This window comes from Nerophis ophidion, linkage group LG04 (assembly GCF_033978795.1).
Source record: "Nerophis ophidion isolate RoL-2023_Sa linkage group LG04, RoL_Noph_v1.0, whole genome shotgun sequence".
NCBI lineage: Eukaryota > Metazoa > Chordata > Actinopteri > Syngnathiformes > Syngnathidae > Nerophis > Nerophis ophidion.
This window is the reverse complement of record NC_084614.1, coordinates 77,724,412-77,868,590: the sequence shown is the minus strand read 5'-3', so window position 1 is coordinate 77,868,590 and position 144,179 is coordinate 77,724,412. Positions and strand designations below refer to the sequence as shown.

General features: G+C 39.8%; 3 protein-coding genes and 2 long non-coding RNA genes across 5 annotated transcripts; all 5 read left to right on the top strand.

The window, feature by feature from the left end:
- Positions 1 to 6,386: 6,386 nt before the first annotated feature.
- LOC133551941 (class I histocompatibility antigen, F10 alpha chain-like) lies at positions 6,387 to 10,047 on the top strand (the record flags this gene model as incomplete). Its single annotated transcript, XM_061899153.1, has 4 exons — positions 6,387 to 6,658; positions 7,340 to 7,606; positions 7,810 to 8,088; positions 9,743 to 10,047. Coding segments are annotated over exons 1-4 (906 nt in total), but the record flags the coding sequence as incomplete, so codon positions are not given.
- Positions 10,048 to 42,998: 32,951 nt separating this feature from the next.
- On the top strand, positions 42,999 to 143,969 carry LOC133550469 (class I histocompatibility antigen, F10 alpha chain-like). Its single transcript, XM_061896452.1, has 5 exons — positions 42,999 to 43,207; positions 135,990 to 136,256; positions 136,556 to 136,834; positions 138,277 to 138,579; positions 143,932 to 143,969. Exons 1-5 carry the CDS (start codon positions 43,153 to 43,155, stop codon positions 143,967 to 143,969), a joined length of 942 nt encoding a protein of 313 aa, XP_061752436.1. The 5' UTR covers positions 42,999 to 43,152.
- On the top strand, positions 49,175 to 53,586 carry LOC133551959 (uncharacterized). The gene is made up of 3 exons (XR_009806591.1): positions 49,175 to 49,314; positions 53,025 to 53,103; positions 53,302 to 53,586. It is a non-coding gene; the product is annotated as an uncharacterized LOC133551959 (long non-coding RNA).
- LOC133551962 (uncharacterized) lies at positions 61,097 to 62,985 on the top strand. Its single transcript, XR_009806594.1, has 3 exons — positions 61,097 to 61,191; positions 61,365 to 62,721; positions 62,861 to 62,985. It is a non-coding gene; the product is annotated as an uncharacterized LOC133551962 (long non-coding RNA).
- Positions 100,420 to 102,740, top strand: LOC133551937 (class I histocompatibility antigen, F10 alpha chain-like). Its single transcript, XM_061899148.1, has 3 exons — positions 100,420 to 100,556; positions 101,842 to 102,108; positions 102,344 to 102,740. The coding sequence occupies exons 1-3, from the start codon at positions 100,451 to 100,453 to the stop codon at positions 102,652 to 102,654; spliced, it is 684 nt and encodes a 227-aa protein (XP_061755132.1). The 5' UTR covers positions 100,420 to 100,450; the 3' UTR covers positions 102,655 to 102,740.
- Positions 143,970 to 144,179: the final 210 nt, after the last annotated feature.

The window sequence follows — 144,179 nt, the reverse complement described above, 5'->3', positions numbered from 1 at the left end:
AAAGAGCTGGGACCACTGTTTCCATGGTGACTGTTGGTAATACACTAAGACGTCATGGTTTAAAATCATGCATGGCACGGAAGGTTCCTCTTCTTAAACCAGCACATGTTAAGGCCCGTCTTAAGTTTGCCAAAGACCATTTTGGATGATCCAGAGAAGTCATGGGAGAAAGTTTTGTGGACAGATGAGACCAAAATTGACCTTTTTGGTCATAATTCCACTATGCGTGTTTGGAGGAAGAAGAATGATGCGTACCATCCCAAGAACACCATCCCTACTGTGAAGCATGGGGGTGGTAGCATCATGCTTTGGGGGTGTTTTTCTGCTCATGGGACAGGACGACTGTACTGTATTAAGGAGCGGATGACTGCAGCCATGTATTGTGAGATTTTGGCCCAAAACCTCCTTCACTCAGTCAGATCATTGAAGATGAGTCGTGGCTGGATCTTCCAACATAACAAGGACCCAAAGCACACAGCCAGGAAAACCCAAAAAGTGGCTTCGTAAGAACCATATCAAGGTTCTGGAGTGGGCTAGCCAGTCTCCATACCTAAATCTAATTGAAAATCTTTGGAGGGAGCTGAAAGTCTGTGTTACTCAGCGACAGCCCAGAAACCTGACTAATCTAGAGAAGATCTGTGTGGAGGAGTGGGCCGAAATCCCTCCTGCAGTCTGTGCAAACCTGGTGAAGAACTGCAGGAAACGTTTGTCCTCTGTAATTGCAAACAAAGGCTACTCTACCAAATATTAAAGTTGGTGTTCAAGTACTTATTTTCAGCTTTATCACACAAATAAATTGTTAAAAAATCATTGATTGTGATTTCTGGATTTTTCTTTTTAGGTTCTCTCTCATACAGTGGACATGCACCTATTATGAACATTTCAGACCCCTCCATGATTTCTAAGTGGGAGAACTTGCAGAATAGCAGGGTGTTCAAATACTTATTTTCTTCACTATATATATATATATATATATATATATATATATATATATATATATATATATATATATATATATGCATGGGAGTTTGGCCAACTAGTCTACATGTGCTTTGTGGACTTGGAGAAGGCATTCGACCGTGTCCCTCGGGAAGTCCTGTGGGGAGTGCTCAGAGAGTACGGGGTATCGGACTGTCTTATTGTGGCGGTCCGCTCCCTGTACGATCAGTGCCAGAGTTTGTTCCGCATTCCCGGCAGTAAGTCGAACACATTTCCAGTGTGAGTTGGACTCCGCCAAGGCTGTCCTTTGTCACCGATTCTGTTCTTAACTTTTAAGGACAGAATTTCTAGAAGCAGTCAAGGCGTTGAGGGGTTCTGGTTTGGTGACCGCAGGATTAGGTCCCTGCTTTTTGGAGATGATGTGGTCCTGATGGCTTCATCTGACCGGGATCTTCAGCTCTCACTGGATCGGTTTGCAGCCGAGTGTCAAGCGACCAGAATGAGAATCAGCACCTCCAAGTCCAAGTCCGTGGTTCTCGCCCGGAAAAGGGTGGAATGCCATCTCCGGGTTGGGGAGGAGACCCTGCCCCAAGTGGAGGAGTTCAAGTACCTAGGAGTCTTGTTCACGAGTGGGGGAAGAGTGGATCGTGGGATCGACAGGCGGATCGGTGCGGCGTCTTCACTAATGCGGACGTTGTACCGATCTGTTGTGGTGAAGAAGGACCTGAGCCGGAAGGCAAAGCTGCAGTGCAGTGAATTATATTTATATAGCGCTTTTTCTCTAGTGACTCAAAGCGCTTTACATAGTGAAAGCCAATATCTAAGTTCCATTTAAAGCAGTGTGGGTGGCACTGAGAGCAGGTGGGGAAAGTGTCTTGCCCAAGGACACAACAGCAATGACTAGGATGGCGGAAGTGGGGATCAAACCTGGAACTCGCAAGTTGCTGGCACAGCCACTCGACCAACCGAGCTATACCGCCTGTTTGCTAGATAATTCTATGAAATAAATGAACACCTGCTTTTTCCAACATCAATACTGTACACTACTTTTTCCTTGGCTAATTCTACATGTGAGCACTGAGTCAGCACCAAAGTCCTTGAAAAGATTTACTTGATGGCAAAAGCCTGTCACAAATGCTGATTTGGCGCCGAAAATACTCTATGGAACAATATTTTTACACGCCACTGCTTTTTTTTTTTTTTTTAGAATGTAAAATATTTGACTATTATTGATCTTTATGAGCATATTTATAAGCACCGTATTGTTTGTTTTCATAGTCTGGGAGCTTGAAGAACACTATGGTTCTTTTTTGAATGTATAGTTGCCTCTTGGCAGCTGATACTGCAATTTAAATCCTGTGCAAAAAGATGTTGAAGCGCACTGACCTTACATACTTGACACTTTGAAACAGTTTTACAAAAAAGAGTAGCACATAGGTTCGCTATTTAATTCTAATATTGTATTTAAATAAGTATCAAGAATCGTAGAAATGTTGGTATCCCTAGTTCCATTATTATTAGCATTTTAACAATACTTGTGTTAGGACTGGGCGATATATACTAAATATATCGATATACTCAATATATCGTGGGTTTGTCTCTGTGCGATATAGAAAATGACTATATGGTGATATTGCCTTCACCTCACAGGGGGTCATCAAGGGTCATGGGTCAAATGCAGACAATAATTTCGCCACATTTAGTATGTGTGTGACAATCATTGGTACTTTAACTTTTAATATTGGAGTATACCTTCTCACACAGTTGCTTTTAGCTGCGGGCATTACACTGCATGCTCTTCTTCACTCGTTCTTGTCTCCTTCTCACAGAGGGATGTAAAACAAGAGCACCTTCTTACATATGTCACGTGTGCAACAACACACGCAGCAGAGAGGTGGCCACATGCTAACATTAGCTGTGATGCTAATAATCAGGTGCGGGTGGTAATACGAGAGAGAGAATGTGCCAATCCGGCAACAAATGGAGGAAGAACCAACTCCCAAGAAAAACAGCCCGGGGTGCACCGCCTGGCGGTGGTCCGGCTTCAAGCGAGAACACGTCGAACAACGATGCGGCAAAAGCGTTGACACAAAAAGCAGCTCTCAATTTACCGGTCGATCTACGTTCCCATCCTCACCAATGGTCATGATCTTTGGGTCATGACCGAAATGATAAGATCACGGGTACAAGTGGCCGAAATGAGTTTCTTCCGCCGTGTGGCGGGGCTCTCCCTTAGAGATAGGGTGAGAAGCTCTGCCATCCGGGAGGAACTCAAAGTAAAGCCGCTGCTCCTTCACATCAAGAGGAGCCAGATGAGGTGGTTCGGGCATCTGGTCAGGATGCCACCTGAACGCCTCCCTAGGGAGGTGTTTAGGGCACGTCCAACTGGTAGGAGGCCACGGGGAAGACCCAGGACACGTTGGGAAGACTATGTCTCCCGTCTGGCCTGGGAACGCCTCGGGATCCTCGTCTAGCTCTCGGGAAGAGCTAGACGAAGTGGCTGGGGAGAGGGAAGTCTGGGTTTCCCTGCTTAGGCTGTTGCCCCCGCGACCCGACCTCGGATAAGTGGAAAAAGATGGATATATATATATATATATATAAATATATATATATATATATATATATATATATATATATATATATAAATATATATATATATATATATATATATATATATATATATATATATATATATATATATATATATATATATATATATATATATATATATATATATATATATATATATATATATATATATATATATATATATATAATTGACGGATGTATCTTAAGTTGATCTGAAGACAATTGTGTTTAAAGTAAACAGTAAAAAAATATATTTTTGAAATTTTATTTCTAATGAGTAGGACACTTTTGGATCCCCAATGATTTTAGTAAGATTTTTTTTTGTGTCATTGCTAAAAAAATAATAATAAATTAAAATCAATGTTTAATTTACTCCATCACCCGAAACATAAAGCTTAGCAAACCAGCCACAATTAAGTGTATTCCCGGGGGCAGAGCACCTGACATTGAAGCTAATCTTAGGGAGCTGACTCGCAACAGGCCTAGTAAACACGTACGAATGGCTAACCGCACCACTAGTTATGCGAACATAGTTGTACACGTTGGCTCTAATGACGTTAGGATGAGACAATCAGAGATTACAAAGAGAAACATAACCAGGGCTTGTAATCTCGCTAGAAAGATGTCCAGGCATCGAGTAATTGTCTCTGGCCCCCTGCCTGGGAGAGGCAATGATGAGAGATATAGCAGATTAGTCTCTCTTAACAAGTGGCTGGATAGCTTCTGTAGACAACAGGGATTTACGTTTATTGATAATTGGCCCTCTTTCTGGGGCAAACCTGGCTTGCTGAGGAGAGACGGCCTTCACCCTAACCAGAAAGGCGCTATCCTCTAATCTCGGAACATAGATTTCGCATTGAGCCACATTTGACTAACTGCACTAGTGCAAGCCCGGTCACAGGCAATTACAGAGCCTGCTAGACTGGGTATGGAGTCAGTTAAGTTAGAACTAGCCAGCGTCAGGCTGGATAATCCCTGTACACATAGCAATTTTCTTAGAATAATACACAACTCACATAATGGTTTTTCTGCTATGACCATGACTACGTCAGAGTTAGACATGCGTTCTACTGAGGTGGCAAATTATGATGCGTTCAGTTTATCGCAGCACCAAGTAGACAATCTGAAAATTCCCCTCATATCAATTCCTAGATATGGTCGTAATTATTTTAAGTGCACTGCGCATAATAAACGCAACATTATTAATATTGCTACTACGGGTAATTTTATCAACAACTCCTTAGAACCGCCCACTACCTATAATATTGGGTTTTCTAAACATCAGATCATTGTCTCCCAAAACGTTATTAGTTAATGAGGGTCATCCCCTCCCTTGTGGAGGGGGTCCGGTCCGATGACCATGGATGAAATACTGGCTGTCCAGAGTCGAGACCCAGGATGGACCGCTCACCTGTGTATCGGTTGGGGACATCTCTACGCTGCTGATCCGCCTCGCTTGGGATGGTTTCCTGTGGACGGGACTCTCGCTGCAGTCTCGGATCCGCTTTGAACTGAACTCCCGCGGCTGTGTTGGAGCCACTATGGATTGAACTTTCACATTATCATGTTGGACCTGGTCGACATCCATTGCTTTTGGTCCCCTAGAGGGGAGGGGGGAGGGGTTGCCCACATTTGAGGTCCTCTCCAAGGTTTCTCATTGTCATCATTGTCACTGGCGTCCCACTGGGTGTGAGATTTCCTTGCTCTTATGTGGGTTCTTCCGAGGATGTCGTAGTCGTAGTGGTTTGTACAGTCCTTTGAGACATTTGTGATTTAGGGCTATATAAATAAACATTGATTGATTGATTGATGTGTTGACATTTTTAAGCCTCCAATTATTATATAATCTCAAATATTCCACTTTAAAATTCTATTGGGGGAAACTATTGCATATTTTGTGTTTTTTTCCATAACAAAACACGGTTTTCTTTGACAAAAAGGGCATACAACTTAAATCTTTGAAAAGGTTATATTGACAGATAGACCTAATGTTGATCTACAGATTTAAACCTGGAATAATAATAATACAAAATAATGACACATTTTAAATATATTTTTGACCAAAATCCTTTGGGGTCCCTGGGATGAAGCCTGAGTGGAGGCCTAAATGTATATTTTTATACATATATTGAATATGTTATATAGCAAAGTAAAAGTTGTGTTTCTTATCTAAGTAAATGTAACTCGTTACTACTCACCTACGTGGATAAGTGTGTTCACCTTTGACAGGTACGTCAAAATAAAAATAAAAATGATCACCATCGAGTTTAATGTTTGGCTTTACCGTGTCTACTTTTACTTTCACTTTCTTTGATATTCTGCCAGCAGAAGCGTCTGCCTCACACTTTTCCCCCACGTTCAGCACTTTGGCCACAGCGAGTCCATCTCATGAAGGCTTTCTGCTGACTTTTTTACTCAGGATGAAACTTCCTGATGCAACCCTGGCCGGGAATCGAACCCATGCGAGGCAGATGCGTGTCCCGTTACCCCAGCAGGGACGCCTCACGCTTGGGAGACATAACGGAGGTGAAAGTTAAGACGTGAAATAAAAAGAAGTGAGGATGTCCTGCGGTGTAGCGACTTTATGTCTATCAATCATTATTTGTATTGATGCTTTCTTGAGAGGACTACAATACGATCACTGATCGGATGTTCCAGCCCTGTCATTACTTTTAACTCTCAATCTCACCTTCATTCCTCTTTCTTTCTTTTCTTTCCAAGTTTGGCGGCCAACTTGACACACCTTTTTGTTGTCAAGTCACGTGATTTCCCAGAAAAGCCACACAAGCATTTACCTGACGTGGCCACAAGGGGCGCTCTCTAGTGAGTCCAGTAGAAGACTTCTTGTCAGTTGACTGCTGCCACTTTTCTGTGCAGAATAGCGTTTCGTTTTCTCTCCTCACTGTGACGTCACAGAATGCTGACTCCTCATTGGCTCAGGTGGAGTATTATAAAAAGAGCCTCGACAGTTCCTGGTTCATTTTTCCTGTTTGCGAGTCAAGCGAGTGTTCGTCACTTTTGTCTTTCTCTGCGGGATTAAAAGTGGCAAACTTCTTTTTGTTTCGCGCTGACATCATGAACTTGTTTTTATTCTTTCTTCTGGTCGTGCAAATGCACAGCGTGACGCCTGGTAAGTCCTTTTTATAAGTTTATTAATATTTTATTCATAAATCCTCTTTGTGCCTTCACTTATTTGACTTCTGAGAGTTTCTGTTACTTATTAATTAAATTATTGTTGTATTATTTAAGCCCTTTATTACTTAATCCTGGTTCTTTTTTTAACATTTTATTGTTTTCCCTTTTTCCTACTAAAAATTAAAAATGTTCCAAGAAGGTTACAGAAGCAGATAAATCCGTTTAGGCTCTTTATTTGTTTTCACTTTAGTGTTTCTTGTTCAAAGACTTATTTTTTCCAAGGCTTGTAAGAACGAACACAAATCTTCAAACACGGAAGTGTCAGAAACTAATCAAGTGTAGTAACATCACCCCGCCACAAGATGTCAGTAAGAGTCGACATCAAATGGGCAGAACAGGTTGTGTTCAACTCTGTTGTACTTTTTATTCAGCCTCCATTGTAGAAAATATATGTTTATTTTCAAAATGTTCAAACCGTCAACAGATGTTAGTAATATTATTAATGTGTTGTATTTGTCATAGAACATGTGAGTCTTGACTGTGATATCTAGCAGTGTTTGATGTTCACTTTAAGACCCGACTGAAGACGGAAGGAGCTAAAATATTCACAGTGCAAGATTGTTGAACATGAAACTAAATAATAAAAAGTCATCCTGTTGTTGTTTTCTTCTTTCAGTGATTCACACGCTGCAGTATTTCTACACTGTGTCCTCTCAAGTTCCAAACTTCCCAGAGTTTGTGAGTGTTGGTTATGTTGATGGAGTTCAGATTTCTCACTATGACAGCAACAGCAGGAAAGCAGAAGCCAAACAGGACTGGATGAACAAAATCACAGCAGAGGATCCAAAATACTGGCAGAGACAAACAGAGATCAATGTTGTTAGTGAGTTGATTCTCAAACACAACCTTGAAGTTCGTAAGAAGCGTTTCAACCAAACTGGAGGTTTGTTTATGTTGAACTTTCTACTACTTAAATGTATTTGATGTACTCTTTTTATACTGTAGTAAACACACATTACTGCACTGATACTTGTCTCTGTCCATCCCATAATAACCTACACTAATACTGTGTGAGTGTGTGTGTGTGTGTGTGTGTGTGTGTGTGTGTGTGTGTCACTCTGCTTTACAACACTGTGTGTGTCTCAGGTGTTCACATTCTCCAGTTGATGTATGGATGTGAATGGAATGATGAGACTGATGAAGTTAAAGGTTGGCGTCAGGAAGGTTATGATGGAGAAGATTTCATATCGTTGGACATGAAGACATGGACATTTACTGCAGCAAAACAACAAGCTTTCCCCACCAAACTCAAGTGGGACCAGGACAAACATCTACTAGAATACATTAAGTTTTACTACACTGAGGATTGTCCTTCTTACTTGAAGAAGCATGTGAACAATGGGAAGGAGGTCCTAATGAGAACAGGTAGAAACACAACATGTACTTTCACCTTTTAACTTGTTAGCACTCCCCCTATAGGAACATTACTGACATTACACACTGTCTCTTTATACTCTTCTCTCTTTCTCTGACCTTCTCTCCATCTTTACCTTCATTCTCACCTTCTCTCCATCCTTACCTTTGTTCTCACCTTCTCTCCATCTCTACCTCCATCCTCACCTTTTTCCCGTCTTTTCCTCCATCTACACCTTCACTCCATCTTTATCTCATTCTCTCCTTCTCTTCGTCTTTACCTCCATCCTCCCCTTCTGTCCATCTTTACTTCCATCTACACCTCTACATCTGTATCTCCACTCTAACCTTCTTTCCATCTTTATCTCATGCTCTCCTTCTCTCCATCTTTACCTCATCCACACGTTCTCTCCATCTTAACCTGTGTTCTCACCTTTTCTCCATCTTTACATCATTCTCTCCATCTTTACCTCCATTCTCTCCTTCTTTCCATCTTTATATCATTCTCTCCTTCTCTCCATCTTTACCTTATTTTCTCCATCCCTCCATCCTCAACTTCTATCCAACTTTACCTCCATTCTCACCGTCTATTCATCTTTACCTCCATTCTTCCCTTCCCTCCATCTTTACCTCCATTCCCTTCTCTCCATCTTTACCTCCATTCTCTCCATCTTTACCTCCATCCACACGTTCTCTCCATCTTAACCTGCGTTCTCACCTTTTCTCCATCTTTACCTTATTCTCTCCATCCCTCCATCTTTCCCTCCATCCTCAACTTCTATCCAACTTTACCTCCATTCTCACCGTCTATTCATCTTTACCTCCATTCTTCCCTTCCCTCCATCTTTACCTCCATCCACACGTTCTCTCCATCTTAACCTGTGTTCTCACCTTCTCTCCATCTTTACCTCATTCTTTCCTTCTCTCCATCTTTACCTCCGTTCTCACCTTCTCTCCATCTTTACCTCCGTTCTCCCTTTCTCTCCATCTTTACCTCCATTCTCACCTTCTCTCCATCTTTACCTCCATCCTCACCTTTTCTCCATCTTTATCTCCACTCTAACCTTCTCTCCATCTTTATCTCATTCTCTCCTCTCCATCTATACCTCCATTCTCCCCTTCTCTCTATTTGTACCGCCATTCTCTCCATATTTACCTCCATCCACACGTTCTCTCCATCTTTACATCATTCTCTCCTTCTCTCCATCTTTACCTCCATTCTCTCCTCTCCATCTTTATATCATTCTCAGCTAATCTTCATCTTTACCGCCGTTCTCCCTTTCTCTCCATTTTTACCTCCATTCTTCCCTTCTCTCCATCTTTACCTGCATTATTACCTTATCTCCATCTTTACTTTAATCTACAATTTCTGTCCATCTGTACCTCCATCCACACCTCTCCATCTTTACCTCCGTCCACACCTTCTCTCCATCTTTACCTCCGTCCACACCTTCTTTCCATCCACACCTTCTCTCCATCTTTCCTCCGTCCACACCTTCTCTCCATCTTTACCTCCGTCCACACCTTCTTTCCATCCACACCATCTCTCCATCTTTACTTCCATCCACACCTTCTCTCCACCTTTACTTCCATCCACACCTTCTCTCCATCCACACCTTCTCCCCACGTTGTCCTGTGTTCACACGTGACATCACTTCCTGTGCAGAGCTTCCAGAGGTGTTCCTGCTCCAGAAGACGCCGTCCTCTCCGGTCAGCTGCATGGCGACAGGTTTCTACCCCGACGGTGCCGACCTGTTTTGGAGGAAAGACGGCGAGCAGATCTTCGAGGACGTGGAGCACGGAGAGATACTCCCCAACCACGACGGAACCTTCCAGATGTCGGTGGCGCTGAAAGTGGAGGTGACGGCCGACGTGGAGGGCAAGTACGAATGTGTGTTTCAGCTGTCAGGCGTCAAGGAGGACTTGGTCACCAAGCTGGAGAGAAGAAGCATCCTGAGCAACGCAAGCCATGAAGGTGAGAAAGACACATTTAGTTGGAGATGTTTCCCATCACAAGTCCACCTGTCACCATTATTGATCCATGTCACCATGACAACGCTTGACGTCTGCATGCAAAGTAGTCATGAAGGTTTCCTCTTCATGCTTTGTCACTCCACTTGTGCTTTTTTGCTCTCCACAGACAACTTGAGCGTCGCCCTCGCTGCCACGGCGGCGGTCCTCGCTGTGGCGGCCATCATCATCATCATCATCATCATGGTCATGGTCAGGCGTCACAGAAACAGACAAGGTGAGGGACGCCAATGTCCTCTGTCTTCTTCTTCTCGGTGCACTCGGTCCAGGCCGTGAGTTGATGCTTTCATCCGGGCTGCAAAGGTGCGGCCATCTTTTAGTTGCCTTCCAGCCAAACACTCAAAGATCCACAGAGACAGAGCGCACACTCTCACGTAGAAACACGGCGTGACGTGAGGGGAAAAGTCCACTTCACCTTGTTTCTCTTTCATTTCAGCCCAGTACGATCCAGCTGGTAAGTAAAACATCTTTTCTTTGAGCCGCAAGAAACAAAGCCGTGGTGAAGCGTCACTCACATGGAGGTCTGATGTGGACCTTTGTTACAAGTTTAGCCGGAAAAGCCCAACTGGAGCTGACTCCTTCACAATAAAAGTCCCTCCTGTGAGCACACGCAATACAAAGTCTGGCATATCTCACTTTTGACAGGAGTCCTCATGATGAGGATCAGCCAAATGAGACATCAAGTGTGCTGACTCGTCATGTTTCCAAGTCACACCTCAAAGATCTGATGTGAGTGACGAGGCACCTTCTGGATGTTCTTCCTTCACCGTTTGCGTTTGTCCCGCAGCTCGCCACGGCGGCGTGGAGCTCGACGAGAACGTGCAGGCGGCTGAAGGCTGAGTAAGCTCACATGGACTGTCTGCACCTCCAAATGTTCTTGTGTGAAGATGATGTTCAACTTGGATTCACCTGCTTCTGTCGGGAATGTGCTGAGTGGTCTTCTTCCTCCAGGATGCTTTGTGCACTGGAACACAGGGAGATGTCTCCATCGCTGAGGGACGTCATCACACTCGGAGATGAGATGGAGATGTGCTTTGTTCTTCGTCCGACTGCTCCTCACGCTATTCCATGTATTCTTCTTTGGCCGTTAAAAGACTTTCAAGATCAAACGTTGGTGGCTGTAAAATCGCACGTTTCATGGCCTTGACGTCATGACGAGGATTTCTTCTTTTCTTTCAATGGCCGCTGCTTATGATCAATATCACATTGTGTCACATCTCTGTCAATAAATCCGTTTTTTCTCCACTCGCCTCGCACTGCTTTCTTGGGGACCAGGAAGAGTCTCAGTCATAAAAATGGTAGAAGTCGTTCATTTTTATTTATGTTTGTATTTTTTCATTCAACACTTAAATCACTAAATCAATTTCAGGTTTATCCGTCCTTATCAGTCTTTTTTTTTCATGTTTTACGCCATTTTTGTCAAAACCTTGTTTTGTTATGGCAAAAGCAGAAAATAATAATTTTCACTCAACGTAATTGCAATCTTAAATATGTCAATAATTCATAACATCATCGATTTTAATTCATTATTTTTTTCGAGCAATGACAATTAAAACTTGTCCCACTGAAATTATTAGGATCCAAACGGGCCCCACTCATAAAAATAAGTCAAACATTATTTTTTACTTTCAACACTTAAGTCCCTCGATAAATTTCAGATCCATCCCTCGTTTCTGTGACGACCTGTCACGTCAGGTGTCACGCGGTCTGTTTGCGTTTGTGTTTATCTCCTAGTCGGCGCTCTTATTTTGGTCCCACTTCCTGTTTGTCTCCCTGAGCCCTTTTCCCTCCTCACCTGTCGCTGATTGGCAGCCTGGCCACACCTGGTCATGGGGTGAGGGTGATGGGTCAAATGCAGAGGAAAATCTCACCACACCTAGTGTGTGTGTGACAATCATTGGTACTTTTACTTTAAACAATTGGCTTCAATTTATGCCTGCCTCGCCCTCCAGTCAGGGCTCAAGGATTGTTTTGTGAAACGTTACTTTGATTTTTCTGTATGCCGCTTATGCTTCTGTGCACTTCCCTGCTGCACCTCCTTGTGCTCCCTGTGGGAATTAAAAGACTCTCACCCGCACGTCGTCCTCCTGTCTCCTGCATCTTGGGGTCACAACTAGAGCAGCCATGCAAGTACGTGACAGCTTCTTCATTTTTTTTTTTCTCCCTATTAGTCAAAAACCCTTTTTTTGTAGGATAAACACAAAATATCCTATAAAAATACTCTTAAGTCAAATTTTGTATGTGACGTAATTGGAGCCATGACTAGTTTAAATACTTTGTTACAACATTGAGTTTGATTCATTATTATTTTTGAGCAATGACAGCTTTAAAGAGAAAACAACCTGCATGGCAGCTTTATTAGACTCAACAATGCAACTTTTCTTTGTTGCATTTAACATGTTTTCACCTCTTTTATTCCACTATTTAGGTTTTTTTATACACTATCTGTAGAATGTGTCGTGTATGAGCTTATATGGGACATAATGTATAATATTTCTAATTGCCTTTTTCTTTTTCATGCTTTTTTAACCTGAGTCTTTCAAGCAAAATCGTTCCAAAAATCAGCAAACCCGCCTTTCTTCTTCCTCCGTCAAAAGTAGGTGAATCCACAAATATAAATAACGACAGACCGATTTCCAAATTGGGTTAATGTTGAATGTCCAATCCAAGATGGCCGACAGGACTGTCTTTTGTTTGTCTGCTTGTCAAAGTGGTCTGAATTTCTATGTGTTTTAGTCTCTTTTTTTTAGCCGATTTAAGTAAATTGCACTAGTTTTAAGCGTAACAATTGATGAATGAAGGCTTACTTCCAAAAAGTGGTATTTCTGACTGCTTTTGTCGGATTTGGAAATCTGGAGGCCTCTGACCTGCAGAAGCCGGGAGATGTTTTGCTAGCTGAAATTTTGGCCTTCCATCTGCCACAGTCTGGATCTATACTAGTCTCAGCTTGGCCTTCCACTACCTACAGTCTGAGTCGACTGGCTTCATCTTGGCCTTCCGTCTTCCACGGCCTGGATCCATCTTAGCCTCAGACTGACTAAAGCTGGGCCTCTGCTAGCCTTAGCTTGGTCTTCCAACTCTTGTAGCTTGGACATCTGAACTTTGATTATTGGACCTGGGTAGCTAGTAAAACAATTTAACAATGACTTTGACAAAAGCTCTCTATTTAATATTAATGCTTTTTCCTGGACTCTTTTTCTGCAATTGTAGTGGGGTACCTGACCAGGTGCTCCACCAACCTTTAACTCTACCAAACGCAATAACAATCACCTGGTCCTTTGAAACTACAGCATTTACACAAAGGTTATTGATATCCACATGTGGGTCAGTGCTAAATAATTCTAACCAGCTTCAGTTATGGTGTATTTCTGTGCTAAACAGATGGTTTTCTCCTTCTGATATTACTCATTTTGATATTGTGAAGCCAAATAATGTTGTCATGAGGTCACCTTGCCATATGAAACGGAAAATCTTTATATTGCTCTTACTTCTGCTATCAGGCAATGTGCAACCAAATCCAGGCCCAGCTTTATACAACATCAGTACTCCTGATGAACTTAGAGCTAGCCCATAGCAAAGCAAAATTGAAGATGAGATCTCATATATGTCTTGTATATATCTCCTAGACATAAAAGAGCACTAATCGAGACCAAAGTAGATTTCTCATTCTTCTCAAATGTAGCTCCTGAGAAATAAGGCTCGCAGTGAGCACTGTGAGAGATCTCAAAGTTGTCTAACAGTTATCTCTTTTTCCGATTTCAACAAAGACCAAAATGAGAGATGAATGAGCTGGTCTCCAATATGTCTCAATAATGACTCAGTGAGAGATACACATGGTTTTGTTTCTCACTACTCACTGTTTGAGTTCTCAGATGTCTCTTTGCTATTTCGGCAAATAGACAATCAATGAGTATTGGTTTCAATATGTTTCAATGATGTCTGAGTGAGAGATATACTTGGTTTTGTCTCTCACTGCTCACTATTTGAGTTGTAATATACCCGTTTTCTGGCTTAGAAAAAATAATTTCAAAAATGCATTTTAATTGACACAGTTTAATTATACCTCAATCATACTCCAGTTTATCTCACGCTAACATTTGGAGGAAATAAATAATTCAGGCAATATGAATATATGGTCTGTAATCTAAATGGTTTATTTAAATAATTTTCTACTTAATTTGTTGATTTCTTATCCACACGCAATGTACAGTAACTCATTGACTACAATTGTGAGATTTAAAACTGAACCCAAACAATACTGATATGATCACAAGACACTTTTTAAGAGCTTTTAACATTTGTGAACTTTCTAGAGCAGTGGTTCTCAAACTCTTTTAACAAGGTACCACTTCAGAAGATATTTGGCTCTCCAACCACCATTATAAGGACTAATATTAAAATACAGTAGCATAGTAGGCCTATGTATTCATTAAAAAAAGACAGTGGTTTTATTAAACAAGTAAATTTAATAAATTGGCCACTGAAATATTACACACAATGCAAAAACATAATCAACAATGATACTCCATATACAGTACATATTTACAGACTTTTACAGCATCCACGGCAACATCACATCAGTGTGTATTTTCAGAGCATTTATAACAATGATCAAAAAATTGATTTGTGGCTTCTTAGGCCAGTTCAGTTCTTAATTATCTAAAACTTTTCAAGTGTATTGGGGAAATGAACTGCAAACACAATGCCAAGCATAGATGTGAAGTCAAGGAAAACAACTTTACCCAATATGTCATCCAAGGATACTACTGTACTGGCAGAAGTTTCCAATAGGGGAATAACATAACTGCATGTCTCATATGTTACACTATCTTGCAGCAAAGAAAAACCTGCATGTTTAAATTCACGAACAAGGGCCCATTTGGCACATGAATGTGCTACGGTAAACAAGAAATCAATCTGTACATACTTTAAAAAAAAGGATGAGAATCTTTCTTCTGACACACTAGTCCCACAAAACAGGCATTTTATTTGTTTACTTTCTATTGGCCCAAAACAATTACTGGAGGATTTATGTAATATAATAAGCGATGATGCAGAGTGGGATAAAAAAAAGGTTTTTGAACTTCTGCACACTGTTTAAGCAGTCTGTGTTCAGACTATCGGGATAAAGCAACTTGAACATTTTGAGCATATCGCTTAGGGCCTTATCAGTGACTTTATGACAGTTTACATAACCCATGATGATCAGAAGGCACTCTGACATGGCTTCTGATGCATTGTCATGTATTGGTTTGTCTGTTGTGTCCTTGAAATTTGACTCTTCTGCACACTCCTCACTCAAACTATCTTCAAATCCTTCATAAAACGTATGTCCGTCATTGTACATCCAATCCCCTATATCAGGGAGAGCTTCCTCAAATGATTGAGATGAATCATACTCAGCATCGACATGTAGTTTAGTTGTTAGGCCATCAGGAGGATCTGTGAGGGCTGTTCTGGAAAATGTTTTTCCATTGTGTTTGATAGTCAGAAGTAGAAATATTTTCATGTGCTGAAATTAAAATAGAATACAAATCATTAAAGGTTTTTTATAACATTTTGTCAAAAGGCAAAACGTATAACATCTCAGCATATCGCTCACATTCTTACACTCGAAAGTTTGTCATATTTTAGCAGGATTTGCTTCGTGACAAAATTCACAACAAAACAATAGTCAGACACAGAAGACGGTGGGTGTACCTGGCAGGTAGGGAGAGGCTTGATGTTCCAGAGTGGTACATCCTGCACGGTCACCTGAAGGTTGGATGTGTTCCATTTGAAGAGCAGTGTTTTGGGATCCTTCAGGAGGCACCCCCCTCCCTTAGAGGGGGGGGGTTGCCCACATCTGAGGTCCTCTCCAAGGTTTCTCATAGTCAGCATTGTCACTGGCGTCCCACTGGATGTGAATTCTCCCTGCCCACTGGGTGTGAGTTTTCCTTGCCCTTTTGTGGGTTCTTCCGAGGATGTTGTAGTCGTAATGATTTGTGCAGTCCTTTGAGACATTTGTGATTTGGGGCTATATAAATAAACATTGATTGATTGATTGACCGCCTCCTTCAGTGTTATTCTGCTGCTATCCCCTGACACAAAGAAGAGGAACCAAAAAACTCAAAAGACTAAGATTTAGTAAACACACAGCATCAAACCAAACCTATGAGAAAGGATCTTGACGAGGGATGCAACATTATTGTAAATATTACGTTATATTGGTTTCAAAATTCTCACAATAATGCCGTGATGTGTGACGCTATCAAACGAGAACTCCAGTGGGTGTGTTTTTTTCTGACAATATTAAGTGGGCTCATCTGAGAAGTAAACTCGATCTCCCATGATAACCCGCGTAGTGTGGGACAACAAAGTTCAAACAGGGGACATTATATAGGGGTGAAAAAGTGGAAGTGTGCAGGAGTGACGGGAACGTTTGTGCTTCGGTGATCCGAGGAATTGTTGCTGTGAAATATTTCTGTGCCTATAACTGTCGTGCTTGTTTAACCTTAAATAAAGTCTGCATAATACAAGGTAAAGCTTGCCACGTTCATCCAGACCATTTCCAAGTCGGCCCAGAGCTGTTGCACCTCACCAAAGGAAATGTGGACATGCCCAAAATAAGAAATTTGCCGACACTTCACACCACAATGTCTACAATAAGTTAAGGAATATGAGTAATATATTAGAATGAGTTGTATTTTAGAACCATTATTTGGAAAATATCATTGATGTGAAACCAAGACGTAAGCAAGGGACAATATCCATTTGTGAGGTATTTATATGATTAAAAGTCAAATTATTAGTTAATTCTTAAGAATCAGTATTTTACAAACTAATACTAACATTTCCATTGCAAATGACAGTTTCTTAGGAAGTTAAAAGTAAAAAAACACTAAACTAAACAGCAGTGATATAACAATACCAAATTGTCATATCACCGTTATTGTGACCAAAATGATCACTGTTTGCATTATAATCGCATTATTGTTGAATGTGCTAAAAATGTAATCAAACCCACAATAATACCAAGTTATATTAAAAAAAAAAACATACCAGACAAACACAGTATAGTTTCTTGGCTAAAGAAACATTATTGTTCTACATTAGTTACACTGCAAGTTTACTGTTAATGTCAGTTTAAAGACACATATTTGAAAGTTTTGTTTTTTGTTTGTTTTTGTGTGTTACTTGAAATTCTGCACCATTCTTTTGCACCTGAAATACCTGTTTATAATAATAAATATGACTACAACATATGAACATTATGTTTGTGTTCAATTATAGTAAGTGTGTTTATCCTAAACATTCCTGCCACTTCATTTAACACCATCCATCTATCCATTTTCTACCGCTTATTCCCTTTGGAGTCGCGGGGGGCGCTGGTGCCTTTCTCAGCTACAATCGGGCGGAAGGCGGTGTACACCCAGGACAAGTCCCCACCTCATCGCAGGGCCAACACAGATAGACAGACAACATTCACACTCACATTCACACACCAGGGACCATTTAGTGTTGCCAATCAACCTATCCCCAGGTGCATGTCTTTGGACTTTGACATTTTTGTAACAATATCTTAGTGTGGCTTTAACACTATGAGGATATCATACCGTGAAATTTTGATATTGTTACATCCCTAATCAGCCTTAACTTGAAGGTGAAAGGTTCAAAAAACATGAATTACACATGCTGAGATTACTTATATTTCAAGTTTCATTCTTCATACGTACTACTGTAATCAGGGTAAAAGAAAGCAATATTTCCATGCTTGTTCCTGACAAACTGTGGACAGCTTTTTATCCTTCTATCTGGTCTGTAAATCTCAATCAGAACTAATCCATTTAAACAAAGAAAACGCATATACATGTAACTTACTTAGCCATTGCTCATCAGTCTTCACATAGGTGGTTGCAGGACGGGATGACTGCAGCAAGAAAAATAAAATATCATATATCTGCTGCCAGTTTAATGCACCACAACTATGCCAGTCTACTTACCAGCTTTACAGTCCTTCTTGATCATTTATTTGAGTCGACTTCTTTACCAGTTCTTCTCCATCGTTTTCCAGGTTTTCATTTTGTCATTTCGACACTCCAATACTATGTAAATACAGACAAGGGTTGCTGGAATATACAGTGGAACTTCTTGTAAATGTAAAACTCTATATCATGTCGAAGCAGTGTATGTTCAGTAATTTATATTGTTCATCTTCAAATGTTCTCTGAACATTTACTTCTATCATTGCTATTTCACTATGGGATGTATGAAGTGTAGCTTATCACTTGAGATGCCTCGCTGGAGGTAACTTTCATAGCTTCTAGCAAGGTGGTTGTGCCGTTGAATGCGGCATTTATAGCTATATTTCCGTAAATCAGTGACGTTACAGTAGTTTAATAAATACTAACTCGTGTATGTTAAAGTAATTTAAATACCAAAACAAAAACAATAAATGGTATTACTTACTTGCAGTTGTTATTCCTTCAGTGCCGAATTGTTTCTTCAAGTCACATCCGCCCACTAAATGCGCATGCGTGTTTTTCAGGTAGAGCAAATATGATTGGACAGATTCATGGGGCGCGGTGCCAAATCTCGCGAGAGTGTCGTTGAGATCCACATCTCAGAATTTTGATAAAGTTGATTTTCTCCTTATATGACCATCTGAAAATAGCCATTTTTGGCTATGAGTAACTTTCAAAGGAAGGAAATTTGGAAAATTTACGCTTTCTATCAGACGGCGGCGGACATGACGCGTGGTTTGCCGTCAGTTAACGTCAGAAGAAGAAGAAGAGGCGGGGAAAACAGTAGGTGGCGTAACATTTGAACGTTGTCTGTGCGCCTACCTTAAACTAAAACGAGGGAGAAGAAGAAAGCGAAGAAGAAAGAGAAGAAGAAGCGAGAAAGTTTTTAGAAACGACAGTCGCAACGCTTGCGACATGAGACTTGGAGAGGTAAGTATGCTAATATTTTTTAGTTGGTCAACCATGTAATGTTGTGAAATGAAAATATTTAACTGTTGTGACAACGGAGCGGTCCTTTAGGAGGCTGCGGTAACCATAATGGCGTCTGCCCAACAAGTAATGTTAGCATACATAATGACCTTCACAATTGGATTCTACAGTGCATATTAATTTGGGGAGCTTAACTTAAAAATGTTTTTCATAATACTGTTGTAGATAAAGTGACACTCGACAAAGGAGGTCCGGGTTGAATTTTATCGGTAAGGCTGGCTATTTGCAATAAATAAGAGATTACATCCAAAAGTATTAAATGATTCACTAATTTGCCCCGCCATTTTGAAAGCAGCAGTATATTTGCTTACTCGCTGGCAGAGGCACAGTATGTTTTGTATCATGCTATCGATTGTATAAACTGTATATATTTAGGAAAATAAAGTAGGTATGTGTGTAAAATGTTAAACATTCATTAAATGAATTCGGTATTATCAGTCAGGTCTTGTTAAGACTAGCAACATGATATAAGAATAGTTTTCCTTTGATACATGTTTAAAAAATTATGATTGTGTTAACCTGGTCAAAATGCACTAATTATGGTCAACCTCTTCAATACAAAGTCATTGGGGCTCGAGATTATATTCATGACCTTTTTGTTAAAAATACTATAACTTTCCTAAAATGTACCCCATTATAAAAAGGTGCCATCAAGCCCACCGCACATCAAAATAGATACGAATTAAAATAAGAATTAAACTGTCTGGTTTAAGATTTTTTTTTACTATAGCCAGAACGATCATAAATTATAATTTTGTTTACTTGTTTTTAACAGAAGTTAAATATGATCCACCCTAAAAGTTACCATCCATATGGAGTGACCCCATATATGTAAATAATTTCAATTTATATAATAGTTCCATCCATATATTTTCTACTGCTTTTCCCTTTCGTATCGTGGGGGTGCTATGTCCTATCCCAGTTCCGCTCGGGCGAAAGGCGGGGTACACCATGAACAAGTCAACTTAGATCGACAGACAACATTCACACACGCGTCAATTTAGTGTTGCCAATCAACCCATCCTCAGTTTATGATCCAAAATTAATTTTTTCATTTACAGCTTGGACCAAAAGGAAACGACTACAAGAAAGTGGTTAAGAGTTCCCACAAAGAAAATGAAGGACCTGCATAATTCTCCTCCCCCAATTAAGCAATCTGGTAAGTTTCTATGTATGTGTGGCAAAGCGGACTACGGTTAAGCCAAATTGCAGTACATGTAGCTAACAAACTGGAAAAATGACTTTATTAATTTGTGTAGTATTTAAAGAACAGCTGAAAATACCACCTTGAGAAAGTCGCCCCAAGGCAGTTAGGTAACAATACCCTAATTGTAATGAGGCCACACACCTCTAAGACAGCGATGGGCAAGCTCTTCCTACTGCATCTGCTTTAAAATGCAAATAGGGATGGGGAGAGGGAATAATCATAACATTGATGTCCAAATGAGATGACAAATACCAGTCCAATTTTTTATACTCAAACAATTTTAAACACTTTCTCTTTTGCACTCTCTCTTTCAGATTGTTTGGCATTCGTCAGATGGGAGGACGGTTATACCGGCAAAATCTTTACAGGAGCAGACATTTTGCCAAGAGATGAAGCTCCTGTGCAGATCTTAGATCTTAAAACAGGAGATTCTGTTTTAGCAAAGTGGTCAGATAGTAAATTTTATAGGGCAACTGTTGAACATATTTTAGGAAAAGATCAGACTCAGTCACCAAAAGGCTGCCAAACTCCACAGGAGTTATTTTTAAATATGTGGGAAGCCAGTGAGCCATCACACTCAACATCAGGGTCTGAAACCATTACAGTAGATCAGAACCCACTGTCTGAACATGATAATATTACAGCGCTAAATCTATCAAATGACGGGGGACTTCTAACAGGCGGCAACACTGCCTATGGGTAAGCTTGACATTTATTACCTCATGCCTATGGGTCTACAAGTTCAAAACGTTTAATCTTTAGCAAATTTAGTGAATTTCAAAACCAAAAAAAACAGCATTAATTTAAACATTATTTTATTTGCCATCAAATCATTGTTTCAGTAAATAGTATGTTAATGACAAATACAAATATTTGATGTATTAAGTTGCCCAAAACCCAACATCTGTATCCACTCTGATTTCAGGATTAAAAGTTCTGAACTTGTGGACCCTGAAAACAATTTGTTGCCATCATTTTATTACTTTTTAGTTATGGTCAAAACGTTCATAGAGTGTAAATATCCACTCTACAATCTCATGTGTCAAAACTAGGGAGTAACAAAATGAACATTTCATGTCATGGTTACAATTGTTATCACAGTATTGATGAATGTGCTCAAGAAGTACTTGAACACACACTGAAATCTTATAAACAAGTTTTATTGAGAAAAATTTACACAATATGTACTTTCTTAACAGTTTTTAAACATTCAGTTTCACGTCAAAATATAAATTCCGTTTGTTTTTTTTTTTCAATTAAATATAAATAAGAATATGAGAAATATAAATAAAAGTAGTTTAAGGATGGGAGTTCAAGGATGAGTGTCAAAAAATCCGGAGCTAAATTCTTATCAGCAATCAAGTATTAACTAAACACTTGTAGGTTCTCAGAGCAACACTCATCGGAAATGTGTCCAGTAAAAACCTGTCCGATCGGAGCGTTCAACAATAACAAAAATTCCATGGATGAATTAAGTAAACAATATCCAAAAAATAGGATCCAAACAAAATTTGTGGAACGCTCTCCTTGGCCGCTGGTACTTGCTGCTGCTCTTGCCTAAACACCGCACTGAATTTCAGGACAGGGACACCAAAACAAGCTTGGCTTGCTAGTTAGCATAATTATCATCATCGAGCTAGCTTACTTGTTGTTGATACTGTTACATGATTGGCTGTTGGCGTGTCCCTTCCATTGCTCAGTAAATACTGTTAACTGATTGTCTGTTGTAGCATGTCACTTCCATTGCTCAGTGACACTTCCTGTTTTCTGTTTACTGGGTTCCCAAAGCGCGAGTGACCTCATGCAGCGAATCATGCTGGCTCGAATATTTTATCAAAAGCATTTAATATTGATATGATTATGTGTATTGCGATGTATAATTATTGTTTTATTGGCCCAGTGCTATGTAGTATTGATTCTTAAAAAATATTTTCGGGGCTTTTGTCGGAGCCCTACATGCGGATGGAAATGTTCCTCTTTTTTGTGAATTTTCCTCCTCTTTTGTCAAAGGGTGCTCACATGCCTGTGCTTCCTTTGTGGAGAAAGGAGGTAGGGCAGAAATCTCAATAAGCAATAGTTTAAAAAAAAAAACATATTTAAACCAAATATAAGTACTGGTTTGACAGTTTATACTTAATTGTACATTTCATAAATAATCCTGAGATATATAAAGTAATAACTTTTTCGTGATAGTCAATGTTATGTATCACTTACTATTAAAAAAATCTGTTATTTGTTATTGTTGACTAAGTGAGTTGTCTATTTCCTTGCAGTCAAGATGATTTCATCTTCAGTACTGGTCCAGTTCCTTTGTCTTTGATGTGAAATGTTTTTGTTAAGGAGTACTGTACAGAATGATTATAGATATAGTCAATTTTGGTCATGGTACATTTATTTTCATTATTGGTACTGTCCATCATAGAATGAGGAGAACAAATCATTTATACATTGGTGATTTTGTACTTCGATGTCTGTTACTTATATTATTATTTTTAGTAATATCATTATAGGCACACTTCAATTGTAAGTGATAGAATCCAAAACAAAAATCCGTAAAATCACATTGTATGAATTTTTTAAAAGTAATTAATTTGCATCTTATTGCATGACATTTATATTTGATACTTCAGAGAAGTAGAGGTTACTAGGTGATCAATTCCGTGGAGAAAAAAAAATGCAAGTTACTTGAAAATAATAAAATGTGTAATTTTTTGTTTTGTTTTAGATTTTACAGAACCGCCAGTCTATTAAATACTTGTTCTCCTCACTGCACATAGACTAAGGTCCACTTTGGCCGCTGCAGGTTAAAATATACTGTAGGTCATTTCAGTAATTTTTTTGTAGTTCAGTATTTCTCATCTCTTTTGATGTTGTATATACATATATGGACAAATTGGGTTTATACAATTGTAATCTATTGTTCAATGAAATATCACGATAGGTTTACCAGAGAGGGAACCATTGGTCCATCACCCTACAGCGGCAATACAGCCATCCCATCACTGTATGACCTCCACATCAATTGTCAATTTCCTTACGGAGGCCATATATCTAGCCTATCACCATATGACAGGGGTGTCCAAAGTGCGGCCCGGGGGCCATTTGGGGCCCCCAGGTCATTCTTTAACGGCACATTTTAAAAATACAACTGAAAAAAATAAAAAGTGATAAAAAGCGCAAACAGGTGAAATGTAACAAGAAAATGTTGCAATGCTTTAATAACACAAAGATGCCATGCAGGCTGTTTCTTTCTTTAAAAAATAATGAATCAAAATCAATGTCATTTTGAATTATTGACCTATTCAAAACTTCAATTACGTCACGTTAAATATTCCACTTTAAGATATTTTTTGGGGAAAATGTTGCATATTTTGTGTTTTGCCATATAAAAAAAACTGAGCTGTTTTTTTTTTTTTTTAAAGAAGGGCCTAAAACAAACAAACCCAAAAAATTAAACAACAATAAAAGTTCTAAAATTGACGGATATATCTGAGGTTGATCTCGAGATTATTGTGCTAAAAGTAAACAGTAAAAAAAATGTATTATTTATTTTTTAACACTTTAACGAGTAGGACACTTTGGGATCCCCAATTATTTTAGTGTGATTTGTTTTTAAGTGTCATTCCTCAAAAAAAAAAAAGATTAAATATCCAAAATTAAGGCTCCAATTATTATATAATCTCAAAAATTCCACCCCAAAAAGTTATTGGATGAAAATATTGCATATTTTGTGTTTTTTCCATTTTTTTTTCCTAATGTTGATCTAGAGATTTAAAACATGAATAATGATAATAATACTGAATAATGACACATTTTTAATATTTTTTTTGACCAAAACCCTTTGGGGTCCCGGGATCATAACTAAGTGGAGGCCTAACTGTATATTTTTTTATACATTTATTGTATTGGTTTTTAAAATATGAAAATGGCCCCCGCTTGCTTTGATTTTTCAGTGTGCGGCCCTCAGTGGAAAAAGTTTGGACACCCCTGCCATATGGTCTCAACATAAAAGGTCCATTTCCCTACGAAGACCATGCATCCTGCCCATCAACCAATGGCCTCACCACCGAAGGTTGATCACTCTGGAGGCTGTACACCCCGCCTATCCCCACACGACTTCAACACCGCTGGCCCATCACCAAATGTCCACAACAACTCAGGTCCTTCACCCGGCGTACACAATAGCTTGCCACCTAGCCGGGTGAATCCACCTGAGAATAAAAACGCAGCTTTCCTGGCACCAGACAGGAGAGATGCACTCAACCCATCTGTTGAGGACACTATCTGTTATCAACCACAGGCAGAAAAATCATGGACGCCATGTGATGGATGTAGGGAGGAGTTGCAAAAAATCTGGCGAGAAAAGCAACGAATCCAAGAAGTCCTCTTGAAAATTGGTAAGTACCCAATGCTAATTCATTCATGATGTAATTGTTTTGTTTACTTAAACTTGTGATTAGGCCTTAAACACATTATTTTCTCATTCTGGTATTGTTTGTGCTATTTTTTCCCTTTCAGATCCGGGCCAAGTCAGAGTACTTCAAACTCCCTGCGACTTCGTTGGAGACAAATACACCGACGGCCCTCATTAATCGGACCAGCAAGAGCTCTTTCCTGAGAGCGGCGTATTCATATCATCGTTCCGCCTTGCTGCCATGAGACATGCTTCAAAGCCCAAATGTATGCGTTTATTCCACGCACTTTTTGACCTCTTTTTTACAGTAGAGGAGTGTCCCTTTTGGTCGCCCTGAAAACAAACCTGCAGGAACACGAAAGCGCATCCTTGACCGGAAAAAAGTTGAAGGAATCCTAAGTAAGTTTTCCCAAACTGAGGGTGTTTTCAGGCCAAAATTGGGTAACAATAATTAAATAGAAGTTCAATATGAGAAATGTTAATCCCTTATCGATTACAGCACACTGGAAGTATAACTCAATGTTACATAATTACAATTTGTGATTGACTAAAAACTAGCGTTATGATGAGCAATATAGTGTTATGTCCATCAACTTGAAGTGTGGTTGTGTGTATTAATGATTTTGCGTAAATTAAGGCTTTAAACGGCAATAAAATGCATTAAATGCTTTGCCCAGAGGCATTTAAAAAATTTAATACGATTGTAGGACATGGCGGACAGTCAATATGTCAAACGGTAAATGAAAATTAACTTAAGAAGGTTACGGTCATCGAAATTGTTAGTCTTCCTGTGTGTTTCTTTTTTTAACTGCGGCTGTCAAACTGCATACAAGAGGTATTGTAAGGTGGGAACACGACAAAAGCACTGCTTCTATAAAGCAAAATGAAACTGCTCTGGGGGCCTAAACTTTTCCATTCTTTGGTCACTGTAGGCGTGTAGTCCTTAACTGTGACACCATGTCAGGATAATGGAAAAGGTGAGCTTTTTTCATACACTGAGTCGTTTATTTCAATCATCTCCACTTCAACACATATGAGCTAACTTGCCTAACATTAGCAACTGTTGTGACGCAAGTGATCTACGCTAGCGAGGCAATTTTCACAGCAGACCACAACTCTTTTATTTTCTGACATTCCCACAATAAATGAATACAAGTTCCTTCAGCTGCCGGACACTTGATACATACTTGCTATTTACTGTAAACATTTTAAACAGAGAAGGTGTAAAATACAATAAATTCAAAATGTTTAATTGCCATAGCTTTTTTTCAAATGCATCTTATTGGCATTTTTACCAATATTGTTCTGTATTTTTCTAAAATGTTTAAATAGATCATCCATTTCCAAACACATGCATAATTTGCAATCCTGGTATGATGTTCATTTATTATTCCATAAAACCTTTTAACTATTTAAAACAAATTGTATCCTGATTAAAAATGGTATCCTCCAGTTTGTGGCTATTATAAATCATATTTTCAGAGAATATATATATATATACTTACAGCATGTTTCAAACAGACACAACTAAATAAATGGCTAATGGGTATATTATATTGATCATCTGATGCAGAATGGGATGTTTGTTTAGAGGGTTTAAGTGCAGTTCTCCTTTAATATTTTTGATAGCCTTTTAATTAGCGATTGTCTACGGCCATGCATACGGTCAAAACACCAGATGCTACTCCACAAAAATAAATAAATAAAAATACATTCTCCAATTAAACAGCTTTGTAAGCCAATTCTAATACACTAGATAGTAACAGTTAATGTAAACTTTTCAACTAATTAACTTGTCTAATGCTTGCAACTGTGTGTATACAGATAATTGTAAGCTTTTGACTATATAAAAAAAAAAACTATGCAGTCGCACATGGGCATTACATTTTTTATAGTACCAAAAAATGGCATTAAAAAGCATTACATTTGAATTTGCATTATTATTGTTATTGCATTGCATTGCATAGATTTGATACCTGTAGAAACTGATGTGGGACAAAATTACGAATGGCTGATTATTATGTTCTTGCCTTGAAGCGTATGTCCTGAGATGCGGTACCCTTCCTGATTGGGACCATATTGAGGAGGCCAAGCTCAAGAAAGCTTTGGTAAACAAATGTCGGGCCAGAGACGGTTTTAAGTAGGCCCTTGTACCTGTCAAGTTCATTCTATGGTAGGATGTTTCCTTGGTAAACATGTTAAATATTTTGGTCTAGGTTTGCGCAGTATATATTGTAAAAAATTGCCTTATGATGTAGCTTTTAGTACCACGTTATTCTGTGATAATGCATATTGAGGTGTGCTGTGCCAAGCAAATTTGGCACTGATGCAACATCACTAACAAGCTAGTGGCTAATATCCCTTCACAGTGCAAAGTTTTTTCCAAATAAAAAAATAATGCAACCGGAAATTACGCAGTATGTTGCTGCTTACATAATCAGGTATATTAGTAGCTTTTGTAACCAATTTCAAAATATTTCAATGATCATGTGTGTACCAAATGTTATATTGTTATCGCAGGAGGCTGTTCTATTGTTTACAACAGTGTTTCTTAATCATAGGGCTGGGGCCCACTGTTTGGCTGCGAGTACCCCTTGGAAGCCGCCAATAAATATCTGTTTCTTAGCTGTTGTCCGTCCATATGGGCAGCAATGGTACTCGGTTGTCTTACACTTTAGTGTAAGATGACTAATTCAGTGTTTATATTTCAGTTGGTCCCAGACCCTTGTGTAGTGGAAAAGTTGGTCGTGCCCCAAGGTAAAAATGTTAAGTATCCCTGGTTTTCAATGTGTGATTATTTTTTGTATGTAGACTAGTTCCACACAGCACAGTTACAATTTTATAAATGTATTTCAGTTTTTACTTGGAATATTTCAAAAATGGAAATTTTGTCATTTACTCACCCTCTTACTGAGATGAAGTCAAGTGTTTTTTTAACTAAGGTACATGGTTTGCTCAACAAGGAGTTAAAAAGCTACACCTGACTTTTTCACAATAGCAAAGTGAGTACTAAAGGTCAAATTCATTTATTTTTGTATTTGTTTTATTTTTTGTATATTGTTTTCTGTTTTAAGTATTGTGAATGTCAATATGTACATTATGTATGTACTAATTAACTACATTTACATTTTTGTATTTAATCTATTTTTATATTATATTTTGTATTTTTGTGTAGCCAAATAAAGTGATACACCTTTCAATATTTGAGTATTTGTTTAGTGTTATATCTAATTAAGTCAGATGAATATTTTAATTGCACTCTCAATTTGTTCTCATGATTCTCAAATTTGAGATATGATAATAAATTTAAGAGAAATTATCAAGACATGAAAAAGACATACATAAGATCTCTTTTATTGCTCATACATCTCGTTTCTTTCTCTTTTTATTATCCTTCAAAATAAATGAGACATAATTGAGATCAATGGCATACATATATGAGCTCTCGTCAGTGTATCCCACTTCTCAAATATTGCTCAAAGGGTTGTCTCAACTCAACCTCCTTTGTCTCAGTGATGTCTTGTCTCTTTTTAGCTTATTTATTGCTCCTAAGGGTCCCTTAGGAGCAATAAAAGAGAAACAATTGATCACAGAATTAGACAGATATGAGAAGCTCAAAATGTTCTCAAGATACGAGATTAAGCAACAGATGAGCAAGCAAATTTTTGCTATGGGGAGTTATTTGACAGAGTTGATCACTCATGAGTTAGTTTAACTCTGCTGAGATGCAATTAAGCCCCGCCCTGCATTTCACTTCAGTTGGAGGGAAAAGAGACAATAGGAACCATTTCGCTTCTCTCGTGCAGTTCCACAAGGTAAGTGCAATTTAATCAAATGTACTGAAACAGCTGCAAATTAATGCTGTGAAATGTAGCATGTACAATAAAACATGTATGGAGAATATGTGTTTTAGCAACTAAGCTTTTTTTTGTCACCAGTTCTGAACAACAAAATCGGTCATGCTATTAGCTTGCATTTCTAAGCTAGCAGACAGTAGTAGCAGGTCACTTCAACTTTAAAAATGACAGTAAGTCACTTCCTCAAAGCCATGATAAACAAAGTTTTTACTGTACAAAATCTTATTTAAGGCTGGAACTAACAGTTGTGGGGGCTTTTGTTATTTTGTCCCTCACACTCTAAACTTCCAAAAACTGCAAAAACCTGTGGAGACATGTTTCTCTTGTCCAATTTTGTCTGCGGAGGGATAAGCTCAGTAGTTACTGGTTCATTTATTGCTACTCTTCAAGTTTTGGTGTTATTTATTATCAGGGTATTCACTGGGTCATGGACATATTGTATTAAATATTAAATGAGATTTAATTGAATTTAGTATTTAATTCATACCAGGGCCTTTACAAGCATCTGAATCTGTCTTGACCTAGGAATATATAAATGTAAGAACTGATTGTTGGGGTTTTTTTTCTTGATTTGGTACAAATTAATATAGCTGCAGCCTCTCCTCTGTTCTCAGGGGCACAGAAACACACGCACGTCAGTGAGCAGCAGAGCAGAGGTTACGGTGGATCCCGTGAAATGACAGTAACTGTAACATCAGTTTGACGACATCTAACTGTAAGTACTGTATGTGAAGAAAAACCTCGAGTATAAACATCTGTAAAACCTGCGCAAACATGTGAAATACTTTTTAATCCGTTTGCTCCTCCATCTCTCATTTATCCTCTGACACAGCATGCTGGCTCATCTTTAAGCTGTAGCAAACAATCTAGCAGTCGTTGTCCTTATACTTTCTGTTAACCATAACTCGCCACTGAAATGATTGTGTTAAAAGTTTCTGCTGGCAGAGCCAACCAGCCCTCACTGCCACATAAACAGCTGAGAAAGGAGGAAAGCGATAGGACAGGAAGAATAACTAATGTTTTTTTTCTTTTTTCCTGTGTTTTTAATCTTATTTTGAAATTATTCAATATTGTGACAACAGGAATATGATTAAAATGACTTGTTTCCAGTGAGATATTGTTCAGATGATATTGTGACTTTTCTGCTGTAGAAATTACTGTTACTGCTCTAACATTTAGTTTTAATTACAATATTCAATTGTGATCCCTTTCAAAATTCTCTCCCTCTCTCTGTCTCATGTATACATAAATATAGACACACATATATATATATATATATATATTATAAAGCAATCATTTAGGAATGAAAAAGAAAATTATTGATAGAGGCCCCTGCAAAATATTAACAAATCTTATCCTTTACTGTGACACATTGACCTCTAAACTGTTCTTTCTTTAAATATTGACTTTCTTTAATATATGTTTTGCATGTCTCAGTGAAGATGCTGGTCCAGGTGAAGTACAACCAACAGCAGAAGTATGTGAAGCTGGATGACGTTGAGGGACAGTTTGACTTTCTCCAATTCCATGAAAAAGGTGTTTCAATTTACTTAATCTTACCTTAAAAACTGTTTAAAAATAGACCCACTTTCTTTAAAAACCTCATGTTGTATACTCTGGTGTCTTTACATGCCTGAAGCAGATTCCTTTATAAATGGGGATAATTTACTCAACATGTGTGCCACCTAGAATGTAAAGCATTTTATACACAAGAACAGTTAACTGAGAAAAGCCAATACTTAACTTTTAAATTTGGACTTAAGAAGTGTCAGGGTTACTTGAGGGAAAAAATCACCAGTGGATGACTCCATCTAACTTGAACAGTCATTTGCTGTGAGACAAATGAAACTGCACATAAAGCACATAAATCACAATTTTCTCATACTGTTTTCCAGTCATTGAGAGATTTTGCCTGCCACCCGATGCAAGCATTATGTACAAGGATGCAACAGGGACAGAAGTTGATGCGGAAATATTCAGCGACCTGGTTGGACAAGGCAATGTGGTGCTGACAATATTCTCAAGCCAGGGTGAGATATAAAATCATGTATTATCAGGCACTCTGTACACTACTGAATAAAATGATCAAATGTTTTTTTTCTTTTATTCCTTTAGAATTTTCAGACCTGTCCTTGTCCTCTGCATCTGAGATCTCTGACTCTAGCTTCAACTCAAGCGGAACTCTTACCATGGATGAGATCCCTCGCAAGAGAATAAGCATGATGCAACATCAGCTAAACAGGTTTGAACAAAGCTTGTTTCACTTGAGTTTTTTTACACATTAAAACAGTTTTTGCGTGTCAAGGATAGCTGTTTATCACCATATTTTGCATTTTCATGTTTTTGTTTTTCATCAGTTGATTGAAGCTGTGTTAAAAGCCAAGTCTGGCAGTGAAGCAGTACTTCAGGAGTACCAAACAACAGAAACCCTAACAGATATCACAAGACGACAAATGGTCAACATACTGGTGGCTCACATGATTGATAGTCATGGGTATGTATGTTTTTACATTCTATTTTTTTGTGCTTGATAACAACATGGCCATTACATGGATCTAGATTAAAAATTTGATATCTCCTATCAGAAACCTTCCCACTAAGGCAGTCAGAGAGGAATATGCTCTTGGCATAGTGACACTGTTCCCGTCTCTCAAGGATCCATACACCAAGAAAGGCTATGTAATTCTTATTTTTATTATTTATATGACTATTTTCATGTCATTCTTGCATCAACATTTATTTCAATAATTGCAATTTTTGGCCCTGATGCTATGTGCATAGCACTGATATGAATTCTCTGAGATTTCTCATGAACTAAGTATGACAATGAATTTAATCTTTTTTCATTTCAGGAACACTTCTATGATGCTGCTAGTAGCACAGGATACATTTCTTGGCGTCTGAAAACAGTCCAAAGGAAAATTCGGCGTGGATCTGAGGCGCCACCAAGTAGCTCTTTGAACCTTTCTTCAGGAGGCCCAAAGTTCCAAAGGATTGTCAATGTCGACAGTCAGCTTGATGGGGATGCTTGTCAAGAGGCAGTATCTTTGCTCAACCATACCACAGACAATTCCGTGATTCTCCAGAAGATGAGAGAGACATTTCAGCACCGTCAGAAGCTTGTTAATGACCCAGGTACAAGTGCTGATATCCTCTCCATCTTCCCAAGATTCCTCGATACAAAAGGATTGGTAAGTTTGGAATGAGATGTTTGGAGCAGCCTGACATTTGAAAGTATTTCCTTCGGTGGTAGTTAAATATCTTCTTTCTTAAAGGTGGAGCAAGACTTCATTCTCCTATTTGATGATGAGACATCCTCCAGGCTGCTTCAGAAGTGGGATGTGTTCTTCAAACCAAACATCATAAAAGAGGCTAAGCGACTTACTTCAGCACCAGAGTTGCGGCGCTTGTTACAGTCAGCAGAATGTTCCATTGGAAGTGAGGAGGCAACATGTGAGTTTTATTTGTTTTTCTTCTTTTAAAGTATCTCCTGTATCTCTGAAAATGTATCTGATATTTGGAATAAATATGAACATTAGATGGAGGAAATGTGAAAATTCTTGAGTTAATTCTTGTGAATCTTTGTCCTCAGCTTACGACCATGAAATGGCCTCCCTGTTGTTGCTCATACATCTCCTTCCACCACCACCAGGAGGACCGAAGTCTCCAAAAATCAGTGCATGTGATGCCATTGAGAGACTTGTTGTCTTTCATAAGGTAATATTATGAAAGTGATAACTACTTGTCATGTGTCATGTTCTTAGCCACATGTGAAAATGAAGGCAGTTAAAAAGTGAATGAAACTTAAATTAAGTCTTAACACTCATTCCGATCTTTGCACTGAGATTGAGAGGATGTTTGAATAATGACTTTAATAATGTTTTTTTGTGGCAGCACAATATTCTGGTGTCTAATACTTAGTTTCCTTCTCTCAACCTAAGTCATGCTGCAGTATGGAGGAGCATCTCCGCAACCAGCAGGGTCGGCAGCCATACCTCCTCGCTGTTGGCCGTCAGAAGAGCAAGATCGACAGCTTCTACATCGCCATGGATAAGCATCTCATCCCATGCCAGGCAAACCGCTCCCTTGGGGCATTTGTTAAACTTTTCAAAGCACATTTTGATGAATATAAAGTTGGGCTTGTTGTTTCTTTCAACTTTGATGTGTTGTACTTCTGTAGCCTGTTTCATGATGTATGGCTTTTGATTATTTATTTTTCAATCTACAATTCCAATAAATAACACGTATTTCCAGATTACTGATAACTTTTTCGAAATAAAATGTAATTCCCGAATAAGACAATTGTATCGAATCCAATGGATTGTCTGGTCCTAGAATCTCTTTGTAATGTTTGTTTGATTCCCCCAAAATATGACACAGTCTAATTTGAAAAACATATGTGCCTCGTCGGCTGTAGTAAAAAAAAAAAAAACCCATGCCTCCTCGGTCTAACCTCTCCCAGCCCTTTATCTGCCGTGTCAAAGATGGATCAGAGACCACCTTTGCCCCTAACCCCCACTTCTTCTCCACTACCAAGAGAACAGTAATTAATCCGAGCTGAGTTTTTGAAAATATTCCAACATGACTTTTTACTTTCATTTTGTATCAAAGCTGAGTTGTGCTCTCTGGTTTATTTTGCAAATGAACCGACAGAACATGATCATGTACAAGACTCGCCTACCCACAATGCACTGCAGCCCAACGCTCCTGGTCGGATGTTTGTATCGGGGTTCATGGAGAGATGCGGTAAAGAGTGGTAGCCAAGACACACGGTCACACTCGGCAATTATTTTGACCTGGGGAGCAGATTTAGAGGAAAAAATGTGTCTGGGGGGCCGGGATATCTGATTTTCAGGTACAAAAAACTTCACAATGACACAAAATAAACACAACAGTTAAACCTCACACTAAAAACAAGACATTTACTTGTACGTTCAAAAGACAGACTAGAACAAGACAAGACATGCAATGTCATCTACAAAATGTTATGTAAATGTTAGTCATTACACATGTGGCTATGGTTTTGATGTATTTGTTACAGACATGTTTACGTCAAGTAACATCACATGGTTCCATTTGCACCTTTCAACAAATCTGAAAAGGAATATTAAGAAGTCAAACTTATATTTAATCCGACCTCTTCTCCGAGCACACGGTGACTGTACATACGGGTCGAAAAATGTCTGTGGAGTTTTAAGGCAAATACCAGATGAGTCGCCCGCTGGCCTCTTCTAAAATTAGCTCAAATAGCAGCACTTACCAGTGAGCTGCCTCTATTTTTTAAATTGTATTTATTTACTGGCAAGCTCGTCTCGCTTTGCTCGACATTTTTAATTCTAAGAGAAACAAAACTCAAACATAATTTGAAAATCCAGGAAAATATTTTAAAGACTTGGTCTTCACTTGTTTAAATAAATTCATTCATTTTTTTACTTTGCTTCTTATAACTTTCAGAAAGACAGTTTTAGAGAAAAAATACAACCTTAAAAATGATTTTAGGATTTTCAAAAACGTATACCTTTTTACCTTTTAAATTCCTTCCTCTTCCTGACAATTTAAATCAATGTTCAAGTAAATTAATTTTTTTTATTGTAAAGAATAATAAATACATTTTAATCTAATTCTTTATTTTAGCTTCTGTTTTTTTGACAAAAATTATTTGTGAAATATTTCTTCAATTATGATTAAAATTCAAAAAAATTATTGTGGCAAATCTAGAAAAACCTTTAGAATCAAATTTAAATCTTATTTCAAAGTCTTTTGAATTTTCTTTTCAAATTCTTCTTCTGGAAAATCTAGAAGAAATGATGATTTGTCTTTGTTAGAAATATAGCTTGGTCCAACTCGTTATATATTCTAACAAAGTGCAGATTGGATTTTAACATTTAAAACATGTCATCAAAATTCTAAAATTAATCTTAATCAGGAAAAAATACTAATGATGTTCCATAAATTCTTTTTTTTAATTTTTTCAAAAAGATTCGAATTAGCTAGTTTTTCTCTTCTTTTTTTCGGTTGAATTTCGAATTTTAAAGAGTCGAAATTGAAGATAAACTATGTTTCAAAATTTAATTTTCCTTTTTTTTCCTGTTTTCTCCTCTTTTAAACAGTTCAATTAAGTGTTTTTTTCATCATTTATTCTCTACAAAAAACTTTCCGTAAAAGGAAAAAAAATGTATGACAGAATGACAGACAGAAATACCCGTTTTTTTATACATATAGATTTATTTATTAAAGGTAAATTGAGCAAATTGGTTATTTCTGGCAATTTATTTAAGTGTGTATCAAACTGGTAGCCCTTCGCATTAATCAGTACCCAAGAAGTAGCTCTTGGTTTCAAAAAGGTTGCTGACCCCTGATATAAATGAATGTAACGATGGTAATAAAATGTTATATAGTAAAGTAAAAGTTGTGTTTCTTATCTAAGTAAATGTAACTCGTTACTACTCACCTACGTGGATAAGTGTGTTCACCTTTGACAGGTACGACAAAATAAAAATGATCACCATCGAGTTTAGGTGACTTGAAACAAGCATGCATTCAATGTTTGGCTTTACCGTGTCTACTTTTACTTTCACTTTCTTTGATATTCTGCCAGCAGAAGCGTCTGCCTCACACTTTTCCCCCACGTTCAGCACTTTGGCCACAGCGAGTCCATCTCATGAAGGCTTTCTGCTGACTTTTTTTACTCAGGATGAAACTTCCTGATGCAACCCTGGCCGGGAATCGAACCCATGCGAGGCAGATGCGTGTCCCGTTACCAGAGGTGGGACCAAGTCATTTTTTTGCAAGTCAAAAGTAAGTCTCAAGTCTTTGCCCTCAAGTCTCGAGTCAAGTCCCGAGTCAAGACAGGCAAGTCCGAGTCAAGTCCAAAGTCAATACTGGAAAGTCCCAAGTCCTGCATTTTGGGTTTCGAGTCATTTCAAGTCTTTTTAACCACAGACTAATATATGTACACAGATTGTGTATGCTTTTAAAACGCTGTATGTATTTATTATTAAAAAAAACAGTGCTGACATTGCACTTCATAATAGCACTATTAACAAGTTATTCTAAACATTTAACTCATTCCTTTACAGTACAAACACATCTGAAAAAACAAGTGCAACTGTACTTATTTGCACAAAAGTGTTAACATTGTATTTCCATGGAATATTGCATTGTAACTAGTTCATCAGCAGTTTATGTCATGTTGTCACCTTATCTCATTGATCTCATCTCATACTGTATGTGTTTATGTCTGTGTACACATGAAAAACCACAAATACATGAACATAACAATGAACAGTGCTGTACTTGTTAGATGTCAGGGCCCTATGCAATATGTACACATATTCTTAATATAGTATACATTTTAACTGACCTTTATTTGACTATGTTTGTCTTTTTGTAGGTGGCTAAAATACGCGGTGCTGCTGACCGCCGTCTAATATTACGTTACTGTGTGTGATACATTCATTAACGTAACGTTATGTGTAGGTACCTCATGCAACCCTGCTTAAAAAAAATCACTTGACAATAAGTATGAATAAGGTAACATCTGCAGTGGACGCAACAGATTGCCGTGTTTGCAATGACGTTATAACCATAGACATCTTATAAGTAGACGCAGAATTGGCTGCTGTGACGCAAGCAATTTGGCCGCCATCTTGAAGTGGTGATGAGGAGCCGGCAAACAGCCTAAACTAACATTTGACAGGTAGAAAAAAAAGATGCTGGGCTGGTATTCAGCGTTTTCCTGCTCAATTGAGCGGACTGTTGAAAATAGGAATTGGAGGATTACTTTTCACAAGTAAGAATTTACATTAACATACTATTGGTTGTATTTTGTGAAAATAATATTACCTCAGAGTTAAGCAGGAGCAAAGAACTACAATATTTGTATGTGAAAATCACAAAGAAATCTTCTGGGGGAGGATGACCCCACTACAGGTATGTGGTTTACAAACTTTCAGGCCCAACTAAAACAAAATTCACCAGCCGCCACTGATTATGATGCATTCTCATTTTATTGTAACCACAGATAAGTCTTCAAGTAACAATATTCAAATACTAACTTTGTTGAGTAAGACAGAATTGTTTTATTCTGAATCCAGTGAAACAGATTGGTGGTTTTAGCTGAAATAAAGACTTTCAGGTGTTTATATATGTTTAAGTATTTGGCAGACACTTGTACCCCCTGTGAACATTTTTTTTAATTCAAGTACCTCCTAATCAGAGCAAAGCATTTTTGGTTGAAAAAAGAGATAAAGAAGTAAAATACAGCACTATGTCATCAGTTTCTGATTTATTAAATTCTATAACAGTACAAAATATTGCTCATTTGTAGTGGTCTTTCTAGAACTATTTGAAAAAAAAAAAGATGTAAAATTAACTAAAAACTTGTTGAAAAATAAACAAGTGATTCAATTTTAAATAAAGATTTCTACACATAAAAGTAATCAACTTAAAGTGCCCTCTTTGGGGATTGTAATAGAGATCCATCTGGATTCATCAACTTCATTCTAAACATTTCTTCACAAAAAAAAAACTTTAACATCAATATTTATGGAATATGTCCACAAAAAATCTAGCTGTCAACACTGAATATTGCATTGTTGCATTTCTTTTCACAGTTTATGAATTTACATTCATATTTTGTTGACGTATTATTCAGTAAATATATTTATAAAGGATTTTGAATTGTTGCTATTTTTAGAATATTTAAAAAAATATCATGTACCCCTTGGCATACCTTCAAGTACCCCCATTTGAGAACCACTGGTCTATAGGTCCGTAAGATATATAGATATCTAATGTATTCATACATTGTTTATGTAAGATATACGCATGTATATATAACCTAATCATATTGTTTCTTTAACTTAAAAATAGCTGACTGTTTTTTTCCCCTTCTCTGGGATTATATTCCCAGTTTTGATCTCCGACGTCTGGTCACTTATAGCATATAAGAATATTCTATTACTGTTAAGCAAATTATGAACATGCCAAGACATGTGTCTTTTATCATAGTTACACGTATGACAAAAAAAGCGCGTGAGTATCAGTGGTATTCAGTGAGTTAATATGAATTAAATGTGCTGACAATTCATTGCTCCTGCCAAAGGAATTGCCCTGAGTGGAGCGGATCACCACTCCAAGATGGCGGCCGCGCGTCACGTCAGCGGCAATAGGCAGTAGCGCTCGATGCTGTGTCTACTTATAAGATGTCTATGGTTCTAACGTTAGCAGTGAGTTTACAGCCTCACTCATTTAACTACACAACGAATAAAAGTTACGTTACTCAGCCAATAAACGTTAGCTTACATTCAAAACGTACCCTTCTTTGTGCAACTTCAAATGTCGAACGAAGTTGGAAGTTGTTGCGTCTCCGTCTGTAATCTTCCAACCGCATGTTTTGCATACGGCGATTCCTGTTTTGTTGACCAAGTCGTACTTTTAATACCCAAACGAAACACTTTATGGCATAATTTTATTCACTTATTCTTCTGTTGTTTGAAAGCTCTTCTTTGTTGGTTTTCCTGCAATTTGATTGGATGAATGCTGTGTGACGAAAACAACGCGGGTGTAATTTGATTGGCTGTAATTTGATTGGCTGTTGTACTGACAGGTAGCGCACAGGCTGTCATCGCACACATGTTGACAAACACGCGTACACAATGGAAGATACGGAGCACTCCTGAATAACTTTTTAATTGTTGGGTTTTGGGGAAAGTAGCAATGATCGTGGTGACTGCTTGTATTATCCGGAGCAGTTTACCAAAGGACAGCCCAGAGAGTTGGTGCGCAGTTGCCTCTATATGCCTACAGAGAGAGGCTATGCTACAGCAAAACGCCTACTAAGGGAACACTTTGGAAATCCTTCAAAAATAACAGCAGCCTACATGGACAAAATTATGGCATGGCCAAACATCAAGTCTGAGGATGTAAAAAATCTCCAAGCTTTCGCACTGTACTTGTGAGAATGCTCCAATGCCATGGATGAGCTGCAGTACTTGGACGAGCTCAACATGCCAGCTAGCATGAAGATGCTCATACAAAAGCTGCCACACAAATTAAGGGACCAGTGGAGAGGAAAAGCAGCCGACATTGTTGACCAACAAAGGCGACGTGCTTGTTTCACAGACATTGTGAAATTTATTGAACAGCAAGTCAGAATTGCTTCGGATCCTGTCTTTGGCGACATTCAAAACATCCTTCGAAATAAAGCAGTAACCAAACCCAAGCCTATACATCAACGCAAATCACAGTTCAGAAGGAACAGTTTCGCAACTCATGTGACAGTTGCCACTAGACCTAAACCGACTCCACACCTCAATAGGTTTGTGAACACCTCCTGTCTTTACTGTACAAGTGAACATGCATTGGAGGACTGTCCGATACTGGAAAATAAGGCACACAGGGAAAAGCTTGACTTTCTAAAAGAAAAAGGCCTGTGTTTTGGTTGCCTGTGCACAGGGCACCTGAGCAAGAGTTGCGACAGGCGCATCACGTGCTCTTACTGCAACAAGACGCATCCCAAAGTGCTACATATTGACAGGAGACATCTGGAAAGTGGAGAAAATAGCCAACTTCCAAAGGTAAAAGCAGATATTTGCACTACATCCTCAACTTGTGGCCATACAGGGGCTGGCAAATATGGAATTTTACCCATCCTGCCCGTTCAAGTGAAGTACTCAAACGGCAGCAAGATAGTCCAGACATATGCTTTCCTGGATCCAGGAAGCACAGGGACCCTCTGTTCTGAACAATTGGTGAACAGGCTGAACACAGAAGGCCGAAAAACAAAAATCCACTTGCGCACCTTGGGGCACAGTAAGGTGGTCCCGAGCAGTGGTCTGGAAATCTCTCAGCTTACTTGTAGTAAGTTTTTTTCAGCTTCCTGATGTCTTCACTCAAAGGCAGATGCCCGTGTACACTAACAATCTGATTGGTGAGGCAGAACTTGATAAGTGGCCTTACCTCCAAGGCATTAAAATTCCTCGGATAACTGCCAACGTGGACCTGTTAATTGGTACCAACGTCTCAAAGTGAATGGAACCACGGGAGGTGATTAACAGCCACGGAGATGGACCTTATGCTGTCAGAACCCTATTGGGGTGGGTGATTAATGGGCCATTACAAGGCAATGACACGCCCCACAGTTACTGTTAACAGTTTGGAGGAACCGCTTATGAACCAGTACATGCATGATTTCAATGAGCAGGGATCCAAAGATCAAAAGGATATGTCAAAAAAGGAAAAGAAGCCCAAGATAGAGAAGCCCAGCAGGAAGACACCAAAAAGAAAACGGAGCGCAGATGACAGTGACGGTGAAAGAAAAGTCAGTCGAATGCGAACAATACGCCAGGCAGTCTCCAAGGCCGTGTCGAAACAGCGGGAAATCCTTCTGGGTGACGGAGGCCGTGAGGATGAAGAGCAGGATGACCCAGAGGAAGCTTACCTGGATCCTGATGAGTCTGGCAGTGATGAAGACTTCATGGTGGAAGATGACGAGGACAGCGACTATGGCAAGTCCAAAAAGAGAAGGGTTCCCCGAAAGAGGAGGAAGAAAACGACCCCGAGAGTCCTTTGGGAGAAGAAGAGGAGGAAACTGAGAAGAAAAAAAAGCTCTCCTACCCCCAAGGTGACGAAGAAAGCTGATGGCCAGGAGTAGGAAAAGAAGACAGCTACAGTCTACATGTACTGTTGGTAATAGATCACCTGTATTGGATGTGCATAAGGAAATGGAGGCAGAGGCAATATATCGCTGACCTTTTTTGGAACAGGTGGTTTCACGAATAGGGCTTCACGGTGGCAGAGGGGTTAGTGCGTCTGCCTCACAATACGAAGGTCCTGCAGTCCTGGGTTCAAATCCAGGCTCGGGATCTTTCTGTGTGGAGTTTGCATGTTCTCCCCGTGAATGCGTGGGTTCCCTCCGGGTACTCCGGCTTCCTCCCACTTCCAAAGACATGCACCTGGGGATAGGTTGATTGGCAACACTAAATTGGCCTTAATGTGTGAATGTGAGTGTGAATGTTGTCTGTCTATCTGTGTTGGCCCTGCGATGAAGTGGCGACTTGTCCAGGGTGTACTCCGCCTTCCGCCCGATTGTAGCTGAGATAGGCGCCAGCGCCCCCCGCGACCCCAAAAGGGAATAAGCGGTAGGAAATGGATGGGATGGATGGGTTTCACGAATATTTACCGTTGCTACAAGAGCGACAAAAGTGGACAAATGAAAAAAGTTTGTCTGCAAACAAAAAGGATTATCATCTGTTACAAAGATATGCCTTCTAGGTGAAGGTATTGAGTAAATTAACTGCATTATTGCAAAAGGGAACATGAAAACCAAAGAAAGAGGTGTTTGTTTTTGGTATTATGGCTCTATTTTTGTTTTTTCGATTCCAAATTAAATCGCTCTGTTCGTCACGCCAGCAGCAATTAGGGGCTGGTGTGTTAGAGCCAAATACACTTTCTGTCTGTCAAATTGATGACGTCACTCAAGGGGTTGGCTCCAAGGCCAAGTGCCTGGATATTTAGGGAGGAGTCAGGATCTTGCCCAGGTGTTGCTGAGTAGAGGCGCAACAGTTTTTGACTGTGCCAGGCTAGTGTTTGTTTGCTCCCGTGTATTTTCCGTTTTTGAACAAAGTGTGTTATATAATTGTGACTTTATGTTAGTAAATATTTTGGTTAAACATGGACACAATTCTGGGCCTCAATTATTAGCCGGTTGCACACGTCTGAACTAGCTTCATTTATATTCGGCAACCAGTAGCAGTAAAAGTATAGGACTTTACCGCTACAGGGGTTTTGGATATTAATTATGAAATGTTGTTCCTAGATTACATCCATGCTAATAAAAAAAAAACTGCAATGACGTATTTTACAGACAAAAAGTTACACACTTTATCCCATGCCTGTGCAACAGCGTACATCTGGGCCCCTGTAGAGGGGGTCCAGACTGAGGCCAAGGGAAACAAACCTCATAGCCATAACACACATAAACGTGTGTAAGAGGGAAACGTCAAAGAACACAAAGGACATTAAAGACTTTAAAAGAGGAGAGCTGATGCAACCAGACGCAAAAGTAAAACAACAACAAAAAACAAACATATACACTCTGTGGTGTTCCACGCCAACGTCTGCTGTGGTGGGGGGAGTATGGCCGGAGACAGGAGCAGACCCAACAAAGCAACCAAGAGAGCCAAGTCCGCATGGATGAACGAGGATAGATAGAAGGATAGTACTTTATTGATTCCTTCAGTAGAGTTCCCTCAGGAGAATTAAAAATTCCAGTTGCACTGTACAGAACTTTGATCAAATTTAAAAAGTAAATCATAAATAAGAAGGGCATGTGTTATTGTTTTTGCATCCCGTCATCCTCGTACAGGGGTGTCCAAAGTGCGGCCCGGAGGCCATTTGCGGCCCGCGGGTAATTTTGTAATGGCCAAAGCAAATTCTAAAAATACAATAAAAATAAAAAAAAGTGCTATTAAAGAGCAAACAGGTGAAATGTGACAAGAAAATGTTGCAATGTTTACTCTAATAACACAAAGCTGCCATCTAGGCTGTTGTTTACTAAAAAAATAATAATAAATCAAAATCAATGTCGTTATGGATTATTGACCTATTCAAGGCTCCAACGACGCCACATTAAATATTCCACTTTGAGATGTTTTTGGGGGAAAATGTTGCATATTTTGTGTTTGCCATATAAAAAATAAAAAAAACACCAATAATATATATATATATACTTGATGGATGGATCTGAAGTTCATCTGAAGATGATTGTGTTTAAAGTAAACAGTAAAAAAATATATATTTTTTTATTTCTAATGAGTAGGACACTTTTGGATCTCCAATAATTTCAGTAGGATTTTTCTTTTGTGTCATTGCTAAAAAATAATAATAAATTAAAATCAATGTTTTTATGTGTTGAATTTTCTAAGGCTCCAATTATTATATAATCTCAAATATTCCACTTTGAAATTCTATTAGGGGAAACTATTGCATATTTTGTGTTTTTTTCCATAACAAAACAGGGTTTTCTTTGACAAAAAGGGCATACAACTTAAATCTTTGAAAAGGTTATATTGACAGATAGACCTAATGTTGATCTAGAGATTTAAACCTGGAATAATAAAAATACAAAATAATGACACATTTTAAATATTTTTTGGACCAAAATCCTTTGGGGTCCCTGGGATGAAGCCTGAGTGGAGGCCTAAATGTATATTTTTATACATATATTGAATATGTTATATAGCAAAGTAAAAGTTGTGTTTCTTATCTAAGTAAATGTAACTCGTTACTACTCACCTACGTGGATAAGTGTGTTCACCTTTGACAGGTACGACAAAATAAAAATAAAAATAAAAATGATCACCATCGAGTTCAATGTTTGGCTTTACCGTGTCTACTTTTACTTTCACTTTCTTTGATATTCTGCCAGCAGAAGCGTCTGCCTCACACTTTTCCCCCACGTTCAGTTCCTGGTTCATTTTTCCTGTTTGCGAGTCAAGCGAGTGTTCGTCACTTTTGTCTTTCTCTGCGGGATTAAAAGCGGCAAACATCTTTTTGTTTCGCGCTGACATCATGAACTTGTTTTTATTCTTTCTTCTGGTCGTGCAAATGCACAGCGTGACGCCTGGTAAGTCCTTTTTATAAGTTTATTAATATTTTATTCATAAATCCTCTTTGTGCCTTCACTTATTTGACTTCTGAGAGTTTCTGTTACTTATTAATTAATTGCTGTATTATTCAAGCCCTTTTTTACTTAATCCTGGTTCTTTTTAAACATATTTTATTGTTTTCTCTTTTTCCTCATCTCTCAACAAAATATTCAAAATGTTCCAAGAATTATCCAAAAGCACAGAAATCCGTTTAGGCTCTTTATTTGTTTTCACTTTAGTGTTTCTTGTTCAAAGATTTATTTTTTCTAAGGCTTGTAAGAACGAACACAAATCTTCAAACACGGAAGTGTCAGAAACTAATCAAGTGTAGTAACATCACCCCGCCACAAGATGTCAGTAAGAGTCGACATCAAATGGGCAGAACAGGTTGTGTTCAACTCTGTTGTACTTTTTATTCAGCCTCCATTGTAGAAAATATATGTTTATTTTCAAAATGTTCAAACTGTCAACAGATGTTAGTAATATTATTAATGTGTTGTATTTGTCATGGAACATGTGAGTCTTGACTGTGATATCTAGCAGTGTTTGATGTTCACTTTAAGACTCGACTGAAGACGGAAGGAGCTAAAATATTCACAGTGCAAGATTGTTGAACATGAAACTAAATAATAAAAAGTCATCCTGTTGTTGTTTTCTTCTTTCAGTGATTCACACGCTGCAGTATTTCCACACTGTGTCCTCTCAAGTTCCAAACTTCCCAGAGTATGTGATTGTTGGTTATGTTGATGGAGTTCAGATTTCTCACTATGACAGCAACAGCAGGAAAGCAGAAGCCAAACAGGACTGGATGAACAAAATCACAGCAGAGGAACCAAAATACTGGCAGAGACAAACAGAGATCAGTGTTGATAATGAGTTGAGGGCTAAACACAGCCTTGAAGTTCTTAAGAAGCGTTTCAACCAAACTGGAGGTTTGTTTATGTTGAACTTTCTACTACTTAAATGTATTTGATGTACTCTTTTTATACTGTAGTAAACACACATTACTGCACTGATACTTGTCTCTGTCCATCCCATAATAACCTACACTAATACTGTGTGTGTGTGTGTGTGTGTGTGTGTGTGTGTGTGTGTGTGTGTGTCTCAGGTGTTCACATTCTCCAGTGGATGTTTGGATGTGAATGGAATGATGAGACTGATGAAGTTAAAGGTTGGCATCAGGAAGGTTATGATGGAGAAGATTTCATATCGTTGGACATGAAGACATGGACATTTACTGCAGCAAAACAACAAGCTTTCCCCAGCAAACTCAATTGGGACCAGAACAAACATCTACTAGATGACAAGAAGTTTTACTACACTGAGATATGTCCTTCTTACTTGAAGAAGCATGTAAACAATGGGAAGGAGGTCCTAATGAGAACAGGTAGAAACACAACATGTACTTTCACCTTTTAACTTGTTAGCACTCCCCCTATAGGAACATTACTGACATTACACCCTGTCTCTTTATACTCTTCTCTCTTTCTCTCACCTTCTCTCCATCTTTACCTTCATTCTCACCTTCTCTCCTTCTCTCCATCTTTACCTCCATCCACACCTTCTCTCCATCTTTACCTCCATCCCCACCTTCTCTCCATCCACACCTTCTCCCCACGTTGTCCTGTGTTCACACGTGACATCACTTCCTGTGCAGAGCTTCCAGAGGTGTTCCTGCTCCAGAAGACGCCGTCCTCTCCGGTCAGCTGCATGGCGACAGGTTTCTACCCCGACGGTGCCGACCTGTTTTGGAGGAAAGACGGCGAGCAGATCTTCGAGGACGTGGAGCACGGAGAGATACTCCCCAACCACGACGGAACCTTCCAGATGTCGGTGGCGCTGAAAGTGGAGGTGACGGCCGACGTGGAGGGCAAGTACGAATGTGTGTTTCAGCTGTCAGGCGTCAAGGAGGACTTGGTCACCAAGCTGGAGAGAAGAAGCATCCTGAGCAACGCAAGCCATGAAGGTGAGAAAGACACATTTAGTTGGAGATGTTTCCCATCACAAGTCCACCTGTCACCATTATTGATCCATGTCACCATGACAACGCTTGACGTCTGCATGCAAAGTAGTCATGAAGGTTTCCTCTTCATGCTTTGTCACTCCACTTGTGCTTTTTTGCTCTCCACAGACAACTTGAGCGTCGCCCTCGCTGCCACGGCGGCGGTCCTCGCTGTGGCGGCCATCATCATCATCATCATCATCATGGTCATGGTCAGGCGTCACAGAAACAGACAAGGTGAGGGACGCCAATGTCCTCTGTCTTCTTCTTCTCGGTGCACTCGGTCCAGGCCGTGAGTTGATGCTTTCATCCGGGCTGCAAAGATGCGGCCATCTTTTAGTTGCCTTCCAGCCAAACACTCAAAGATCCACAGAGACAGAGCGCACACTCTCACGTAGAAACACGGCGTGACGTGAGGGGAAAAGTCCACTTCACCTTGTTTCTCTTTCATTTCAGCCCAGTACGATCCAGCTGGTAAGTAAAACATCTTTTCTTTGAGCCGCAAGAAACAAAGCCGTGGTGAAGCGTCACTCACATGGAGGTCTGATGTGGACCTTTGTTACAAGTTTAGCCGGAAAAGCCCAACTGGAGCTGACTCCTTCACAATAAAAGTCCCTCCTGTGAGCACACGCAATACAAAGTCTGGCATATCTCACTTTTGACAGGAGTCCTCATGATGAGGATCAGCCAAATGAGACATCAAGTGTGCTGACTCGTCATGTTTCCAAGTCACACCTCAAAGATCTGATGTGAGTGACGAGGCACCTTCTGGATGTTCTTCCTTCACCGTTTGCGTTTGTCCCGCAGCTCGCCACGGCGGCGTGGAGCTCGACGAGAACGTGCAGGCGGCTGAAGGCTGAGTAAGCTCACATGGACTGTCTGCACCTCCAAATGTTCTTGTGTGAAGATGATGTTCAACTTGGATTCACCTGCTTCTGTCGGGAATGTGCTGAGTGGTCTTCTTCCTCCAGGATGCTTTGTGCACTGGAACACAGGGAGATGTCTCCATCGCTGAGGGACGTCATCACACTCGGAGATGAGATGGGGATGTGCTTTGTTCTTCGTCCGACTGCTCCTCACGCTATTCCATGTATTCTTCTTTGGCCGTTAAAAGACTTTCAAGATCAAACGTTGGTGGCTGTAAAATCGCACGTTTCATGGCCTTGACGTCATGACGAGGATTTCTTCTTTTCTTTCAATGGCCGCTGCTTATGATCAATATCACATTGTGTCACATCTCTGTCAATAAATCCGTTTTTCCTCCACTCGCCTCGCACTGCTTTCTTGGGGACCAGGAAGAGTCTCAGTCATAAAAATGGTAGAAGTAGGTCATTTTTATTTATGTTTGTATTTTTTCATTCAACACTTAAATCCCTAGATCAATTTCAGGTTTATCCGTCCTTATCAGTCTTTTTTTTTTCATAATTTACGCCATTTTTGTCAAAACCTTGTTTTGTTATGGCAAAAGCACAAAATAATAATTTTCACTCAACGTAATTGCAATCTTAAATATGTCAATAATTCATAACATCATCGATTTTAATTCATAATTTTTTTTTAGCAATGACAATTAAAACTTGTAAAACTGAAATTATTAGGATCCAAACGGGCCCCACTCATAAAAATAAGTCAAACATTTTTTTTTTACTTTCAACACTTAAGTCCCTCGATAAACTTCAGATCCATCCCTCGTTTCTGTGACGACCTGTCACGTCAGGTGTCACGCGGACTGTTTGCGTTTGTGTTTATCTCCTAGTCGGCGCTCTTATTTTGGTCCCACTTCCTGTTTGTCTCCCTGAGCCCTTTTCCCTCCTCACCTGTCGCTGATTGGCAGCCTGGCCACACCTGGTCATGGGGTGAGGGTGATGGGTCAAATGCAGAGGAAAATCTCACCACACCTAGTGTGTGTGTGACAATCATTGGTACTTTTACTTTAATCAACTGGCTTCTATTTATGCCTGCCTCGCCCTCCAGTCAGGGCTCAAGGATTGTTTTGTGAAACGTTACTTTGGTTTTTCTGTATGCTGCTTATGCTTCTGTGCACTTCCCTGCTGCACCTCCTTGTGCTCCCTGTGGGAATTAAAAGACTCTCACCCGCACGTCGTCCTCCTGTCTCCTGCATCTTGGGGCCACAACTAGAGCAGCCATGCAAGTACGTGACAGCTTCTTCATTTCTGTTTTTTTTTTTTTTTTTTTGCCCTATTAGTCAAAAACCCTTTTTTTTGTAGGATAAACACAAAATATCCTATAAAAATACTCTTTAGTCAAATTTTGTATGTGACGTAATTGGAGCCATGACTAGTTTAAATAATTTGTAACAACATTGAGTTTGATTCATTATTATTTTTGAGCAATGACAGCTTTAAAGAGAAAACAACCTGCATGGCAGCTTTATTAGACTCAACAATGCAACTTTTCTTTGTTGCATTTCACATGTTTTCACCTCTTTTATTCCACTATTTAGGTTTTTTTATACACTATCTGTAGAATGTGTCGTGTATGAGCTTGTATGGGACATAATGTATAATATTTCTAATTGCCTTTTTCTTTTTCATGCTTTTTTAATCTGAGTCTTTCAAGCAAAATCGTTCCAAAAATCAGCAAACCCGCCTTTCTTCTTCCTCCGTCAAAAGTAGGTGAATCCACAAATATAAATAACTACAGACCGATTTCCAAATTGGGTTAATGTTGAATGTCCAATCCAAGATGGCCGACAGGACTGTCTTTTGTTTGTCTGCTTGTCAAAGTGGTCTGAATTTCTATGTGTTTTAGTCTCTTTTTTTTAGCCGATTTAAGTAAATTGCACTAGTTTTAAGCGTAACAATTGATGAATGAAGGCTTACTTCCAAAAAGTGGTATTTCTGACTGCTTTTGTTGGATTTGGAAATCTGGAGGCCTCTGACCTGCAGAAGCCGGGGGATGTTTTGCTAGCTGAAATTTTGTCCTTCCATCTGCCACAGTCTGGATCTATACTAGTCTCAGCTTGGCCTTCCACTACCTACAGTCTGAGTCGACTGGCTTCATCTTGGCCTTCCGTCTTCCACGGCCTGGATCCATCTTAGCCTCAGACTGACTAAAGCTGGGCCTCTGCTAGCCTTAGCTTGGTCTTCCAACTCTTGTAGCTTGGACATCTGAACTTTGATTATTGGACCTGGGTAGGTAGTAAAACAATTTAACAATGACTTTGACAAAAGCTCTCTATTTAATATTAATGCTTTTTCCTGGACTTGTTTTCTGCAATTGTAGTGGGGTACCTGACCAGGTGCTCCACCAACCTTTAACTCTACCAAACGCAATAACAATCACCTGGTCCTTTGAAACTACAGCATTTACACAAAGGTTATTGATATCCACATGTGGGTCAGTGCTAAATAATTCTAACCAGCTTCAGTTATGGTGTATTTCTGTGCTAAACAGATGGTTTTCTCCTTCTGATATTACTCATTTTGATATTGTGAAGCCAAATAATGTTGTCATGAGGTCACCTTGCCATATGAAACGGAAAATCTTTATATTGCTCTTACTTCTGCTATCAGGCAATGTGCAACCAAATCCAGGCCCAGCTTTATACAACATCAGTACTCCTGATGAACTTAGAACTAGGTCAGGTCTTCGTTTAATTCATTCAAATATTCGAAGCTTACTGCCAAAATTCGACTTAGTCAAAATTTGGATTCAAACAACCACCCAGTGGGCACCCGTCCTTAGTTCAACGTCGAGGTGACGTTGAAATTACGTCGCGACGTCACTCAACCATATCCCGACCAAATCACAACCAACTGACCCCACCACACCATATGTTGCAAATCTGGTTTGTTTTCATCATTGGGGGACATCGTCTATTTAACGTCCTTTCAACGTGTACAATTCAACTCGCCAACCATTCCGCACGCATCGGCCATTTGCGACAGTTTTCAACGAAAGCGCCGCTTGATGGCAGCGTGAACTAAAAGCCAAGCTTGTGCGCATGCGTGCTGAAGTACTTCCTTTCCAATCCAGCAAGCAAGACGAAGAGCGAAGATTTGAAGTGGAAATCGAACTATTTCACTGCAAAGAAAACCATCGACGTCCATAAAGATTCAGGTTTGTACCTTGAGATAATACTGCTTATTTATATCGATATCATTTTGGCCCTTTTCACAAGAGGGTTGCTGGAAAACGAGAAATGTATCTCACGCCTATTCTCAACGTTTATTTTGACTGTATAAACTGGACCTGAGCAAACTTTTTTTTTTCTCCCCAAGCAGACAACTAACAATTTGTTCCCCCACCTGCCCAAAAGCAAACAATTGTTTTTCCAGGTTTAGTTTAGTTTAGGGGCGGTTTAGCTCGGTTGGTAGAGTGGCCGTGCCAGCAACTTGAGGGTTGCAGGTTCGATTCCCGCTTCCGCCATCCTAGTCACTGCCGTTGTGTCCTTTGGCAAGACACTTTACCCACCTGCTCCCAGTGCCACCCACACTGGTTTGAATGTAACTTAGATATTGGGTTTCACTATGTAAAGTGCTTTGAGTCACTAAAGAAAAAGCGCTATATAAATATAATTCACTTCACTTCAGGTTAACGCAAAAAAACATTTTTTTTTTTGGTTCTGTACCCATTGTCTTTTACAGCCGCGCCAGTCACTGTATTAATTTACTTCCTCTTGATTTTGATCTTCAAAACACCCGTCTGGATGGCAGTTAGGTTTTTCTGGCTCATTTTAATGTTTATCTAAAATGTTGCCAGTTTATTTTTAGTACAGGTACTTTTTTAATTAGTTTGACTTGTTAGCAAGGCTTTGTCTCAAAAGGCAAGTCCACGGGTCGCCCATAAGAGGATCCATGTAATATTAAATGCTATGATCTTTACTTATTGTTTTATTTTACTGATAAGGCCAGTACTGCTATTACAAGAGCTTTTGTCAAGTATTGAAACTCCCAAATGGTTTCACTGTTGGCCAACATGTATACTAAAATATATGACGATAAAATATCGTGACAGATTTTGTTTCATATGTTTTATGATTGACAATCGGGGCGGTTTAGCTCAGTTGGTAGAGCGGCCGTGCCAGCAACTTGAGGGTTGCAGGTTCGATTCCCGCATCCGCCATCCTAGTCACTGCCGTTGTGTCCTTGGGCAAGACACTTTACCCACCTGCTCCCAGTGCCACCCACACTGGTTTGAATGTAACTTAGATATTGGGTTTCACTATGTAAAGCGCTTTGAGTCACTAGAGAAAAAGTGCTATATAAATATAATTCACTTCACTTCACAATAAAAGACTAGCACAGAGCGCATACATTTTTGGGGGGTACAATGTTTTTTCTCTTGGCACAAGAAGGCAAGCAACTTTTTTTGTTTTTTGCAGAGTTTACAGGAGCAAACTTTTTTTTTTATATACTTCAGTAAAACAAACTATTTATTTTTCAGTTTTTGCCAAACATGTTGCGATCTGCTGCTCAGATCTACACTATTTTTCTATTTTTGTATATTTCTCCGACTCCTTATTTCCTGTTTGCTTTGTCACCATGATCACTCATCAGTCCACCTGCTAGTCTCGCCCCGCACACCTGCTACTAATTTTCACCCTCCTATTTAAGCTCGCCTTTTCTGTTCACTCACTCTCGGATCCTAAATTTGGCCACACGCAACAGTGACGACTCTCGACCTTCATCTTTGTATGTATATTCTCGCTAGCTTTTACGCTAAGCCATTTGTTTATTCCAGCTCACATGCTGAGGAATTGTTTTTCTGTTTTTGGTGTGCCTTCGTGCCAACTTACTTGTTTAGTTTTACTTCCTAGTTCTCATACTAGCGTTTTTGGTTTGCCTTCTCTTTACGCCAGTGTTTTTTGTTCCTAGCCTTTTATTATTTAATAAATACCTTATATCTTACCTTTGCTGTGTTCTGCTTCGACGCATCATCGGGAAAACAACACCGGCATTACCATGCCAAAGAAGAGTCTTCACAAAACAATCTCTTTTATCCCAAAAAAAAACCATCCCCTCCCCCACGTTTCATCTGGTCCGCCCCTAAGTCTATGTACATGTACCACTACCGGTAATTGAAAAGCAGAACGTTAATGCAAGGCAATGTACCAATGATTTCAGTTTATGCATATATGGAACGACACAGCACACTTGCTATGATACATATAATACCATCCATCCATCCATTTTCTACCGCTTATTCCCTTTTGGGGTCACGGGGGGGCGCTGGCGCCTATCTCAGCTACAATCGGGCGGAAGGCGGGGTACACCCTGGACAAGTCGCCAATTCATCGCAGGGCCAACACAGATAGACAACATTCACACTCACATTCACACACTAGGGCCAATTTAGTGTTGCCAATCAACCTATCCCCAGGTGCATGTCTTTGGAAGTGGGAGGAAGCCGGAGTACCCGGAGGGAACCCACGCATTCACGGCGAGGACATGCAAACTCCACACAGAAAGATCCCGAGCCTGGATTTGAACCCAGGACTGCAGGACCTATAGAGTTTTGTTATTTACCTTAAGTGTTTGTGTGTTTTGAGGCGACAAGCCAGGTTCAGTAGTTGTTTGTGTAATCGCCCTGAGAAGGGAGATGTTTTAGTTATACAGACACAAGGACACAACTTCGTTCCGTACACGTCTGTAAGGACTGCTACAATCAAACATCAAAATTGTATACATGTACACAGTATTTGAAGATGTCTCAAGTAAATACAAAGGTTCATCCCATACAGTAAGCCCACATTGTTTGAGTAGCAAAAGTCACTAATCATTCCTTAACATAACAAATTACACTGAATTATTCCCAGAAACTCTATAAAACACACATTTAAAAAGAAATACACGCAGATTAATAATGAACTACACACAGTAACTTTGTATATATCCAACACTGATGATGCAGCTAGCATTCGCCTCGACATCGGCAGTTAGCATTAGCTTTAGCATTAGCTTGATCCTATATAAAGCCTTGTCGACTGACAAGACACGGATTATAACAATATACTCTTTCAAACATGTTTTAACAGTACAAAGATACATCAATCAATCAATCAATGTTTACTTATATAGCCCTAAATCACTAGTGTCTCAAAGGGCTGCACAAACCACCACGACATCTTCGGTAGGCCCACATAAGGGCAAGGAAAACTCACACCCAGTGGGACATCGGTGACAATGATGACTATGAGAACCTTGGAGAGGAGGAAAGCAATGGATGTCGAGCGGGTCTAACATGATACTGTGAAAGTTCAATCCATAATGGATCCAACACAGTCGCGAGAGTCCAGTCCAAAGCGGATCCAACACAGCAGCGAGAGTCCCGTTCACAGCGGAGCCAGCAGGAAACCATCCCAAGCGGAGGCGGATCAGCAGCGCAGAGATGTCCCCAGCCGATACACAGGCAAGCAGTACATGGCCACCGGATCGGACCGGACCCCCTCCACAGGGGAGAGTGGGACATAGAAGAAAAAGAAAAGAAACAGCAGATCAACTGGTCTAAAAAGGGAGTCTATTTAAAGGCTAGAGTATACAAATGAGTTTTAAGGTGAGACTTAAATGCTTCTACTGAGGTAGCATCTCGAACTGTTACCGGGAGGGCATTCCAGAGTACTGGAGCCCGAACGGAAAACGCTCTATAGCCCGCAGACTTTTCTTGGGCTTTGGGAATCACTAACAAGCCGGAGTCCTTTGAACGCAGAAGGCCGTTTTTCGAGGGTAAAACTATTTACATAAAAATACTTGTACCTGAGAAGGGAGATGTTTTAGTTATATAATACCAAAAAGGATCATTTTTTGATAAAACTGTTCTTCCATGTGCAGAAATTGGAGACAGTGGAGGAACTACTCGACCTTGACGAGTTGATAAAAACTCAACCAAGCAAGAAAGATTTGCTGATAAGTAATTATAACATTATAATTGTGTACTTGTTTTTACATCGGAAATATTATTGTATTTAGATAGAAATTTCAGGTTATGAAATTGTGTAGATAAAACAGGTGTAGATGAAACAGGTCCTATACTTGAATGTATGTATGTGTTTGCCAGCCCCTTCCCCCAGTGTATGCTAAACACATTCTCTTGTATATTTGCAGACAGCCAGGCTCTCAAAGATTGGTGGATATGACTTAAAGAGCTGTTTAAGCACCATCATGGACAGCTACTTTCCTCTTTCTCTACATACACAGCAAAAATTGGAGTGTTGAAATTTCAGGGTTAAACATTCCCGTGTTAATTTCAACTCCCAAAGTGTGAATTTAACACATTCTGATTTAAATAGTGTTCAGTGCTTGAGTTATTTGACAGAGTTGATCACTCATGAGTTAGTTTAACTCTGCTGAGATGCAATTAAGCCCCGCCCTGCATTTCACTTCAGTTGGAGGGAAAAGAGACAATAGGAACCATTTCGCTTCTCTCGTGCAGTTCCACAAGGTAAGTGCAATTTAATCAAATGTACTGAAACAGCTGCAAATTAATGCTGTGAAATGTAGCATGTACAATAAAACATGTATGGAGAATATGTGTTTTAGCAACTAAGCTTTTTTTGTCACCAGTTCTGAACAACAAAATCGGTCATGCTATTAGCTTGCATTTCTAAGCTAGCAGACAGTAGTAGCAAGTCACTTCAACTTTAAAAATGACAGTAAGTCACTTCCTCAAAGCCATGATAAACAAAGTTTTTACTGTACAAAATATTATTTAAGGGTGGAACTAACAGTTGTGGGGGCTTTTGTTATTTTGTCCCTCACACTCTAAACTTCAAAAAACTGCAAAAACCTGTGGAGACATGTTTCTCTTGTCCAATTTTGTCTCAGTAGTTACTGGTTCATTTATTGCTACTCTTCAAGTTTTGGTGTTATTTATTATCAGGGTATTGATATTGATTGATTGATTGATTGATATATTTTTATTTCAAATATGCAAAAAAACAAAAAAAAAAAACAAGAGCAAGCATGATCCAATACAGTGCTATAGCCTTAACGGCTATTATAACAAAATGAAAACAATGAAGAATAAAAAAAACAAATGAGCATTCGACTTTTTTTTATTTTTATTTTTTATTTTTTTTACATATTTGAAAAGGAGTGAGAAGAAGTATACACTTATTTAATCCCACCCCTTTTCTTTAAATCATAAATGACTCTGAGCTCGAACTTCCTTGTTCACTCTATGTACAAACTTAATGAGCTTGTATATAAATAAATGATGAATATATACATACATATGCACACTACACACATACATAGCCACACCGTTACCACAAGTGCTCATGGAAATAGTATCATGAAAAAAAAAACAAAAAAACAGCAGTACCAGTGCCTCAATGGGCAGCCCCTAACTCTTTTGTAACACAAGAAACCCAATATCAAAGCCCTTCTTCATGTCTGTACCTCTGGAATACCATGTACCTAAACTTCTTTTTAAACTGGTTTATGTTTGGACATTGCTTTAACTCCACATTCAAACCATTCCATAGTTTCACTCCACAGACTGAAATACAAAAACTTTTGATGGTCGTTCTACAACTAAGCATTTTGAAATTAAAATTTCCCCTTAAATTATAATCCCCCTCTCGTGTGCTGAACAATTTTTGAATGCTTCCTGGGAGTTTATTTATTTTGGCTTTATACATCATTTGTGCAGTTTGATACAAAATAATATCATTAAATTTCAATATTTTTGACTGTAAGAATAGTGAATGAGTATGGTCCAGATATCCCACATTGTTGATGATACGTACAGCTCTTTTCTGAAGTATAGTTATTGAGTTTAATGAGCTTTTATAATTATTCCCCCAGACTTCCACACAGTAGGTTAAATATGGTAAAACTAATGAACAGTAGAGAATGTGGAGTGATTTGTGATCTAGAACCTGCTTTGCTTTATTGATTACTGAGATGCTTCTTGACAGCTTAGACTGTACATGTTTTATATGTGGTTTCCAGTTAATTTGATAGTCAATTGTAACTCCAAGGAATTTTATTTCAAAAACCCTTTCAATATCCACCCCATCTATTTGTATCTGTACCCTTGTTTCAAGTGTCCTCTTTCCAAACAGCATTAACTTAGTCTTAGTCAGGTTTAATGACAATTTATTATAGTCAAACCAAGCTTTTAGTTTACTCATTTCTTCCATAATGACTTCCTGTAATTGATTTAAATCATCCCCTGAACAAAAAATATTAGTGTCATCAGCAAATAACACTAATTTCAATAATGTAGACACTTTACAGATATCATTGATATACAGGATGAACAATTTTGGCCCCAACACTGACCCCTGGGGGACACCACAAGCAATGTCCAAACACGATGAACAGCAATTCCCCAACTTCACAAACTGTTGTCTCTTATTTAAGCAACTTTTAAGCCAGTCTAGTACAACTCCCCTGATTCCATACTTTTCCATTTTATCGATTAATATATCATGGTTAATTGTGTCAAATGCTTTTTTTAGATCAATAAATATTCCCATTGCATATTGTTTCTTGTCTTTGGCATTTGTGATGTCCTCTATTGTTTCAATGATTGCCATTGATGTAGATCTGTTTGATCTAAACCCATATTGACAGTCAGGGAGTAAATTATGTTTTTCTATAAATGCATCTAACCTGTTATTGAATAGTTTTTCTAATATTTTAGAGAATTGTGGAAGTAAAGAGACGGGTCTATAGTTTGTGAAGTGATGTTTGCTCCCAGTTTTAAACAGAGGTATAACTTTAGCTATTTTCATTTCATTCGGAAATGTGCCGGTTTGAAATGACAGATTACAGATATATGTTAATGGTTTTGATATTCCTGTAATGACATTTTTCACCAATGTCATACTAATGTCATTGCAGACTGTGGACATTTTGTTCTTACATTTGTTTACAATATCCAACACTTCTTCTTCACCCACTGCATTTAAAAACATAGAATTGAGATTTATCTCCAACAATCCCTCCATATTTTTACCAGTTGTCCGTGGATCTGGGATTTTTGCTGCAAGTTCGGGTCCAATACTTACAAAGAATTTATTGAAGGCATTAGCTACATCTTCAATATTATCATTTTCTTTACCATCATTCATGAAATACGTTGGATAGTTATTTGAAGAGGTACTGTTTCTTATAATACTGTTTAATAAATTCCATATTTCTTTGATATTATTTTTATTATCATCTAGTAATTTCTTATAATAATCCCTCTTATTTGACCTCATAATATTAGTTAACTTGTTTTTATATTTTTTATATTTATTTTCTGCTTCTTTTGTTTTCAATCTTATAAATTCCCTGTAAAGAGTGTTTTTCTTTTTACAAGCATTTTGCAATCCCTTTGTGATCCAAGGACAATTCGTATACTTTCCTTTGCTGATGCATTCTTTTATTGGGCAATTTTTATCATATAATGACCTAAATATTCTCAAAAATATATTGTAAGCACTATTAACATCACCATTTTCATAAATTACATCCCAATTCTGCTCCAGTAAATCATGTTTAAATGAACTAATGGATTCCTCTGATCTCGTTCTTCTGTATTGGGTTGGCTTTTCTAATTTTTTTGTCCTGTAGTTACCATCAAATATCAGAAAAACTGGGAGGTGGTCAGTGATATCTTTGATCAATAGCCCACTTACGGTCTTATTTTCAATATCGTTGGTAAATATGTTGTCGATTAGAGTGGCAGAGTGGGATGAAATTCGACTAGGTCTGGTGATTTTGGGATATAAACTTATACTGTACATTGTGTCAATGAAATTAACTATATCGTTATTTTTACTGGGATTTAAAAGGTCGATATTAAAGTCTCCACAAATGAAGACAGCTTTTTTAACATTACTCTTCTTTGAAAACAGGCATTCCATCCAATCTGTAAAATGTGCAATGCTTGCACCTGGTGATCTGTATATACAACTAATAATGACATTTCTACTTTTTTCCATACAAATTTCAACCGGTAGACATTCAAGTAGGTTATCAACCACAGTTGTCATATCATCCAGACGTTTGAATCTCAAGGTGCTATCCACATAGATTGCCACCCCTCCACCCCCCTTGTTTTGTCTATTTATATTAATAAAGTCATAACCATCAAGTTCAAAATCTGACACGTTTTCACTGTTAATCCAAGTTTCAGATACTGCAATTATGTTAAATGGTTGTGAAAATGTGTGTAAATAGTCCTTGATGTCCTTGAAATTCCTATTTAAGCTTCTACTATTAAAATGCATAATTGATAATTTGCCTTTAGTAATAATATTCTGGTTGTACTGTTCATTGGTATAGTAGCAGCAGTTCTCATTGATATTGAGGAGGAAATTATTGTCCGGGTCTACATCCTGTTCCATGTCTTGTAGGTGGTGCTCAGTGTATTGGGATGCTTTCAACTGTACATTGTCATATTCAATTATCAACTGAATGATGTGGCTCGTGTCATGGGTTGCACCTTGCGTATTGTCAATGTGTGTCATGATTGTGTTTAGTTGCTTTTACCTTACAGTCCAGTTCAAACGTCATATTCGTTCAGATCCTCCATGTTTCTAATCACCAGCACTTTGGCGTTCTCCGGAGTACCGTTGAGTTTGATGAATACTTTACAGTTCGCTGTCCAAGTTTGTAGAATTTTCTTCTCTCTCCTCATTTGGCGTGCTTTTCGAGCTATATCAGCATTTCGTTTGGTCAAATGGTCGTTCATGTAAACGTTTGTTCCTTTTAGCTTCCTTCCCTGTTTTAGCAACGCGATCTTGTGCTTCCTGTTTACAAACCTCAGGATAACGCTCGGCTTGTCGTTTTGTCCCTCTCCTGGGCAAAAGGTGACATGCTTCGATGCTGTTACAGTCCAGTTGTATATCCTTGGACTGCATGAAGACCGCTACCTGTCGCTCAATTGAAATGACATCCAACTCCGCCGGCTCCCCTCCATTTGCTGGGGTTAGAGCTCGTGCGTAAGACCGGGGTTTGATGCTAAGTCCGGTGATGATCACGTCATTGATCCGTGTATACTGCTCAAAATCAGCAACTCTGTTCTCCAGAATTGCAATTTTCTTGTCTTTCTCCGAATTGTCAGCTCTTATCTGATCCAGCTGCACAACAAGGGTCATGATTGTTTTCTGCTGCTCCTTGATTGTAGCAACTTCCTCGATCAGAGTATCGATCGCTTTTTTAAGTTCACTATAATCAGCCTTGGGCGCCATCTCGTCTTTTCCTTAAACCAGCAAAGTTCATGACATGGAAGAAGATGTCCATGGCTACAACGCCAGCAGCAGCAGCAGCCTGCCAGCAGCAGGTAGTGGTGACATCTTCAAATGGGTCATGGACACATTGTATTAAATATTAAATGAGATTTAATTTAATTTAGTATTTAATTCATACCAGGGCCTTTACAAGCATCTGAATCTGTCTTGACCTAGGAATATATAAATGTAAGAACTGATTGTTGGGTTTTTTTTTCTTGATTAGGTACAAATTAATATAGCTGCAGCCTCTCCTCTGTTCTCAGGGGCACAGAAACACACGCACGTCAGTGAGCAGCAGAGCAGAGGTTACGGTGGATCCCGTGAAATGACAGTAACTGTAACATCAGTTTGATGACATCTAACTGTAAGTACTGTATGTGAAGAAAAACCTCCTCGAGTATAAACATCTGTAAAACCTGCGCAAACATGTGAAATACTTTTTAATCCGTTTGCTCCTCCATCTCTCATTTATCCTCTGACACAGCATGCTGGCTCATCTTTAAGCTGTAGCAAACAATCTAGCAGTCGTTGTCCTTATACTTTCTGCTAACCATAACTCGCCACTGAAATGATTGTGTTAAAAGTTTCTGCTGGCAGAGCCAACCAGCCCTCACTGCCACATAAACAGCTGAGAAAGGAGGAAAGAGATAGGACAGGAAGAATAACTAATGTTTTTTTTTTTTCTTTTTTGCTGTGTTTTTAATCCTATTTTGAAATTATTCAATATTGTGACAACAGGAATATGATTAAAATGACTTGTTTCCAGTGAGATATTGTTCAGATGATATTGTGACTTTTCTGTTGTAGAAATTACTGTTACTGCTTTAACATTTAGTTTTAATTACAATATTCAATTGTGATCCCTTTCAAAATTCTCTCCCTCTCTCTGTCTCATATATACATAAATATATCCATCCATCCATCCATTTTCTACCGCTTATTCCCTTTCGGGGTCGCGGGGGGGCGCTGGCGCCTATCTCAGCTACAATCGGGCGGAAGGCGGGGTACACCCTGGACAAGTCGCCACCTCATCGCAGGGCCAACACAGATAGACAACATTCACACTCACATTCACACACTAGGGCCAATTTAGTGTTGCCAATCAAACTATCCCCAGGTGCATGTCTTTGGAAGTGGGAGGAAGCCGGAGTACCCGGAGGGAACCCACGCATTCACGGGGAGGACATGCAAACTCCACACAGGAAGATCCCGAACATGGATTTGAACCCAGGACTGCAGGAACTTCGTATTGTGAGGCAGACGCACTAACCCCTCTGCCACCGTGAAACCCATATATATATACATATATACATAATATTGACATATATATATATATATATATATATATATATATATATATAAATATATATTATAAAGCAATCATGTAGGAATGAAAAAGAAAATTATTGATAGAGGCCCCTGCAAAATATTAACAAATCTTATCCTTTACTGTGACACATTGACCTCTAAACTGTTCTTTCTTTAAATATTGACTTTCTTTAATATATGTTTTGCATGTCTCAGTGAAGATGCTGGTCCAGGTGAAGTACAACCAACAGCAGAAGTATGTGAAGCTGGATGACGTTGAGAGACCGTTTGACTTTCTCCAATTCCATGAAAAAGGTGTTTCAATTTACTTAATCTTACCTTAAAAACTGTTTAAAAATAGACCCACTTTCTTTAAAAACCTCATGTTGTATACTCTGGTGTCTTTACATGCCTGAAGCAGATTCCTTTATAAATGGGGATAATTTACTCAACATGTGCGCCACCTAGAATGTAAAGCATTTTATACACAAGAACAGTTAACTGAGAAAAGCCAATACTTCACTTTTAAATTTGGACTTAAGAAGTGTCAGGGTTACTTGAGGGAAAAAATCACCAGTGGATGACTCCATCTAACTAGAACAGTCATTTGCTGTGAGACAAATGAAACTGCACATAAAGCACATAAATCACAATTTTCTCATATTGTTTTCCAGTCATTGAGAGATTTTGCCTGCCACCCGATGCAAGCATTATGTACAAGGATGCAACAGGGACAGAAGTTGATGCGGAAATATTCAGCGACCTGGTTGGACAAGGCAATGTGGTGCTGACAATATTCTCAAGCCAGGGTGAGATATAAAATCATGTATTATCAGGCACTCTGTACACTACTGAATAAAATGATCAAATGTTTTCTTCTTTTATTCCTTTAGAATTTTCAGACCTGTCCTTGTCCTCTGCATCTGAGATCTCTGACTCTAGCTTCAACTCAAGCGGAACTCTTACCATGGATGAGATCCCTCGCAAGAGAATAAGCATGATGCAACATCAGCTAAACAGGTTTGAACAAAGCTTGATTCACTTGAGTTTTTTTACACATTAAAACAGTTTTTGCGTGTCAAGGATAGCTGTTTATCACCATATTTTGCATTTTCATGTTTTTGTTTTTAATCAGTTGATTGAAGCTGTGTTAAAAGCCAAGTCTGGCAGTGAAGCAGTACTTCAGGAGTACCAAACAACAGAAACCCTAACAGATATCACAAGACGACAAATGGTCAACATACTGGTGGCTCACATGATTGATAGTCATGGGTATGTATGTTTTTACATTCTATTTTTTTGTGCTTGATAACAACATGGCCATTACATGGATCTAGATTAAAAATTTGATATCTCCTATCAGAAACCTTCCCACTAAGGCAGTCAGAGAGGAATATGCTCTTGGCATAGTGACACTGTTCCCGTCTCTCAAGGATCCATACACCAAGAAAGGCTATGTAATTCTTATTTTTATTATTTATATGACTATTTTCATGTCATTCTTGCATCAACATGTATTTCAATAATTGCAATTTTTGGCCCTGATGCTATGTGCATAGCACTGATATGAATTCTCTGAGATTTCTCATGAACTAAGTATGACAATGAATTTAATCTTTTTTCATTTCAGGAACACTTCTATGATGCTGCTTGTAGTGACGACTATGACTGGTTAAATATGGATTAGCAATCACTTCAGGGTGTCGGGTCAGGACAGCAATTATTCATTCAGGTGAGTGCAGGAGAAATAATAGATTGTCCAAGTCCAGATTTGCAGGTTCAATTGTATATTGAATTGTTCGTTTGCATTTGTGTATGTGTGTGGTTTCCTAAACAAACAAATACAATTATTGTAAATTAACTAAAGCGACCACAATACAATTGAATATAGGCACAGGCATGCAACATGGCTGTTAAATATACATTACTTAGCTGTGTATACACAGTTTACATAAATCCACAGAATTTGAACATCCCAGCCCTAAGTAATGTAATAATTACTAGAATTTAAATAGCATCACAACAATAATTCTAAATTGTCAATTGGGGCTAACAAACATGTCCAATGCTACAAACAGGCCCCAATAAGGGTATGATATTTAGCTAGCAGTTAGCTTGCGAACCTGATGCCAAACAGCCATTAGACAACAATAAAACTGACCAAATGAGTTGCAATATAGTTTTAAGCACAAAACAGGTTATATTAAAGTGTATATAAAGTAACTCACTTTGTATTGACGCACACTGTCAATTAAACAAATGACATCGAAGTTCACCGTAACTTTCAGAGCTTGCTGATATAGTGATGTGTTCAATGCCCCCTCCAGTGTCGTAAAAGTGAACTACATTCAAGTAACTCAATGACACAAAAAGAAAACAAGCGTTTCAGAGACAGTCTTTTGTACACTGCTAGTAGCACAGGATACATTTCTTGGCGTCTGAAAACAGTCCAAAGGAAAATTCGGCGTGGATCTGAGGCGCCACCAAGTTGCTCTTTGAACCTTTCTTCAGCCTTCAAAGTTCCAAAGGATTGTCAATGTCGACAATCAGCTTGATGGGGATGCTTGTCAAGAGGCAGTATCTTTGCTCAACCATACCACAGACAATTCCGTGATTCTCCAGAAGATGAGAGACATTTCAGCACCGTCAGAAGCTTGTTAATGACCCAGGTACAAGTGCTGATATCCTCTCCATCTTCCCAAGATTCCTCGATACAAAAGGATTGGTAAGTTTGGAATGAGATGTTTGGAGCAGCCTGACATTTGAAAGTATTTCCTTCGGTGGTAGTTAAATATCTTCTTTCTTAAAGGTGGAGCAAGACTTCATTCTCCTATTTGATGATGAGACATCCTCCAGGCTGCTTCAGAAGTGGGATGTGTTCTTCAAACCAAACATCATAAAAGAGGCTAAGCGACTTACTTCAGCACCAGAGTTGCGGCGCTTGTTACAGTCAGCAGAATGTTCCATTGGAAGTGATGAGGCAACATGTGAGTTTTATTTGTTTTTCTTGTTTTAAAGTATCTCCTGTATCTCTGAAAATGTATCTGATATTTGGAATAAATATGAACATTAGATGGAGGAAAAGTGAAAATTCTTGAGTTAATTCTTGTGAATCTTTGTCCTCAGCTTACGACCATGAAATGGCCTCCCTGTTGTTGCTCATACATCTCCTTCCACCACCACCAGGAGGACCGAAGTCTCCAAAAATCAGTGCATGTGATGCCATTGAGAGACTTGTTGTCTTTCATAAGGTAATATTATGAAAGTGATAACTACTTGTCATGTGTCATGTTCTTAGCCACATGTGAAAATGAAGGCAGTTAAAAAGTGAATGAAACTTAAATTAAGTCTTAACATTCATTCCGATCTTTGCACTGAGATTGAGAGGATGTTTGAATAATGACTTTAATAATGTTTTTTTGTGGCAGCACAATATTCTGGTGTCTAATACTTAGTTTCCTTCTCTCAACCTAAGTCATGCTGCAGTATGGAGGAGCATCTCCGCAACCAGCAGGGTCGGCAGCCATACCTCCTCGCTGTTGGCCGTCAGAAGAGCAAGATCGACAGCTTCTACATCGCCATGGATAAGCATCTCATCCCATGCCAGGCAAACCGCTCCCTTGGGGCATTTGTTAAACTTTTCAAAGCACATTTTGATGAATATAAAGTTGGGCTTGTTGTTTCTTTCAACTTTGATTTGTTGTACTTCTGTAGCCTGTTTCATGATGTATGGCTTTTGATTATTTCTTTTTCAATCTACAATTCCAATAAATAACACGTATTTCCAGATTACTGATAACTTTTTCAAAATAAAATGTAATTCCTGAATAAGATAATTGTATCGAATCCAATGGATTGTCTGGTCCTAGAATCTCTTTGTAATGTTTGTTTGATTCCCCCAAAATACGACACAGTCTAATTTGAAAAACATATGTGCCTCGTCGGCTGTAGTAAAAAAAAAAAAAACCCATGCCTCCTCGGTCTAACCTCTCCCAGCCCTTTATCTGCCGTGTCAAAGATGGATCAGAGACCACTTTTGCCCCTAACCCCCACTTCTTCTCCACTACCAAGAGAACAGTAATTAATCCGAGCTGAGTTTTTGAAAATATTCCAACATGACTTTTTACTTTCATTTTGTATCAAAGCTGAGTTGTGCTCTCTGGTTTATTTTGCAAATGAACCGACAGAACATGATCATGTACAAGACTCGCCTACCCACAATGCACTGCAGCCCAACGCTCCTGGTCGGATGTTTGTATCGGGGTTCATGGAGAGTCTCATCTTAAAACTCATCTGTATACTCTAGCCTTTAAATAGACCTCCTTTTTAGACCAGTTGATCTGCCGCTTCTTTTCTTTCTCCTATGTCCCCCCCTCCCTTGTGGAGGGGGTCCGGTCCGATGACCATGGATGAAGTACTGACTGTCCAGAGTCGAGACCCAGGATGGACCGCTCGTCGGGACCCAGGATGGACCGCTCGCCTGTATCGGTTGGGGACATCTCTACGCTGCTGATCCGCTTGAGATGGTTTCCTGTGGACGGGACTCTCACTGCTGTCTTGGAGCCACTATGGATTGAACTTTCACAGTATCATGTTAGACCCGCTCGACATCCATGGCTTTCGGTCCCCTAGAGGGGGGGGGGGGTTGCCCACATCTGAGGTCCTCTCCAAGGTGTCTCATAGTCAGCATTGTCACTGGCGTCCCACTGAATGTGAATTCTCCCTGCCCACTGGGTGTGAGTTTTCTTTGCCCTTTTGTGGGTTCTTCCGAGGATGTTGTAGTCGTAATGATTTGTGCAGTCCTTTGAGACATTTGTGATTTGGGGCTATATAAATAAACATTGATTGATTGATTGATGCGGTAAAGAGTGGTAGCCAAGACACACGGTCACACTCGGCAATTATTTTGACCTGGGGAGCAGATTTAGAGGAAAAAATGTGTCTGGGGGGCCGGGATATCTGATTTTCAGGTACAAAAAACTTCACAATGACACAAAATAAACACAACAGTTAAACCTCACACTAAAAACAAGACATTTACTTGTACGTTCAAAAGACAGACTAGAACAAGACAAGACATGCAATGTCATCTACAAAATGTTATGTAAATGTTAGTCATTACACATGTGGCTATGGTTTTGATGTATTTGTTACAGACATGTTTACGTCAAGTAACATCACATGGTTCCATTTGCACCTTTCAACAAATCTGAAAAGGAATATTAAGAAGTAAGACTTATATTTAATCCTACCTCTTCTCCGAGCACACGGTGACTGTACATACGGGTCGAAAAATGTCTGTGGAGTTTTAAGGCAAATACCAGATGAGTCGCCCGCTGGCCTCTTCTAAAATTAGCTCAAATAGCAGCACTTACCAGTGAGCTGCCTCTATTTTTTAAATTGTATTTATTTACTGGCAAGCTCGTCTCGCTTTGCTCGACATTTTTAATTCTAAGAGAGACAAAACTCAAACAGAATTTGAAAATCCAAGAAAATATTTTAAAGACTTGGTCTTCACTTGTTTTAATAAATTCATTTATTTTTTTACTTTGCTTCTTATAACTTTCAGAAAGACAGTTTTAGAGAAAAAATACAACCTTAAAAATGATTTTAGGATTTTCAAAAACATATACCTTTTTACCTTTTAAATTCCTTCCTCTTCCTGACAATTTAAATCAATGTTCAAGTAAATTAATTTTTTTATTGTAAAGAATAATAAATACGTTTTAATCCAATTCTTTATTTTAGCTTCTGTTTTTTCGACAAAAATTATTTGTGAAATATTTCTTCAGTTATGATTAAAATTCAAAAAAATTATTGTGGCAAATCTCGAAAAATCTTTAGAATCAAATTTAAATCTTATTTCAAAGTCTTTTGAATTTTCTTTTAAAATTCTTCTTCTGGAAAATCTAGAAGAAATGATGATTTGTCTTTGTTAGAAATATAGCTTGGTCCAACTCGTTATATATTCTAACAAAGTGCAGATTGGATTTTAACCTATTTAAAACATGTCATCAAAATTCTAAAATTAGTCTTAATCAGGAAAAAATACTAATGATGTTCCATAAATTCTTTTTTTAAATTTTTTCAAAAAGATTCGAATTAGCTAGTTTTTCTCTCCTTTTTTTCGGTTGAATTTTGAATTTTAAAGAGTCAAAATTGAAGATAAACTATGTTTCAAAATTTTATTTTCCTTTTTTTCCTGTTTTCTCCTCTTTTAAACCGTTCAATTAAGTGTTTTTTTCATCATTTATTCTCTACAAAAAACCTTCCGTAAAAGGAAAAAAAATGTATGACAGAATGACAGACAGAAATACCCATTTTTTTTATACATATAGATTTATTTATTAAAGGTAGATTGAGCAAATTGGTTATTTCTGGCAATTTATTTAAGTGTGTATCAAACTGGTAGCCCTTCGCATTAATCAGTACCCAAGAAGTAGCTCTTGCTTTCAAAAAGGTTGCTGACCCCTGATATAAATGAATGTAACGATGGTAATAAAATGTTGTATAGGAAAGTAAAAGTTGTGTTTCTTATCTAAGTAAATGTAACTCGTTACTACTCACCTACGTGGATAAGTGTGTTCACCTTTGACAGGTACGACAAAATAAAAATAAAAATGATCACCATCGAGTTCAATGTTTGGCTTTACCGTGTCTACTTTTACTTTCACTTTCTTTGATATTCTGCCAGCAGAAGCGTCTGCCTCACACTTTTCCCCCACGTTCAGCACTTTGGCCACAGCGAGTCCATCTCATGAAGGCTTTCTGCTGACTTTTTTACTCAGGATGAAACTTCCTGATGCAACCCTGGCCGGGAATCGAACCCATGCGAGGCAGATGCGTGTCCCGTTACCCCAGCAGGGACGCCTCACGCTTGGGAGACATAACGGAGGTGAAAGTTAAGACGTGAAATAAAAAGAAGTGAGGATGTCCTGCGGTGTAGCGACTTTATGTCTATCAATCATTATTTGTATTGATGCTTTCTTGAGAGGACTACAATACGATCACTGATCGGATGTTCCAGCCCTGTCATTACTTTTAACTCTCAATCTCACCTTCATTCCTCTTTCTTTCTTTTCTTTCCAAGTTTGGCGGCCAACTTGACACACCTTTTTGTTGTCAAGTCACGTGATTTCCCAGAAAAGCCACACAAGCATTTACCTGACGTGGCCACAAGGGGCGCTCTCTAGTGAGTCCAGTAGAAGACTTCTTGTCAGTTGACTGCTGCCACTTTTCTGTGCAGAATAGCGTTTCGTTTTCTCTCCTCACTGTGACGTCACAGAATGCTGACTCCTCATTGGCTCAGGTGGAGTATTATAAAAAGAGCCTCGACAGTTCCTGGTTCATTTTTCCTGTTTGCGAGTCAAGCGAGTGTTCGTCACTTTTGTCTTTCTCTGCGGGATTAAAAGTGGCAAACATCTTTTTGTTTCGCGCTGACATCATGAACTTGTTTTTATTCTTTCTTCTGGTCGTGCAAATGCACAGCGTGACGCCTGGTAAGTCCTTTTTATAAGTTTATTAATATTTTATTCATAAATCCTCTTTGTGCCTTCACTTAGTTGACTTCTGAGAGTTTCTGTTACTTATTAATTAATTAATTGTTGTATTATTCAAGCCCTTTTTTACTTAATCCTGGTTCTTTTTAAACATATTTTATTGTTTTCCCTTTTTCTTAGTAAAAATTCCAAATGTTCCAAGAAGGTTACAGAAGCAGATAAATCCGTTTAGGCTCTTTATTTGTTTTCACTTTAGTGTTTCTTGTTCAAAGACTTATTTTTTCCAAGGCTTGTAAGAAGGAACACAAATCTTCAAACACGGAAGTGTCAGAAACTAATCAAGTGTAGTAACATCACCCCGCCACAAGATGTCAGTAAGAGTCGACATCAAATGGGCAGAACAGGTTGTGTTCAACTCTGTTGTACTTTTTATTCAGCCTCCATTGTAGAAAATATATGTTTATTTTCAAAATGTTCAAACCGTCAACAGATGTTAGTAATATTATTAATGTGTTGTATTTGTCATAGAACATGTGAGTCTTGACTGTGATATCTAGCAGTGTTTGATGTTCACTTTAAGACCCGACTGAAGACGGAAGGAGCTAAAATATTCACAGTGCAAGATTGTTGAACATGAAACAAAATAATAAAAAGTCATCCTGTTGTTGTTTTCTTCTTTCAGTGATTCACACGCTGCAGTATTTCCACACTGCGTCCTCTCAAGTTCCAAACTTCCCAGAGTTTGTGGCTGTTGGTTATGTTGATGGAGTTCAGATTTCTCACTATGACAGCAACAGCAGGAAAGCAGAAGCCAAACAGGACTGGATGAACAAAATCACAGCAGAGGATCCAAAATACTGGCAGAGACAAACAGAGATCAATGTTGTTAGTGAGTTGATTGGCAAACACAACCTTGAAGTTCTTAAGAAGCGTTTCAACCAAACTGGAGGTTTGTTTATGTTGAACTTTCTACTACTTAAATGTATTTGATGTACTCTTTTTATACTGCAGTAAACACACATTACTGCACTGATACTTGTCTCTGTCCATCCCATAATAACCTACACTAATACTGTGTGTGTGTGTGTGTGTGTGTGTGTGTGTGTGTGTGTGTGTGTGTGTGTGTGTGTGTGTGTGTGTGTGTGTGTGTGTGTGTGTGTCTCAGGTGTTCACATTCTCCAGATGATGACTGGATGTGAATGGAATGATGAGACTGATGAAGTTAAAGGTTGGCGTCAGGAAGGTTATGATGGAGAAGATTTCATATCGTTGGACATGAAGACATGGACATTTACTGCAGCAAAACAACAAGCTTTCCCCACCAAACTCAAGTTGGACCAGGACAAACATCTACTAGAATACAATACGTTTTACTACACTGAGATATGTCCTTCTTACTTGAAGAAGTATGTGAACAATGGGAAGGAGGTCCTAATGAGAACAGGTAGAAACACAACATGTACTTTCACCTTTTAATTTGTTAGCACTCCCCCTATAGGAACATTACTGACATTACACCCTGTCTCTTTATACTCTTCTCTCTTTCTCTCACCTTCTCTCCATCTTTTCCTCCATCTACACCTTCTCTCCATCTTTATCTCCACTCTAACCTTCTCTCCATCTTTATCTCATTCTCTTCTTCTTTCCATCTTTACCTCCATCATCACCTTTTCTCCATCTTTACCTCCACTCTAACCTTCTCTCCATCCTTACCTCCATTCTCTCCATCTTTATATCCTTCTCTTGATCTTTACCTCCATTCTCTCCTTCTCTCCATCTTTACCTTATTCTCTCCATCCCTCCATCTTTCCCTCCATCCTCACCTTCTATCCAACTTTACCTCCATTCTCACCTTCTCTTCATCTTTACCTCCATTCTCCTTTTCTCTCCACCTTTACCTCCATTCTCCTTTTCTCTCCACCTTTACCTCCATTCTTCCCTTCTCTCCATCTTTACCTCCATCCACATGTTCTCTCCATCTTTACCTCCATCCTCACCTTTTCTCCATCTTTACCTCCATCCACATGTTCTCTCCATCTTTACCTCCATCCACATGTTCTCTCCATCTTTACCTCTTTTCTCCCCTTCTCTCCATCTATACCTCCATTCTCCCCTTCTCTCTATTTGTACCGCCATTCTCTCCATATTTACCTCCATCCACACGTTCTCTCCATCTTAACCTGCTTTCTCACCTTCTCTCCATCTGTACATCATTCTCTCCTTCTCTCCATGTTTACCTTATTCTCTCCATCTGTACATCATTCTCTCCTTCTCTCCATGTTTACCTTATTCTCTCCTTCCCTCCATCCTCTCCTTCTATCCAACTTTACCTCCATCCACACTTTCTCTCCATCTTTACCTCCATTCACACCTTCTCTCCATCCACACCTTCTCCTCATCTTTACCTCCATCCACACCTTCTCTCCATCCACACCTTCTCCCCACGTTGTCCTGTGTTCACACGTGACATCACTTCCTGTGCAGAGCTTCCAGAGGTGTTCCTGCTCCAGAAGACGCCGTCCTCTCCGGTCAGCTGCATGGCGACAGGTTTCTACCCCGACGGTGCCGACCTGTTTTGGAGGAAAGACGGCGAGCAGATCTTCGAGGACGTGGAGCACGGAGAGATACTCCCCAACCACGACGGAACCTTCCAGATGTCGGTGGCGCTGAAAGTGGAGGTGACGGCCGACGTGGAGGGCAAGTACGAATGTGTGTTTCAGCTGTCAGGCGTCAAGGAGGACTTGGTCACCAAGCTGGAGAGAAGAAGCATCCTGAGCAACGCAAGCCATGAAGGTGAGAAAGACACATTTAGTTGGAGATGTTTCCCATCACAAGTCCACCTGTCACCATTATTGATCCATGTCACCATGACAACGCTTGACGTCTGCATGCAAAGTAGTCATGAAGGTTTCCTCTTCATGCTTTGTCACTCCACTTGTGCTTTTTTGCTCTCCACAGACAACTTGAGCGTCGCCCTCGCTGCCACGGCGGCGGTCCTCGCTGTGGCGGCCATCATCATCATCATCATCATCATGGTCATGGTCAGGCGTCACAGAAACAGACAAGGTGAGGGACGCCAATGTCCTCTGTCTTCTTCTTCTCGGTGCACTCGGTCCAGGCCGTGAGTTGATGCTTTCATCCGGGCTGCAAAGGTGCGGCCATCTTTTAGTTGCCTTCCAGCCAAACACTCAAAGATCCACAGAGACAGAGCGCACACTCTCACGTAGAAACACGGCGTGACGTGAGGGGAAAAGTCCACTTCACCTTGTTTCTCTTTCATTTCAGCCCAGTACGATCCAGCTGGTAAGTAAAACATCTTTTCTTTGAGCCGCAAGAAACAAAGCCGTGGTGAAGCGTCACTCACATGGAGGTCTGATGTGGACCTTTGTTACAAGTTTAGCCGGAAAAGCCCAACTGGAGCTGACTCCTTCACAATAAAAGTCCCTCCTGTGAGCACACGCAATACAAAGTCTGGCATATCTCACTTTTGACAGGAGTCCTCATGATGAGGATCAGCCAAATGAGACATCAAGTGTGCTGACTCGTCATGTTTCCAAGTCACACCTCAAAGATCTGATGTGAGTGACGAGGCACCTTCTGGATGTTCTTCCTTCACCGTTTGCGTTTGTCCCGCAGCTCGCCACGGCGGCGTGGAGCTCGACGAGAACGTGCAGGCGGCTGAAGGCTGAGTAAGCTCACATGGACTGTCTGCACCTCCAAATGTTCTTGTGTGAAGATGATGTTCAACTTGGATTCACCTGCTTCTGTCGGGAATGTGCTGAGTGGTCTTCTTCCTCCAGGATGCTTTGTGCACTGGAACACAGGGAGATGTCTCCATCGCTGAGGGACGTCATCACACTCGGAGATGAGATGGAGATGTGCTTTGTTCTTCGTCCGACTGCTCCTCACGCTATTCCATGTATTCTTCTTTGGCCGTTAAAAGACTTTCAAGATCAAACGTTGGTGGCTGTAAAATCGCACGTTTCATGGCCTTGACGTCATGACGAGGATTTCTTCTTTTCTTTCAATGGCCGCTGCTTATGATCAATATCACATTGTGTCACATCTCTGTCAATAAATCCGTTTTTTCTCCACTCGCCTCGCACTGCTTTCTTGGGGACCAGGAAGAGTCTCAGTCATAAAAATGGTAGAAGTAGGTCATTTTTATTTATGTTTGTATTTTTTCATTCAACACTTAAATCCCTAGATCAATTTCAGGTTTATCCGTCCTTATCAGTCTTTTTTTTTTCATAATTTACGCCATTTTTGTCAAAACCTTGTTTTGTTATGGCAAAAGCACAAAATAATTTTCACTCAACGTAATTGCAATCTTAAATATGTCAATAATTCATAACATCATCGATTTTAATTCATTATTTTTTTTGAGCAATGACAATTAAAACTTGTCCCACTGAAATTATTAGGATCCAAACGGGCCCCACTCATAAAAATAAGTCAAACATTATTTTTTACTTTCAACACTTAAGTCCCTCGATAAACTTCAGATCCATCCCTCGTTTCTGTGACGACCTGTCACGTCAGGTGTCACGCGGTCTGTTTGCGTTTGTGTTTATCTCCTAGTCGGCGCTCTAATTTTGGTCCCACTTCCTGTTTGTCTCCCTGAGCCCTTTTCCCTCCTCACCTGTCGCTGATTGGCAGCCTGGCCACACCTGGTCATGGGGTGAGGGTGATGGGTCAAATGCAGAGGAAAATCTCACCACACCTAGTGTGTGTGTGACAATCATTGGTACTTTTACTTTAATCAACTGGCTTCTATTTATGCCTGCCTCGCCCTCCAGTCAGGGCTCAAGGATTGTTTTGTGAAACGTTACTTTGGTTTTTCTGTATGCTGCTTATGCTTCTGTGCACTTCCCTGCTGCACCTCCTTGTGCTCCCTGTGGGAATTAAAAGACTCTCACCCGCACGTCGTCCTCCTGTCTCCTGCATCTTGGGGTCACAACTAGAGCAGCCATGCAAGTACGTGACAGCTTCTTCATTTCTGTTTTTTTTTTTTTTTTTGCCCTATTAGTCAAAAACCCTTTTTTTTGTAAGGCAAACACAAAATATCCTATAAAAATATTTTGAAGTCAAATTTTGTAAGTGACGTAATTGGAGCCTTGAATAGTTTAAATAATTTGTAACAACATTGAGTTTGATTCATTATTATTTTTGAGCAATGACAGCTTTAAAGAGAAAACAACCTGCATGGCAGCTTTATTAGACTCAACAATGCAACTTTTCTTTGTTCCATTTCACATGTTTTCACCTCTTTTATTCCACTATTTAGTTTTTTTTATACACTATCTGTAGAATGTGTCGTGTATGAGCTTATATGGGACATAATGTATAATATTTCTAATTGCCTTTTTCTTTTTCATGCCTTTTTAACCTGAGTCTTTCAAGCAAAATCGTTCCAAAAATCAGCAAACCCGCCTTTCTTCTTCCCCCGTCAAAAGTAGGTGAATCCACAAATATAAATAACTACAGACCGATTTCCAAATTGGGTTAATGTTGAATGTCCAATCCAAGATGGCCGACAGGACTGTCTTTTGTTTGTCTGCTTGTCAAAGTGGTCTGAATTTCTATGTGTTTTAGTCTCTTTTTTTTTAGCCGATTTAAGTAAATTGCACTAGTTTTAAGCGTAACAATTGATGAATGAAGGCTTACTTCCAAAAAGTGGTATTTCTGACTGCTTTTGTTGGATTTGGAAATCTGGAGGCCTCTGACCTGCAGAAGCCGGGGGATGTTTTGCTAGCTGAAATTTTGGCCTTCCATCTGCCACAGTCTGGATCTATACTAGTCTCAGCTTGGCCTTCCACTACCTACAGTCTGAGTCGACTGGCTTCATCTTGGCCTTCCGTCTTCCACGGCCTGGATCCATCTTAGCCTCAGACTGACTAAAGCTGGGCCTCTGCTAGCCTTAGCTTGGTCTTCCAACTCTTGTAGCTTGGACATCTGAACTTTGATTATTGGACCTGGGTAGGTAGTAAAACAATTTAACAATGACTTTGACAAAAGCTCTCTGTTTAATATTAATGCTTTTTCCTGGACTTGTTTTCTGCAATTGTAGTGGGGTACCTGACCAGGTGCTCCACCAACCTTTAACTCTACCAAACGCAATAACAATCACCTGGTCCTTTGAAACTACAGCATTTACACAAAGGTTATTGATATCCACATGTGGGTCAGTGCTAAATAATTCTAACCAGCTTCAGTTATGGTGTATTTCTGTGCTAAACAGATGGTTTTCTCCTTCTGATATTACTCATTTTGATATTGTGAAGCCAAATAATGTTGTCATGAGGTCACCTTGCCATATGAAACGGAAAATCTTTATATTGTTCTTACTTCTGCTATCAGGCAATGTGCAACCAAATCCAGGCCCAGCTTTATACAACATCAGTACTCCTGATGAACTTAGAGCTAGGTCAGGTCTTGGTTTAATTCATTCAAATATTACAAGCCTACTGCCAAAATTCGACTTAGTCAAAATTTGGATTCAAACAACCAATGCAGATATATTTATTTTATCAGAAACCTGGCTAAGTAAAGCAGTCTCTGACAAGGACATTGCTATAAATGGATACAATGTCTTCCGATGCGATCGTCCTCGAAAAGGTGGAGGGGTGGCTATGTATATGAAAAACAGATTTAATGTTACTTTATTATCATCACTGTCAATCACTAAACCATTTGAACTCCTTGCCCTGCAGCTTGAATTCTCGCATGGCCAAACTCTCGCAATTGTAGGGTGTTATAGACCTCCCTATGCCTCCACTGAAGCCCTTGCCTCTCTTGAATCCTTTATGAGTGGACTAGTGAACTTCTCTTGGTTGGTGATTTAAATTTTGACTGGTTGACTTCCTCTTCTGATAACCTTAAAGCTGTATGCAACACACTAAATTTAACTCAATTATTCACTTCCCCAACTCGACCCAATACTAAAAACACCTCAAAATCATCTTTACTTGATCTAGTTCTAACCAACGCTCCCCATAAGTACACTGGTACTGGGGTGTTTGTCAATGACTTGAGTGATCATTGTACAATTGCAGCTGTAGGAAACTGCAAGCTACCAAAATCAAAACCCATTATTACATGCAAAAGAGATATTAACATTTTTTGCCTCCCAGCTTTTATATACGACTTAGCTGCCTTTGAGTGGAACAGAGTTGCTTTAGTGGATGATATTGAGATAGCGTTGAAATACTTTTATAACGAATTTCGACGTATAGTCAATAAACATGCTCCCTTTCGAAAATGTAGAGTTAAAGGTGGAAATAATCCCTGGTTTACCGCTGCAATTGGAAACCTTCTCAAAGAGAGAGATGTTGCTTGGGCCAGGGCTCGAAAAACAAAGACAGAGGTTGACTGGCTTAGCTTTCGCCAGCTTAGAAATAAATGTACTTCGCTTGTTAAGAGAGCCAAGTCTGATTTTTACTTGCATGAATGCAAAAAACATATAAATGGCCCCAAAAAGTTTTGGCAAACCATAAACGCTTCTTTAAATCATGTGAAAACAAATGACTTTCCATGTCCTTTGATTACTCAATCTGGTACTTTGTCTGATAAGACAACTATATCAAATTGTTTTAATGAGTATTTAGTTTCTGCCGGATTTTTCTTTGAGTCGTTGAATCCTCAATCGTCAAATGTTGGTTTAACTAATGTTAATATCCCAAATACACCACAGGCTGTAATTAGACGCAGCACCTGCACTTGTGACTTCACACCTGTATCAGTATCTGAGGTATACAATGCACTAAAGAGCCTGGACACAACTAAAGCAGCAGGACCGGACCAAATTGAACCCGTTTTCTTAAAAGTGGCTGCTGATTTTATTGCTGAGCCTCTCTCGCATATTTTTAACCTCAGTCTAACAAGTAAAAGCATTCCAAAAATCTGGAAATCAGCCTTTGTTCTTCCCCTGCTAAAAGGGGGTGAACCCACAAATATAAATAATTACAGACCAATTTCTAAATTATGCATTTTAGAAAATTTGTTTGAGAAAATCATCAGTAACCAGCTAAATGATTTTTTAGAATCAAACAATATTTAATCCCCATTTCAATCGGGTTTTAGAATACAGCATAGCACTATTACAGCTGCTCTTAAGGTCCTCAATGATTTAATCGAGGCTGTGGACGGCGGACATTTTGTTCCAGCACCGTTCCCAGCTATAAGTCGTCTGTTTTCATCGCATAATTCCACAGTATTCTGGACACCTGTGTTGCTGAATCTTTTGCTATTCGTTCAATAAATAATGGAGACATCAAAGAAGAAAGCTGTAGGTGGGAAGCGGTGTATTGCGGCCGCCTTTAGCAACACAAACACACTAACCCTAACCCTAACCAAAACATCGACACTGCAGTGTTGAGCACGAGCCCCGCCCACTGCAGACCTCCTATATATTCTCCTCCTGCTCAAAACGGCTCAGTACTCTCCGGCAGTTGAATGGAGCACATCCTGCTGTAGAGAAAAATAGAGAAGCCGTAAATCTAGGGGATTAGAAGTGCCCCACCTACTAGGGAATTAGGAGTGTCCCAGTAGGCACAGACTCGCAGTTAAAAATATGTTTACATCCTGCAATCAGTGCAAAGCCAGCCTGAAGAGGTCAAGAGACCGAAACGCGTCGCTGGATGGCAGGGCCAGTCATGCCCGTCACTAATTTGGCTGTATGTGTCTGACGCAGCATGCGCACCTTTCAGGGTCTTCATTGTTTACATTCCCGAAGGATGACGTTGAAGCTTTACTATGGAACAGAGCGGTCAAGCGAACACGGCTGGATTGGACCACACACACAAAGTACAGTGTATTATGCAGCGGTCACTTTGAAAGATCGTGTTTCGGAGAGGGTCCCTTGCGCAGGGCAGAGATGGGCATCGCCACCATCCGTCGACTGATGCGGGGCCGACCTTCAGGTTGTACAGTTACGACCATGTAATCTCACTTTAACACTAGTAACACAATAAGCAGATAAGGGAATTTCCTGAATTATCCTAGTAAATTTGTCTAATAATATCTGAATCGCTCCCACTGTAGTCTTTTTTTTTTCTTGTCCTTCACTCTCACTTTCCTCATCCACGAATCTTTCATCCTCACTCAAATTAATGGGGAAATCGTCGCTTTCTCGGTCCGAATCGCTCTCGCTGCTGGTGGCCATGATTGTAAACAATGTTCAGATGTGAGGAGCTCCACAACCCGTGATGTCACGCGCACATCGTCTGCTACTTCCGGTACAGGCAAGGCTTTTTTATCAGCACCAAAGTTGCTAACTTTATCGTCGATGTTCTCTACTAAATCCTTTCAGCAAAAATATGGCAATATCGTGAAATGATCAAGTATGACACATAGAATGGACCTGCTATCCCCGTTTAAATAAGAAAATCTCATTTCAGTAGGCCTTTAATGTTAGTGCGGCCCGCAAGTTTTATATGAACGGCGCTTGACAGCGTTGTGTTATTCGGGTCCAAAATGGCTCTTTCAACGTTCTGGGTTGCCTACCCTGCGTTAGTGGAAAAGCGGCAAATGAGTGAAAGCGACAGAGACGTTGTCATGGAGACGGGGGTTTTCTTAGGTGCCTGGCTGCAGTCACACCGCGACACCTGTCCGTCAGTAATAACAGTCCCCGATAACCTGGACCGATTCAAACCGTTATTTGCTTTTTTTTTTTCTTGTTTAGTTTGCATTGCCTCACACGATGAACACTACATATAAACACTCCGGGAGCCGTCACTTTTTTGCGCTCGCTATCCCGGTACTTTCCCGGCTATTATCCGCCGACCGCCGTGTTGCTGTAGGGAGGAAAAGCGGAGCGACGCACATTGCGGAAACAACATTATTCTCCGTGCGTGGGCTAAATACAAATATATTCCACAACCCCAAACATGTCTTTTTCAAAGCCTGCAGTGAAGAGAAGGGTTAGTGATGAGCAAAGACAATTCCAGGAAAAGTGGGAGATGCGATATTTCTTTGTTGAGCACAGGGGCACCCCGACGTGTCTTATTTGCACCCAGAAAGTTGCACAAGGGATACAATTTGAAACGTCATTATACAACTAGACATGCTGAGGAGTATGCAAAAAAAATAAATAAATACATCTTTTCTTGCGGCCCAGCCTCACTCAGACTCTGCATCCAGTGGCCCCCTGGTAAATTGAGTTTGAGACCCCTGGTCTAGAGTGTAGGCAGTGCTGTTAAGTTTCTCTGTGTGTGAATAAGTGGAGGAGGCGGAAACTTTGAGGCATGACGCAGCTGACTTGTTGATAAACTAGTTTGAGAAGAATGTTTTTGTTTTGCTAATAAGTGGATAATACTTTTCAGTGGAGTAAATATTGAATGAATGAATGAATGAAATAAGTTTATTTCGGTCATATAATCAATCAAATCAATCAACCATTTTGTGTGATCAGTTTTACAGTACATGTTATATGTATACAATTATGCACATTTACACACGAAAGAAAAGAAAAATAATGACCAAAAAAGGAATAGCTTATATTTGCCTATCCTACACCTTCACTGAAGATTAGATTGCCTGGAACATCAACGTTAAAAAAAAAAAAAAAAAAATCAATGGGATGAAAGTAATTGTTACTTTATTTTCTAATTTTCAATTATTTCACCTTTCAATGTTTTCTTAAACCTTATCAAAGAAGTGCATGTCTTCAGCTCATCACTGAGCTTGTTCCACCATTTAACTCCTAAAACTGTAATACATTTGTATTTTATGCTTGTTCTCGCTTTACCTATTTCAAAAATCGATATCCCCCGTAAATTATAGTTTTCTCCTCTTAAATGAAATAGCCTGAGAATACAAGCTGGAAGGCTGTTGTTCTTTACTCGAAACATAATTTCCATTGTTTTAAAAAAACACAATGTCTGAACATTTTAATAGATTTGAACTCATAAATAATGGATTGGTATGTTCATAGTAGCAGGCTTTGTGTATTATTCTAATGACCCTTTCTTGAAGTTTTATTATTGGGTCTATGTTTGTTTTATAAACATTTCCCCAAATTTCAACACAATACGTTAAATATGGAAAAATAAAAGAATAATACAACATATGCAGTCATGTCGTATTCAGCATGTGTCTTACTTTATAAAGAATAGCAATAGATTTGGATATGTTTCCCTTTATTTATTCAATATGCGGTTTCCAACACAGTTTGATCAATTATTATTCCCAAGAATTTAGTTTCATAAACTCTCACTTGATTTTATTCTAATTTTGCTTCACACCACTAAACACCATAAATGTAGTTTTCTTATCATTTAATGATAACTTATTAATATCAAACCATTTTTTTAGCTGAATTAACTCAACCTCTTTTATCCTCAACACTTCCTTCAAGTCTTCTCCTGAACAATATACATTTGTATCATCTGCAAACATAATACATTTCAATTTATTAGATAGTGAACAAATATCATTTAGGTAGAGTATGAATAACTTAGGTCCCAATACCGAGCCTTGTGGAACCCCACAAGTTACTCTTCTTGGCTGTGATTTAATCTTATTAATTTCCACATATTGAGATCTGTTACTTAAATAACGACTTAACCGCTGTTGCGAAACACCTCTTATGCCATATTTTTCCAATTTCTGCAGAAGTAAGCAATGATGGATTGTGTCAAAAGCTTTACACAAGTCAATAAATACTTTAACGGTGTGTTGCTTTTTTTCTATTGCTGTAGCTATGTTTTCTACTAAGTCCATCACTGCTAGGGATGTAGATCGATTACTCCTGAAGACGTACTGATGCTCATTCAACAGCTCATGTTTGTCAATAAACTTATCAAGTCTATATACAAATAATTTCTCAAGAATGTTTGCAAATTGAGGTAGTAAGGACACAGGTCTGTAATTTGAGAGCATATGTTTATCACCATTTTTATAAATTGGAATAACTTTTGCGATTTTCATTTTGTCAGGAAAAATTCCAGTTGATAAAGATTTATTGCATATATAATATAAACGGCTTCAGGACACAATCCATCACTTCTTTAACAAGTTGTTACCATGGACAGATGTTTTTATTTTGAAACTTTCTGACCACTTCTGACACATCACTTTCACAAACTCCACCAAGAAACATTGAATTGTTCATGTGAGATACAGGCTTGAACTTTTTCTCATGCTTCATTTTTAAATTAATATTTTTTTTTGCCAAATTTGGGCCAACATTCACAAAAAAACATATTGAATATCTCAGCTATTTCTTCTATATTTTCAATAATTGAGTTGTCATCTTTTACCAGATATGATGTAAAATCCTTATTGCTAGATTTTTTTAATCATAGTTTTAAGCACATGCCAGGTTTCAATGATATTATTTTTATGTTTATGCAGCAATTGTTCATAATACTTTTTTTGTTGCAGCCTCATGATACATGTCAATCTGTTTTTATACTTTTTATATTTGTCCTCATTTTCCTTTGTTCGATTCTTAATAAATTCCTTGTAAAGCCTTTTTTTTTTTTTTACAGGCTTTTACTAAAGCCCTTGTTATCCATGGTTTTTTCCTCGTTTTAGTATTTTGCTTATATTCTCTCAATGGACAATGATAAAGTGTCAGAAATATATCCAGGAATGTATCGTATGCTTCATTAGTATCCTCCACAAAAACATTTTGCTTGATTTAAAAGATCAGCCTTGAATGCATTAACTGCTTCTGGTGATTTTATTCTAACCAAATGATTTATTTGTCTTTTTGTTTGTAAGTTTGGCTCGTTGTTCATTTGGATCACTGTAAAAACAGGCAAGTGATCACTTGCATCAGTCACTAAGAGTCCACTTTTTCTCTTCCCATCAAATACATTGATAAAAATATGATCAATTAGTGTCAAGCTGTCCTTTGTTATTCTGCTAGGTTTTACAATTAGTGAAAAGAAACTCAAGCTAAACATAAGATGAACAAAATCAGTGGTTTTCATGTGATCATTATATTTCATCAAATCAATGTTAAAGTCACCACAAATCAAGATCATCTTATCATGATGTCTTTCATATAACTCAATCATCAATCAATCAATGTTTACTTATATAGCCCTAAATCACTAGTGTCTCAAAGGGCTGCACAAACCACCACGACATCCTCTGTAGGCCCACATAAGGGCAAGGAAAACTCACACCCAGTGGGACATTGGTGACAATAATGACCCAGTGGGACGTCGGTGACAATGATGACTATGAGAACCTTAGAGAGGAGGAAAGCAATGGATGTCGAGCAGGTCTAACATGATACTGTGAAAGTTCAATCCACAATGGATACAACACAGTCGCGAGAGTCCAGTCCAAACACAGCAGCGAGAGTCCCGTTCACAGCGGAGCCAGCAGGAAACCATCCCAAGGGTAGCGGACCAGCAGCGCAGAGATGTCCCCAGCCGATACACAGAGGGACATAGAAGAAAAAGAAAAGAAACGGCAGATCAACTGGTCTAAAAAGGGAGTCTATTTAAAGGCTAGAGTATACAAATGAGTTTTAAGGTGAGACTTAAATGCTTCTACTGAGGTGGCATCGCGAACTGTTACCGGGAGGGCATTCCAGAGTACTGGAGCCCGAACGGAAAATGCTCTATAGCCAGCAGACTTTTTTTGGGCTTTGGGAATCACTAATAAGCCGGAGTCCTTTGAACGCAGATTTCTTGCCGGGACATATGGTACAATACAATCGGCAAGATAAGATGGAGCTAGACCGTGTAGTATTTTATACGTAAGTAGTAAAACCTTAAAGTCACATCTTAAGTGCACAGGAAGCCAGTGCAGGTGAGCCAGTACAGGCGTAATGTGATCAAACTTTCTTGTTCTTGTCAAAAGTCTAGCAGCCGCATTTTGTACCAACTGTAATCTTTTAATGCTAGACATGGGGAGACCCGAAAATAATACGTTACAGTAGTCGAGGCGAGACGTAACAAACGCATGGATAATGATCTCAGCGTCTTTAGTGGACAGAATGGAGCGAATTTTAGCGATGTTACGGAGATGAAAGAAGGCCGTTTTAGTAACGCTTTTAATGTGTGCCTCAAAGGAGAGAGTTGGGTCGAAGATAATACCCAGATTCTTTACCGTGTCGCCTTGTTTAATTGTTTGGTTCTCAAATGTTAGAGTTGTATTATTAAATAGAGTTCGGTGTCTAGCAGGACCGATAATCAGCATTTCCGTTTTTTTGGCGTTGAGTTGCAAAAAGTTAGCGGACATCCATTGTTTAATTTCATTAAGACACGCCTCCAGCTGACTACAATCCGGCGTGTTGGTCAGCTTTAGGGGCATGTAGAGTTGGGTGTCATCAGCATAACAGTGAAAGCTAATACCGTATTTGCGTATGATGTCACCTAGCGGCAGCATGTAGATGCTGAAGAGTGCAGGGCCAAGGACCGAACCCTGGGGAACTCCACACGTTACCTTAACGTAGTCCGAGGTCACATTGTTATGGGAGACACACTGCATCCTATCAGTAAGATAAGAGTTAAACCAAGACAGGGCTAAGTCTGACATACCAATTCGTGTTTTGATACGTTCTAATAAAATATTATGATCGACGGTATCGAAAGCAGCGCTAAGATCGAGGAGCAGCAACATAGATGACGCATCAGAATCCATCGTTAGCAATAGATCATTAGTCATTTTTGCGAGGGCTGTCTCCGTGGAGTGATTTGCTCTGAAACCGGATTGAAAGGTTTCACATAGATTGTTAGACGCTAAGTGTTCATTTAACTGCTCCGCAACAATTTTTTCAAGGATTTTTGAAATAAAGGGAAGGTGAGACACCGGTCGGTAATTTACCATGAGGTCAGGATCGAGGTTAGGTCTTTTAAGAAGAGGATGAATAACCGCTTTTTTGAATGCAACGGGAACAGTGCCCGAGGAGAGTGATAAGTTTATAATATTTAGCACTGATGGACCTAATAATACAAAAAGCTCCTTGATCAGTTTCCCAGGAAGAGGGTCAAGTAAACATGTTGTCTGTTTTATTCCATTTACACGTTGTAACAATTCCTCTAATGTTATTTCCTCAAAACGAGAGAAACTATTTTGGAGGGCAGTATCCGTCGTATATACAATCGTGTCAGTGTTAATAGAACCCCGTTGTAGCTGGGACGCATTGTCTTTAATCTCCTTTCTAATGACTTCAATGTTCTTACTAAAGAATTGCATAAAGTCATCAGCTGAGTGGGTTGAGCTACTGGAAGGGGTCCCTTGTTGGGTTAGCGATGCTACCGTACTAAACAAAAATTTAGGATCGTTTTTATTACGGTGGATGAGATTTGAGTAATATTTAGCTTTAGCTAAGGTAAGCATGCGTTTATAAGTTATTAAACCATCACTCCATGCTTGATGGTGCACCTCAAGTTTAGTCGTGCGCCATTTGCGTTCCAGCTTTCTACATAATAATTTCTGAGTTCTAGTTTCTTCTGTAAACCACGGGGTGCGCTTTTTTGGAGCCTTTTTTAACTTTAGCGGTGCTATGTTATCAATGGTTTTGCGCAGGGCGTTGTTAAAGTTGTTAGTGAGGTTATCAATAGAGCCCACATACTTTGGGAATGGTGCCATTACCGAGGGCAGTAGGTCAGCAAGAGTTGTCGTTGTGGCTGTATTAATGTTGCGGCTGCTATAGCAGGTATTATTATTATTAGTTTGACGAACATGCGTCTGAACCTCGAATTTTATAAGGTAATGATCGGACAATACTTTAGTATACGGGAGTATCGTAACTTTGGAAACGGTGATGCCCCTGACAAGCACTAGGTCTATCGTATTACCGTTGCGATGCGTGGGTTCATTTATTATTTGTGTGAGACCACAGCTATCAATTACAGTCTGGAGCGCTACGCACGGTGGGTCCGATGGGGTATTCATATGGATATTAAAGTCCCCCATTATGATTATATTATCGGCGTGTGTCACTAGATCAGCAACGAACTCTGAGAATTCATTAATAAAGTCCGAATAGGGCCCTGGGGGGCGGTAGATAACAGCCAGGTGTAGAGGCAGCGGTGTGACAGACCTCATAGTAAGCACCTCAAACGATTTATATTTATTATTTATGTTAGGACTAAGGTTAAAGTTTTCGTTGTATATTAGTGCGACCCCCCCACCCCTTTTGAGCGGACGGGCAATATGCGCATGTGTAAAGTTAGGAGGACATGCCTCATTTAGCGCAAAAAAGTCGTTTGGTTTAAGCCAGGTTTCGCTGAGACCGATGACGTTAAGATTGTTGTCTCTGATAATATCATTAACTAACAACGTTTTAGGAGACAATGATCTTATGTTTAAAAAACCTATATTATAGGTAGTGGGCTGTTTTAGGGAGTTTTTGATCAAACTCAAACATGTTCTTATGAAATTGATCAATGCATGTTCCAGGAGTTCTATAAATACAACTAAGTCATGTTTTTGGATCTTTCAACACTGATTTCAATAGTACCACATTCCATCAGATTGTCAATAGCAGCCTACATTTGAGAGAGGACATCACAAACAATACAACACCTCCTCCGCTTTTGTTCATCCTGTTTTGCCAAAACATTTCATATCCCTCTAATCCATCCAGTAATTCCTTACTACCATTCAACCAAGTCTCTGAAATTGCTATTATGGTAAACCTTTGCTGTATTTGTTTAAGATACTCTTTAGTTTTGGAAAAGTTACTGTAAAGACTCCTGCTGATTATCGGTCCTGCTAGACACCGACCTCTATTTAATAATACAACTTTAACATTTGACAACCAAATAATAAAACAAGGTGACTCGGTAAAAAATCAGGGTATTATTTTCGACCCAACTCTCTCCTTTGAGTCACACATTAAAAGCGTTACTAAAACGGCCTTCTTTCATCTCCGTAATATCGCTAAAATTTGCTCCATTTTGTCCACTAAAGACGCCGAGATCATTATCCATGCGTTTGTTACGTCTCGTCTCGATTGCTGTAACATATTATTTTCGGGTCTCCCCATGTCTAGCATTAAAAGATTACAGTTGGTACAAAATGCGGCTGCTAGACTTTTGACAAGAAGAAGAAAGTTTGATCACATTACACCTGTACTGGCTCACCTGCACTGGCTTCCTGTGCACTTAAGATGTGACTTTAAGCTTTTACTAATTACTTATAAAATACTACACAGTCTAGCTCAAGCCTATCTTGCCGATTGTATTGTACCATATGTCCCGACAAGAAATCTGCGTTCAAAAGACTCCGGCTTATTAGTGATTCCTAGAGCCCAAAAAAAGTCTGCGGGCTATAGAGCGTTTTCCGTTCGGGCTCCAGTACTCTGGAATGCCCTCCCGGTAACAGTTCGAGATGCCACCTCAGTAGAAGCATTTAAGTCTCACCTTAAAACTCATCTGTATACTCTAGCCTTTAAATAGACCTCCTTTTTAGACCAGTTGATCTGCCGCTTCTTTTCTTTCTCCTATGTCCCCCACTCCCTTGCGGAGGGGGTCCGGTCCGATAACCATGGATGAAGTACTGGCTGTCCAGAGTCGAGACCCAGGATGGACCCCTCGTCGGGACCCAGGATGGACCGCTCGCCTGTATCGGTTGGGGACATCTCTACGCTGCTGACCCGCCTCCGCTTGAGATGGTCTCCTGTGGACGGGACTCTCGCTGCTGTCTTGGATCCGCTTGAACTGAACTCTCGCAGCTGTCTTGGAGCCACTATGGATTGAACTTTCACAGTATCATGTTGGACCAGCTCGACATCCATTGCTTTCGGTCCCCTAGAGGGGGGGGGGGTTGCCCACATCTGAGGTCCTCTCCAAGGTTTCTCATAGTCAGCATTGTCACTGGCGTCCCACTGGATGTGAGTTTTCCTTGCCCTTTTGTGGGTTCTTCCGAGGATGTTGTAGTCGTAATGATTTGTGCAGTCCTTTGAGACATTTGTGATTTGGGGCTATATAAATAAACATTGATTGATTGATTGAAATGAAGGACTGAAAAGCCTTCCATTTGAACATTTGAATTCAACTGTTCTTCAGTATAATACTCACAGTCCACATTAGCGTCCTGATAGAAGTGAATATCTGGGTCAAAGTTATTTTCTAACTCATAGACTTTATGATCATGAAAGTTGAAAGACTTGAATTTTGTGCAGCTCATTTGTTCTTCTGTCATGTTGGTTTTATGCATGGTGTTGAGTATATTTCTTTATGATCCAAGGTAAGAAAAAGTAAAACACAAAAAAAATAGTCCGAGCATTCCAAAAATAATCTCATGGAAAATAGCTGTCCTCCTCAAAAATAGAACAATCAAAAAAATGAGCTTGACAAAAGTGCAATTGTAACTGTCGAAAAAATGGAACAATCGGCATGATCTAAACTGTTCAAGGTCTTCAAGTTCTCTCACCAGTATTACTTTAGCTTGCTCCGGTGTAGATCCATTCAGCTGAATGAAAACCTTGCAGTTTCTTGTCCAATGTGGCTCCAATCTTATTGTTTTCCCTCAGGATCCGTGCTTCCCGTGCGATATCCCATATTTTCTTGGTCAGATGCTGGTTGATCTACACCGCAGATCACTTCAACTTTCTTCCTTGTCTCAGTAATGACGTTTTGTGTCTCCGGTTTACAAAGCGCACAAGGACTGAAGGCTTCGCTTTGTCTCTGCGTGGCAGCGTATGACACGCTGAGATGTTATCTGCATCCACGTCTATGTCTTTTCCTTTCGGAAATTGCAAGACTTGGTCCTCCAGAGTTTGCAGATCCTCTCTCTCTGCGTCCTCTCCAACATTCCTGCCCGCCGCAGCAGCTCGGGCATACGAGCGCCGTCTGATATTTAGTCCCGTGATGATGACATCTTCCATCCTCGTGTACTGCTCCAAGTTTTCAACTCTCCTTTCAAGATCAGTTATTGTCTTGTCTTTTCGTCCAATTATTTCTTCGAGTTTCCTCACTTCATCTACAAGCTCCGTGAGAGCTTAGGGAGACGCTAGCCAGGTCCCCTGACATGAAGTTTAGCGACTTCCGTATTTCCTCTGTGTCATTCTCCATCTGTGCACTCTTCTTTGGAGGAGGCATGACGCCTTTCTTTTGTGTTTTGACGGAGGATATTAGATAATTGCTGTCACAACTTACGGGAGCGCCGCCATCTTGCTTCCCACACTATTCACTTCCATTTGTCAAAGTGTCTATTGTGTGTGAAGTCCTACTAAAGTTTAAGAATTAGGCCATCAAGTTAAGATAAATGTAGTGATGGTTGGAAAATAGTGGATCAAGGATACTTTATTGAGTTGATTTCAATCAATCAATCAATGTTTACTTATATAGCCCTAAATCACTAGTGTCTCAAAGGGCTGCACAAACCACCACGACATCCTCGGTAGGCCCACATAAGGGCAAGGAAAACTCACACCCAGTGGGACGTCGGTGACAATGATGACTATGAGAACCTTAGAGAGGAGGAAAGCAATGGATGTCGAGCGGATCTAACATGATACTGTGAAAGTTCAATCCATAATGGATCCAACACAGTCGCGAGAGTCCAGTCCAAAGAGGATCCAAGACACAGCAGCGAGAGTCCCGTTCACAGCGGAGCCAGCAGGAAACCATCCCAAGCGTAGGCGGACCAGCAGCGCAGAGATGTCCCCAGCCGATACACAGGCGAGCAGTACATGGCCACCGGATCGGACCGGACTCCCTCCACAAAGGAGAGTGGGACATAGAAGAAAAAAAAGAGAAACGGCAGATCAACTGGTCTAAAAAGGGAGTCTATTTAAAGGCTAGAGTATACAAATGAGTTTTAAGGTGAGACTTAAATGCTTCTACTGAGGTGGCATCTCGAACTGTTACCGGGAGGGCATTCCAGAGTACTGGAGCCCGAACGGAAAATGCTCTATAGCCCGCAGACTTTTTTTGGGCTTTGGGAATCACTAATAAGCCGGAGTCCTTTGAACGCAGATTTCTTGCCGGGACATATGTAAACTTTTATATTTTTTAATTGAATTGAAATATTCATTTCAAACCTGCACAGTACAACTAAACACAGTTTTTGTTTTTTTTACATGTTGGCAAAGATATTTATGCAAGGCTTGAAAAGGGGTTGGATGAAGCAGCTGCTTATAAGAGCCCAACCCCTCTCACTCATTCCACATTTGACATAAACAATACAATACAAAAACAATACTCTATAAACAAAACAAGAAAAGCTCCTGTACACGAACAATACCATGAGACAAAACACACACATGCATACACACACACACTCTCCAACCATACACCTCTCTTCCATCGCTCTGCGCTGAGGGCATCACTCTCTTTCCTCATCGTACTTCTTTTTTAAACAGTGTTTTAAATTGAATCGTGCTAGAACACGTTTTCAACTCGTCCCCCAAGTTGTTCCACAGACTGACTCCACGCACTGAAATGCACATTGATTTTAAAGTGGTTCTAAATTTAGGCAAATATAATTTGTTGTTTCCTGTTAAACTATAACTATGGTGATCATCTCTGTCATGGAATAGGTTCTGTATATTGGATGGTAGAGAGTTTTGGGATGCCCTAAACATAATTTGAACGGTTTTAAAATGGATCACATCGTTCAGTTTAAGTTGCTTTAAGTTCATAAAATGTGGACTTGGAGAAGGCATTCGACCGTGTCCCTCGGGAAGTCCTGTGGGGAGTGCTCAGAGAGTACGGGGTATCGGACTGTCTTATTGCGGCGGTCCGCTCCCTGTACGATCAGTGCCAGAGCTTGGTCCGCATTCCCGGCAGTAAGTCGAACACATTCCCAGTGAGGGTTGGACTCCGCCAAGGCTGTCCTTTGTCACCGATTCTGTTCATAACTTTTATGGACAGAATTTCTAGGCGCAGTCAAGGCGTTGAGGGGTTCTGGTTTGGTGACCGCAGGATTAGGTCTCTGCTTTTTGCAGATGATGTAGTCCTGATGGCTTCATCTGACCGGGATCTTCAGCTCTCGCTGGATCGGGTCGCAGCCGAGTGTGAAGCGGCCGGAATGAGAATCAGCACCTCCAAGTCCGAGTCCATGGTTCTCGCCCGGAAAAGGGTGGAATGCCATCTCCGGGTTGGGGAGGAGACCCTGCCCCAGGTGGAGGAGTTCAAGTACCTAGGAGTCTTGTTCACGAGTGAGGGAAGAGTGGATCGTGGGATCGACAGGCGGATCGGTGTGGCGTCTTCATTAATGCGGACGTTGTACCGATCCGTTGTGGTGAAGAAGGAGCTGAGCCGGAAGGCAAAGCTCTCAATTTACCGGTCGATCTACGTTCCCATCCTCACCTATGGTCATGAGCTTTGGGTCATGACCGAAAGGATAAGATCACGGGTACAAGCGGCCGAAATGAGTTTGGGGCTCTCCCTTAGAGATAGGGTGAGAAGCTCTGCCATCCGGGAGGAACTCAAAGTAAAGCCGCTGCTCCTTCACATCGAGAGGAGCCAGATGAGGTGGTTCGGGCATCTGGTCAGGATGCCACCCGAACGCCTCCCTAGGGAGGTGTTTAGGGCACGTCCAACCGGTAGGAGGCCACGGGGAAGACCCAGGACACGTTGGGAAGACTATGTCTCCCGGCTGGCCTGGGAACTCCTCGGGATCCCCCGGGAAGAGCTAGACGAAGTGGCTGGGGAGAGGGAAGTCTGGGCTTCCCTGCTTAGGCTGCTGCCCCCGCGACCCGACCTCGGATAAGCGGAAGAAAATGGATGGATGGATGGAAGTTCATAAATAGTGGATTTGAATGATGTCTGTAGTGAACATTGGAAACAATCCTGATGGCCTTTTTCTGCAGAGTGACTAAAGGTTGTAGATGTGATTTATAACAATTTCCCCAGACTTCAACACAATAGGTTAAATATGACATGATAAATGAATGATATAATAACAGCAGAGCATTGGTGTTCAATAAATGACATGATCTCCTCATCATTCCAACACATTTAGCAACTTCTTTCCTCAGGTAACTTATATGAGGCTTCCATGAGATATTTTCATCTATTACTACTCCTAAGAAAGAATTTTGATGAACATATTCTATTGGTGTATCATCAATAACAATCCTGATCGGTATATTACTTTTGCAATTGCTAAAGAGCATTATTTTGGTCTTCTTTAAATCCAGAGACAATTTGTTCGCATTAAACCAAGTTTTTAACTTGATCATCTCCTCAGTTACAGAAGTCAGAAGTTGCTTCACGTCGTCACCTGCACATGTAATTGTTGTATCGTCAGCAAAAAGGATGAATCTCAGCAGCGTTGATACTTTACATATTTCATTAATAGTGTGGGTCCCAGTATCGAGCCCTGAGGAACTCCACAGGTTATGTTCATCAGTGTAGATTGATGTTGGTCCATCTGAACAATCTGCTGTCTCTCATTTAAGTAGCTCTCCAGCCATTTCCCTGCCAATCCCCTTATGTCATAGTTTTCCAGTTTATTTACCAAAATCTGGTGGTCAATGGTATCAAAAGCCTTTTGCAGGTCAATAAAAATTCCTATAACAAATGTATTCTTCTCGATGCCATTAGTAATGTTCTCTAATAAATTAATTAAAGCTAATGAAGTTGATCTATTTTGTTGGAACCCATATTGACGATCAGATAATAATTTGTGCTTTTCAATGAAGCCACGAAGTTTATTATCGAATAATTTTTCCAATATTTTTGATAACTGTGGCAGAAGGGAGACGGGCCGGTAATTAGTGAAGTGATGTTTGTCTCCAGATTTGAAGATGGGGATGACTTTCGATAGTTTCATTTGTGAAGGAAATTGTCCAAGTCGAAAAGATAAATTGCAGATGTGTGTGAATGGTTTGATGATTTCTTCCGCTACGTTCCGGACTGTCCTCATGTCGAGGTCATGGATGTCACGTGATGTTTTGTTCTTGCTTTTCTGAATGACCTCCAAGACTTCCTTTTCGACAGTCGGAGTAAGGAACATCGAATAAGGACTTTTCAATAAATTCCATGGGCTGTTCATCATCAATTGGTATTTTTTTTGCCAGCTTAGGCCCAATATTAACAAAAAACATATCGAAGCCGTCAGCAATCATTTTCTTGTCAGTTATGATTAGGTCGTTCTCAACAAAAAACTCCGGATAACAAGGACTATTTGAACCATGCCCAATAATTGTATTTAATACCTTCCAAATTCCCTTTATATCATTTTTCTTTTGGATTGATAGTTTGGTGGTGTATTCTTTCCTGCTTGCTCTTAATATGCTGGTTAATTTATTTTTATATGTTTTGTACTTTTGTTCTGTTTCTATGGTTTGTTGCCTAAAAAAAAGTCCTATATAAATAATTTTTCTTTTTGCAAGCGTTCGCAAGCCCTTTGGTTATCCACGGAGTTTTTTTTGGAGTTACTTATAGTGCATTTTTTGATGGGGCAGTGTGTATCATAAAGTGAGAAAAAAATGTCATGGAATAAATTATAAGCTGCATTTATATCTGACGTTTGAAAAACAGAATCCCAGTTTTCATCATCCATCATCTTCGGCTTATCCGAGGTCGGGTCGCGGGGGCAACAGCCTAAGCAGGGAAACCCAGACTTCCCTCTCCCCAGCCACTTCGTCTAGCTCTTCCCGGGGGATCCCGAGGCGTTCCCAGGCCAGCCGGGAGACATAGTCTCAGCCGAGTGTGAAGCGACCGGAATGAGAATCAGCACCTCCAAGTCCGAGTCCATGGTTCTCGCCCGGAAAAGGGTGGAGTGCCATCTCCGGGTTGGGGAGGAGACCCTGCCCCAAGTGGAGGAGTTCAAGTACCTAGGAGTCTTGAATCCCAGTTTTGTTTCGCTAAATCATTTTTAAGTGCTGTTAATGATTGTTCTGTTGTGGCTCTTTGATAATATTCACTATTTACAGGTTTGGATGTTTTGCAGTTATTATTGTACACCATGAACACCGGTAAATGATCACGGACGTCACTCACTAACAAGCCTCCAGTTACAGTCTGATCCACAATGTTACAGAATATGTTGTCAATAAGTGTGGTGCTGTGTGTTGGGATTCTTAGCTGTCTTAGCTGTCCGCCAACATCCCCAAGTGGTTCCCTGCCCTGGCTGCTAATCCTCCGGAGCTCATGCAGGCCCATCGCATCGGCCCCCCCGCGCCAATCTGCCCGTCCCAGGACGATGATAGTGAGGTGTCTGCGGTACACGGATAAGGATCGCATCCTGAACGAGGCTAGGAAACATCCTCTTCAGCTCTCCGGGAACTCCGTTCGCTTTGCCTCGGACTCCAGTGACGCGACAGCCAAGCTGAGACGACCCTGCTACTCCACGATGTACAGAGCTCGAAAAGCTGGCTTTGAAGCTTTTCTCATATATCCAGCAACTATCAAACTCTCCAAAGGCTCCCAACAACACTTTTTGGACAATCCAGCAGATGCTGCAAAGTTTATCTCCGCAGCCTCGTAAACTCCGCTAAACGTTGGTGTGCCCACACAGAGACATGGACATACGACACTTGGTAAGACTATTTTTGTCCGATTTTTTCTTCAGTGAGTCTTTTTCGTCGTGCATCTATGACTTTTTCGTCGTTGTGCATCTGTGCAGGAGACAGGCATGGACCTGTTTACTTCCTGAGTCGTTGTCGCGTCATGTTGCCACGGGACTGTTTTTTCTTTTTTTCTGTTTTCTTTTCCGAACCTCACTGAGAAAATGGTGTGATGAATGGGAATTATCTAGGAAATTCCATCCATCCATCATCTTCCGCTTATCCGAGGTCGGGTCGCGGGGGCAGCAGCCTAAGCAGGGAAACCCAGACTTCCCTCTCCCCAGCCACTTCGTCTAGCTCTTCCCGGGGGATCCCGAGGCGTTCCCAGGCCAGCCGGGAGACATAGTCTTCCCAACGTGTCCTGGGTCTTCCCCGTGGCCTCTTACCAGCTGGACGTGCCCTAAACACATCCCTAGGGAGGCGTTCGGGTGGCATCCTGACCAGATGCCCGAACCACCTCATCTGGCTCCTCTTGATGTGGAGGAGAAGCGGCTTTACTTTGAGTTCCTCCCGGATGGCAGAGCTTCTCACCCTATCTCTAAGGGAGAGCCCCAAACTCATTTCGGCCGCTTGTACCCGTGATCTTATCCTTTCGGTCATGACCCAAAGCTCATGACCATAGGTGAGGATGGGAACGTAGATCGACCGGTAAATTGAGAGCTTTGCCTTCCGGCTCAGCTCCTTCTTCACCACAACGGATCGATACAACGTCCGCATTACTGAAGACGCCGCACCGATCCGCTTGTCAATCCCACGATCCACTCTTCCCCCACTCGTGAACAAGACTCCTAGGTACTTGAACTCCTCCACTTGGGGCAGGGTCTCCTCTCCAACTCGGAGATGGCATTCCACCCTTTTCCGGGCGAGAACCATGGACTCGGACTTGGAGGTGCTGATTCTCATTCCGGTCGCTTCACACTCGGCTGCGAACCGATCCAGCGAGAGCTGAAGATCCCGGTCAAATGAAGCCATCAGGACCACATCATCTGCAAAAAGTAGAGACCTAATCCCATGGCCACCAAACCGGAACCCCTCAACGCCTTGACTGCGCCTAGAAATTCTGTCCATAAAAGTTAAGAACAGAATCGGTGACAAAGGACAGCCTTGGCGGAGTCCAACCCTCACTGGAAAAACGTGTCCGACTTACTGCCAGCAATGCGGACCATCTAGGAAATTATTTTTCAATTTTGAAGTTGTTCCATATTAAATATGTGATACTTGCCACACCTCATACATATGTGTGTATATATTTGTATGTATATATATAAATATGTGTGTGTGTGTATGTATACGTATATATTTTGTTAATATTACTTCTTTGGTTTTTTACTTTTGTGATCGGATATTTAGAAGCTCTTGGGGGGAGCTATTTGTTTTCCCATGTTTATTTTATTGCCTGCAATTTGTGAGTGTATGTTTCTGTGTGTGTGGATGAGCTATTGTTTATGTGTTTGTTTAAATGGTGGAGTTGTTGTGTGCATGTTTGTGTTGTGTGTCTGTGGCCCACAGTCCTTGACCATATGCCCCTCGTCTCTTGTTCATGTTTCAGGAACAAAGTAATCATTTATCTGACCATGATCACACACCCTCTTCCTTTTTTCATGTCCCTGAGATAACTCGATATGCATAGTTCTGATAGTGAATTCTCCTCTGAAATAGAGGAAAATGAAGATTTGATAAACTCCCAAAATTTGGAATCAACCTATTTCTCAGATCACAGCAACTACAAATCACAAAGATTTATGAGTGGATTGGATCCAGATAGAAATGCTCCTCAAAACACCAACAATGATTGTTTATATTATACTGATGTTACATTTGATAAAACATTTATGCAAGATGATAATATATCACTGGGACATTTTAATAGCAGGAGTCTATACTCTCATTTGGATGATATCCAGGACTATTTGAGTCATTTTAAATCTCCATTTAATATTATAGGTATTTCAGAGACATGGATGAATGAGAATACATGCAATGAGTTTGAATTAAATGGGTATGAAATGTTTTGCACCAAGGTTTTACTACTTACGTATAAAATACTACACGGTCTAGCGCCATCCTATCTTGCCGATTGTATTGTACCATATGTCCCGGCAAGAAATCTGCCTTCAAAGGACTCCGGCTTATTAGTGACTCCCAAAGCCCAAAAAAAGTCTGCGGGCGATAGAGCGTTTTCCGTTCGGGCTCCAGTACTCTGGAATGCCCTCCCGGTAACAGTTCGAGATGCCACCTCAGTAGAAGCATTTAAGTCTCACCTTAAAACTCATTTGTATACTCTAGCCTTTAAATAGACTCCCTTTTTAGACCAGTTGATCTGCCGTTTCTTTTCTTTTTCTTCTATGTCCCACTCTCCCTTGTGGAGGGGGTCCGGTCCGATCCGGTGGCCATGTACTGCTTGCCTGTGTATCCGCTGGGGACATCTCTGCGCTGCTGATCCGCCTCCGCTTGTGATGGTTTCCTGCTGGCTCCGCTGTGAACAGGACTCTCGCTGCTGTGTTGGATCCGCTTTGGACTGGACTCTCGCGACTGTGTTGGATCCATTGTGGATTGAACTTTCACAGTATCATGTTAGACCCGCTCGACATCCATTGCTTTCCTCCTCTCCAAGGTTCTCATAGTCCTCATTGTCACCGACGTCCCACTGGGTGTGAGTTTTCCTTGCCCTTATGTGGGCCTACCGAGGATGTCGTGGTGGTTTGTGCAGCCCTTTGAGACACTAGTGATTTAGGGCTATATAAGTAAACATTGATTGATTGATTGAAGAGAGGAGGAGGTGTGGCTCTATGTGGACAAAAATATCAACTGTAGTATTGTAAAGGATATGTGTTTAGCTGTTGAGGAACTCTTTGAATGCGTCACTGTGGAATTATCATTTTCAAATAGGAAACACATTATTGTAACCTGCATTTATAGAACACCAGGATCCCACTTGAAAATATTTATCGAATGGATGGAAAAATTATTCAAGAGGAACAAAAAATATATAGTATGCGGTGACTTTAATATCAACCTTTTGAATCCTAATAAACACAAACGCACAGCAGAATTTGTTGACAGCGTGTTCTCCATGGGCTTATTCCCACTGATTACACGACCCACAAGAATCCCAACACACAGCACCACACTTATTGACAACATATTCTGTAACATTGTGGATCAGACTGTAACTGGAGGCTTGTTAGTGAGTGACGTCCGTGATCATTTACCGGTGTTCATGGTGTACAATAATAACTGCAAAACATCCAAACCTGTAAATAGTGAATATTATCAAAGAGCCACAACAGAACAATCATTAACAGCACTTAAAAATGATTTAGCGAAACAAAACTGGGATTCTGTTTTTCAAACGTCAGATATAAATGCAGCTTATAATTTGAAGTGAAGTGAATTATATTTATATAGCGCTTTTTCTCTAGTGACTCAAAGCGCTTTACATAGTGAAACCCAATATCTAAGTTACATTTAAACCAGTGTGGGTGGCACTGGGAGCAGGTGGGTAAAGTGTCTTGCCCAAGGACACAACGGCAGGGACTAGGATGGCGGAAGCGGGAATCGAACCTGCAACCCTCAAGTTGCTGGCACGGCCACTCTACCAACCGAGCTATGCCGCCATTTTTTTTTCTCACTTTATGATACACACTGCCCCATCAAAAAATGCACTATAAGTAACTCCAAAAAAAACTTCGTGGATAACCAAAGGGCTTGCGAACGCTTGCAAAAAGAAAAATGATTTATATAGGACTTTTTTTAGGTGACAAACCATAGAAACAGAACAAAAGTACAAAAAATAAATTAACCAGCATATTAAGAGCAAGCAGGAAAGAATACACCACCAAACTATCAATCCAAAAGAAAAATGATATAAAGGGAATTTGGAAGGTATTAAATACAATTATTGGGCATGGTTCAAATAGTCCTTGTTATCCGGAGTTTTTTGTTGAGAACGACCTAATCATAACTGACAAGAAAATGATTGCTGACGGCTTCGATATGTTTTTTGTTAATATTGGGCCTAAGCTGGCAAAAAAAATACCAATTGATGATGAACAGCCCATGGAATTTATTGAAAAGTCCTTATTCGATGTTCCTTACTCCGACTGTCGAAAAGGAAGTCTTGGAGGTCATTCAGAAAAGCAAGAACAAAACATCACGTGACATCCATGACCTCGACATGAGGACAGTCCGGAACGTAGCGGAAGAAATCATCAAACCATTCACACACATCTGCAATTTATCTTTTCGACTTGGACAATTTCCTTCACAAATGAAACTATCGAAAGTCATCCCCATCTTCAAATCTGGAGACAAACATCACTTCACTAATTACCGGCCCGTCTCCCTTCTGCCACAGTTATCAAAAATATTGGAAAAATGATTCGATAATAGACTTCGTGGCTTCAGTGAAAAGCACAAATTATTATCTGATCGTCAATATGGGTTCCAACAAAATAGATCAACTTCATTAGCTTTAATTAATTTGAGAACATTACTTATTTCCTTCTTCGCCTTCCTTGATGTTCATGATTCTAATATTCTCCCTCGAGATCTGTCATTTTTTTTCTCAATCTGCGTGAGCGTTTTGGAGAAATTGAGCACAGCTTCCTCATTGCTATGGACTCGTGATTTAATTGAAGACACCTCATTGCGGACAGTTTCAATGTCGGCAGCGTGCATGGCTAAAGTGTCATGAATTGAGCCAAGTTGTTCCTCCAATCGCTTTTGGGATCTATCCTCAGCCTCATTAAAACATTTCCTGAGTAAAGTCTCAAGATAGGCCTCGGTGACGACAGGTGTTTGAGACGAGGACGATCCCGAGTCCTTTGTTGCCTTTTTCATTGAACTTGAACTTTTGTAGCGGGTGTGCGAAAAATGACAAAGTGTTGTTAATGAAAGACAAAAAGTTATGGCAGAAATCAAAGTAGCATAGAGATTCTTTTAGGGTTTTTTTAGAGCAGGGGCGCTCACACTTTTTCTGCAGGCGAGCTACTTTTCAATTGACCAAGTCGAGGAGATCTACCTCATTCCTATTTATGATTTATATTTATTTAATCATGAAAGAGACATTTTTGTTAACAAGTTAATGGTGTTTAATGATAATACAAGCATGTTTAACACACATAGATTCCTTTCTTTCATGAAGACAAGAATATAAGTTGGTGTATTTGATTCTGATGACTTGCATTGATTGGAATTAGACAGTATCAATCAATCAATCAATCAATGTTTACTTATATAGCCCTAAATCACTAGTGTCTCAAAGGGCTGCACAAACCACTACGACATCCTCGGTAGGCCCACATAAGGGCAAGGAAAACTCACACCCAGTGGGACGTCGGTGACAATGATGACTATGAGAACATGATACTGTGATACTGATGATACTGGTGACTATGAGAACATGATACTGTGATACTGATGATACTGGTGACTATGAGAACATATGAGAACATGATACTGTGAAAGATCAATCCATAATGGATCCAACACAGTCGCGAGAGTCCAGTCCAAAGCGGATCCAACACAGCAGCGAGAGTCCCGTTCACAGCGGAGCCAGCAGGAAACCATCCCAAGCGGAGGCTGATCAGCAGCGCAGAGATGTCCCCAGCCGATACACAGGCGAGCAGTACATGGCCACCGGATCGGACCGGACTCCCTCCACAAAGGAGAGTGGGACATAGAGGAAAAAGAAAAGAAACGGCAGATCAACTGGTCTAAAAAGGGAGTCTATTTAAAGGCTAGAGTATACAAATGAGTTTTAAGGTGAGACTTAAATGCTTCTACTGAGGTAGCATCTCGAACTGTTACCGGGAGGGCATTCCAGAGTACTGGAGCCCGAAATGAAAAAGCTCTACAGCCCGCAGACTTTTTTTGGGCTTTGGGAATCACTAATAAGCCGGAGTCCTTTGAACGCAGATTTCTTGCCGGGACATATGGTACAATACAATCGGCAAGATAGGATGGAGCTAGACCGTGTAGTATTTTATACGTAAGTAGTAAAACCTTAAAGTCACATCTTAAGTGCACAGGAAGCCAGTGCAGGTGAGCCAGTACAGGCGTAATGTGATCAAACTTTCTTGTTCTTGTCAAAAGTCTAGCAGCCGCATTTTGTACCAACTGTAATCTTTTAATGCTAGACATGGGGAGACCGGAAAATAATACGTTACAGTAATCGAGGCGAGACGTAACAAACGCATGGATAATGATCTCAGCGTCTTTAATGGACAGAATGGAGCGAATTTTAGCGATATTGTAGTGCTGATAACGTCCACATTTTCAAATGGAGGAAAAAAAAAGTCCTCCTTTCTGTCCAATACCACATGAAAGTGGTTGGATTTGGCATCTCATTTGTCCAACTTGCATACTCCTTTTTAAACACTTTGTTATGAGAGTAGCATATGTGTGTGGCCCTTTAATGTCTGGCAGCAGGTGAGTGACGTCAGTGAGTGTGCGGGTGGGCAAGCAAGTGAGAAAGCGGTCGCTGAGGGCGGGGGAGAAATACATTGGCATCAAACTCCGTAGCTTGCTAGCTTGTGCACGCTAGCTTTCTGAGACTCTTATTTTGTTAGCACAGGCAGGATGAAACAGGTCTTTTATGGTGAAGACAGGAACTGTGCTGTCGGTCTTTAGAGTTTTGACAGTAGGTACGGAGTCTCTAGAAATAAAATGTGTTTTTCTGCGTCCGCCCTGTTAGTGATTTCTTTCTTAAATATGAGCTCGCAGCAGCCAGCGTCATCTCACAAGATCCTCGGGTGCCGAGAATGTCAAACAACTGACGAAAGTGAAGTCTTGGTATGATTGATGATTGCTCATTTTTATGTCTATTTTTTAATGCCTGGCTTGAGATCGACTGACACACCCACCGAGATCCACCAGTCGATCGCGATCGACGTAATGGGCACCCCTGTTTTAGAGCATGCAGGGGAGCTTCAGTTTTTCGACATGCTCTACTCCGCCATCTTGGATTAATTAATAATTTGTACTTCCCCTCCTTAGAGATTGGCACCTTCTTGTGGTTATTTTGTGCTTAGTCTTCAGGTGGCACACCCAAGTTGCACAGGTGTGAAGGTAGAGGCCTGACAAAGTGTAATCCTCGTCTCCAGGATGGAGTTGGACTCATAGAGCCTGATTTATTAAAGGTTTGCGTGTAATAAAACACGTGCAAACCCGATAGCACACGCAGAGCTAATCTACTAAACCTGTGCAAAGTGGATTGTGTCTCTTAAGTGAGCAGAATAAGGCGTGCAATACATTTTGGGTCTCTGTCTTCATTAACATGCAAAATATATGCTGATCATTAAAACTCCCACAATACTGGGAGAAAATGCGAATATAATTATTTATCACGCCCAGTTCCCACACTTCCCAAATCGTCCTCCGGAAACTCTTATAGATACTTTGCTATCTCTGAACCCAAATCATAAAAAATGTATCTCTGTGATAAATACCTCCTTAAGCTCAGTTGCTCCAAACTCTTTATCAGTGATAAGAGCCTCGTATATATTTTATTCCCAAGAGCAGTTGTGTCTGCTTTATATATATATATATATATATATATATATATATATATATATATATATATATATATATATACATATAATCGATTGATGGATCTGAAGTTGATATGAAGACGATTGTGTTTAAAGTAAACTGTAAGAAAAAATATATTTTTTTATTTCTAATAAGTAGGACACTTTTGGATCCCCAATAATTTCAGTAGGATTTTTTGTGTGTCATTGCTAAAAAAAATAATAATAATACATCCATCCATCCATTCTCTACCGCTTATTCCCTTTTGGGGTCGCGGGGGGCGCTGGCGCCTATCTCAGCTACAATCGGGCGCAAGGCGGGGTACACCCTGGACAAGTCGCCACCTCATGGCAGGGCCAACACAGATAGACAGACAACATTCACACTCACATTCACACACTAGGGCCAATTTAGTGTTGCCAATCAACCTATCCCCAGGTGCATGTCTTTGGAAGTGGGAGGAAGCCGGAGTACCCGGAGGGAACCCACGCATTCACGGGGAGAACATGCAAACTCCACACAGAAAGATCCCGAGCCTGGATTTGAACCCAGGACTGCAGGACCTTAGTATTGTGAGGCAGACGCACTAACCCCTCTGCCACCGTGAAGCCCAAAATAATACATTAAAATCAATATTTTTATTTGTTGAAATTTTTAAGCCTCCAATTATTATATACTCTCAAATATTCCACTTTAAAATTCTATTGGGGGAAACTATTGCATATTTTGTGTTTTTTTCCATAACAAAAGACGGTTTTCTTTGACAAAAAGGGCATACAACTTAAATCTTTGAAAAGGTTATATTGACAGATAGACCTAATGTTGATCTACAGATTTAAACCTGGAATAATAATAATACAAAATAATGACACATTTTAAATATTTTTTTGAACAAAATCCTTTGGGGTCCCTGGGATGAAGCCTGAGTGGAGGCCTAAATGTATATTTTTATACATATATTGAATATGTTATATAGCAAAGTAAAAGTTGTGTTTCTTATCTAAGTAAATGTAACTCGTTACTACTCACCTACGTGGATAAGTGTGTTCACCTTTGACAGGTACGACAAAATAAAAATAAAAATGATCACCATCGAGTTCAATGTTTGGCTTTACCGTGTCTACTTTTACTTTCACTTTCTTTGATATTCTGCCAGCAGAAGCGTCTGCCTCACACTTTTCCCCCACGTTCAGCACTTTGGCCACAGCGAGTCCATCTCATGAAGGCTTTCTGCTGACTTTTTTACTCAGGATGAAACTTCCTGATGCAACCCTGGCCGGGAATCGAACCCATGCGAGGCAGATGCGTGTCCCGTTACCGGAGGTGGGACGCCTCACGCTTGGGAGACATAACGGAGGTGAAAGTTAAGACGTGAAATAAAAAGAAGTGAGGATGTCCTGCGGTGTAGCGACTTTATGTCTATCAATCATTATTTGTATTGATGCTTTCTTGAGAGGACTACAATACGATCACTGATCGGATGTTCCAGCCCTGTCATTACTTTTAACTCTCAATCTCACCTTCATTCCTCTTTCTTTCTTTTCTTTCCAAGTTTGGCGGCCAACTTGACAAACCTTTTTGTTGTCAAGTCACGTGATTTCCCAGAAAAGCCACACAAGCATTTACCTGACGTGGCCACAAGGGGCGCTCTCTAGTGAGTCCAGTAGAAGACTTCTTGTCAGTTGACTGCTGCCACTTTTCTGTGCAGAATAGCGTTTCGTTTTCTCTCCTCACTGTGACGTCACAGAATGCTGACTCCTCATTGGCTCAGGTGGAGTATTATAAAAAGAGCCTCGACAGTTCCTGGTTCATTTTTCCTGTTTGCGAGTCAAGCGAGTGTTCGTCACTTTTGTCTTTCTCTGCGGGATTAAAAGTGGCAAACATCTTTTTGTTTCGCGCTGACATCATGAACTTGTTTTTATTCTTTCTTCTGGTCGTGCAAATGCACAGCGTGACGCCTGGTAAGTCCTTTTTACAAGTTTATTAATATTTTATTCATAAATCCTCTTTGTGCCTTCACTTAGTTGACTTCTGATAGTTTCTGTTACTTATTGATTAATTATTGTTGTATTATTTAGGAGCTTTATTCATTAATCCTGGTTCTTTTTAAACATATTTTATTGTTTTCCCTTTTTCCCAGTAAAAATTCATAATGTTCCAAGAAGGTTACAGAAGCAGAGAAATCCATTTAAGCTCTTTATTTATTTTGACTTTAGTGTTTCTTATTCAAAGACTTATTTTTTCCAAGGCTTGTAAGAACGAACACGAATCTTCAAACACGGAAGTGTCAGAAACTAATCAAGTGTAGTAACATCACCCCGCCACAAGATGTCAGTAAGAGTCGACATCAAATGGGCAGAACAGGTTGTGTTCAACTCTGTTGTACTTTTTATTCAGCCTCCATTGTAGAAAATATATGTTTATTTTCAAAATGTTCAAACTGTCAACAGATGTTAGTAATATTATTAATATGTTGTATTTGTCATAGAACATGTGAGTCTTGACTGTGATATCTAGCAGTGTTTGATGTTCACTTTAAGACCCGACTGAAGACGGAAGGAGCTAAAATATTCACAGTGCAAGATTGTTGAACATGAAACAAAATAATAAAAAGTCATCCTGTTGTTGTTTTCTTCTTTCAGTGATTCACACGCTGCAGTATTTCCACACTGCGTCCTCTCAAGTTCCAAACTTCCCAGAGTATGTGAGTGTTGGTTATGTTGATGGAGTTCAGATTTCTCACTATGACAGCAACAGCAGGAAAGCAGAAGCCAAACAGGACTGGATGAACAAAATCACAGCAGAGGATCCAAAATACTGGCAGAGAGAAACAGAGATCAATGTTGTTAGTGAGTTGACTGGCAAACACAACCTTGAAGTTTTTAAGAAGCGTTTCAACCAAACTGGAGGTTTGTTTATGTTGAACTTTCTACTACTTAAATGTATTTGATGTACTCTTTTTATACTGTAGTAAACACACATTACTGCACTGATACTTGTCTCTGTCCATCCCATAATAACCTACACTAATACTGTGTGTGTGTGTGTGTGTGTGTGTGTGTGTCTGTGTGTGTGTCTGTGTGTGTGTCTGTGTGTGTGTGTGTGTGTGTGTCACTCTGCTTTACAACACTGTGTGTGTCTCAGGTGTTCACATTCTCCAGTTGATGTCTGGATGTGAATGGAATGATGAGACTGATGAAGTTAAAGGTTGGCGTCAGGAAGGTTATGATGGAGAAGATTTCATATCGTTGGACATGAAGACATGGACATTTACTGCAGCAAAACAACAAGCTTTCCCCACCAAACTCAAGTGGGACCAGGACAAACATCTACTAGATGACAAGAAGTTTTACTACACTGAGATATGTCCTTCTTACTTGAAGAAGCATGTGAACAATGGGAAGGAGGTCCTAATGAGAACAGGTAGAAACACAACATGTACTTTCACCTTTTAACTTGTTAGCACTCCCCCTATAGGAACATTACTGACATTACACCCTGTCTCTTTATACTCTTCACCTCATTCTCTCATTCTCTCCATCTTTACCTCCATCCTCACATTCTCTCCATCCTAACCTGTGTTCTCATCTTCTCTCCATCTTTACCTCCATCCTCACCTTCTCTCCATCTTTATCTCATTCTCTCCTTCTCTTGCATCTTTACCTCATTCTTACCTTCTCTCCATCTTTACCTTCTCTCCATATTTACCTCCGTTCTCTCCTTTTCCCTCCATCTTTACCTCCATCCTCAGGTTCTCTTCATCTTTACCGCTGTCCACTCTTACTCTCCATCTGTATCTCATTCTCTCCTTCTCTCTATCTTTACCTCATTCTCTCCATCTTTACCTCATTCTTACCTTCTCTCCATATTTACCTCCGTTCTCTCCTTTTCCCTCCATTTTTACCTCCATCCTCACTTTCTCTCCATCTTTACCTCTGTCCACTCTTACTGTCCTTCTTTACCTCCATCTACACTTTCTCTCCATCTTTATCTCATTCTCTCCTTCTCTCCATCTTTACCTCATTCTCTCCATCTTTACCTCATTCTTACTTTCTCTCCATCTTTATCTCATTCTCTCCTTCTCTCCATCTTTACCTCACTCTCTCCATCTTTACCTCATTCTTACCTTCTCTCCATCTTTACCTCCATCCACACCTTCTCTCCATATTTACCTCCGTTCTCTCCTTTTCCCTCCATCCTCAATTTCTCTCCATCTTTACCTCTGTCCACTCTTACTCTCCATCTTTACCTCCATCTACACTTTCTCTCCATCTTTACCTCATTCTCACCTTCTCTCCATTTTTACCTCCATCCACACCTTCTCTCCATATTTACCTCCGTTCTCTCCTTTTCCCTCCATTTTTACCTCCATCCTCACTTTCTCTCCATCTTTACCTCCGTCCACTCTTACTCTCCATCTTTACCTCCATCTACACTTTCTCTCCATCTTTACCTCATTCTCTCCATCTTTACCTCATTCTCACCTTCTCTCCATCTTTACCTCCGTTCTCTCCTTTTCCCTCCATCTTTACCTCCATCCTCACCTTCTCTCCATCTTTACCGCTGTCCACTCTTACTTTCCATCTTTATCTCATTCTCTCCTTTTCTCCATCTTTACCTCATTCTCAACTTCTCTCCATCTTTACCTCCCTCCACACCTTCTCTCCATCTTTACCTCTGTTCTCATCTTCTCTCCATCTTTACCTCTGTTCTCATCTTCTCTCCATCTTTACCTCCGTTCTCATCTTCTCTCCATCTTTACCTCCGTTCTCATCTTCTCTCTGTACCTCCATTTTCTCCGTCTTTACCTCCATTGACACCTTCTTTCCATCGACACCTTCACTCCATCTTTACCTCTGTTCTCATCTTTTCTCCATCTTTACCTCCATCCACACGTTCTCTCCATATTTACCTCTGTTCTCACTTTCTCTCCATCTTTACCTCCGTTATTACATTCTCTCCATCTTTGCCTCCATCCACACCTTTTCTCCATATTCTCTCCATCCACATCTTCTCATCTTTACCTCCATTCACACCTTCTCTCCATTCACACCTTCTCTCCATCCACACCTTCTCTCCATCCACACCTTCTCTCCATCTTTACCTCCATCCCCACCTTCTCTCCATCCACACCTTCTCCCCACGTTGTCCTGTGTTCACACGTGACATCACTTCCTGTGCAGAGCTTCCAGAGGTGTTCCTGCTCCAGAAGACGCCGTCCTCTCCGGTCAGCTGCATGGCGACAGGTTTCTACCCCGACGGTGCCGACCTATTTTGGAGGAAAGACGGCGAGCAGATCTTCGAGGACGTGGAGCACGGAGAGATACTCCCCAACCACGACGGAACCTTCCAGATGTCGGTGGCGCTGAAAGTGGAGGTGACGGCCGACGTGGAGGGCAAGTACGAATGTGTGTTTCAGCTGTCAGGCGTCAAGGAGGACTTGGTCACCAAGCTGGAGAGAAGAAGCATCCTGAGCAACGCAAGCCATGAAGGTGAGAAAGACACATTTAGTTGGAGATGTTTCCCATCACAAGTCCACCTGTCACCATTATTGATCCATGTCACCATGACAACGCTTGACGTCTGCATGCAAAGTAGTCATGAAGGTTTCCTCTTCATGCTTTGTCACTCCACTTGTGCTTTTTTGCTCTCCACAGACAACTTGAGCGTCGCCCTCGCTGCCACGGCGGCGGTCCTCGCTGTGGCGGCCATCATCATCATCATCATCATCATGGTCATGGTCAGGCGTCACAGAAACAGACAAGGTGAGGGACGCCAATGTCCTCTGTCTTCTTCTTCTCGGTGCACTCGGTCCAGGCCGTGAGTTGATGCTTTCATCCGGGCTGCAAAGGTGCGGCCATCTTTTAGTTGCCTTCCAGCCAAACACTCAAAGATCCACAGAGACAGAGCGCACACTCTCACGTAGAAACACGGCGTGACGTGAGGGGAAAAGTCCACTTCACCTTGTTTCTCTTTCATTTCAGCCCAGTACGATCCAGCTGGTAAGTAAAACATCTTTTCTTTGAGCCGCAAGAAACAAAGCCGTGGTGAAGCGTCACTCACATGGAGGTCTGATGTGGACCTTTGTTACAAGTTTAGCCGGAAAAGCCCAACTGGAGCTGACTCCTTCACAATAAAAGTCCCTCCTGTGAGCACACGCAATACAAAGTCTGGCATATCTCACTTTTGACAGGAGTCCTCATGATGAGGATCAGCCAAATGAGACATCAAGTGTGCTGACTCGTCATGTTTCCAAGTCACACCTCAAAGATCTGATGTGAGTGACGAGGCACCTTCTGGATGTTCTTCCTTCACCGTTTGCGTTTGTCCCGCAGCTCGCCACGGCGGCGTGGAGCTCGACGAGAACGTGCAGGCGGCTGAAGGCTGAGTAAGCTCACATGGACTGTCTGCACCTCCAAATGTTCTTGTGTGAAGATGATGTTCAACTTGGATTCACCTGCTTTTGTCGGGAATGTGCTGAGTGGTCTTCTTCCTCCAGGATGCTTTGTGCGCTGGAACACAGGGAGATGTCTCCATCGCTGAGGGACGTCATCACACTCGCAGATGAGATGGAGATGTGCTTTGTTCTTCGTCCGACTGCTCCTCACGCTATTCCATGTATTCTTCTTTGGCCGTTAAAAGACTTTCAAGATCAAACGTTGGTGGCTGTAAAATCGCACGTTTCATGGCCTTGACGTCATGACGAGGATTTCTTCTTTTCTTTCAATGGCCGCTGCTTATGATCAATATCACATTGTGTCACATCTCTGTCAATAAATCCGTTTTTTCTCCACTCGCCTCGCACTGCTTTCTTGGGGACCAGGAAGAGTCTCAGTCATAAAAATGGTAGAAGTAGGTCATTTTTGTTTATGTTTTTACTTTTTCATTCAACACTTAAATCCCTAGATCAATTTCAGGTTTATCCGTCCCTATCAGTCTTTTTTTTTTTCATAATTTACGCCATTTTGGTCAAAACCTTGTTTTGTTATGGCAAAAGCACAAAATAATTTTCACTCAACGTAATTGCAATCTTAAATACGTCAATAATTCAGAACATCATCGATTTTAATTCATTATTTTTTTTGAGCAATGACAATTAAAACTTGTCCCACTGAAATTATTAGGATCCAAACGGGCCCCACTCATAAAAAATAAGTCAAACATTATTTTTACTTTCAACACTTAAGTCCCTCTAAATTTCAGATCCATCCCTCGTTTCTGTGACGACCTGTCACGTCAGGTGTCACGCGGTCTGTTTGCGTTTGTGTTTATCTCCTAGTCGGCGCTCTTATTTTGGTCCCACTTCCTGTTTGTCTCCCTGAGCCCTTTTCCCTCCTCACCTGTCGCTGATTGGCAGCCTGGCCACACCTGGTCATGGGGTGAGGGTGATGGGTCAAATGCAGAGGAAAATCTCACCACACCTAGTGTGTGTGTGACAATCATTGGTACTTTTACTTTAATCAACTGGCTTCTATTTATGCCTGCCTCGCCCTCCAGTCAGGGCTCAAGGATTGTTTTGTGAAACGTTACTTTGGTTTTTCTGTATGCTGCTTATGCTTCTGTGCACTTCCCTGCTGCACCTCCTTGTGCTCCCTGTGGGAAATAAAAGACTCTCACCCGCACGTCGTCCTCCTGTCTCCTGCATCTTGGGGTCACAACTAGAGCAGCCATGCAAGTACGTGACAGCTTCTTCATTTCTGTTTTTTTTTTTTTTTTCGCCCTATTAGTCAAACACCCTTTTTTTTGTAGGATAAACACAAAATATCCTATAAAAATACTCTTTAGTCAAATTTTGTATGTGACGTAATTGGAGCCATGACTAGTTTAAATAATTTGTAACAACATTGAGTTTGATTCATTATTATTTTTGAGCAATGACAGCTTTAAAGAGAAAACAACCTGCATGGCAGCTTTATTAGACTCAACAATGCAACTTTTCTTTGTTCCATTTCACATGTTTTCACCTCTTTTATTCCACTATTTAGGTTTTTTTTATACACTATCTGTAGAATGTGTCGTGTATGAGCTTATATGGGACATGATGTATAATATTTCTAATTGCCTTTTTCTTTTTCATGCCTTTTTAACCTGAGTCTTTCAAGCAAAAGCGTTCCAAAAATCAGCAAACCCGCCTTTCTTCTTCCTCCGTCAAAAGTAGGTGAATCCACAAATATGAATAACTACAGACCGATTTCCAAATTGGGTTAATGTTGAATGTCCAATCCAAGATGGCCGACAGGACTGTCTTTTGTTTGTCTGCTTGTCAAAGTGGTCTGAATTTCTATGTGTTTTAGTCTCTTTTTTTAGCCGATTGAAGTAAATTGCACTAGTTTTAAGCGTAACAATTGATGAATGAAGGCTTACTTCCAAAAAGTGGTATTTCTGACTGCTTTTGTTGGATTTGGAAATCTGGAGGCCTCTGACCTGCAGAAGCCGGGAGATGTTTTGCTAGCTGAAATTTTGGCCTTCCATCTGCCACAGTCTGGATCTATACTAGTCTCAGCTTGGCCTTCCACTACCTACAGTCTGAGTCGACTGGCTTCATCTTGGCCTTCCGTCTTCCACGGCCTGGATCCATCTTAGCCTCAGACTGACTAAAGCTGGGCCTCTGCTAGCCTTAGCTTGGTCTTCCAACTCTTGTAGCTTGGACATCTGAACTTTGATTATTGGACCTGGGTAGGTAGCAAAACAATTTAACAATGACTTTGACAAAAGCTCTCTATTTAATATTAATGCCACTTCCTGGACTTGTTTTCTGCAATTGTAGTGGGGTACCTGACCAGGTGCTCCACCAACCTTTAACTCTACCAAACGCAATAACAATCACCTGGTCCTTTGAAACTACAGCATTTACACAAAGGTTATTGATATCCACATGTGGGTCGGTGCTAAATAATTCTAACCAGCTTCAGTTATGGTGTATTTCTGTGCTAAACAGATGGTTTTCTCCTTCTGATATTACTCATTTTGATATTGTGAAGCCAAATGTTGTCATGAGGTCACCTTGCCATATGAAACGGAAAATCTTTATATTGTTCTTACTTCTGCTATCAGGCAATGTGCAACCAAATCCAGGCCCAGCTTTATACAACATCAGTACTCCTGATGAACTTAGAGCTAGCCCATAGCAAAGCAAAATTGAAGATGAGATCTCATATATGTCTTATATATATCTCCTAGACATAAAAGAGCACTAATCGAGACCAAAGTAGATTTCTCATTCTTCTCAAATGTAGCTCCTGAGAAATAAGGCTCGCAGTGAGCACTGTGAGAGATCTCAAAGTTGTCTAACAGTTATCTCTTTTTCCGATTTCAACAAAGACCAAAATGAGAGATGAATGAGCTGGTCTCCAATATGTCTCAATAATAACTCAGTGAGAGATACACATGGTTTTGTTTCTCACTACTCCATTCTCACCTTCTCTCCATCTTTACCTCCGTTCTCACCTTTTCTCCATCTTTATCTCCACTCTAACTTTTTCTCCATCTTTATCTCCACTCTAACCTTCTCTCCATCTTTATCTCATTCTCTTCATCTTTCCATCTTTACCTCCATCATCACCTTTTCTCCATCTTTATCTCCACTCTAACCTTCTCTCCATCTTTATCTCATTCTCTCCTTCTCTCCATCTATACCTCCATTCTCCCCTTCTCTCTATTTGTACCGCCATTCTCTCCATCTTTACCTCCATCCACACGTTCTCTCCATCTTTACATCATTCTCTCCTTCTCTCCATCTTTATATCATTCTCTCCTTCTCTCCATCTTAACCTACATTCTCTCCTCTCCATCTTTATATCATTCTCACCTAATCTTCATCTTTACCTCCGTTCTCACCTTCTCTCCATTTTCACCTCCATTCTTCCTTTCTCTCCATCTTTACCGCCGTTCTCCCTTTCTCTCCATTTTTACCTCCATTCTTCCCTTCTCTCCATCTTTACCTGCATTATACCCGTTTTCTGGCTTAGAAAAAATAATTTCAAAAATGCATTTTAATTGACACAGTTTAATTATACCTCAATCATACTCCAGTTTATCTCACGCTAACATTTGGAGAAAATAATTAATTCAGGCAATATGGATATATGGTCTGTAATCTAAATGGTTTATTTAAATAATTTTCTACTTAATTTGTTGATTTCTTATCCACACGCAATGTACAGTAACTCAGTGACTACAATTGTGAGATTTAAAACTGAACCCAAACAATACTGATATGATCACAAGACACTTTTTAAGAGCTTTTAACATTTGTGAACTTTCTAGAGCAGTGGTTCTCAAACTCTTTTAACAAGGTACCACTTCAGAAGATATTTGGCTCTCCAACCACCATTATAAGGACTAATATTAAAATACAGTAGCATAGTAGGCCTATGTATTCATTAAAAAAAGACAGTGGTTTTATTAAACAAGTAAATTTAATAAATTGGCCACTGAAATATTACACACAATGCAAAAACATAATCAACAATGATACTCCATATACAGTACATATTTACAGACTTTTACAGCATCCACGGCAACATCACATCAGTGTGTATTTTCAGAGCATTTATAACAATGATCAAAAAATTGATTTGTGGCTTCTTAGGCCAGTTCAGTTCTTAATTATCTAAAACTTTTCAAGTGTGTTGGGGAAATGAACTGCAAACACAATGCCAAGCATAGATGTGAAGTCAAGGAAAACAACTTTACCCAATATGTCATCCAAGGATACTACTGTACTGGCAGAAGTTTCCAATAGGGGAATAACATAACTGCATGTCTCATATGTTACACTATCTTGCAGCAAAGAAAAACCTGCATGTTTAAATTCACGAACAAGGGCCCGTTTGGCACATGAATGTGCTACGGTAAACAAGAAATCAATCTGTACATACTTTAAAAAAAAGGATGAGAATCTTTCTTCTGACACACTAGTCCCACAAAACAGGCATTTTATTTGTTTACTTTCTATTGGCCCAAAACAATTACTGGAGGATTTATGTAATATAATAAGCGATGATGCAGAGTGGGATAAAAAAAGTTTTTGAACTTCTGCACACTGTTTAAGCAGTCTGTGTTCAGACTATCGGGATAAAGCAACTTGAACATTTTGAGCATATCGCTTAGGGCCTTATCAGTGACTTTATGACAGTTTACATAACCCATGATGATCAGAAGGCACTCTGCCATGGCTTCTGATGCATTGTCATGTATTGGTTTGTCTGTTGTGTCCTTGAAATTTGACTCTTCTGCACACTCCTCACTCAAACTATCTTCAAATCCTTCATAAAACGTATGTCCGTCATTGTACATCCAATCCCCTATATCAGGGAGAGCTTCCTCAAATGATTGAGATGAATCATACTCAGCATCGACATGTAGTTTAGTTGTTAGGCCATCAGGAGGATCTGTGAGGGCTGTTCTGGAAACTGTTTTTCCATTGTCTTTGATAGTCAGAAGTAGAAATATTTTCATGTGCTGAAATTAAAATAGAATACAAATCATTAAAGGTTTTTTATAACATTTTGTCAAAAGGCAAAACGTATAACATCTCAGCATATCGCTCACATTCTTACACTCAAAAGTTTGTCATATTTTAGCAGGATTTGCTTCGTGACAAAATTCACAACAAAACAATAGTCAGACACAGAAGACGGTGGGTGTACCTGGCAGGTAGGGAGAGGCTTGATGTTCCAGAGTGGTACATCCTGCACGGTCACCTGAAGGTTGGATGTGTTCCATTTGAAGAGCAGTGTTTTGGGATCCTTCAGGAGGCACCGCCTCCTTCAGTGTTATTCTGCTGCTATCCCCTGACACAAAGAAGAGGAACCTGGGTGTGAGTTTTCCTTGCCCTTTTGTGGGTTCTTCCGAGGATGTTGTAGTCGTAATGATTTGTGCAGTCCTTTGAGACATTTGTGATTTGGGGCTATATAAATAAACATTGATTGATTGAGTAAACACACAGCATCAAACCAAACCTATGAGAAAGGATCTTGACGAGGGATGCAACATTATTGTAAATATTACGTTATATTGGTTTCAAAATTCTCACAATAATGCCGTGATGTGTGACGCTATCAAACGAGAACTCCAGTGGGTGTGTTTTTTTCTGACAATATTAAGTGGGCTCATCTGAGAAGTAAACTCGATCTCCCATGATAACCCGCGTAGTGTGGGACAACAAAGTTCAAACAGGGGACATTATATAGGGGCGAAAAAGTGGAAGTGTGCAGGAGTGACGGGAATGTTTGTGCTTCGGTGATCCGAGGAATTGTTGCTGTGAAATATTTCTGTGCCTATAACTGTCGTGCTTGTTTACCCTTAAATAAAGTCTGCATAATACAAGGTAAAGCTTGCCACGTTCATCCAGACCATTTCCAAGTCGGCCCAGAGCTGTTGCACCTCACCAAAGGAAATGTGGACATGCACAAAATAAGAAATTTGCCGACACTTCACACCACAATGTCTACAATAAGTTAAGGAATATGAGTAATATATTAGAATGAGTTGTATTTTAGAACCATTATTTGGAAAATATCATTGATGTGAAACCAAGACGTAAGCAAGGGACAATATCCATTTGTGAGGTATTTATATGGTTAAAAGTCAAATTATTAGTTAATTCTTAAGAATCAGTATTTTACAAACTAATACTAACATTTCCATTGCAAATGACAGTTTCTTAGGAAGTTAAAAGTAAAAAAACACTAAACTAAACAGCAGTGATGTAACAATACCAAAATGTCATATCACCGTTACTGTGACCAAAATGATCACTGTTTGCATTATAATCGCATTATTGTTGAATGTGCTAAAAATGTAATCAAACCCACAATAATACCAAGTTATATTAAAAAAAACATACCAGACAAACACAGTATAGTTTCTTGGCTAAAGAAACATTATTGTTCTACATTAGTTACACTGCAAGTTTACTGTTAATGTCAGTTTAAAGACACATATTTGAAAGTTTAGTTTTTTGTTTGTTTTTGTGTGTTACTTGAAATTCTGGAATTCCGCACCATTCCTTTGCACCTGAAATACCTGTTTGTAATAATAAATATGATTACAACATATGAACATTATGTTTGTGTTCAATTATAGTAAGTCTGTTTATCCTAAACATTCCTGCCACTTCATTTAACACCATCCATCTATCCATTTTCTACCGCTTATTCCCTTTGGAGTCGCGGGGGGCGCTGGTGCCTATCTCAGCTACAATCGGGCGGAAGGCGGTGTACACCCAGGACAAGTCCCCACCTCATCGCAGGGCCAACACAGATAGACAGACAACATTCACACTCACATTCACACACCAGGGACCATTTAGTGTTGCCAATCAACCTATCCCCAGGTGCATGTCTTTGGACTTTGACATTTTTGTAACAATATCTTATTGTGGCTTTAACACTATGAGGATATCATACCGTGAAATTTTGATATTGTTACATCCCTAATCAGCCTTAACTTGAAGGTGAAAGGTTCAAAAAACATTAATTACACATGCTGAGATTACTTATATTTCACGTTTCATTCTTCATACGTGCTACTGTAATCAGGGTAAAAGAAAGCAATATTTCCATGCTTGTTCCTGACAAACTGTTGACAGCTTTTTATCCTTCTATCTGGTCTGTAAATCTCAATCAGAACTAATCCATTTAAACAAAGAAAACGCGTATACATGTAACTTACTTAGCCATTGCTCATCAGTCTTCACATAGGTGGTTGCAGGACGGGATGACTGCAGCAAGAAAAATAAAATATCATATATCTGCTGCCAGTTTAATGCACCACAACTATGCCAGTCTGCTTACCAGCTTTACAGTCCTTCTTGATCATTTATTTGAGTCGACTTCTTTACCAGTTCTTCTCCATCGTTTTCCAGGTTTTCATTTTGTCATTTCGACACTCCAATACTATGTAAATACAGACAAAGGTTGCTGGAATATACAGTGGAACTTCTTGTAAATGTAAAACTCTATATCATGTCGAAGCAGTGTATGTTCAGTAATTTATATTGTTCATCTTCAAATGTTCTTTGAACATTTACTTCTAGCATTGCTATTTCACTATGGGATGTATGAATATATATATATATATATATATATATGCTGAAATTATAACTAATATTATCACTTGAGATGCCTCGCTGGAGGTAACTTTCATAGCTTCTAGCAAGGTGGTTGTGCCGTTGAATGCGGCATTTATAGCTATATTTACGTAAATCAGTGACGTTACAGTAGTTTAATAAATACTAACTCGTGTATGTTAAAGTAATTTAAATACCAAAACAAAAACAATAAATGGTATTACTTACTTGCAGTTTTTTTTTTTTTTTTTTTTTTTAAAGGTTTATTTATAAATTTCAACAATTACAAACAGTAAGACAAACAGCAATATACAACATTATAAAACATTATGAAAACAGTACAAAACAGCGCCAGGGGGTTGTAAGTTCAAAATAATAAAAAAAGAATACAAACATATATATATAAATAAAAAACAAAATGCAAAGCCGTAGGCTTATTCAGATTCATCAAACAACTTAAATTTGGAACACAGCATCATCGTTTTCACAGCTTTTTTGTTGTTAGAAGTAGAGAGTGTTTTAATGTAAAGTTCCAGATCTTGCAGTTGTTATTCCTTCAGTGCCGAATTGTTTCTTCAAGTCACATCCGCCCACTAAATGCGCATGCGTGTTTTTCAGGTAGAGCAAATATGATTGGACAGATTCATGGGGCGCGGTGCCAAATCTCGCGAGAGTTTCGTTGAGATCCACATCTCAGAATTTTGATAAAGTTGATTTTCTCCTTATATGACCATCTGAAAATAGCCATTTTTGGCTATGGATAACTTTCAAAGGAAGGCAATTTAGAACATTTACGCTTTCTATCAGACAGCGGCGGACATGACGCGTTGTTTGCCGTCAGTTAACGTCAGAAGAAGAAGAGGCGGGGAAACAGTAGGTGGCGTAACATTTGAACGTTGTCTGTGCGCCTACCTTAAACTAAAACGAGGAAGAAGAAGAAAGCGAAGAAGAAAGAGAAGAAGAAGCGGGAAAGTTTTTGGAAACGACAGTCGCAACGCTTGCGACATGAGACTTGGAGAGGTAAGTATGCTAATATTTTTTAGTTGGTCAACCATGTAATGTTGTGAAATGAAAATATTTAACTGTTGTGAAATGAAAATATTTAACTGTTGTGACAACGGAGCGGTCCTTTAGGAGGCTGCGGTAACCATAATGGTGTCTGCCCAACAAGTAATGTTAGCATACATAATGACCTTCACAATTGGATTCTACAGTGCATATTAATTTGGGGAGCTTAACTTAAAAATGTTTTTTATAATACTGTTGTAGATAAAGTGGCACTCGACAAAGGAGGTCCGGGTTGAATTTTATCGGTAAGGCTGGCTATTTGCAATAAATAAGAGATTACATCCAAAAGTATTAAATTATTCACTAATTTGCCCCGCCATTTTGAAAGCAGCAGTATATTTGCTTACTCGCTGGCAGTGGCCCAGTATGTTTTGTATCATGCTATCGATTGTATAAACTGCATATTTTTAGGAAAATAAAGTAGGTATGTGTGTAAAATGTTAAACATTCATTAAATGAATCCGGTATTATTGGGCTTCACGGTGGAAGAGGGGTTAGTGCGTCTGCCTCACAATACGAAGTTCCTGCAGTCCTGGGTTCAAATCCAGGCTCGGGATCTTTCTGTGTGGAGTTTGCATGTTCTCCCCGTGAATGCGTGGGTTCCCTCCGGGTACTCCTGCTTCCTCCCACCTCCAAAGACATGCACCTGGGGATAGGTTGATTGGCAACACTAAATTGGCCCTAGTGTGTGAATGTGAGTGTGAATGTTGTCTGTCTATCTGCGATGAGGTGGCGACTTGTCCAGGGTGTACACCGCCTTCCGTCCGATTGTAGCTGAGATAGGCGCCAGCGCCCCCCGCGGCCCCGAAAGGGAATAAGCGGTAGGAAATGGATGGATGGATGGTATTATCAGACAGGTCTTGTTAAGACTAGCAACATGATATAAGAATAGTTTTCCTGTGATACATGTTTAAAAACTTATGATTGTTTTAACCTGGTCAAAATGCACTAATTATGGTCAACCTCTTCAATACAAAGTCATTGGGGCTCGAGATTATATTCATGACCTTTTTGTTAAAAATACTATAACTTTCCTAAAATGTACCCCATTTATAAAAAGGTGCCATCAAGCCCACAGCACATCAAAATAGATACGAATTAAAATAAGAATTAAACTGTCTGGTTTAAGATTTTTTTTTACTATAGCCAGAACGATCATAAATTATAATTTTGTTTACTTGTTTTTAACAGAAGTTAAATATGATTCACCCTAAAAGTTACCATCCATATGGAGTGACCCCATATATGTAAATAATTTCAATTTATATAATAGTTCCATCCATATATTTTCTACTGCTTTTCCCTTTCGTGTCGTGGGGGTGCTATGTCCTATCCCAGTTCCGCTCGGGCGAAAGGCGGGGTACACCATGGACAAGTCAACTTAGATCGACAGACAACATTCACACACGCGTCAATTTAGTGTTGCCAATCAACCTATCCTTAGTTTGTGATCCAAAATGTATTTTTTCATTTACAGCATGGACCAAAAGGAAACGACTACAAGAAAGAGGTTAAGAGTTCCCACAAAGAAAATGAAGGACCTGCATAATTCTCCTCCCCCAATTAAGCAATCTGGTAACTTTCTATGTATGTGTAGCAAAGCGGACTACGGTTTAGCCAAATTGCAGTACATGTAGCTAACAAACTGGAAAAAGGACTTTATTAGTTTGTGTAGTATTTAAAGATCAGCTGAGAATACCACCTTGGGAAAGTTGCCCCAAGGAAGTTAGGTAACAGTACCCTAATTGTAATGAGGCCACACACCTCTAAGACAGCGATGGGCAAGCTCTTCCTACTGCATCTGCTTTAAAATGCAAATAGGGATGGGGAGAGGGAATAATCATAACATTGATGTCCAAATGAGATGACAAATACCAGTCCAATTTTTTATACTCAAATTAACTATTTTAAACACTTTCTCTTTTGCACTCTCTCTTTCAGATTGTTTGGCATTCGTCAGATGGGAGGACGGTTATACCGGCAAAATCTTTACAGGAGCAGACATTTTGCCAAGAGATGGAGCTCCTGTGCAGATCTTAGATCTTAAAACAGGAGATTCTATTTTAACAAAGTGGTCAGATAGTAAATTTTATAGGGCAACTGTTGAACATATTTTAGGAAAAGATCAGACTCAGTCACCAAAAGGCTGCCAAACTCCACAGGACTTATTTTTAAATATGTTGGAAGCCTTCCCGGTAAGGTTTATTCAGGTGTACTGGAGAGGAGGCTACGTCGGATAGTCGAACCTCGGATTCAGGAGGAACAGTGTGGTTTTCGTCCTGGTCGTGGAACTGTGGACCAGCAGTATACTCTCGGCAGGGTTCTTGAGGGTGCATGGGAGTTTGCCCAACCAGTCTACATGTGCTTTGTGGACTTGGAGAAGGCATTCGACCGTGTCCCTCGGGAAGTCCTGTGGGGAGTGCTCAGAGAGTATGGGGTATCGGACTGTCTTATTGTGGCGGTCCGTTCCCTGTACGATCAGTGCCAGAGCTTGGTCCGCATTGCCGGCAGTAAGTCGAACACATTTCCAGTGAGGGTTGGACTCCGCCAAGGCTGTCCTTTGTCACCGATTCTGTTCATAACTTTTATGGACAGAATTTCTAGGCGCAGTCAAGGCGTTGAGGGGTTCCGGTTTGGTAACCGCAGGATTAGGTCTCTGCTTTTTGCAGATGATGTGGTCCTGATGGCTTCATCTGACCGGGATCTTCAGCTCTCGCTGGATCGTTTCGCAGCCGAGTGTGAAGCGACCGGAATGAGAATCAGCACCTCCAAGTCCGAGTCCATGGTTCTCGCCCGGAAAAGGGTGGAGTGCCATCTCCGGGTTGGGGAGGAGACCCTGCCCCAAGTGGAGGAGTTCAAGTACCTAGGAGTCTTGTTCACGAGTGAGGGAAGAGTGGATCGTGAGATCGACAGGCGGATCGGTGCGGCGTCTTCAGTAATGCGGACGTTGTACCGGTCCGTTGTGGTGAAGAAGGAGCTGAGCCGGAAGGTAAAGCTCTCAATTTACCGGTCGATCTACGTTCCCATCCTCACCTATGGTCATGAGCTTTGGGTCATGACCGAAAGGATAAGATCACGGGTACAAGCGGCCGAAATGAGTTTCCTCCGCCGTGTGGCGGGGCTCTCCCTTAGAGATAGGGTGAGAAGCTCTGCCATCCGGGAGGAACTCAAAGTAAAGCCGCTGCTCCTTCACATCGAGAGGAGCCAGATGAGGTGGTTCGGGCATCTGGTCAGGATGCCACCCGAACGCCTCCCTAGGGAGGTGTTTAGGGCACGTCCAACCGGTAGGAGGCCACGGGGAAGACCCAGGACACGTTGGGAAGACTATGTCTCCCGGCTGGCCTGGGAACGCCTCGGGATCCCCCGGGAAGAGCTAGACGAAGTGGCTGGGGAGAGGGAAGTCTGGGTTTCCCTGCTTAGGCTGTTGCCCCCGCGACCCGACCTCGGATAAGCGGAAGATGATGGATGGATGGATGGATGGAAGCCAGTGAGCCATCACACTCAACATCAGGGTCTGAAACCATTACAGTAGATCAGAAACCACTGTCTGAACATGATAATATTACAGCGCTGAATCTATCAAGTGACGGGGGACTTGTAACAGGCGGCAACACTGCCTATGGGTAAGCTTGACATTTATTACCTCATGCCTATGGGTCTACAAGTTCAAAACGTTTAATCTTTAGCAAATTTAGTGAATTTCAAAACCAAAAAAAACAGCATTAATTTAAACATTATTTTATTTGCCATCAAATCATTGTTTCAGTAAATAGTATGTTAATGACAAATACAAATATTTGATGTATTAAGTTGCCCAAAACCCAACATCTGTATCCACTCTGATTTCAGGATTAAAAGTTCTGAACTTGTGGACCCTGAAAACAATTTGTTGCCATCATTTTATTACTTTTTAGTTATGGTCAAAACGTTCATAGAGTGTAAATATCCACTCTACAATCTCATGTGTCAAAACTAGGGAGTAACAAAATGAACATTTCATGTCATGGTTACAATTGTTATCACAGTATTGATGAATGTGCTCAAGAAGTACTTGAACACACACTGAAATCTTATAAACAAGTTTTGAGAAAAATGTACACAATATGTACTTTCTTAACAGTTTTTAAACATTCAGTTTCACGTCAAAATATAAATTCCGTTTGTTTGTTTTTTTCAATTAAATATAAATAAGAATATGAGAAATATAAATAAAAGTAGTTTAAGGATGGGAGTTCAAGGATGAGTGTCAAAAAATCCGGAGCTAACTTCTTATCAGCAATCAAGTATTAACTAAACACTTGTAGGTTCTCAGAGCAACACTCATCGGAAATGTGTCCAGTAAAAACCTGTCCGATCGGAGCGTTCAACAATAACAAAAATTCCATGGATGAATTAAGTAAACAATACCCAAAAAATAGGATCCAAACAAAATTTGTGGAACGCTCTCCTTGGCCGCTGGTACTTGCTGCTGCTCTTGCCTAAACACCGCACTGAATTTCAGGACAGGGACACCAAAACAAGCTTGGCTTGCTAGTTAGCATAATTATCATCATCGAGCTAGCTTACTTGTTGTTGATACTGTTACATGATTGGCTGTTGGCGTGTCCCTTCCATTGCTCAGTAAATACTGTTAACTGATTGTCTGTTGTAGCATGTCACTTCCATTGCTCAGTGACACTTCCTGTTTTCTGTTTACTGGCTTCCCAAAGCACGAGTGACCTCATGCAGCGAATCATGCTGGCTCGAATATTTTATCGAAAGCATTTAATATTGATATGATTATGTGTATTGTGATGTATAATTATTGTTTTATTGGCCCAGTGCTATGTAGTATTGATTCTTAAAAAATATTTTCGGGGCTTTTGTCGGAGCCCTACATGCGGATGGAAATGTTCCTCTTTTTTGTGAATTTTCCTCCTCTTTTGTCAAAGGGTGCTCACATGCCTGTGCTTCCTTTGTGGAGAAAGGAGGTAGGGCAGAAATCTCAATAAGCAATAGTTTAAAAAAAAACATATTTAAACCAAATATAAGTACTGGTTTGACAGTTTATACTTAATTGTACATTTCATAAATAATCCTGAGATATATAAAGTAATAACTTTTTCGTGATAGTCAATGTTATGTATCACTTACTATTAAAAAAATCTGTTATTTGTTATTGTTGACTAAGTGAGTTGTCTATTTCCTTGCAGTCAAGATGATTTCATCTTCAGTACTGGTCCAGTTCCTTTGTCTTTGATGTGAAATGTTTTTGTTAAGGAGTACTGTACAGAATGATTATAGATATAGTCAATTTTGGTCATGGTACATTTATTTTCATTATTGGTACTGTCCATCATAGAATGAGGAGAACAAATCATTTATACATTGGTGATTTTGTAGTTCGAGGTCTGTTACTTATATTATTATTTTTAGTAATATCATTATAGGCACACTTCAATTGTAAGTGATAGAATCCAAAACAAAAATCCGTAAAATCACATTGTATGAATTTTTTAAAAGTAATTAATTTGCATCTTATTGCATGAAATTTATATTTGATACTTCAGAGAAGTAGAGGTTACTAGGTGATCAATTCCGTGGAGAAAAAAAAATGCAAGTTACTTGAAAATAATAAAATGTGTAATTTTTTGTTTTGTTTTAGATTTTACAGAACCGCCAGTCTATTAAATACTTGTTCTCCTCACTGCACATAGACTAAGGTCCACTTTGGCCGCTGCAGGTTAAAATATACTGTAGGTTATTTCAGTAATTTTTTTGTAGTTCAGTATTTCTCATCTCTTTTGATGTTGTATATACATATATGGACAAATTGGGTTTATACAATTGTAATCTATTGTTCAATGAAATATCACGATAGGTTTACCAGAGAGGGAACCATTGGTCCATCACCCTACAGCGGCAATACAGCCATCCCATCACTGTATGACCTCCACATCAATTGTCAATTTCCTTACGGAGGCCATATATCTAGCCTATCACCATATGACAGGGGTGTCCAAAGTGCGGCCCGGGGGCCATTTGGGGCCCCCAGGTCATTCTTTAACGGCACATTTTAAAAATACAACTGAAAAAAATAAAAAGTGTTAAAAAGCGCAAACAGGTGAAATGTAACAAGAAAATGTTGCAATGCTTTAATAACACAAAGATGCCATGCAGGCTGTTTCTTTCTTTAAAAAATAATGAATCAAAATCAATGTCATTTTGAATTATTGACCTATTCAAAACTTCAATTACGTCACGTTAAATATTCCACTTTAAGATATTTTTTGGGGAAAATGTTGCATATTTTGTGTTTTGCCATATAAAAAAACTGAGCTGTTTTTTTTTTTTTTAAAGAAGGGCCTAAAACAAACAAACCAAAAAAATTAAACAACAATAAAAATTCTAAAATTGACGGATATATCTGAGGTTGATCTCGAGATTATTGTGCTAAAAGTAAACAGTAAAAAAAATGTATTATTTATTTTTTAACACTTTAACGAGTAGGACACTTTGGGATCCCCAATTATTTTAGTGTGATTTGTTTTTAAGTGTCATTCCTCCAAAAAAAATAATGATTAAATATCCAAAATTAAGGCTCCAATTATTATATAATCTCAAAAATTCCACCCCAAAAAGTTATTGGATGAAAATATTGCATATTTTGTGTTTTTTCCATTTTTTTTTCCTAATGTTGATCTAGAGATTTAAAACATGAATAATGATAATAATACTGAATAATGACACATTTTTAATATTTTTTTTGACCAAAACCCTTTGGGGTCCCGGGATCATAACTAAGTGGAGGCCTAACTCTATATTTTTTTATACATTTATTGTATTGGTTTTTAAAATATGAAAATGGCCCCCGCTTGCTTTGATTTTTCAGTGTGCGGCCCTCAGTGGAAAAAGTTTGGACACCCCTGCCATATGGTCTCAACATAAAAGGTCCATTTCCCTACGAAGACCATGCATCCTGCCCATCAACCAATGGCCTCACCACCGAAGGTTGATCACTCTGGAGGCTGTACACCCCGCCTATCCCCACACGACTTCAACACCGCTGGCCCCTCACCAAATGTCCACAACACCTCTGGTCCTTCACCCGGCGTACACAATAGCTTGCCACCTAGCCGGGTGAATCCACCTGAGAATAAAAACGCAGCTTTCCTGGCACCAGACAGGAGAGATGCACTCAACCCATCTGTTGAGGACACTATCTGTTATCAACCACAGGCAGAAAAATCATGGACGCCATGTGATGGATGTAGGGAGGAGTTGGAAAAAATCCGGCGAGAAAAGCAACGAATCAAAGAAGTCCTCTTGAAAATAGGTAAGTACCCAATGCTAATTCATTCATGATGTAATTGTTTTGTTTACTTAAACTTGTGATTGGGCCTTGAACACATTATTTTCTCATTCTGGTATTGTTTGTGCTATTTTTTCCCTTTCAGATCCGGGCCAAGTCAGAGTACTTCAAACTCCCTGCGACCTCGTTGGAGACAAATACAGCGACGGCCCTCATTAATCGGACCAGCAAGAGCTCTTTCCTGAGAGCGGCGTATTCATATCATCGTTCCGCCTTGCTGCCATGAGACATGCTTCAAAGCCCAAATGTATGCGTTTATTCCACGCACTTTTTGACCTCTTTTTTTACAGTAGAGGAGTGTCCCTTTTGGTCGCCCTGAAAACAAACCTGCAGGAACACGAAAGCGCATCCTTGACCGGAAAAAAGTTGAAGGAATCCTAAGTAAGTTTTCCCAAACTGAGGGTGTTTTCAGGCCAAAATTGGGTAACAATAATTAAATAGAAGTTCAATATGAGAAATGTTAATCCCTTATCGATTACAGCACACTGGAAGTATAACTCAATGTTACATAATTACAATTTGTGATTGACTAAAAACTAGCGTTATGATGAGCAATATAGTGTTATGTCCATCAACTTGAAGTGTGGTTGTGTGTATTAATGATTTTGCGTAAATTAAGGCTTTAAACGGCAATAAAAAGCATTAAATGCTTTGCCCAGAGGCATTTAAAAAATTTAATACGATTGTAGGACATGGCGGACAGTCAATATGTCAAACGGTAAATGAAAATTAACTTAAGAAGGTTACGGTCATCGAAATTGTTAGTCTTCCTGTGTGTTTCTTTTTTTAACTGCGGCTGTCAAACTGCATACAAGAGGTATTGTAAGGTGGGAACACGACAAAAGCACTGCTTCTATAAAGCAAAATGAAACTGCTCTGGGGGCCTAAACTTTTCCATTCTTTGGTCACTGTAGGCGTGTAGTCCTTAACTGTGACACCATGTCAGGATAATGGAAAAGCTGAGCTTTTTTAATACACTGAGTCGTTTATTTCAATCATCTGCACTTCAACACATATGAGCTAACTTGCCTAACATTAGCAACTGTTGTGACGCAAGTGATCTACGCTAGCGAGGCAATTTTCACAGCAGACCACAACTCTTTTATTTTCTGACATTCCCACAATAAATGAATACAAGTTCCTTCAGCTGCCGGACACTTGATACATACTTGCTATTCACTGTAAACATTTTAAACAGAGAAGGTGTAAAATACAATAAATTCAAAATGTTTAATTGCCATAGCTTTTTTTCAAATGCATCTTATTGGCATTTTTACCAATATTGTTCTGTATTTTTCTAAAATATTTAAATAGATCATCCATTTCCAAACACATAATTTGCAATCCTGGTATGATGTTCATTTATTATTCCATAAAACCTTTTAACTATTTAAAACAAATTGTATCCTGATTAAAAATGGTATCCTCCAGTTTGTGGCTATTATAAATCATATTTTCAGAGAATATATATATATACTTACAGCATGTTTCAAACAGACACAACTAAATAAATGGCTAATGGGTATATTATATTGATCATCTGATGCAGAATGGGATGTTTGTTTAGAGGGTTTAAGTGCAGTTCTCCTTTAATATTTTTGATAGCCTTTTAATTATCGATTGTCTACGGCCATGCATACGGTCAAAACACCAGATGCTACTCCATAAAAATACATTCTCCAATTAAACAGCTTTGTAAGCCAATTCTAATACATTAGATAGTAACAGTTAATGTAAACTTTTCAACTAATTAACTAATGCTTGCAACTGTGTGTATACAGATAGATAATTGTAAGCTTTTGACTATATAAAAAAACAACAACTATATGCAGTCGCACATGGGCATTACATTTTTTCAAGTACCAAAAAATGGCATTAAAAAGCATTACATTTGAATTTGCATTATTATTGTTATTGCATTGCATAGATTTGATACCTGTAGAAACTGATGTGGGACAAAATTACGAATGGCTGATTATTATGTTCTTGCCTTGCAGCGTATGTCCTGAGATGTGGTACCCTTCCTGATTGGGACAATATTGAGGAGGCCAAGCTCAAGAAAGCTTTGGTAAACAAATGTCGGGCCAGAGACGGTTTTAAGTAGGCCCTTGTACCTGTCAAGTTCATTCTATGGTAGGATGTTTCCTTGGTAAACATGTTAAATATTTTGGTCTAGGTTTGCGTAGTATATATTGTAAAAAATTGCCTTATGATGTAGCTTTTAGTACCACGTTATTCTGTGATAATGCATATTGAGGTGTGCTGTGCCAAGCAAATTTGGCACTGATGCCAGCGCCCCCCGTGACCCCAAAAGGGAATAAGCGGTAGAAAATGGATGGATGGATGGATGCAACCTCACTAACAAGCTAGCGGCTAATATCCTTTCACAGTGCAAAGTTTTTTCCAAATAAAAAAATAATGCAACCGGAAATTACGCAGTATGTTGCTGCTTACATAATCAGGTATATTAGTAGCTTTTGTAACCAATTTCAAAATATTTCAATGATCATGTGTGTACCAAATGTTATATTGTTATCGCAGGAGGCTGTTCTCTTGTTTACAACAGTGTTTCTTAATCATAGGGCTGGGGCCCACTGTTTGGCTGCGAGTACCCCTTGGAAGCCGCCAATAAATATCTGTTTCTTAGCTGTGGTCCGTCCATATGGGCAGCAATGGTACTCGGTTGTCTTACACTTTAGTGTAAGATGACTAATTCAGTGTTTATATTTCAGTTGGTCCCAGACCCTTGTGTAGTGGAAAAGTTGGTCGTGCCCCAAGATAAAAATGTTAAGTATCCCTGGTTTTCACTGTGATTATTTTTTGTATGTAGACCAGTTCCAGACAGCACGGTTACAATTTTATAAATTATTTCAGTTTTTGCTTGGAATATTTCCAAAATGGAAATTTTGTCATTTACTCACCCTCTTACTGAGATGAAGTCAAGTGTTTTTTTACTGAGATGAAGTCAAGTGTTTTTTTAAACTAAGGTACATGGTTTGCTCAACAAGGAGTTAAAAAACTACACCTGACTTTTTCACAATAGCAAAGTGAGTACTCAAGGTCAAATTCATTTATTTTTGTATTTGTTTTATTTTTTGTATATTGTTTTCTATGTTTTAAGTATTGTGAATGTCAATATGTACATTATGTATGTACTAATTAACTACATTTACATTTTTGTATTTAATCTATTTTTATATTATATTTTGTATTTTTGTGTAGCCAAATAAAGTGATACACCTTTCAATATTTGAGTATTTGTTTAGTGTTATTTCTAATTAAGTCAGATGAATATTTTAATTGCACTCTCAATTTGTTCTCATGATTCTCAAATTTGAGATATGATAATAAATTTAAGAGAAATAATCAAGACATGAAAAAGACATACATAAGATCTCATTTATTGCTCATACATCTTGTTTCTTTCTCTTTGTATTATCCTTCAAAATAAATGAGACATAATTGAGATCAATGGCATACATATATGAGCTCTCGTCAGTGTATCCCACTTCTCAAATATTGCTCAAAGGGTTGTCTCAACTCAACCTCCTTTGTCTCAGTGATGTCTTGTCTCTTTTTAGCTTATTTATTGCTCCTAAGGGTCCCTTAGGAGCAATAAAAGAGAAACAATTGATCACAGAATTAGACAGATATGAGAAGCTCAAAATGTTCTCAAGATACGAGATTAAGCAACAGATGAGCAAGCAAATTTTTGCTATGGGGAGTTATTTGACAGAGTTGATCACTCATGAGTTAGTTTAACTCTGCTGAGATGCAATTAAGCCCCGCCCTGCATTTCACTTCAGTTGGAGGGAAAAGAGACAATAGGAACCATTTCGCTTCTCTCGTGCAGTTCCACAAGGTAAGTGCAATTTAATCAAATGTACTGAAACAGCTGCAAATTAATGCTGTGAAATGTAGCATGTACAATAAAACATGTATGGAGAATATGTGTTTTAGCAACTAAGCTTTTTTTGTCACCAGTTCTGAACAACAAAATCGGTCATGCTATTAGCTTGCATTTCTAAGCTAGCAGACAGTAGTAGCAAGTCACTTCAACTTTAAAAATGACAGTAAGTCACTTCCTCAAAGCCATGATAAACAAAGTTTTTACTGTACAAAATATTATTTAAGGCTGGAACTAACAGTTGTGGGGGCTTTTGTTATTTTGTCCCTCACACTCTAAACTGCAAAAAACTGCAAAAACCTGTGGAGACATGTTTCTCTTGTCCAATTTTGTCTGCGGAGGGATAAGCTCAGTAGTTACTGGTTCATTTATTGCTACTCTTCAAGTTTTGGTGTTATTTATTATCAGGGTATTCACTGGGTCATGGACACATTGTATTAAATATTAAATGAGATTTAATTTAATTTAGTATTCAATTCATACCAGGGCCTTTACAAGCATCTGAAACTGTCTTGACCTAGGAATATATAAATGTAAGAACTGATTGTTGGGTTTTTTTTCTTGATTTGGTACAAATTAATATAGCTGCAGCCTCTCCTCTGTTCTCAGGGGCACAGAAACACACGCACGTCAGTGAGCAGCAGAGCAGAGGTTACGGTGGATCCCGTGAAATGACAGTAACTGTAACATCAGTTTGACGACATCTAACTGTAAGTACTGTATGTGAAGAAAAACCTCGAGTATAAACATCTGTAAAACCTGCGCAAACATGTGAAATACTTTTTAATCCGTTTGCTCCTCCATCTCTCATTTATCCTCTGACACAGCATGCTGGCTCATCTTTAAGCTGTAGCAAACAATCTAGCAGTCGTTGTCCTTATACTTTCTGCTAACCATAACTCGCCACTGAAATGATTGTGTTAAAAGTTTCTGCTGGCAGAGCCAACCAGCCCTCACTGCCACATAAACAGCTGAGAAAGGAGGAAATAGATAGGACAGGAAGAATAACTGTTTTTTTTTTCTTTTTTGCTGTGTTTTTAATCTTATTTTGAAATTATTCAATGTTGTGACAACAGGAATATGATTAAAATGACTTGTTTCCAGTGAGATATTGTTCAGATGATATTGTGACTTTTCTGTTGTAGAAATTACTGTTACTGCTCTAACATTTAGTTTTAATTACAATATTCAATTGTGATCCCTTTCAAAATTCTCTCCCTCTCTCTGTCTCATGTATACATAAATATAGACACACATATATATATATATATATATATATATATATATATATATATATATATATATATATATATTATAAAGCAATCATTTAGGAATGAAAAAGAAAATTATTGATAGAGGCCCCTGCAAAATATTAACAAATCTTATCCTTTACTGTGACACATTGACCTCTAAACTGTTCTTTCTTTAAATATTGACTTTCTTTAATATATGTTTTGCATGTCTCAGTGAAGATGCTGGTCCAGGTGAAGTACAACCAACAGCAGAAGTATGTGAAGCTGGATGACGTTGAGGGACCGTTTGACTTTCTCCAATTCCATGAAAAAGGTGTTTCAATTTACTTAATCTTACCTTAAAAACTGTTTGAAAATAGACCCACTTTCTTTAAAAACCTCATGTTGTATACTCTGGTGTCTTTACATGCCTGAAGCAGATTCCTTTATAAATGGGGATAATTTACTCAACATGTGTGCCACCTAGAATGTAAAGCATTTTATACACAAGAACAGTTAACTGAGAAAAGCCAATACTTAACTTTTAAATTTGGACTTAAGAAGTGTCAGGGTTACTTGAGGGAAAAAATCAGCAGTGGATGACTCCATCTAACTAGAACAGTCATTTGCTGTGAGACAAATGAAACTGCACATAAAGCACATAAATCACAATTTTCTCATACTGTTTTCCAGTCATTGAGAGATTTTGCCTGCCACCCGATGCAAGCATTATGTACAAGGATGCAACAGGGACAGAAGTTGATGCGGAAATATTCAGCGACCTGGTTGGACAAGGCAATGTGGTGCTGACAATATTCTCAAGCCAGGGTGAGATATAAAATCATGTATTATCAGGCACTCTATACACTACTGAATAAAATGATCAAATGTTTTTTTCTTTTATTCCTTTAGAATTTTCAGACCTGTCCTTGTCCTCTGCATCTGAGATCTCTGACTCTAGCTTCAACTCAAGCGGAACTCTTACCATGGATGAGATCCCTCGCAAGAGACAGCGAAAAGAGAATAAGCATGATGCAACATCAGCTAAACAGGTTTGAACAAAGCTTGATTCACTTGAGTTTTTTTACACATTAAAACAGTTTTTGCGTGTCAAGGATAGCTGTTTATCACCATATTTTGCATTTTCATGTTTTTGTTTTTTATCAGTTGATTGAAGCTGTAACAAGCTATGACGGAATGACAGACAGAAATACCCATTTTTTTATACATATAGATTTATTTATTAAAGGTAGATTGAGCAAATTGGTTATTTCTGGCAATTTATTTAAGTGTGTATCAAACTGGTAGCCCTTCGCATTAATCAGTACCCAAGAAGTAGCTCTTGGTTTCAAAAAGGTTGCTGACCCCTGATATAAATGAATGTAACGATGGTAATAAAATGTTATATAGCAAAGTAAAAGTTGTGTTTCTTATCTAAGTAAATGTAACTCGTTACTACTCACCTACGTGGATAAGTGTGTTCACCTTTGACAGGTACGACAAAATAAAAATAAAAATAAAAATGATCACCATCGAGTTTAGGTGACTTGAAACAAGCATGCATTCAATGTTTGGCTTTACCGTGTCTACTTTTACTTTCACTTTCTTTGATATTCTGCCAGCAGAAGCGTCTGCCTCACACTTTTCCCCCACGTTCAGCACTTTGGCCACAGCGAGTCCATCTCATGAAGGCTTTCTGCTGACTTTTTTACTCAGGATGAAACTTCCTGATGCAACCCTGGCCAGGAATCGAACCCATGCGAGGCAGATGCGTGTCCCGTTACCAGAGGTGGGACCAAGTCATTTTTTTGCAAGTCACAAGTAAGTCTCAAGTCTTTGCCCTCAAGTCTCGAGTCAAGTCCCGAGTCAAGACAGGCAAGTCCGAGTCAAGTCCAAAGTCAATACTGGAAAGTCTCAAGTCAAGTCCCAAGTCCTGCATTTTGGGTTTCGAGTCATTTCAAGTCTTTTTAACCACAGACTAATATATGTACACAGATTGTGTATGCTTTTAAAACGCTGTATGTATTTATTATTAAAAAAAACAGTGCTGACATTGCACTTCATAATAGCACTATTAACCAGTTATTCTAAACATTTAACTCATTCCTTTACAGTACAAACACATCTGAAAAAACAAGTGCAACTGTACTTATTTGCACAAAAGTGTTAACATTGTATTTCCATGGAATATTGCATTGTAACTAGTTCATCAGCAGTTTATGTCATGTTGTCACCTTATCTCATTGATCTCATCTCATACTGTATGTGTTTATGTCTGTGTACACATGAAAAACCACAAATACATGAACATAACACTGAACAGTGCTGTACTTGTTAGATGTCAGGGCCCTATGCAATATGTACACATATTCTTAATATAGTATACATTTTAACTGACCTTTATTTGACTATGTTTGTCTTTTTGTAGGTGGCTAAAATACGCGGTGCTGCTGACCGCCGTCTAATATTACGTTACTGTGTGTGATACATTCATTAACGTAACGTTATGTGTAGGTACCTCATGCAACCCTGCTTAAAAAAAATCACTTGACAATAAGTATGAATAAGGTAACATCTGCAGTGGACGCAACAGATTGCCGTGTTTGCAATGACGTTATAACCATAGACATCTTATAAGTAGACGCAGAATTGGCTGCTGTGACGCAAGCAATTTGGCCGCCATCTTGAAGTGAGTTAATATGAATTAAATGTGCTGACAATTCATTGCTCCTGCCAAAGGAATTGCCCTGAGTGGAGCGGATCACCACTCCAAGATGGCGGCCGCGCGTCACGTCAGCGGCAATAGGCAGTAGCGCTCGATGATGCTGTGTCTACTTATAAGATGTCTATGGTTCTAACGTTAGCAGTGAGTTTACAGCCTCACTCATTTAACTACACAACGAATAAAAGTTACGTTACTCAACCAATAAACGTTAGCTTACATTCAAAACGTACCCTTCTTTGTGCAACTTCAAATGTCGAACGAAGTTGGAAGTTGTTGCGTCTCCGTCTGTAATCTTCCAACCGCATGTTTTGCATATGCCGATTCCTGTTTTGTTGACCAAGTCGTACTTTTAATACCCGAACGAAACACTTTATGGCATAATTTTATTCACTTATTCTTCTGTTGTTTGAAAGCTCTTCCTTGTTGGTTTTCCTGCAATTTGATTGGATGAATGCTGTGTGACGAAAACAACGCGGGTGTAATTGGATTGGCTGTAATTTGATTGGGTGTTGTACTGACAGGTAGCGCACAGGCTGTCATCGCACACATGTTGACAAACACGCGTACACAATGGAAGATACGGAGCGCTCCTGAATAACTTTTTAATTGTTGGGTTTTGGGGAAAGTAGCAATGATCGTGGTGACTGCTTGTATTATCTGGAGCAGTTTACCAAAGGACAGCCCAGAGAGTTGGTGCGCAGTTGCCTCTATATGCCTACAGAGAGAGGCTATGCTACAGCAAAACGCCTACTAAGGGAACACTTTGGAAATCCTTCAAAAATAACAGCAGCCTACATGGACAAAATTATGGCATGGCCAAACATCAAGTCTGAGGATGTAAAAAATCTCCAAGCTTTCGCACTGTACTTGCGAGAATGCTCCAATGCCATGGATGAGCTGCAGTACTTGGACAAACTCAACATGCCAGCTAGCATGAAGATGCTCATACAAAAGCTGCCACACAAATTAAGGGAGCAGTGGAGAGGAAAAGCAGCCGACATTGTTGACCAACAAAGGCGACGTGCTTGTTTCACAGACATTGTGAAATTTATTGAACAGCAAGTCAGAATTGCTTCGGATCCTGTCTTTGGCGACATTCAAAACATCCTTCGAAATAAAGCAGTAACCAAACCCAAGCCTATACATCAACGCAAATCACAGTTCAGAAGGAACAGTTTCGCAACTCATGTGACAGTTGTCGTTAAACCTCAATACGTTTGTGAACACCTCCTGTCTTTACTGTACAAGTGAACATGCATTGGAGGACTGTCCAATACTGGAAAATAAGGCACAAAGGGAAAAGCTTGACTTTCTAAAAGAAAAAGGCCTGTGTTTTGGTTGCCTGTGCACAGGGCACCTGAGCAAGAGTTGCGACAGGCGCATCACGTGCTCTTACTGCAACAAGACGCATCCCAAAGTGCTACATATTGACAGGAAACATCTGGAAAGTGGAGAAAATAGCCAACTTCCAAAGGTAAAAGCAGATATTTGCACTACATCATCAACTTGTGGCCATACAGGGGCTGGCAAATATGGAATTTTACCCATCCTGCCCGTTCAAGTGAAGTACTCAAACGGCAGCAAGATAGTCCAGACATATGCTTTCCTAGATCCAGGAAGCACAGGGACCTTCTGTTCTGAACAATTGGTGAACAGGCTGAACACAGAAGGCCGAAAAACAAAAATCCACTTGCGCACCTTGGGGCACAGTAAGGTGGTCCCGAGCAGTGGTCTGGAAATCTCTCAGCTTACTTGTAGTAAGTTTTTTTCAGCTTCCTGATGTCTTCACTCAAAGGCAGATGCCCGTGTACACTAACAATCTGATTGGTGAGGCAGAACTTGATAAGTGGCCTTACCTCCAAGGCATTAAAATTCCTCGGATAACTGCCAACGTGGACCTGTTAATTGGTACCAACGCCTCAAAGTGAATGGAACCACGGGAGGTGATTAACAGCCACGGAGATGGACCTTATGCTGTCAGAACCCTATTGGGGTGGGTGATTAATGGGCCATTACAAGGCAATAACAAGCATAATGGGAGCCCCACAGTTACTGTTAACCGCACAATCGTTAACAGTTTGGAGGAACCGCTTATGAACCAGTACATGCATGATTTCAATGAGCAGGGATCCAAAGATCAAAAGGATATGTCAAAAAAGGAAAAGAAGCCCAAGATAGAGAAGCCCAGCAGGAAGACACCAAAAAGAAAACGGAGCGCAGATGACAGTGACGGTGAAAGAAAAGTCAGTCGAATGCGAACAATACGCCAGGCAGTCTCCAAGGCCGTGTCGAAACAGCGGGAAATCCTTCTGGGTGACGGAGGCCGTGAGGATGAAGAGCAGGATGACCCAGAGGAAGCTTACCTGGATCCTGATGAGTCTGGCAGTGATGAAGACTTCATGGTGGAAGATGACGAGGACAGCGACTATGGCAAGTCCAAAAAGAGAAGAGTTCCCCGAAAGAGGAGGAAGAAAACGACCCCGAGAGTCCTTTGGGAGAAGAAGAGGAGGAAACTGAGAAGAAAAAAAAGCTCTCCTACCCCCAAGGTGACGAAGAAAGCTGATGGCCAGGAGTAGGAAAAGAAGACAGCTACAGTCTACATGTACTGTTGGTAATAGATCACCTGTATTGGATGTGCATAAGGAAATGGAGGCAGAGTCAATATATCGCTGACCTTTTTTGGAACAGGTGGTTTCACGAATATTTACCGTTGCTACAAGAGCGACAAAAGTGGACAAATGAAAAAAGTTTGTCTGCAAACAAAAAGGATTATCATCTGTTACAAAGATATGCCTTCTAGGTGAAGGTATTGAGTAAATTAACTGCATTATTGCAAAAGGGAACATGAAAACCAAAGAAAGAGGTGTTTGTTTTTGGTATTATGGCTCTATTTTTGTTTTATTGATTCCAAATTAAATCGCTCTGTTCGTCACGCCAGCAGCAATTAGGGGCTGGTGTGTTAGAGCCAAATACACTTTCTGTCTGTCAAATTGATGACGTCACTCAAGGGGTTGGCTCCAAGGCCAAGTGCCTGGATATTTAGGGAGGAGTCAGGATCTTGCCCAGGTGTTGCTGAGTAGAGGCACAACAGTTTTTGACTGTGCCAGGCTAGTGTTTGTTTGCTCCCGTGTATTTTCCGTTTTTGAACAAAGTGTGTTATATAATTGTGACTTTATGTTAGTAAATATTTTGGTTAAACATGGACACAATTCTGGGCCTCAATTATTAGCCGGTTGCACACGTCTGAACTAGCTTCATTTATATTCGGCAACCAGTAGCAGTAAAAGTATAGGACTTTACCGCTACAGGGGTTTTGGATATTAATTATGAAATGTTGTTCCTAGATTACATCCATGCTAATAAAAAAAAAACTGCAATGATGTATATTACAGACAAAAAGTTACACACTTTATCCCATGCCTGTGCAACAGCAAACATCTGGGCCCCTGTAGAGGGGGTCCAGACTGAGGCCAAGGGAAACAAACCTCATAGCCATAACACACATAAACGTGTGTAAGAGGGAAACGTCAAAGAACACAAAGGACATTAAAGACTTTAAAAGATGAGAGCTGATGCAACCAGACGCAAAAGTAAAACAACAACAAAAAACAAACATATACACTCTGTGGTGTTCCACGCCAACGTCTGCTGTGGTGGGGGGAGTATGGCCGGAGACAGGAGCAGACCCAACAAAGCAACCAAGAGAGCCAAGTCCGCATGGATGAACGAGGATAGATAGAAGGATAGTACTTTATTGATTCCTTCAGTAGAGTTCCCTCAGGAAAATTAAAAATTCCAGCAGCAGTGTACAGAACTGAGATCAAATTTAAAAAGTAAATCATAAACAAGAAGGGCATGTGTTATTGTTTTTGCATTCCGTCATCCTCGTACAGGGGTGTCCAAAGTGTGGCCCGGGGGCCATTTGCGGCCCGCGGGTAATTTTGTAATGGCCAAAGCAAATTCTAAAAATACAATAAAAAAAAAAAATTGCTATTAAAGAGCAAACAGGTGAAATGTGACAAGAAAATGTTGCAATGTTTACTCTAATAACACAAAGCTGCCATCTAGGCTGTTGTTTACTAAAAAAATAACAATAAATCAAAATCAATGTCATTATGGATTATTGACCTATTCAAGGCTCCAACGACGCCACATTAAATATTCCACTTTGAGATATTTTTTGGGGAAAATGTTGCATGTTTTGTGTTTGCCATATAAAAAAAAAAAAAAAACACCAATAATATATATATATATACTTGATGGATGGATCTGAAGTTCATCTGAAGATGATTGTGTTTAAAGTTAACAGTAAAAAAATATATATTTTTTTATTTCTAATGAGTAGGACAATTTTGGATCTCCAATAATTTCAGTAGGATTTTTCTTTTGTGTCATTGCTAAAAAATAATAATAAATTAAAATCAATGTTTTTATGTGTTGAATTTTTTAAGGCTCCAATTATTATATACTCTCAAATATTCCACTTTAAAATTCTATTAGGGGAAACTATTGCATATTTTGTGTTTTTTTCCATAACAAAACAGGGTTTTCTTTGACAAAAAGGGCATACAACTTAAATCTTTGAAAAGGTTATATTGACAGATAGACCTAATGTTGATCTACAGATTTAAACCTGGAATAATAATAATACAAAATAATGACACATTTTAAATATTTTTTTGACCAAAATCCTTTGGGGTCCCTGGGATGAAGCCTGAGTGGAGGCCTAAATGTATATTTTTATACATATATTGAATATGTTATATAGCAAAGTAAAAGTTGTGTTTCTTATCTAAGTAAATGTAACTCGTTACTACTCACCTACGTGGATAAGTGTGTTCACCTTTGACAGGTACGACAAAATAAAAATAAAAATGATCACCATCGAGTTCAATGTTTGGCTTTACCGTGTCTACTTTTACTTTCACTTTCTTTGATATTCTGCCAGCAGAAGCGTCTGCCTCACACTTTTCCCCCACGTTCAGCACTTTGGCCACAGCGAGTCCATCTCATGAAGGCTTTCTGCTGACTTTTTTACTCAGGATGAAACTTCCTGATGCAACCCTGGCCGGGAATCGAACCCATGCGAGGCAGATGCGTGTCCCGTTACCCCAGCAGGGACGCCTCACGCTTGGGAGACATAACGGAGGTGAAAGTTAAGACGTGAAATAAAAAGAAGTGAGGATGTCCTGCGGTGTAGCGACTTTATGTCTATCAATCATTATTTGTATTGATGCTTTCTTGAGAGGACTACAATACGATCACTGATCGGATGTTCCAGCCCTGTCATTACTTTTAACTCTCAATCTCACCTTCATTCCTCTTTCTTTCTTTTCTCTCCAAGTTTGGCGGCCAACTTGACTCACCTTTTTGTTGTCAAGTCACGTGATTTCCCAGAAAAGCCACACAAGCATTTACCTGACGTGGCCACAAGGGGCGCTCTCTAGTGAGTCCAGTAGAAGACTTCTTGTCAGTTGACTGCTGCCACTTTTCTGTGCAGAATAGCGTTTCGTTTTCTCTCCTAACTGTGACGTCACAGAATGCTGACTCCTCATTGGCTCAGGTGGAGTATTATAAAAAGAGCCTCGACAGTTCCTGGTTCATGTTTCCTGTTTGCGAGTCAAGCGAGTGTTCGTCACTTTTGTCTTTCTCTGCGGGATTAAAAGTGGCAAACATCTTTTTGTTTCGCGCTGACATCATGAACTTGTTTTTATTCTTTCTTCTGGTCGTGCAAATGCACAGCGTGACGCCTGGTAAGTCCTTTTTATAAGTTTATTAATATTTTACTCATAAATCCTCTTTGTGCCTTCACTTATTTGACTTCTGAGAGTTTCTGTTACTTATTAATTAAATTATTGTTGTATTATTTAAGCCCTTTATTACTTAATCCTGGTTCTTTTTTTAACATTTTATTGTTTTCCCTTTTTCCTACTAAAAATTAAAAATGTTCCAAGAAGGTTACAGAAGCAGATAAATCAGTTTAGGCTCTTTATTGTTTTCACTTTAGTGTTTCTTGTTCAAAGACTTATTTTTTCCAAGGCTTGTAAGAACGAACACAAATCTTCAAACACGGAAGTGTCAGAAACTAATCAAGTGTAGTAACATCACCCCGCCACAAGATGTCAGTAAGAGTCGACATCAAATGGGCAGAACAGGTTGTGTTCAACTCTGTTGTACTTTTTATTCAGCCTCCATTGTAGAAAATATATGTTTATTTTCAAAATGTTCAAACTGTCAACAGATGTTAGTAATATTATTAATGTGTTGTATTTGTCATAGAACATGTGAGTCTTGACTGTGATATCTAGCAGTGTTTGATGTTCACTTTAAGACCCGACTGAAGACGGAAGGAGCTAAAATATTCACAGTGCAAGATTGTTGAACATGAAACAAAATAATAATAAGTCATCCTGTTGTTGTTTTCTTCTTTCAGTGATTCACACGCTGCAGTATTTCTACACTGCGTCCTCTCAAGTTCCAAACTTCCCAGAGTATGTGGAGGTTGGTTATGTTGATGGAGTTCAGATTTTTCACTATGACAGCAACAGCAGGAAAGCAGAAGCCAAACAGGACTGGATGAACAAAATCACAGCAGAGGATCCAAAATACTGGCAGAGACTAACAGAGATCAGTGTTGGTAATGAGTTGAGGGCTAAACACAACCTTGAAGTTCTTAAGAAGCGTTTCAACCAAACTGGAGGTTTGTTTATGTTGAACTTTCTACTACTTAAATGTATTTGATGTACTCTTTTTATACTGTAGTAAACACACATTACTGCACTGATACTTGTCTCTGTCCATCCCATAATAACCTACACTAATACTGTGCGTGTGTGCGTGCGTGTGTGCGTGCGTGTGTGCGTGTGTGCGTGCGTGTGTGCGTGCGTGCGTGCGCGTGTGTGTGTGTGTGTGTGTGTGTGTGTGTGTGTGTGTGTGTGTGTGTGTGTGTGTGTGTGTGTGTGTGTGTCACTCTGCTTTACAACACTGTGTGTGTCTCAGGTGTTCACATTCTCCAGAGGATGTCTGGATGTGAATGGAATGATGAGACTGATGAAGTTAAAGGTTGGCAACAGCAAGGTTATGATGGAGAAGATTACATATCGTTGGACATGAAGACATGGACATTTACTGCAGCAAAACAACAAGCTTTCCCCGACAAACTCAAGTGGGACCAGAACAAACATCTACTAGAATACATTAAGTTTTACTACACTGAGTATTGTCCTTCTTACTTGAAGAAGTATGTGAACAATGGGAAGGAGGTCCTAATGAGAACAGGTAGAAACACAACATGTACTTTCACCTTTTAACTTGTTAGCACTCCCCCTATAGGAACATTACTGACATTACACCCTGTCTCTTTATACTCTTCTCTCTTTCTCTCACTTTCTCTCCATCTTTACCTTCATTCTCACCTTCTCTCCATCTTTACCTTTGTTCTCACCTTCTCTCCATCTCTACCTCCATCCTCACCTTTTTCCCGTCTTTTCCTCCATCTACACCTTCACTCCATCTTTATCTCATTCTCTCCTTCTCTTCGTCTTTACCTCCATCCTCACCTTCTATCCATCTTTACTTCCATCTACACCTCTACATCTGTATCTCCACTCTAACCTTATTTCCATCTTTATCTCATGCTCTCCTCTCTCCATCTTTACATCCATCCACACGTTCTCTACATCTTAACCTGCGTTCTCACCTTTTCTCCATCTTTACATCATTCTCTCCTTCTCTCCATCTTTACCTCCATTCTCTCCTTCTTTCCATCTTTATATCATTCTCTCCTTCTCTCCATCTTTACCTTATTCTCTCCATCCCTCCGTCTTTCCCTCCATCCTCAACTTCTATCCAACTTTACCGCCATTCTCACCGTCTATTCATCTTTACCTCCATTCTTCCCTTCTCTCCATCTTTACCTCCATTCTCTCCATCTTTACCTCCATCCACACGTTCTCTCCATCTTAACCTGTGTTCTCACCTTCTCTCCATCTTTACCTCATTCTCTCTTTCTTTCCTTCTCTCCATCTTTACCTCCATTCTCACCTTCTCTCCATCTTTACATCCATTCTCCCTTTCTCTCCATCTTTACCTCCATCCTCACCTTTTCTCCATCTTTATCTCCTCTCTAACCTTCTCTCCATCTTTATCTCATTCTCTTCATCTTTCCATCTTTACCTCCATCATCACCTTTTCTCCATCTTTATCTCCACTCTAACCTTCTCTCCATCTTTATCTCATTCTCTCCTTCTCTCCATCTATACCTCCATTCTCCCCTTCTCTCTATTTGTACCGCCATTCTCTCCATATTTACCTCCATCCACACGTTCTCTCCATCTTTACATCATTCTCTCCTTCTCTCCATCTTTACCTCCATTCTCTCCTCTCCATCTTTATATCATTCTCACCTAATCTTCATCTTTACCTCCGTTCTCACCTTCTCTCCATTTTTACCTCCATTCTTCCCTTCTCTCCATCTTTACCTGCATTATTACCTTATCTCCATCTTTACTTTAATCTACAATTTCTGTCCATCTGTACCTCCATCCACACCTTCTCTCCATCTTTACCTCCGTCCACACCTTCTCTCCATTTTTCCTCCGTCCACACCTTCTTTCCATCCACACCTTCTCTCCATTTTTACCTCCGTCCACACCTTCTTTCCATCCACACCTTCTCCCCACGTTGTCCTGTGTTCACACGTGACATCACTTCCTGTGCAGAGCTTCCAGAGGTGTTCCTGCTCCAGAAGACGCCGTCCTCTCCGGTCAGCTGCATGGCGACAGGTTTCTACCCCGACGGTGCCGACCTGTTTTGGAGGAAAGACGGCGAGCAGATCTTCGAGGACGTGGAGCACGGAGAGATACTCCCCAACCACGACGGAACCTTCCAGATGTCGGTGGCGCTGAAAGTGGAGGTGACGGCCGACGTGGAGGGCAAGTACGAATGTGTGTTTCAGCTGTCAGGCGTCAAGGAGGACTTGGTCACCAAGCTGGAGAGAAGAAGCATCCTGAGCAACGCAAGCCATGAAGGTGAGAAAGACACATTTAGTTGGAGATGTTTCCCATCACAAGTCCACCTGTCACCATTATTGATCCATGTCACCATGACAACGCTTGACGTCTGCATGCAAAGTAGTCATGAAGGTTTCCTCTTCATGCTTTGTCACTCCACTTGTGCTTTTTTGCTCTCCACAGACAACTTGAGCGTCGCCCTCGCTGCCACGGCGGCGGTCCTCGCTGTGGCGGCCATCATCATCATCATCATCATCATGGTCATGGTCAGGCGTCACAGAAACAGACAAGGTGAGGGACGCCAATGTCCTCTGTCTTCTTCTTCTCGGTGCACTCGGTCCAGGCCGTGAGTTGATGCTTTCATCCGGGCTGCAAAGGTGCGGCCATCTTTTAGTTGCCTTCCAGCCAAACACTCAAAGATCCACAGAGACAGAGCGCACACTCTCACGTAGAAACACGGCGTGACGTGAGGGGAAAAGTCCACTTCACCTTGTTTCTCTTTCATTTCAGCCCAGTACGATCCAGCTGGTAAGTAAAACATCTTTTCTTTGAGCCGCAAGAAACAAAGCCGTGGTGAAGCGTCACTCACATGGAGGTCTGATGTGGACCTTTGTTACAAGTTTAGCCGGAAAAGCCCAACTGGAGCTGACTCCTTCACAATAAAAGTCCCTCCTGTGAGCACACGCAATACAAAGTCTGGCATATCTCACTTTTGACAGGAGTCCTCATGATGAGGATCAGCCAAATGAGACATCAAGTGTGCTGACTCGTCATGTTTCCAAGTCACACCTCAAAGATCTGATGTGAGTGACGAGGCACCTTCTGGATGTTCTTCCTTCACCGTTTGCGTTTGTCCCGCAGCTCGCCACGGCGGCGTGGAGCTCGACGAGAACGTGCAGGCGGCTGAAGGCTGAGTAAGCTCACATGGACTGTCTGCACCTCCAAATGTTCTTGTGTGAAGATGATGTTCAACTTGGATTCACCTGCTTCTGTCGGGAATGTGCTGAGTGGTCTTCTTCCTCCAGGATGCTTTGTGCACTGGAACACAGGGAGATGTCTCCATCGCTGAGGGACGTCATCACACTCGGAGATGAGATGGAGATGTGCTTTGTTCTTCGTCCGACTGCTCCTCACGCTATTCCATGTATTCTTCTTTGGCCGTTAAAAGACTTTCAAGATCAAACGTTGGTGGCTGTAAAATCGCACGTTTCATGGCCTTGACGTCATGACGAGGATTTCTTCTTTTCTTTCAATGGCCGCTGCTTATGATCAATATCACATTGTGTCACATCTCTGTCAATAAATCCGTTTTTTCTCCACTCGCCTCGCACTGCTTTCTTGGGGACCAGGAAGAGTCTCAGTCATAAAAATGGTAGAAGTAGGTCATTTTTATTTATGTTTGTATTTTTTCATTCAACACTTAAATCACTAAATCAATTTCAGGTTTATCCGTCCTTATCAGTCTTTTTTTTTTCATAATTTACGCCATTTTTGTCAAAACCTTGTTTTGTTATGGCAAAAGCACAAAATAATTTTCACTCAACGTAATTGCAATCTTAAATATGTCAATAATTCATAACATCATCGATTTTAATTCATTATTTTTTTTTAGCAATGACAATTAAAACTTGTAAAACTGAAATTATTAGGATCCAAACGGGCCCCACTCAAAAATAAGTCAAACATTTATTTTTACTTTCAACACTTAAGTCCCTCGATAAATTTCAGATCCTTCCCTCGTTTCTGTGACGACCTGTCACGTCAGGTGTCACGCGGTCTGTTTGCGTTTGTGTTTATCTCCTAGTCAGCGCTCTTATTTTGGTCCCACTTCCTGTTTGTCTCCCTGAGCCCTTTTCCCTCCTCACCTGTCGCTGATTGGCAGCCTGGCCACACCTGGTCATGGGGTGAGGGTGATGGGTCAAATGCAGAGGAAAATCTCACCACACCTAGTGTGTGTGTGACAATCATTGGTACTTTTACTTTAATCAACTGGCTTCTATTTATGCCTGCCTCGCCCTCCAGTCAGGGCTCAAGGATTGTTTTGTGAAACGTTACTTTGGTTTTTCTGTATGCTGCTTATGCTTCTGTGCACTTCCCTGCTGCACCTCCTTGTGCTCCCTGTGGGAATTAAAAGGCTCTCAGCCGCACGTCGTCCTCCTGTCTCCTGCATCTTGGGGTCACAACTAGAGCAGCCATGCAAGTACGTGACAGCTTCTTCATTTCTGTTTTTTTTTTTGCCCCATTAGTCAAAAACCTTTTTTTTGTAGGATAAACATAAAATATCCTATAAAAATACTCTTAAGTCAAATTTTGTATGTGACGTAATTGGAGCCATGACTAGTTTAAATACTTTGTAACAACATTGAGTTTGATTCATTATTATTTTTGAGCAATGACAGCTTTAAAGAGAAAACAACCTGCATGGCAGCTTTATTAGACTCAACAATGCAACTTTTCTTTGTTCCATTTCACATGTTTTCACCTCTTTTATTCCACTATTTAGGTTTTTTTTATACACTATCTGTAGAATGTGTCGTGTATGAGCTTATATGGGACATAATGTATAATATTTCTAATTGCCTTTTTCTTTTTCATGGCTTTTTAATCTGAGTCTTTCAAGCAAAATCGTTCCAAAAATCAGCAAACCCGCCTTTCTTCTTCCTCCGTCAAAAGTAGGTGAATCCACAAATATAAATAACTACAGACCGATTTCCAAATTGGGTTAATGTTGAATGTCCAATCCAAGATGGCCGACAGGACTGTCTTTTGTTTGTCTGCTTGTCAAAGTGGTCTGAATTTCTATGTGTTTTAGTCTCTTTTTTTAGCCGATTTAAGTAAATTGCACTAGTTTTAAGCGTAACAATTGATGAATGAAGGCTTACTTCGAAAAAGTGGTATTTCTGACTGCTTTTGTTGGATTTGGAAATCTGGAGGCCTCTGACCTCCAGAAGCCGGGGGATGTTTTGCTAGCTGAAATTTTGGCCTTCCATCTGCCACAGTCTGGATCTATACTAGTCTCAGCTTGGCCTTCCACTACCTACAGTCTGAGTCGACTGGCTTCATCTTGGCCTTCCGTCTTCCACGGCCTGGATCCATCTTAGCCTCAGACTGACTAAAGCTGGGCCTCTGCTAGCCTTAGCTTGGTCTTCCAACTCTTGTAGCTTGGACATCTGAACTTTGATTATTGGACCAATGCAGATATATTTATTTTATCAGAAACCTGGCTAAGTAAAGCAGTCTCTGACAAGGACATTGCTATAAATGGATACAATGTCTTCCGATGCGATCGTCCTCGAAAAGGTGGAGGGGTGGCTATGTATATAAAAAACAGATTTAATGTTACTTTATTATCATCACTGTCAATCACTAAACCATTTGAACTCCTTGCCCTGCAGCTTGAATTCTCGCATGGCCAAACTCTCGCAATTGTAGGGTGTTATAGACCTCCCTATGCCTCCACTGAAGCCCTTGCCTCTCTTGAATCCTTTATGAGTGGACTAGTGAACTTCTCTTGGTTGGTGATTTAAATTTTGACTGGTTGACTTCCTCTTCTGATAACCTTAAAGCTGTATGCAACACACTAAATTTAACTCAATTAATCACTTCCCCAACTCGACCCAATACTAAAAACCCCTCAAAATCATCTTTACTTGATCTAATTCTAACCAAGGCTCCCCATAAGTACACTGGTACTGGGGTGTTTGTCAATGACTTGAGTGATCATTGTACAATTGCAGCTGTAGGAAACTGCAAGCTACCAAAATCAAAACCCATTATTACATGCAAAAGAGATTAACATTTTTTGCCTCCCAGCTTTTATATACGACTTAGCTGCCTTTGAGTGGAACAGAGTTGCTTTAATTGATGATATTGAGATAGCGTTGAAATACTTTTATAACGAATTTCAACGTATAGTCAATAAACATGCTCCCTTTCGAAAATGTAGAGTTAAAGGTCGAAATAATCCCTGGTTTACCGCTGCAATTGGAAACCTTCTCAAAGAGAGAGATGTTGCTTGGGCCAGGGCTCGAAAAACAAAGACAGAGGTTGACTGGCTTAGCTTTCGCCAGCTTAGAAATAAATGTACTTCGCTTGTTAAGAGAGCCAAGTCTGATTTTTACCTGCATGAATGCAAAAAACATATCAATGACCCCAAAAAGTTTTGGCAAACCATAAACGCTTCTTTAAATCATGTGAAAACAAATGACTTTCCATGTCCTTTGATTACTCAATCTGGTACTTTGTCTGATAAGACAACTATATCAAATTGTTTTAATGAGTATTTAGTTTCTGGCGGATTTTTCTTTGAGTCGTTGAATCCTCAATCGTCAAATGTTGGTTTAACTAATGTTAATATCCCAAATACACCACAGGCTGTAATTAGACGCAGCACCTGCACTTGTGACTTCACACCTGTATCAGTATCTGAGGTATACAATGCACTAAAGAGCCTGGACACAACTAAAGCAGCAGGACCGGACCAAATTGAACCCGTTTTCTTAAAAGTGGCTGCTGATTTTATTGCTGAGCCTCTCTCGCATATTTTTAACCTCAGTCTAACAAGTAAAAGCATTCCAAAAATCTGGAAATCAGCCTTTGTTCTTCCCCTGCTAAAAGGGGGTGAACCCACAAATATAAATAATTACAGACCAATTTCTAAATTATGCATTTTAGCAAAATTGTTTGAGAAAACCATCAGTAACCAGCTAAATGAATTTTTTAGAATCAAACAATATTTAATCCCCATTTCAATCGGGTTTTAGAATACAGCATAGCACAGGGGTGGCCAACAAGTCAGAGACTAAGATCCACTTTTTTTTCGGTGTTACTGCAAAGAGCCACATCATACACATGGGTACACATGAACATTATATTTTAATCATGTATGCACGCATACACAGACCTCAGCTCAGACAGATCTAATGAAAATAACCACACCAACATGATAGTATCAGTAATTTTCAACAGTTAACATTGTGTGTCTCACACACACATACTCTCAGTTCAAGCAAGTCCACAAACAATAATAGAATCATTTTCAATAACATCTTTCTCTTACTATGGTGCTTAGTGAGACTTCTGGCATTCCTTATCTTGAACAATCCTCTTCAAATCTGGCTTGTATTCTATTGTTGCCACTCTAAGCAATTCTTTCAAATGAGTGTCAGTCAGAACAGATCGATGCTTTGATTTCACATGTTTCAGGGTAGAAAACACAGACTCGCAGACGTACGTTGACCCAAACATGGACAGTATCTCAAGCGCAGCTCGTTTGATGTTGGGGTATTTTTCAATTGGCACACTTTTCCAGAACTCAACGGTCCCTTCCCTTAAAACAATTTTCAATTGATCCTCCTCACAAAGGTCGATCATCTCCAACTCAGCCGCAGCCTCATCTGTGACGAGCGGGGCTTTCAAACAGTCTGTCTCCCCATTAAATGGGTCGACGAGGAATGTAATCCGTGGTCTTTCAGTTGTAGATCACAGAACCGGGTCACAAAGCTTTGGTGCAGGTTTGCAACCAGTCTTGCATATCTGTCTCTTTTCTTTTCCAGGGCGGCGCTGGTGACTTGCTCACTGGCTTTTAGCAGAGAATGAAAATGTGTTAGATC

Coding starts and splice junctions, on each gene's coding strand:
- LOC133550469 (XM_061896452.1), top strand. CDS start 43,153: ATGAACTTGTTTTTATTCTTTCTTCTGGTCGTGCAAATGCACAGCGTG. Junction 43,208..135,989: donor AATGCACAGCGTGACGCCTG/GTAAGTCCTTTT, acceptor TTCTTCTTTCAG/TGATTCACACGCTGCAGTAT. Junction 138,580..143,931: donor CATCCTGAGCAACGCAAGCC/ATGAAGGTGAGA, acceptor CTCCTCACAAAG/GTCGATCATCTCCAACTCAG.
- LOC133551937 (XM_061899148.1), top strand. CDS start 100,451: ATGAAACTTCCTGATGCAACCCTGGCCGGGAATCGAACCCATGCGAGG. Junction 100,557..101,841: donor GCTTGGGAGACATAACGGAG/GTGAAAGTTAAG, acceptor TTCTTCTTTCAG/TGATTCACACGCTGCAGTAT. Junction 102,109..102,343: donor GCGTTTCAACCAAACTGGAG/GTTTGTTTATGT, acceptor TGTGTGTCTCAG/GTGTTCACATTCTCCAGTTG.